The 144,179-nt window shown below is 37.2% G+C and overlaps 1 protein-coding gene across 2 annotated transcripts; it reads left to right on the top strand.

Annotated features, from left to right (window-relative positions):
• Positions 1-38,135: 38,135 nt before the first annotated feature.
• Positions 38,136-125,018, top strand: LOC131060253 (homogentisate solanesyltransferase, chloroplastic). 2 transcript variants are annotated; one of them, XM_057993426.2, is made up of 10 exons: positions 38,136-38,571; positions 42,046-42,167; positions 42,287-42,433; positions 45,870-46,095; positions 63,282-63,355; positions 63,483-63,575; positions 68,665-68,782; positions 69,005-69,067; positions 86,615-86,651; positions 124,806-125,018. In XM_057993426.2, exons 1-10 carry the CDS (start codon positions 38,335-38,337, stop codon positions 125,003-125,005), a joined length of 1,317 nt encoding a protein of 438 aa, XP_057849409.1. In that variant the 5' UTR covers positions 38,136-38,334; the 3' UTR covers positions 125,006-125,018. The 2 variants fall into 2 exon arrangements, with proteins under 2 accessions (XP_057849409.1, XP_057849410.1); XM_057993427.2 differs by having other exon boundaries at positions 38,154-38,571; positions 86,619-86,651.
• The last annotated feature ends 19,161 nt before the right edge of the window (positions 125,019-144,179 follow it).

Raw genomic sequence — 144,179 nt, 5'->3', positions numbered from 1 at the left:
ATGAGAGAGGAAAAGTAGTTTATATACTTGCCAATTAGGGTTAAAAGACTGATTTTCCCGACCTTAGGCCGACCAGGAAATGTTATTTTCCAATTTGCAAACAAAAAGGCCCGAAGTCCCATAGGAGACCGGGCCCAAAATAGGGCCAGGGACCAGGGCGCTGGGCGCCATGGTCCTGGGGGACCAGGGCGCTGGGCGCTCTGGTCCCACCTCTCGGGACAGCAGGGTGCAAGGAGGATCAGGCCAGGGTGCTGAGAAATGCAGTTTTTGATGTCATGAGCAAGTTTCGGGGTCTCCATTCAGGTTTAGTGTTGCGTCGCCATCGTGAAGACCCAAATGCGGTCGAAATTGCAAGTGTCGCAATTTTAGGACGCTACATTTAGCCCCCACTTTAGCGGGAGTATAAGCGTACGCTCATACTTCCGGTAAAGTACAAGGAAACAACATTGAAAAACTTTCACCACGTCAAGGAGGCAAGATACACCAAGCCCCCAGTGGACTAAGGATCTTACGACTTCGATTGACAAAGTAAAAGGGAAGATCACGAGGGAGAACCATGACTGTCAGTAGTAAGGTTCCCTCACTATGAGTCATGCAAGAAAGATATCAAAAATTTTCAAGGCAAAGCTAAATTTGTCAAGAAATTTTCAAGTATCTTGAAAAGATATGAATGAGATGTATGCCCCCCTACGTTAAAGCGATCGCACACGCCTCACTGGGGGTGATTGCTTTAAGGTAGTGATACATATAAGAAATGAGAAAGGAGCATGTTATCACAAGGATTTAGCCCCCAAGTGTGAGATAAGCCCAAGGATAATAGACACAAAACACAAAGCACAAGGTGACTTCGCTTTCCTCGGGGTCAGTATGCTGTATGATAATTCATGTATATCATATGTATGTATGCATAATTGTTCTTCATTCCCCAATCAAGGAAGGTCACCTAGAAGAAGGGAACACATGTGTCTTTTGAGTCAACATGAGAGAGACCAAAAGAGATCTCGATGTTTTGCATCGTCCTCAAGTAGACAACACTAAGGACAACAAATAGAAGAATGAGAATAACACATAGAAGAAGTAACAAAAGAAAGGGGAGGAGAGAATCTGCTATGCTAATGAAACTAGTCTAGCACGTCATCTACCCCCCGATCTTGCTGATCAATGTTTCGGGAAGGTAGGGAACACGCTAGAGGAGGAACATCCAACACAGCAGATGGAGCTATCACAAGATCCAAACAAGGGCTATGTTCATATCCCAAGCCATGGTGTTCTTGTCCAGGAGCTAGGATAAGTGTTTTAGAAAATTCATTAGATAAATGGTTATCAATATCAACAAGTTCATATTCACTATCAGAATGAACAGGAGAAGTAGCATTTGCATCATGAATAACTATATCATCATCAAGATTTATAAAAATAGGATCTTTAACTCGCACAGGATCAAGACCATCATGCATCTTATGTTTAGGAGATTTCGGCTCAATCGTCGGCTGAGGAGAAAATGGAATAATGCTTGTTGAAGGTGTTTTTGGGGATTGCAAAGTTTGAAAAGCAGTTGCCTGAGCTCTAAGATGACGCTTTCGTCGGCGTTCACGTGCCGAACGATTTTGTCTAGTCTTAGTAGGAAGTTGCGAAGAGTGAGGAGGAGGAATGTTCTCATCCTTATCACTTGGGTGTTTAGGTTGTGGTCTTTTAGGTTGAATAATAGGAGAAGAGGAAAGTCTCTTCTCTCCATAAGAGGAAGGAGGAGGAACTGCTCCATACAAAGGAGGAATATTTGGTTTAGGAAGGAGACCAAGTCCATCATGACGAGGAGGTATAGGTCTACTCTTGGGAGGTTTATTGGATATAGGCATAGTCACATCCATAGGAATGGGTTGGGAATCGTCTTGAGGAAAGACATTGGTTTTATCTTTCAAAGGAAGAACTTCCTTCTCAAGAAGGATAGGAATGTCAAGTTTGGGTGTTCTAGGTTCACTTAGAGATAGGATCATGTCTTTTTTCCACTTTTGATAAGATTTGAAAAGATGATCACTTCGCGGAGGAAGAGATTGGAATTGTTTAGGCCAAAAATAATCAATAGGAATGCTAGAAGTTCTTTCAGCTGGTTCAAAGAGACTATGATTGACAGTAACAACTTCACCATTATGGGGAAATTTCAAGCACTTGTGAATAGGAGAAGCAATATCTTTCATGGAAGATAGCCAAGGATAGCCTAGCTTCACACGAAATTGTTCAGATGATGGATTAATAGCAAAGTCCACATCAAGGGATTTGTTATGGACCTCAATAGGTAATGTAATAGAACCAATTGCAGGAGAAGAAAATGCATCAAATAGTTTCACAACCACATTTGTTTCGTCATAGATCACTTGATTCAATTGCAAAGTAAAAAGAAATTCTTCAGTAATGACATTAACCATACAAGAAGGATCAATAAGCACCCCACGACAAGGTGTGTTCTTGACTTTTGCAACTATATATAAAGGACCATCAGGTGCCCTGATAGTTTCACTGGAATCAAAGGTGATGGAAAGTTCTTTAGGGATTTTCTGCTGCTCTACAAAGTTAATCACATTCGGAGTCATAGACACAAGATCATCAGGTGAGACAGAGGAATCAGTAGTATCAATCGCGTTAGAGGTATGAGAAGGCAATGGATCAGTGAAAATCTGAAGATTTTGGTTGGGAGGAGCTACAGATGTATTGCCTTTATCATTCACTCCAGAAACAGAAATAGTATTATTATCAATCAAATCTTGAATTTTCCCCTTTAAAGCAAAACATTTTTCAGTATCATGCCCAGGTTGACGATGAAATTGACAAAAAGATTTGTTATCAAAATAGGGTGAATTAATCTTTGCAGGATCAATTTGCCTTATAGGAGGAAGAGTAAGCACATTTTGTTCCAATAACTTATTCATAATACTATGCAATGATTCATTCAAAGGAGTAAACTTTCTTTCTCTCTTGAAAAACTTAGAAATAGGAGACACACCTGATGCTGCATTCACATTGTTGTTGATGATGTTTTCATTGAATTTAATGGACTCTCTGTTTGGTTTAAACTTCCCAAATGGTTGTTGACTACTATCACCCTTATCACTCGGAGCCATAGGATGTGATTGTTCCATTTGACTCACAGTCAGTTGATAATTGTGAAGAGTTGCGCACAACCGTTGGAAAGAAGTAAACTCAGAAAACAGGAGTTTTTCTCTAATGTCTTTTTGTAAATTAGAAATAAAGATTCTTTGAATATCATTGTCAGGCACTGGAAAGGAAATTTGAGCATACAAATGCTTATATCTACCAATGAAATCAGTCACTTTTTCTTTAACACCTTGTTTACAATGCATTAAACCAATCAAAGTAACTTTAGGAGTTATATTGTTTTGAAATTGTTGAATGAAAGCATTTGCAAGTTGTTCGAAAGAAGAAATAGAATAAGAAGGCAAAGAGCAATACCATTGTAGGGCTTTGTCTCTTAATGTTCTAGTAAACAATTTTGCAAGCAACCTTTGGTCATAAGCAAAATCAGTACATATTGTTTGAAAGGTCTTAACATGTGTTAGAGGATCACCCTTACCATTATAAAGCTCCAAATGCGGAATTTCAACATGTTTAGGGGGAATAGCTCGAACAATATCAAGAGAAAGTGGGCTCGCAACATCAAATGTGGGCACACTAAACTTAGATTGATTCATAGAGGCAATTTGTTGCTGTAAAGAAGAGACAGTTTGTGCAAGATTGTTAATGGTCGCTTCAGTCGAAGAGTTCATATTAGAGGTGTTAGATTGTGATGGAGGTGTTATGTTATTGAAAGAAGGTAGAGAGTAAGGTGGTGGGACACTATGATAATTAGTCATAGGAGATGATTGGACAGGAGGAACACTACAAGGAGGAGTGGAATGGTTAAATGAATTGCCCCCTTGTGTCATGTTCATTTGTGGAGATATAAGAGGAACACTCACTGAAGGAATGAATGAAGAAGTCGGATTGAATGAAGGAAGAGGGTTGATTGAAGAAGAAGGATTGCCCCCATGACTGGTGATCATAGGAGGAATGTCTTGTATTGAAGTAGTCATTATGTTTGATGTAAAAGTAGGTATACTAGCAATAGGAGTCGTCAAAGGAATAGAATGATTGTCTTGAGTAGGAGGTTGTGTATAACCTAAGGTTTCGACACAACTTTTCATAGGCATCACATTTGAATCCACAATGTGTGCAATACCACGCAAAATATCAATTCCATTCTTATCACTTTGAAGCATACGTTTTAGACCCTCAATTAAAGGAAGAGCTTGACTATCAGGGTATTCTTGAGACATCCATTGTCGAAAATCGTCAAATTGGTTATCCAATTTTGAAAGTTGTTCTACAGAAACCTCATGGAGAGCTTCTTCATCATTAAGAGGATTAGAGGAATTACCCATGTCCTCGTTAAAAAGACCATTCAAATTAGGTTCCATCTCCTCAGTAATTAAACCTTGGAAGGACTTAATTCTAAGGCTTCGTCTAACGGGAATAGTGTAAGTAGGGCTTATTGTTGTAAAACTCATGCACTAAAGAGAGAGAGAAGATTTTGAATTTTAGAGGTAGCAAATTTCAGTAAAGCCAGCCAATCTTCCAGATTTAAGCTGTTAAATACAATCAGGACAAACTCCCGAAATTTCGGAAAAAATGTCCGGGACCGTGGCGCTCGGGGTGCACACGGTCCTCTCAACTTTTTTCAAAATTTGCAGGGATGAAAGTTATGATGATTTTACAGCTAACCTGAAAAAATTGAGTGATTTTACGATCTGTAGATAGGCCAAATTAAAGTTGCAATCTCAAAATTGAACCCTACCAAGATTGTCGAAAAATGCAAAATTTGAATTTTGAAAAGGAGAGGGAAACTGAAATTTTGAATTTTATGATTTTAGAGGGAATACCAAAAGCAATGCATGTTTTGAAATTTAAAAATTGACTCAATTTCACGCAAAATTCGATTATGAAAGCGGAAATCAAAGTTGTTGTAGTTAAGCACTTAATTTCAAAAGTCACAAATTGCAAAAATTTGGATGAATCACTGAAATTTCGAATGAATGATAACACACTTTTCAGATTTAGGACTGTAAGAAACACAATTTTGATACAGATTTCGATTTCAACAATTTTTGAATGATTAGAAGCCTCAATCCAAGCAATCGCTAGACCAACTTTGACTGTAATTTTGAAGGTGTTATAATTGATAAAATCAGCCAAAATTCTAGATTTTAGCAGAAAAATACAGTAAGATCTAGCTCCCGAAATTTCAGAAAAAATGTCGGGGATGATGGCGCTCGGGGTGCACACGGTCCTCGCAACTTTTTTCCAAATTTTTAGGGATGAAAGATATTGTGATTTTATTGCGGAATCCAAAGTTACAGCCGATTTGGAGATGTTTTGATTGGTGAAATTGTCGGACAAAGGTTGAATCAAGAGGGTTTCAAAAATTAGGGTTTTGACACTTAACCACTTAATTTTCAAAATTAAAGCACAAATATGAATTGATAATTTGTAATAGAAGGGCAGATCTGAAACAAGCATCAACAATTAAACATTTCACAAGTTTAATTACTTAAAAAGAAAATTTAGGGTTTTTATGCAATTAACCTCTAAAATTTAGCAAAAGATCAAACATGGAAATGTAACCAAGGAATCCAATTTTCAGATCTAACTATGAATAATCAGAAAGGATGTTCACGTCGGGTTCACCAAAATGTAAAGCGGAAAAAAATCGAACCCTAGTCGTTCTCCCCTCCCCAACTCCGAGGAGAGAGAAGGGAGAGTCACTAGGGTTGATGGTTTTCACTTAGGAGGGACTTTACATTCAAAAGAGGGGTTGAAACCCACAAGATCCAATCCCACGCAATGCAAGATTGGATTCTATATGAGTTTCAAGGGTTGTGATAGCAAGGATACCCTCTTTTGTAAAGAAATGTAGATAGAAAGATTGAACTAGGAATGCATGGAAAGTAGGAAAGATTCGCTTATAAACTGAGTTAGGGATATGATATGAAGCTGCGGACCTGGAATTAGCAGTAAAATGTCAAGACGGCACTATCCTGCAAATTTGAGCAAAAGTTGACAGGACGATGGCGCCCGGCGTGCACATGGTCCTCCGAAAAATCCGCGAAATGAAGGGGGATCTGTTCGTCTCTGCACAAGGATTCCAGATCTTCAATTTCAGCCGCGTACCTGCAACCTACACACAGAAAAGCGAAGACGATTGGGGGGTTAGGGATTAGGGGTTTGCCCTTAGATCAAACCCCGGTTTTGGAATTAACCAAGAAATAAGAAATGCTTTGTAAATGTAATGTAAAACAAGTACTAATACCTTGTTGTAAGGATGTTTGTATCCTTATATGCGAAGGTATAAATGTTGTTGTATGTTGTATGTTGTATGTTGTAATATGTGATCTCCTCTTCAATGGTTGAATCCTTGTCTTGAATGCAACACTTAGCCTTGAATGGAGACTTAGAATGATCAATTGCTTGAAGGAATGCTTGAATGCTTGAATGCTTGAATGCTTGAATGTTTGAATATTGTTTCCACCTTTTTTCCTCCTCCTCTCCAAAATGAGAGAGGAAAAGTAGTTTATATACTTGCCAATTAGGGTTAAAAGACTGATTTTCTCGACCTTAGGCCGACCAGGAAATGTTATTTTCCAATTTGCAAACAAAAAGGCCCGAAGTCCCATAGGAGACCGGGCCCAAAATAGGGCCAGGGACCAGGGCGCTGGGCGCCATGGTCTTGGGGGACCAGGGCGCTGGGCGCCCTGGTCCTAAAGGACCAGGGCACTGGGCACTCTGGTCCCACCTCCCGGGACAGCAGGGTGCAAGGAGGATCAGGCCAGGGTGCTGAGAAATGCAGTTTTTGATGTCATGAGCAAGTTTCGGGGTCTTCATTCAGGTTTAGTGTTGCGTCGCCATCGTGAAGACCCAAATGCGGTCGAAATTGCAAGTGTCGCAATTTTAGGACGCTACAAGTATAGAGGAAAAGGGGATCCTAAGGCACATATAAGACAATTTTTCATAGCTTGTATTGAGGTAGTAGCAGAAGAGACATATTTGATGAGATTATTCCCACAAAGCTTAGGTGATCAAGCTATGGAATGGTTCTCCCAACTTCCACCTGGAATTAAGTCATGGGGTGACTTAGCAGAGGCATTTATCCAACATTTCTCATACAACATAGAGACAGACATTTCAGTCACTACCTTGTGCAACGCCAAGCAAAAGGATGGAGAGTCTTTTTCATCATTTTTATAAAGATGGAGGAATTTAGCCAGCAAATGCTCTTATGAAATTCCACAAAAGCAAATGGTGGAGATGTTCACTCAAAATGTTAACAAAGACATTGGTTATGACTTAAGAAAAACTTGTTTGTCCACCTTCAAGGACGTCATTGAGAAAGGCTTAGCAACAAAGAGGGTCCTAATTGAACAAGGAGTCATCAAAATATTCAAAGAAAACAAAGAAGACCACTAGAATCAGTTTTCAAGAAGCTAGTGGCAAACAAAATAATAACAATTCCATATTTGCCTCCATATGAGCCAAAGGTTAAACCAAATTGGTGGAATGATGATGAGTATTGTGAATTTCATAAGAGCAAGGGTCATAAGACAGGAAATTGCCATCGACTGAAGAACATCATACAAGATCTCATTGATAGAGGTGACATTGAGATTGAAGGACACTCATCCAATCAAGAACATGAAATGTTTAAGGAACCATTCCCAAAACATGACAAGGGAAAAGCTAAAGCCACAAATGACCAAACCAACTATACCAGACCATCCTATAACTATGATTCAACTATCAATCACATTTCGATGGACAATTATGTCTCTACCATTATCATCAAGGACAAAACGCCTAAGAATTCTACCCAAAGACCCAAGATTGTCCTAAAAGGCACTGGATCTTCTTCCGAACCTACCTCTGAATGTAATGTTACAACTCGTCGAGGTAAATTCACTTTGCAAGGTTCTCCAGCCAAAAACACAGCTTCCTCATCAACCAAACCTGAGTATGACCTTGTAGAACAGTTGGGGAAGACACCCGCGCTTATCTCAATCCTTGAGCTCTTACGCATATCCCCACACATAAAGCTATTCTTGACAAAATCTTAAGAGACACTGTCATCCCCACTGATCTGAATGTGGACCAGTTTCAAGCCATGGTGGGATACCTTTCCATTCCACACTCCCTTACATTCACGGAAGCCAATGATGCCTCCGTAAGTCAACCACATAATGCACCTTTACACATTGAAGCCTTCATACACAAACATCGAATAAAACGAGTCCTGATAGATGGAGGAGTAGGTCTAAACATTTGTACATTGAGCACTATTAAACAATTGGGATATTCAGATAAAGTTGTGAATTCTACAAACAAAATTACCATCAAAGCATATGATGATGAAGAGCGTTCATCCAAAGGCATAGTCACCTTACCTCTCAGAGTTGGGCCAGTTATAAAGGATGTGGTTTGTTGAGTCTTAGACCTGGATCTCACATACAATATATTACTAGGACATCCTTGGATTCATGAAATGAGGGCAGTCCCATCTACATATCACCAATGCATTAATTTTCCTCACAATGGAGTTGAAATAACAGTTAATGGTGATCCTAATCCATTCATATACTGCAATAACTTGAGACCAAAAACTAAGACGATCATTCCAAGTAATAGGGAAGTTGTCCCTTCTTCTGCATACATTGATCCTGAATCATTAAAACCTTCGACATCAAAACAAGGTGAGCTTAAACGGAAATAGCAGGACAAGGGCATGGGTGAATACACTTTGAATCAAACCATGTGCTTACAACAGGTTATGAGTTCACCAAAAGAATATGGACAACCACATACTTCTAAATGGATATCCATCATTACATTGAAATGGGATCCTACTATCTTCCAAAAGTGGGGTGAAGTGGAAAAGAAGACTTATACAAAATGCTTTACAAAGACCCTGAAAATGATACACAAGATCACATCAGCATACCATGTGAAAAATATGGCAAAGGGTTCAAGATCCTACAAAAATTTGGGTATGATGGCAAAAGTCCTCTTGGCTTGAGAAAGGAAGGCATCATTGAACCTTTACAACCTGAATTGACATTCAAAAAGGAACGCTTGAAAGGACTTGGTTTCATGTCTTCCAAGGTAAATACTCAAAAGACAGGAGAAGCATTACAAATCAAAGCTGCCAAAATTCAACAAGAGAATCGTTATTCCACAGACTCCAATGAATGGGAATGGGATTCAGACAAATCCTCCAGTGACTATGAACTCACCGAGACATTCAGAGAACTAGGTGAACCCACAGAAGAAGAGGAATTTTATAGAAAATTCAAATTTGGTCAAGAAACAACCCCTAAGGATCCCACACAGTCCTTGCCTCTAGGTTCTAGGTCGAAATCACAAAGAATGAGAACACCTATCCTGAAATGCGCTACTAGTGATGACCATTTGGATTCATTCACGGTCAAGACAAATGAGGAGAGTGCCAACGATGACCTCAATAACTACCTCGACATACTTGAGTATAACTGCATCTTCACCCTTAGCCCCGCTAACTTCGAAGACATCAAAGACCTTCCCCTTGTTCACCACCAACTTATTGACTGGGACCATGAAGGACCTGCACAATTCGACACATTCCAAAATGATGAAGCCTTTATTGACTATCTAGGCATACGAGATGATCTTCCCCCTGGGGACCATAAGGCAGGATACACTATAGAACTCAATAGCGTGGCATATTTTGGTGAGGGTGTCGGGCCTTCCAGTTGCAAAAACATAAAAATAAAAACAAATCAAGGGTCTTATGGTGAAAACCACATTGTGGTGTTGTCTGACCCCAAAAAAGTAAAAAGAAAGAACATATCTGAGGGCAAAAACCTCTCTGAGGCACCCAAAGATGGAAGGCTCGACATTCTCCCAGCATCATATGAAGAAAAATCATCTATGTTGGTAGAGGAGACCATCAAAACAAACATTGGTACAGAAGAAAGTCCACATAACATATTCCTGGCTCAATCTTTGACAGAGACAGAAAGATCAAAGTTCATAAGTTTCTTCATGGAACGACAAATCAATTTTGCATGGTCATACGCTAATATGCCTGGATTGGATCCGGATCTGGTAATGCATCATTTGACAGTTAAACTTGGGGCAAAACCAATGAAACAGAAATTAAGAAAGATGCATCCACAAGTGGCATTATTAGTCAAAGAAGAGCTTGAAAAATTATTGGATGTTAGATTCATACGCCCAATTGATTATCCTGAATGGATCTCCAACTTAGTGTCTGTCAGTAAACCAGATCGTAGCATCAGAATATGTATAGACTTCAGAGACATCAACAAAGCTTGTCCGAAGGATGACTTTCCATTACCAAATATTGACTTGATTGTAGATCTCACAACAGGTCATGCGATGTTATCTTTGATGGATGGATTCTCTGGTTATAATCAAATAAAAATTGCATCCGAGGATTAGCACAAAACAACATTCACGTGTCCTTGGGGAACTTTCTGCTGGAATGTCATGCCATTTGGGCTAAAGAATGCAGGCACTACATATCAAAGAGCCATGACTACTATCTTTCATGATCTCATGCATGTTACTGTGGAAGATTATGTTGACGACCTCTTGGGCAAATCAATAGACAGAGATACACATTTGGACATACTTTTAGTCATTTTTGATCAGTTGGAAAAATACAAAGTAAGATTAAACCCCAAGAAATGTGTCTTTGGAGTAACCTCCGGGAAGCTCCTGGGATTCATTGTCTCAAAAAGAGGAATCGAAGTCGATCCAGCAAAAGTCAAGGCCATCCTAGAGATGCAACCACCAAGAAATATCAGTCAACTTTGATCTTTGCAAGGGAGACTCCAGTCCATATGAAGATTCATAGCACAACTTGCAGATAAATGTAATCCTTTTCAGCACTTGCTACACAAAAACATCAAATTCAAATGGGATGATAACTGTCAACAAGCTTTCCAGATACTCAAAGATTATCTTCTGAATCCGCCAGTTTTGATGCCACCAGTTCCAGATCAACCTCTACTACTATTAATATCATCTACTTCAACAGCACTGGGGGCACCCTTAGCACAACAGGTTGCTAAGGGCAAAGAAAAGGCAGTATACTACATTAGTCGCACATTGGTGGGATATGAGCTAAACTACACACCAATTGAGCGTGCATGTCTCACTGTGGTCTTTGCTTCACAGAAATTACGACATTATATGCTAACTCATAAAACTAAGTTGGTTGCAAGGATCGATCCATTGAAATACCTTCTCAATAAAGCAACACTTACTGGGCAACTAGCCAAATGGGTGATGCTCTTGAGTGAGTTCGACATTGAATATGTGGATAGAAAAGCAATAAAAGGACAAGCTATCGCAGATCAGTTAGCAGATGCTCCCATGATAGATGATGTTCCTCTAACTTTAGAATTTCCAGATGAATCCATCTTGATAGTGTCACACACAAAGCCTTGGCAGCTATACTTTGACGGCTCATACACACAGCATGGGGCAAGAGTTAGCATTCTCTTCATAACTCCACAAGGGGATTCCATACCAAATTCATATCGATTATCATTTCCCTGCACTAATAACATAGTAGAATACGAGGCATTAACAACTAGATTACGGATTGCAGTTCAGTGGAAGATCCAGGAACTTCATGTTTTTGGGGACTCTCAGCTTGTAACTCGTCAAGCAACTGATGACTACCAAACAAAGGATGAGAAATTAATGCCTTACAAAAGAATGGTGGATGACCTGAAACAACATTTCACGAAGTTAGACTTTGAGAAGATACCAAGAGAGTAGAATCGAGCCGCATATGCCATGGCTTCAATTGCTTCACTAATCGATCTACCACAAAATGAAACTCGCTATGAGTTCTTGGTGGATAACCTTTTGGTTCCCTCGTATGATATCACTCCTACTGAGATGATATGTGTTGTTGGTCTTGAGTCCCCGTTATATGGTTCCATTTTCACATACCTTCGTGACAATACCCTTCCTCCTGATGTATCCAATAACCAACGTTGCACTTTCATTCGCTAATCGTCTCGATACGTCATTTTAGTTGATATCCTATACCGTCGAGGTCTAGATGGCACTCTTATTAGATGTTTAGAAAGGGACGAAGCTCAGGTTGCATTACATGAAGTTCATGAAGGGATATGTGGTCCACATTCTAGTGGTCCCACCTTAGCCAAGAAACTCATTCGGACTGGATATTACTGGACCAATATGAAAAAGACTCATATCAGTTTGTCAAGAAATGTAAGCAATGTCAACTTCATGGAGACCTCATTCATGCGCCAGCACAAGAACTTCAACCAATTGTGACTCCTTGGCCCTTTTGTCAATGGGGACTCGATCTCATAGGCAAGATTCACCCTCCTTCCTCCAATGGTCATAAATTCATCATCATTGCCACAAAGTATTTTACAAAATGGATCGAAGCGGTGCCTCTTACACAAGTCACTGGAAAACAAATTGCTACATTCATTCTCAACTATATCATTTGTCGATATGGTATTCCTGTTTCCATCATCACCGATAACGAGCATCCCTTCAAAAATCAGGATGTTTGTGAACTCTATGACTGCTTCCATATTACCCATCATTTTTCCACACCTTACTATCCCCAAGGTAATGGTCAAGCTGAGGCATCTAATAAAACAATCCTTAAAATCCTAAAAAAGACAGTCGACGACGCTGGCCGCAATTGGCATATCCAACTTAATCTCGCACTTTGGGCTTACCACACAAGTGTCTGCACACCTACAGGAGCTACACCCTATTCACTTGTCTACGAAACTGAAGCTATCTTGCCTATTGAGGTTGAGTTACCCTCTTTACGAGTCTCTTTGCGAAACATTATCAGTGACGAAGACTACGGGGTCTCTCGCTTACAAGAACTTGAACTATTGGATGAACGAAGACAAACTACTTTTAATCATCTCAAGGCTTATCAACAATGAATGAGTCACAGCTACAATCATAAAGTCAAGCCTCACACATTTGAGGTAGGGGACTTAGCTCTCAGAGAAAATCCTAAAAATCAGCAAGACAGAGAGAAGAAGGGCAAATTCGAACCAAACTGGCTTGGTCCTTACATCATCACAACAACATGCACCTTCACAGGTTTTACACATAGCTCTTCAGAGTATCCTAATTTAAAAATACAAAAAAATTCAAAAATTTCAGAATACAAAAAAATCATAAAAAAAAAATAAAAAATTGTTACTTGGTGAAAACCTGGCAAACAGGCGCCTTGTGACACAAAAAAAAAAAAAAAAATTCGTCCAAAGGTGAAAACCACTCCGGTGGCGCCCTGGGCAAGTACCATGGTGAAAACCGGGTCACCGACGCCATGTGTAGAGACATTGCTCCTCCCTCCTTTAGGATTCTCTTTCATCGTTTCACTTTGCACACACTCACAACCTATCCATCCATAATAAACTTACCTATTCCCATCATGGCTTGTCATTGATCTACCTAAGATTGGTTATCCATTCATAATCATCCTTCCTTTTCACCCCTTTTCATCCATAATAAATCAGCTCCTATCTGTGGCTAAGGAAAATCCTACGTCTAGTAATGGGTGTGGAACTGAGAGCATCACATGTTTCGAGGAGTACAGTTTCTTCCACTTTTCTTCAGTCTATCCGCACACAATCTGCAATAAAGTTCCATCTTGTCCACAATAAAGTATCAGTTTCATGGATTCAGTCAGTTTCAGATGAGACACCACAGCAACAATGGGCTTCAAACAAATCAAATCTTTCAATAGACTTAGACAACATTATGGTTAAGTGCTATCTATCCTTTTTGTGAAAGTAAACATTGTGACCACAATCAAATAAGACTTATACAAGTGACAAGAGACACTAAAATTGAGGACTACAGTAGATGTTGTTGTCGAATCTTGGTTTTCTTTTGATTTTATCTTTTTGGTGGCATGTCTTTTAGCTTTTCCAAGATGTCTCTGACTAGAGATTTTATCTCTGGAATGCCTTTGACTAGAAAGGTGAGGATGGGGTATCGTCACCTATTTTTCTTTGCTGTTTGTGGATTGTCTCTTAGTAATGCTATGACTTGTCCAAGGATATGAGGACACTGTGAGTCTAGTATGAACTGGGGCATTCCTTATTTGTGACTATCTTATCTCCATGCAAACAGGTACAATGACTTTCTGGGTTGAACATATGCCTTGATTGTCATAACCTATTTTTCCATAATAAAGCTCAATGATGATAACGCACAAGAAGCTCTTTTCACTTTCATATCTTCTATCTTTCATTCCCCTTTCTTGATTGACTTCCATCGTCCTTCTTGAGTCAGTGTAGCCTACTATCACATGACTAAGTATAATGACACACCAAAAAAACATTTGCATTTCATGTAGTTGCACCTGCATTGCCACATATTAAGCATTTCATACATACATATAGATATCACAATTGCATCACATCTTGCACACAACACATGTTAGCACATTTTACATTTTTATCATGTAAATAGTCATTTGCATTATCGTATTCATCTGCATTTCATACATTCATATTCACATATGCATAACATATTAAACATAAAAGAACAAAAATATTGCATTGCATCATGTACATATTTGCATCCATATCATAGAAACATACATCATAAGACATATAGAAGCATCACATAAGAATATCTCATCACATAGATACACATGCATATAGCTACCGTAAAGATGAATCATCTCATATATATACATATAATCATAAGTGTCATGATACAATGATGTCAAAATCATATGGCTACAATCTCCCAAAGGTGTCTACATCATCATACAAAAATGGTACAAAACTTATACATAGGGAGCCCTCTGAGGCTATGATGAACTCCCTCCCTCGGAGCCGGCTGGTCTCGATGGAGTCTGAGCCCTAGAAGGACCCGCCCCAGGATCATCTCTCATGTCCCCTCTGTCTAGTGGTGGTGGAGGACCCATGACCCCACCACTCGACACCTGCCTCCCTACCCTCAGTGTTGTCTCAACCTCTGTATAGCGTTGAATAGCCTGATCCCTCTCTCGCTCAGTATCCATCAGCTGTCTCCTGAGCCTAGTTGTCTCATCCTCCTCCTCCTCTCCTCCTCCTCCCCCATCCCACAACCAATCCTCGTGTCGGCCTATCCGGATAGAGGAACCCACTGATCACTCCTGCCAGTACTGCTGATAATGCTAATCCAGTCTGTGTCATCATGTCCCATGCCACGTGTCCAGCCCTCATCTCCAATCCTGGATCCTGGAACACTCGTCTCAGTGCATCCTGGTCTCCCTCTTGATCATAAGGAACTAACTCCCCATCGATCGGTATCCGCGGTATCTTGTATACATCCTCCAAGGTGACTGTCATCTCACCCATCGGCAAATGGAAATTACAAGTCTCTGAGTGCCATCTCTCAGCTAGCGCAGTCAGAAATCCCATGTTCGCCCGAAACTCAGGCACATACAGAATATGTCGCAAGCCCATAACCTCAATAGCTACTCTATCCTCAAATGTCAGCTCCGGTCGTAAACTTTGAGTCAATGGGAATCTCTCCCGTGACTATCTCTCTCGCGACTCCAGCATAGGTAGGTACTCCTGCAGTCAAGCAAATCAATCATGTTAGTCATAGTGGCATTCCCTGTTCATCACAAAATGTTGCTCTTTATCCTAGTGCTTATATTTATCATATGGCGCTCTATCCTAGTGACACTCACTGTTCATCACAAAGTGTTGTTTTTTATCCTAGTGGTACTCCCTGTTCATCACAAAGTGCTGCTCATATTTGCACTCCTTGTTCATCACAAAGTGCTGCTCATATTAGTACTTCTTGTTCATCACAAAGTACTATGTCTTGGTACTCCCTATTCATCACAAAGTGCCTCAATCTATCTTATCCTAGGGCCTCTGCTTGAGTGTATCCTCTCAGCAACTTATCCAATCGACATCATATGTTCATCACAGAATTGCCGATTTGGCCTTGAAGACATACACGTGCTTTCATTACATAAACACGCTTACATATTGCACAGACGCGCCTTAGCATTTTTACCCCGCTTGACATTTTTCTAGACATATCTAAAACGCATTTGTTACTCTACCTAGCATGCATTTATGACAACAATCAATGCAACAAAGTACAAGGAAGTTTTGTGGTACTTACCGGCTCTCCTGCATCTGTTGGCCTCTGAAATCAACGAATGCAATCAAATCTGTGAACCAATACCATCGTTGTTGACTGCTGCTGCTCTATTCTCTCTCTGCACTCTAATCTCTTGGATGTGTGGATGACAATGAGGATGTTTTCCCCTCGTGGTCTATCTTATAGACTGCCCTAGCCCTCGTTTCCCGAGTCAGTCTTCTTTATCCCGTGACTTTGTCACTCTATCTTGTTATTCCATTCTAGCCTTTCTTTCTTATCAAGAGATTGTCTACAATCTTTTCATCCAATCTCTCAAGGGGGCATATCATTCCCATCTTGGGGCAACTTTGTATCAATTCATCTTATCTTCGTTGAAACAACGCGACAAGCTGCATTGTTTCAAAGAGGGGCAAAATGTAGACACCTAAAATTGTCCTATCTAATTAAATAAATATTTTATTTATTTAATTATTTAAGCCTAATTCTTCTATTAATTGAATAAATCTTTATTTATTTAATTAATTCATTTATCCTCTTCTAGCCTTATTTCTCATTTAAATAAATACATTTATTTATTTAAATTGTCCTTTTTCCTAAATTAAATAAATATCTTATTTATTTAATTGATCTCACTTCTTCTATTAATTAAATAAATCTTTATTTGTTTAATTAATTCATTAGCCTTTTCTACCTATGACACATGTCATTCATCTCTTAATTCATACACTACCTACCATTTCATTATTTTCTTATTTCCTCTACCTACCCTCTAATCATAGCCGACCATTTATCTTTTACACCTCTCAATCTTATCCCTTCATTTCTTATAGTGTCTTCTATATAAGGAGATGATTCCTTATTTATCAAACCCCTACTTACTTCTCGACTATATTACACTTTCGAACTATCATATGCGATCAAGCCTACTTGCAACCACATTTCTGATCTTTGTTGAGCTCTTGTGCACACATAAAATTTGAGAGCAAATATATCAAGCAAGATTAATGGAGATAGGAAGAATGGAGATCCAAACCCTATTGGACATGTGATGGTATAATCTTTGTGATTTCATTTGATTTGCATTGTCTTAGGTAATCTTCATATGTTATGGTGGATCTTTGTTGTTGTTAGGCTAGGGTTTTGTGGTTGAATTCATTTAGTCTTTCAATATTATTGTTATCCATTTTCATCATAAACACCTCCCATTTTTAAAATAGTGAATGTGTTTCTAAGTTAGTGGGAATTTGGAATTACATTCCAAAACCTCAAGAGGATGAGTCACGGATTGAATGGTGGTGTTCTTCTCTAACACATTGCATTAAATTTCTCCAATTCTTTGGCAAGAGAATGGCACAAAGACATAAATGTAGAGAAAAAACTCTTCAAGGACAATTGGAACATGTTAGAAAACAATTAAATGTTGACCCTCATAGTGAAAAGATTCAGAATTCTATTGTTGTTATTGAAGTTCAACTATGAAAACTAAACCATTATAAGGCACATGGAGCAAAAATCAAAGCCAAACTTCATTAGATAAGGGAAGAGAATAAAGCCTCCAATTTTTTCTTTGACTACTTCACTTATAAAGATAAGAAGGAGAACATTGGGGCTATTATGAATGAAGGCAAAATACATACTAAACTTGTTGAAATTGCTAATTTATTTCAAAAAAATTATGAAAAATTATTTAGAGAAGATAACAATTGGCAAGACATCCAATAATCCTTGGAAGATAATGTCAACAATTTATATTCCTAATATGATTGACCTAGTTTATAGTTGATTTTTGGATCAAGACCTCTATATGAAAGAGATCAAACATGCCATTTTCTCCATGAAAACTAATAAGAGTCCTAGTTTTGATGGTCTTCCAACTAAATTTTATCAAATCATGTGGCATCATTGTTAGGCCCAATATGGAAAGCTAATGTACTGAGAGGGGAGGGGTGAATTAGTACTCCAAAACTTTTCTTCAATAATAACCTTACTGTTATGCATAAATAGAATAGTGCAATAACATAAAATAAAGTTAAAACAAACAGATAACAATCATACATGATTCACTCCATAACACATATATTTTGTTCACGCAGAAACTCTTGGTTAGAGAGAAAAACTGCGGTGGGGATGGCACCCACAACTTCACTACTACAATAATAAAGATTGCTCGGTTAGAGCTACATTTAGCTATTTTTGATAGCTTACCCTGTTAGGAGTAACAAGATCTATTAGATCTACCTTACTAAAGGATTTTACAACACTATATGAATGTTGCACCTGGTTAGAGGATTTACAATTTATAGACTTGGTTAGAGTCTTTTACCCTGTTAAAGGTTTCTCTTCCAACTTCAAAATATTACAATAAGACTTTACAAATATTTGCAACTTTACATCTGAAATGTTATAGCAGATTCTATGTGCTCAGAATAAGATTACCTAGCTTGTAGCATACCTCGGTAACCCATATTGTAACTCGGTAAACCCTTCTGTTTACTCTGTTCTTCGACTGTTCACTGACAACCTTCTCGGTGACCTCTCTGTGTCTCTGTAACAATCTTCCTTCACACATACACACACATTCATTCATACACTCATACACTTCTTTCTTCCCATGCTGTATAAATTGATCTCTTACAGCGGTGATCTAATTCATTGCTTCGATCTTACAAAAATATTCCTCGAATGAATAACTAAACAAGATATTTCATTGGTTAGATTGACCTTGCAATCATACACAATCTTCTAGTGCAATTTCCAATGTAATAACGATTAGATGTGCCTCGATCTTGTAACACGTTTTCATGTGCATGTCCAGGTTCAATGTATCTGGTAAAATGTTTCACTTGGTGAATATCAACTCGGTGAGTTAACTTTACTGCTCGGTAGCCATGCTCGGTGAATACTGCGTTCTGTGACTGCTTTCTTTTGTAACCGACTAGACTGTTCATACCGACTTCTCTGTGTATACCGACTGCATGATTTGGTAATACTAACTGACTGGAATATATAGTATGACTTTGAATATAAACTAATGGCAATTTGATAAGTAGTAACAATCTCCCCTTTTGACATTAGTTGAGATGCTTGACAAAAACTACTTTCAAAGTCATAACTCAAAAACTATATACTTGCAAAATGACTACACTTGACAATATATACAATAGTCAATGAAATAGTATATGTAGATATACTCCCCTTATCATTATTCTTTACATAACTCTTAATTGTGCATGTTCGGTTCTATTCGGTGCTTGTGTGCTCTAAATGCTCTGTATATTCTGCTCGGTATACTCCCCTTGTATACAATACTCAAAACTGTGTTACCAAAATTGTATCACTCTCCAAATATAGTATTACTCCCCCTTTTTTGGGTATTACTTTCCTCTATGTAGTATTACAATATTACTCCCCCTTTTTGACAAACATCAAAAACTTAATTTCCATTCGGAGGCGGTAACTGATCAAAAATAGACTTATACTTGGTCCGGGCGTCGGTAAGGGCGACTGAGAGTGAATCCTTTACACTTTCCATTAATGAATCTTGTGCTTGAATATTAGCTAAGAGTGATATTAAGCCATCAAGAGTGCTTCCCTCTTGTGTAGTTGATAGGCATGTAGCTCTATTGATCTTTTCCTGTATTGATGAGAGATGAGGAAGGAATAATGTCTGAAGGGTCATTATGTCCATCCCGATTTTATGCTCTTCATTCTTGAGTTCTAACTGTTGAGCCATGAGCTATTGAAGCTTTGTATAAAAATTCTGAACTGAATTAGGCTTGGTGGTCAACTTAGTTGAGAGATTGGTGATCTCTTTCTCAATTGCATCAGTTTTACTCTTGATATCTTTAATGAATAAGGAAAATGTACACAGTTTATAGAATATTAAAGAATATGCTTGAGTTGAGGGGACAACTCAGCAATGAATTTGACAAGTTTTACCTTGCCAACAACAATGGATTTTTGTACTTCCTCTATCATTTTAGCAGTTAGCTCCTTGTCTTTGAGCTTGCTTAAGTACTCAGATGCATCAAGTCCAGATGTTTCAATCTGATTTAGGAGTTCATCCAATTGAATATGGATGGCTGCATCAGTTGACACTGTTGCTGAAGGTAGCATTTCGGTGAGTAGTGTCTTAACCTTCTAAAGTACTTTATTCTTCTTTTGTATGGCCAGTTGCTTCTCCTATTCGGCCTTTGCTTTGCATAGTTCACCGAATTCAGTGAGTGCTTTCCCTTTCAATTTGGAGATGTCTATATTGGGCAACACGATCGGTTTAGACAAGTCAACTTTGAAACGAGGCTTTCTCACCTTCCTTTCTTTTCCTTTGGTCGGTTGCACTAAGACAGTGCTTGTGAGGCTTGCTGACCCTCGGTAGGTTGCTCGGTAGATGCAACACTTTGGTCGGTTCCTGTAGCCGTTGTAGTGTCCTTGGGTGTCTCGGTGCTAGGGGTCTCAGCTGTAACATTTGCAATGCTCGACGGTGCTTGAGACGTCTGATCTTTGGTTGTATCTTCTGCTGCTTCAGATTTGTTACTTTCGGTGCCTTGCTCTTTGTCCTTGGGAGCTTCGGTTGAGACAGGTGGCTTCACCGGTGGATAAGGCTGAACTTGTTCTAAAACAGATTCACTAGATACAAGTTTTGCATAGGTAGTGCCTTCAATCATTTCCTGCTCCGGTGCTGCTTCATCCATTACATCTTCATCAATTTGAATAGTGTTAGTCGGGTCTGGACCTTGCTCGGTGACATCTGGATCTTGCTCGGTGACATCAACAATTTCAATTTGAGATTGTTCACCGACATCCTTTTGTTTGAAGATCTCTTGCCACTTGGCTTTTGTCTCATTCTCCACATCTATGTATAGCCCATTCATCAATTTTAAGGCTCTCTGTTTGACAAGAAATTTAGAATTGTATGTGGTCAAATGCTCCTTGATTTCTGCTACAAACATATCAGGAAATAGATGGACTAGACTTCTTTCTCTTATTTGTTTCTCCGAGTCCATTGCATATTTCCATCTATTATCAATATGTAAGTATAATTCACTTGGAAGTGACTTTGCTAGTTCTAATGGAGCTAGCTGAAACTTTAGAAGTGTACAGATGACAGCTTCTTCAATTTGTCGCTTCTCATCATTATTCCTAGTCTCATACTTTACATATCTAAATCCTGCAAATCCACCGTATTCTTTAAGATTGGCACAAAAAATTTCAACACTATGAACATTTACCTTTTTGCTTTTCACAATCTGAAATTTATTTGCATCATCAGATTCCATATCACTCGACTCTTTTGCCAAAATGAGTCTCTGAGTAGATTTCTTATAGGTCTTGGTTATCTTGGGTGCAGTAACACTCTTTTGTTTCTTACTCGGTGATGCAGCTGATGCTCTAGTGTTGGGTCTCTTTGTTGGTGGAGTCGGTAGGGCCTTTGAAATGTCCTGTTTCTTTCTTTTCAATACTTTACCCTTAGGCAACTCTGTACTTAATGTTATTGCTGCCTCTTGAGCTTCTGATTCCTCTTCGGTAATGGCAAGGTTGCCTTTGACAGGTGTAGAGGAGGATTCTTCTTCGAATTTCTCATATAAAACCTTTATCATTTTTGTAGCTTTTCTTGTAGCCTTAGGTACTACAATGCTCATTTTTACTTTCTCCTTCACCTCTTCATAGGTTCCATACCTTAGTTTAGTTGCATGCCTTGGCAATGATAAATAGGCATCAATTTGCTACTATGTTATATCATAATCAATCTCATAACCCATTGGTTGCAACGATTGAGTCCTCGGTTCAACAACATTTACATAACAATAATTAGTGTCTACCTCAAAACATATATTGTCCTTTTATTTTTCTACCAGCTGTGGTGGAATCCTGTACCTGTTGTGCATTTTCTCTTGGAACTTGCTGAAGTAATCATCCATGATATCATTAAAGTTATCTCCTAACTTCTTGATGAAGTCATTGATCTGATGGGTGATAGGTTGGTGTAGCTCCCATACTACTTTACCGACTAAGGGAAAGAACTTCTCAAAGTAGAAAAACATGCATACAAGAAGTGAACCAAACTTTAGTGTATTTGCCGAGTTGTTCTTCTTCGGCTTCCTTATTGTGTTCAGGTTCTCAAACAAGTTCTTCAGTAGTACTTCACATAAATCTACTTTCATTCCCTTCTTCACTATTTTGTAGGCCAAGTCAATTGCAGCACATGGTACACTGTTTTCCCTTGCAGATTGGAAGAAACACTAACCAATTACTCTAATTGCAAACTTGAGTTCTGCATCAGTGACATTATTCAATTTTAGTCCTCGGTAATCAGATTCTACTCCAGTTAGACTGATTAGCTCCATTTGTGATATCATTTTCTGTGCTCGTGCATGATCATAGATAGGATACCCGGTGATCAAGTGAATGATTTCCTTAGTGATCTTAAACGGTTTCTCCTATAGCCACATGAAATCATCATGTACTCTGCTCAATACAAACTTAACCCACTGGGGTTTGAACACATGGGGATAGACTAGGGCTTCAGTTAATCCCTTGATTTTGATATGGTCAAATTTGCTATCCAGTTTGCCATCAGTGCAAAGTTCATCATATGTGTCATTAATCTCGACATGACCGAGTTCCTCAACACGGAATTTGGTGAAGAATCTAACATCTTCTACTAACAAGACTCGATCTGGGATGAGTGAAAATGTAGTTTTGTCATCCGGTTCAGAGGCAACTTTGGGAGTTAAAGAATATTTCAGCGAGGGCTTCTCCACATTTTTGACAATTACGGGATCTTGGATCTTGGGTACCATTGTAGGTTTCGGGTAAGATTTGACAAATTATCCTTAGGGTTTACAAACGACTGACGCTTCACACTCGGTAGACAATAGCAATTTGATTAGATCGGAAACCAGCTTAACAGTGAATAGATTTGATGTAAATACCTCAAAATTCACTCTGAATGAAGTTTGATCACCTTGATTCGCTATGCTCTGCTTCTCGAAAACTTGGTGAATGAAAATGACCGCGAAAACACTTTTAAGTACTCAAAAATACCTTATCGAGCTCCGTGCAAGTTAGGTCAAGACATTAAATGCACTCGGTTCACCTTTTACCGATTGACTCCCTTTTTTTGTTTTAACCGAGTAGCCAAATTTCCTTTATTAACCAACTTGACAGGTTTCCTGTATACACCGACTTGACTGGTTTCCTGTATAGTATTATATACTGACTAATTGAATCTTAACTATGCAGATTTTGAATTTTGTACATAATAGAATAGGAATTGTTATGATTTAACCTTTAGAGAATGCAATCCCTTCATACCTTTTCCTGACTAATTTGAAATAGGTGCACCTAACTCGGTAGGTAAGGTGCTTTCTTCATCTGACATAATTTCCTTCTTTTTCCAAATCATCTTGAATTTTTCTTTTATCTCTTCAGTGTCTCTTCTAGGTTGATTTCTGCAATCTCCAGCTAAATGTCCAACTTTGTGACAATGAAAACATGCCATACCAGGATTTCTCCATGATCTTCGGTTGTTCATTCCAAACCTTATAAAACAGTTGGCACTAATATGTCCATATCTTCCACAACATTTGCACCATATTCTTGTATTGTAATCCCATGGTACTGATGCATATTGTCGGTAAGGATCTGCGTGAGTTCGGTAACCTCTAGTGTTTGCTCGGTGTGGATACCACATGTAGTTCTTTTGCTTAGACCAGCACTTCTTGGTACTATGTCCATATCTATTGCAGTTTCTACAAAACCCTTTGAATTTTGCCTTTTGATAGTTGTTAACAGACTTTGTCCTACATTGATTAGATGCGTGACCATATTTATTGCAATTGTAACAATATCCATTGGGCTTAGTGATATTCGGTTGCTTACCTTTTTTGATCTGGCATATGTTGGCAGTATGACCTTGATTTCCACAGTAGTAGCAAATAGGCTTCTTTCTTTTGATGTTATTCCTGTTTCCAGCTTGTTTTGATGATTCTCCTCTCTCGGTAGTGTGAATTTCTTTCCCGGTAGATTCTTTTCCTTTGTAACCGAGTCCTCCTTCTTTGTAGGGTCGTCTTGTATTCAGTTGCTCATCCAACATCTTTGATGCTTCATAACTTTTCTCCAATGTTTCTTTGGATTTCTTCTCTGTTTCAAGTTCACCAGTCAACCTTGATACTTCAAGTTTCAATGATTGATTTTCATCATTCTTTAGAATTGCTTCATGATGTGCATAACCTAGTTGATCTGTCATATTTTGATGAATCCCAGTCAACCTTATGATTTCATCATCCTTATCAGATACTAGAGCTTCAAGTTGTTGACTCTCTCTTTGTAGATCTCTTGCTTTATCCTCAGCTATCCTTAATGCATCTAGATTTTCAGTCATCTGTGTACTGAAATGTTCATGTTCCCTTTTCATTACTTTTAGTTGATTAGCCAATGCTTTGTTCTTTTCTTTCAACATTCCAATCATTTCTTTAGTCTCTTCAGATATATTGTTCTCAGATGATGTCTCGATTTGTTCCACTAACTCTTGAGAATCCTGCAAGTCATCAGATAATCTTCTCCTTACTTTCAGAGATTTTTGCATTTGTCTTTGCATGTCTGCAATCACTTGATTTGCATTATCCGGCTCTTCTTGTAGATACACAATCCTCCGAGATTGTTTGTAGCCTTCCATTGATAAGATCTTTCTCTTTAGGTAGTTAAACCCTTTTCCAAGATTCAAGCTCTGATACCAATTGTTAGGCCCAATATGGAAAGCTAATGTACTGAGAGGGGAGGGGTGAATCAGTACTCCAAAACTTTTCTTCAATAATAACCTTACTTTTATGCATAAACAGAATAGTGCAATAACATAAAATAAAGTTAAAACAAACAGATAACAATCATACATGATTCACTCCATAACACATATATTTTGTTCATGCAAAAACTCTTGGTTAGAGAGAAAAACTGCGGTGGGGATGGCACCCACAACTTCACTACTACAATAATAAAGATTGCTCGGTTAGAGCTACATTTAGCTATTTTTGATAGCTTACCCTGTTAGGAGTAACAAGATCTATTAGATCTACCTTACTAAAGGACTTTACAACACTATATGAATGTTGCACCTGGTTAGAGGATTTACAATTTATAGACTTGGTTAGAGTCTTTTACCCTGTTAAAGGTTTCTCTTCCAACTTCAAAATATTACAATAAGACTTTACAAATATTTGCAACTTTACATCTGAAATGTTATAGCAGATTCTATGTGCTAAGAATAAGATTACCTAGCTTGTAGCATACCTCGGTAACCCATATTGTAACTCGGTAAACCCTTCTGTTTACTCTATTATTCGACTGTTCACTGATAACCTTCTCGATGACCTCTCTGTGTCTCTGTAACAGTCTTCCTTCATACATACACACACATTCATTCATACACTCATACACTTCTTTCTTCCCATGCTGTATAAATAGATCTCTTACAGCGGTGATCTAATTCATTGCTTCAATCTTACAAAAAGATTCCTCAAATGAATAACTAAACAAGATATTTCATTGGTTAGATTGACCTTGCAATCATGCACAATCTTCTAGTGCAATTTCCAATGTAATAACGGTTAGATGTGCCTCGATCTTGTAACACGTTTTCATGTGCATGTCCAGGTTCAATGTATCTGGTAAAACGTTTCACTCAGTGAATATCAACTCAGTGAGTTAACTTTACTGCTCGGTAGCCATGAAACAATACTCGGTAAACAGCTCGGTGAATACTACGTTCTGTGACTGCTTTCTTCTGTAACCAACTAGACTGTTCATACTGACTTCTTTGTGTGTACCGACTGCATGATTCGGTAATACTAACCGACTAGAATATATAGTATGACTTTGAACATAAACTAATGGCAATTTGATAAGTAGTAACAATCATATCAAGGATGATTTTTATATGCTTTACTTGGAACACCTCTTGAAGGGCTCCTTAGGTCCAAGTATCAATGAAGGCTCAATCAACCTTATTTCTAAAGGGAAAAATGAACTCTATGCTTGATTTTGATAGTTTATGACAAAATTCATTGGCAATTCATTCTTACAATGTTGCAGTGGTTGGGATTTGGTCCAAAGATCCAATCTCACATTTAAATGCTATTTAAAGATGCAAATACACACCTTGTTATCAACAAATCTATATTACCCTCTTTTGAATTACAATGATCTATAAGACATGGGTGTCCTTTATCTCCTTTCTTATATGTTCTTGATGTTGATGCCTTGGGCTACTTTCTTCAAAAGGCTAGTTAGATAAAGTTTATTAAAGGCATATCCATTCCTAAAGGCAAGGTGGTTATCAATTCACATGTTACTAATGACAGCATGTTGTTTGTTCAAAATATTGAAGAGGAACTTAATAATGTACCTTGGACATCCTAAATGTGTAATGTGTTGTTTTTGGTTCCTAGTTAGCACATAGCAAGACTATATTTTCAATGTCCCGAAATTGTTCTATTACTCATTGGATTCCTAAGGTGTGGATACTTATTAAACATGGGGAGATACAAAGATATTTGGGCACTCTTTTTGGTTTAGGGGTCTCTCTTTCTGAAATGTGGGGATGGTTTTTAAATAGACTAAAAATAAAATTGTTCAACTGGGGTAACAAATTTTTATCTTTATCAGGCAAGATTCAAATGGCTAATATGATCCTCATTGCTTCTCATATTTACTATTTAGCTTGTTGGATTTCTTACAAGCAAGGATACAAAGAATTGAATAAAATAATTTAAAAATTTCTTTGGTCTAGATGAGATGGTAGTGTTTTTTTCATTGCATCTCCTTGGTCCCATTGCATTTAACCAATAAAGTTGGACTTGGGCTCATAGACCCCAAAACTTAAGGACTTTTCCTTGTGGCAAAATAGATTATCTGGGCTACTAGCAAAGATGAACCATATAAATTTTTAGTACATCATCGAATCATGGAAGGTTCAATAAAAAAAGAAGTGAAAAGTAGTTAATTGGTGAGATAAAATGTTAATGTCTCCATTCTTTAAAATCAAAGCATCTTTTCCTCTTCAATCTATTTAGAAAGCTTGGGAACAAGCTTGTTATATTTTAGAATGGAATAACTCTTCCTTGTAGCATGGCTTCAGTTTTTTCTCAACTTCAATTTGGTGGAATAGATTGATTAGTTATCATAATCATCCACTTGCTATTAGTTTTCCAAGGCATGTTTACCATCTTTTTAAAAAAGGAGTTCACAAATTCAAAGACATTTGAGATTTTAGCATATTTAATTGGGCTTCTTGGCAATATACCAAAGAGAAGTATGGGCTATGTGAGAAATTTAAATATTTTTAATCTTTGTGTAGTCCTTAGTCCCTTTTAATCTTTCTATAAGCTGTGTACTTCGAGAGTGTAATTTTTTCAAAGATTGGAAATGGTTGTCATTTAGTCCATTTGACCATTTTCCTTTGAAGAAGGTATATTCTTAGATCCTCCCTTCTTGGCCTCTTACTCCCTATCTTAATCATAAATGGAAATGTAGATTTGGATTAAAATTTTGAATTAAAATAAGCACTCAAATAAGGAGGTCATAAACTAATTTTGATATGAAAGTGCTGGAAATTTTTACATTGCAAGCTACCTATTAGAGATAGATTGAAATGTATAATGGTTCAGCTAGTCAATTGCCCTTTTTCCTATGTTGAGAATACGAGACACATATTTTTGGGACTGCATATTTGTTAAGAAGCAATGGATAGTGTTTACAAATTTTCCTTCCATTTTCCGTCATGAGCTAAATTGGAAAGAAGCTATCTTTGGTTTTGGCATGCATAACAATGTTATTGTTGACTCTATTAAACAATTTTTTTTTAAAGCATATTTGGAAAGCTAGATGTTCTGCAATGTTTTCTAAAAAACTTTCATGAGACAACTAGCACTTTAAGACTTTACTCTAACATTTTTCTCCACATGACTTTTTTGTTTTCGTAGCTCCAAGTTTTATGTAAGAAGAATACAAAAGTCATGGATCAACAAATTAAAGAACATGTGTTTTTGATAAGATAAGCAGGGAACATCGAACCTTCCTTTTATAATGGCCCCATCGTAGATGATATTCCCAGGAAAACCTCACCTGTGATGTCATACCCTTGGATAAAAAAATAATAAAGAGAGTGTCAAAATTAAATTCATGGAAGGAACTGGGGGTTTCACTCTGGAAGGTGATGAGTCTTTAAAGATATCAACTAAGCATCAAGCCTCTGCAACGGATACGGCATTGGATCGATGCTATGAGTCCTTATCTAAGGACTCCTTGAATGGAAGACAAACTCCCCCTTCCTCCCATCGCTGGAAGTAGTTATGACAAAAATAGTTGAACCTTGGAACAAGGAACAAGATTTAGAAGATGGGGAGATTAGTGAGCCACCAGTGCAGAAGGAACTGTCGTGTATATGCACTCAAGGGGAAAACCTAAATATTAACTTTGGAATAAGCATAGACTCAGGGAAGGAAATAGTGAGTCCCCTGGGGCATTCAACAGAAGTAAAATTATCCCTTTCAGAGCAACCAGTGGTGAAGGAAATGTGTCCCCCTGTTAAGGATAAAGGATCTAAGAAAGAATAATCGACAACACAAGATAAGGATATGGAGGAAAGTGGGGGGGCAGAGGAAAATAGACCACCATAGAATATTGATTCAGTGGTGACAGAAGTGGAAGAGAGAGAACAAGTAGAAAGGGAAGTCAACATTATTTCCAACTTTATTGGGGAAGAGTAGTTAATGACCTAATGGAATAGTTTGTTGATGAGATTTGTGACTCCACAGAATTGGAAAGGTAGAGGGAGCTGTATGTGAAAAATTTAGTGGATAGTGCCAAAGTTAATATGGAAACAGAAGAATTGTTCATTGACCTAGATAATTTGGAAAATGAGAACCCAAACATTCTGGGCATTCATAATACAGAGGAGAGAAAACACTCCCTTGACTATGCCAAGTCCATCAAAAGGAGGGGTAGGAGATCCCTTGCTAAATTAAGAGCCAATGATGGGGAAGCTATGGGCCAATCCAAAATTTCATCACTATTTAATGTAGGGGAGGGGAAGTTCCTCCCCATAGATCCATGAAACTCTTATCATGGAATGTTAGGGGCATGAATGCCCCTAACAAGTAGCGTATCATAAAACGTTGTATATCTAAATCAAAACCAAACATAATTCTAATCCAATAAACTAAAATGAACCCAACTGAGATAGACCTCTTTGAGAAGAAATTAGGTTTTAGAAAAGTGAAGTATTCCCCAACATTTGGGGCTTCAGGAGGCTTAGCAATCATCTGGGGTCCTAGATATTCCTCTTTTATACCATCAGAAATAAAACAGAATTGGATAGGTCGAAAGGTAAATTGCTATAATAATAAGTTAAGATTTAACCCGATCAATGTATATGGCCCTATTCAGAACAGGGATAAAGTTCAAGTCTGGATGGAACTTGAGACTTTCTTAAGAAACAATCTGAATGAGATGTGTATTATTGGAGGAGATTTCAATGCCATCACTAAGGCATCAGACAAAAGAGGAGGTAGTAATAAGTTACCTACAACGAAACTCGACTTCATTGATTGGATCAATAGGAATTCTTTGTTGGAAATACAGACAGCAGATAACACCTTTACATGGAACAACAAAAGGAAGGGCTTTAGCAATATTGCTGAAAAGCTAGACAAATTTTTTATTCATGGGGGGCTTATGAATTTCAATTACACTATGGAAGTAGAGATCCTTCCTTTATCCGGTTCTGACCATTATCCACTCCAACTTAACATTCTGGCAGAACAAGGTCCAAGAAAATGCCCATTCAAATTTGAGAACATGTGGTATACGTATGATAACATCATCAACCTAATTGAACAATGGTGGAGGGAATCAGTATTCTCAGGCTCAAAGATGTATATTGTTGCAAACAATCTGAAGTTAATCAAAAGGAGGCTCTTGGAGTGGAATTGAGAGCATTTTGGTGACATCTTTGATAAGAAACTTTTAGTATAAATGGACCTCAAGGATGTTAACAGGGAAGTTTTGGATTGAGGGATCTTCTTGAAGGAAAAAATATTACTAACAACGTATGAAGATATTCTGGAAAAAGAAGAAATCTTCTGGAGACAAAAATCCAAAGAAACATGGTTGAAAGATGGAGATCGCAACACAAAGCTCTTTCATAACAGTACCAAGAAGAAAAGATGGGTAAACCAAATCTCTAACATTAAGAACTACCAAGGAGTAAATCTGGAAGACCCGTTAGAGGTGGCAGAGGAAGCGGTAAGGTTTTTTGAAGGAATCCTTAACAATACAGCTGGTTCCAACCTTAGAGGCCAACATAATATAATTAAAAATATTCCAAAACTCATTGATGCAGAACACAACAAATGTCTGCTTAAGAAATTTACAGAGGAGGAGGTTAAATCTGCCCTCATGAAAATGAACCCAGATAAGGCTCCGGGCCCAGATGGCTTCCCAACTAGTTTCTTCCAAAAATGCTGGGGTTTTATGGGTCGAAAGATCATTGAGGCCTTAGAGGGTGTTAGAAACTCAGGTAAGATCCTGAAGGAGATCAACAATACCTTCTTAGTTTTGATTCCGAAAAAAAAGAAACCTGATAGCTTTAATGAATATAGACCCATAGCCTTGTGTAACACCCTTTATAAACTACTTACCAAAACTCTAGCAACTAGAATTCAGAAACTTCTCCCTATCATCATTAGCGAAGAACAAACAGGCTTTGTGCCCGATATATCAATCTATGACGAGGTAATCATAGCTCAAGAAGCTATACATTCAATCCAACGTAATGGAGCACCAAGCATGTTGGTCAAATTAGATATTAGAAAAGCATATGACAAAGTGGATTGGAGATTTTTATGCAAATGTTTGGAAGCATTTGGCTTTGCCAAAACTTGGATCAACCTTATCTTTGAATGCATATCCACCCCCAAATTTTCTCTCCTGGTCAATGGCACACCTGAAGGTTTTTTTAGTAGCCCTAGGGGACTTAGGCAGGGAGACCCCATGTCTCCTTCCCTCTTCATCATTATGGCAGAGGCTCTTGGTAGGTCTATCTCAAAGGCTAGGGAAGAGAGTGGAATCATAGGTATACCCATTACCAGTGCTCTAACTCCCATTACCCACCAACAATTCATAGATGATACAATGCTTTTTGGATGGGGCGACATTAGGGAAGCAAGGGCCTTCAAAGGTATCCTCAAATCCTACATGGAAGCCTCGGGTCAAGAGGTCAATTTGGAGAAGTCAGAAGTGTTCATGTTCAACATAGAAACCGCATCCGAGAAAGAGATATGCAACGTCTTGGAGATCAGGTCTGGTCTCCTCCCTTGCAAATATTTAGGCATCCCTTTGGATAAGGGGAGCGGGACATCTAAGTCTTGGGATCACGTGGTCAAAAAAATCAAGAAGAGAATTAACACTTGGAAAGGGAAATGGTTTTCCTCTGCAGGCAGGGCAACCTTGGTCAAATCAGTTATGGCAGCAATGCCCATTTACCAACTATCTTGTCACAATTTATCAGTTAAAAAATGGAATGAGCTAAATAAACACCTTAGAACTTTCTTTTGGAAAGGTTCCAATGATGATAAGAAAATATCACTCGTATCTTGGGATAAGATTTGTAGACCAAAAGAAGGAGGAGCTGGCATTAAAAATATCAGTGACCAAAGTAGGGCCCTTGGGGCAAAATTAGTATGGAGAATGTTCAAACATCCCCATTTAAAATGGGCGAGAATCTTGTACCATAAATACCTTAAAGAAGACAACCCTATCCAAATATTTAGAGAAAACAATCCGCCCAGAGGCTCTCGCATATGGAACTTTATGCTAGAATGCAAAAATATTATCATAGATAAACTCACATGGAACCTAGGGTCAAGGGAAGATGCCTTGTTTTGGTTAGACTCTTGGGGAGGGTATAAGTCGATCGAGAAAATCCATGATTTTGAGCCTACAAGAACACTCCTAGAATCAAACAGAGGGAAATTGATTGGGATTACATTTCTCCCTCAGATGATGGAGTGGGGTGGAAATGGATAGTCAGAGAAAATGAGGATATCCCTGTAAGGGATAAAGATAAACTCATGGCAATCCTAAAAGATAGAAATATTTCCTTTAGTCTAGGCAAGGATAGGCTTATGTGGGATGACTCCAATAATGGAGAATACAACTCCAAGGATGGGTATAATCACATCACTAAAACTCAACTTAGACCCAAGACGAAGCTGCCTCTGAAACTTTGCTAGGACAGATACTGCCTACCCAAGGCTGGAGTCTTCACATGGCTTGCTCTCCAGAATAAGCTCTTGACTGCTGAAAAATTTAGAAGGATGGGGTATGAGGGACCCAGTAGATGCCCTCTATGTGAAAAGGATGAAGAGGACACAAATCACCTCCTCCTTAATTGCAACTATGTAAACAAATGTTGGGTGTGGTTTACCCATAAATTAGGTTGGTCCTTTGCCTTTCCTCAAACTATTTTAGGAATGCTCAAAGCCTGGCCCATCCTAAGAAGAGGTTATCTATTTGAAGACTTATGGATATCTCTTCCATCTACCACAATTTGGGAATTGTGGAAGGAAAGGAATAGACGTCTTTTCAAAGATGAAAAATTAGAAGTGAAACGGGTAATCAATAAAATTGAGGCTGCTATGATTGAAAAAATCAACAACATGATCAACTTCGGTCTGAAGAAGAATGCCACAGTAACTTATTGGGATGAGAAGATGCAGGGGAAATGGAAAGTACTATCTATCCCACCCTATATTGGGGATGATCGTGAAGTAAATCTAAGGAAAAGAGCTAAATGTAAGTGGCAACCTCCATGTGAGGGATGGCTCAAGCTAAACTTTTTTGGGGCCTCTAGAGGCAACCCGGGGGTGGCAGGGATAGGATGCTCTATCCATAACTGGGAAGGGAAGGAATTTGCCCTCAAGGCTTACCCAATAGGTAATAAGACTAATAATTGGGCTGAATTGGTTTCCCTGCTGGAAGACCTTAATATTTGCGGAAAGATGGGAGTGAAGAAATTGGAAATTGAAGGGGACTCAGTAATTATTATCAACGCTTTAAGAAAAGGTAGTATGCCCAATTGGAGACTCAAATCACTATTGACATGGGCCATTGATTTTTGCAAAGGTTTCGAGAGATTTACGATCAACCACATCTATAGGGAAGGCAACAAAAGGGCTGATGAGTTAGCTAACTTGGGAGCTGATGGCATTCATCTTCCCTGAAGCTCTATCTCAAGCCCTCATCTAATGTTTTATATAAAATGTCATATTATGGTTTTATAACTTCTTCTCATTAAAAGTTAGATATCATAACATCGACATCAGAATCCTAAAAATTATCGCTCAAATCAAGGCCATAAGATATACATACTAATCCCTCACCGAAACGCCCAGTCTAGTCGAAATGACTCTATCGAAGAAGCTTACCATTATCCTATCGATAAAGTGACTTATCAAATCTTTGTCGCGATGAACTTCCAAAAGGATTCACCAAAAACATTAGTTGCATCGGCATAAAATACATAGAGGAAATCAGGAGTGGTCCCACCAATGAAATAAAGAGTTTCGATGAAACCACAGTATCGATGAGACATGTGAACAACTCGCTGAGGGAAGGAGTCTGGCCGAAAGAGTGATATTGAAGGAACCAATGGATATTTTATCAACGAATCTATTTTGAGGAAGAGAGCGTATCGAAGAGGCACAAAAGATGTTGACCAAAGATAGCTTTCTCATCGATAAGACTTTTTGAGAAAAGAAAGTTGTCATAGAGGTGCAAACGTTATTGGTCGACGAGCATAGTTCCATCAAAAATTGAAAAGTTGAAGGAGGATAATTTTCTTTTATCGACATAAAAAATTTCATCAATGACCTGACCAATAAAATAGTTGCAAAACACGGGGATGAAAGGATTCTCGCCGAAAATGGGGTTTCAATGGGCTGATGGAGGATTACATTGACATAAACATGTGAGGTAGAGCCTTTTGATGAAACCTCAAAGCTCCTTAACGATGATGGTAGTTTCATCGAAACTAAGGAGACATCGACGAAACATGACATTTCGAGGGAAGATAAAGTTAAGCCACCGAAGTTCATGATTCCATCAAAAAAGGGTGCGGCCATAAAATTGATGAGCATCGATGGACGATATGTAGTGCTGCTAGACGAATGATTACTTTATGCTGCAAGGATCAATATAAATCTTCTGTGTCTGAATGAAACTTGGATCAATAACCTATGTTTCTTTTTATAATGCCAAAATAATTACAGAGTGGTCCCATCGATGAAATAAAGAGTTTCGATGAAACCATAGTATCGATGAGACATGTGTACAGCTCGCCGAGGGAAGGAGTCTGGCCGAAAGAGGGATATCGAAGGAACCAATGTATATTTTGTTGACGAAGCTATTTCGAGGAAGAGAGCGTATTGAAGAGGCACAAAGATGTTGACCAAAGATAGCTTTCTCATCGATAAGACTTTTCAAGAAAAGGAAGGTGTCGTAGAGGTGCAAAAGTTATTGGTCGACGAGCACGGTTCCATCGAAAATCAAAAAGTTGAAGGAGGATATTTTTCTTTTGTTGACATAAAAAATTTCATCAATGACCTGATTGATAAAATGGTTGCAAAACACGGCGATGAAAGGATTCCCGTCGAAAACGGGGTTTTGATGAACCGATGGAGGATTACATCGACATAAACACGTGAGGTAGAGCCTTTCGATGAAAGTGTAGAGAACGATGAAGCCTCAAAGCCCCTTAACGATGATGGTAGTTTCATCGAAAATAAGGAGACATCAATGAAACATGACATTTTGAGGGAAGATAAAGTTAAGCCACCGAAGCTCATGATTCCATCGAAAAAGGGTGCGGCCATAAAATTGATGAGCTTCGATGGATGATATGTAGTGCTGCTAGACGAATGATTACTTTCAGCCACGAGGATCAATACAAATCTTTCTGTGACCGAATGAAACTTGGTCTATGAATCATAGCTAAAATTATATAATTCTCCTAGTCCTGGGATAAATCTTTGGAATTATGTGACTTGACTGGAGCATTTTTTGATTATCATCATGACATCTGCTATAATATGGTGGTCCATTTCAATGTGTTGCTTGATTTCAGATTAACATATGCTGACATGGTAATTCAAGATGTTTGCAGACTTTGGGTTCGCTGGTCTGTTTTGCAGGGCAAGGATACCAGGAGGGAATGATAGTATCTTTCAAGCCTCAACCCAGGATCTATATCCGAGAGAAAATATAAAGCTTCCAGAACTTTCATAAAATCCACAACATTTGTATAAATTTCACGTTTATATTTCAATGGCAATATGGCCAAGCAATGTAAGGTAGAAATACCATCATAAGAATTTATACTTTTTTTAGGAAGTTAATCTTCCTTGGGCCAGACTAGAGGTTTTCTTGCCTCAGTTCTTTCCTACCAGTGCCCACACTGAATCGAGATGTAAAATACTTCAAATCAATAAAATTTTCTAGCCCTTGGCCTATTACCTATCAAAAAAATAAAAACGGTCATTTTCACTCTAATAAATATAAATAAAACAATATAAATGTTACATAAATATAATTAAAATAATATAATTTTAAATTAATAATTACTAATTAAATTTAAGATTAATTTATATTATAAATATAATTATATTAATTTTTTACTTAAATTAAAATTACAATTTTAGAAATATATATATATTTTTACTATAGTATTTATATTATAAATTATAATTATTATTTTCTTGATTGGTAAAAGTTATATTTATATTACTAGATAGATCAAAAGATTACATATGGGATACAAAATGCGTTGCAACACATCCCTTGCCAAAAGCAACACCATAACCAACATTCTTCATATCATCACATTCAAATACTTCTCCTATACTTGGCATCTACATGGATCTAGACTGGCTATAAACACTATCCCTTGAACAAGATAACAAGAAAACCAAGCCATACAATAACAAAAAGCCCCTTTCGAGATTCAAGCTCCTCCTACTAATTGGAGGATTCCCCCTTATGAATTTCATGACTTACCCAATAGTCCTCTTTCCTAAAATATGGTTTCTTTTTCTTCTTTTGCATTGTATCCCCTTCGTGCTCTTGTATTTCTCCTCCCCTTTCTCTTAGGTATTCTTTTATCCTTCTCCACCCATCCTACGCTTTTGCTCTTCTGGCCTCATGGTCATCATCAACCCCCCACACCAAGAAAGGTCGTAGAGGGAGTGTAACTTTTGTAGCATGGATCCATTCATCTCTAATGTTGATGAATCCCTCTCCAGGTCTTGCCATGGCTTAAAAAGAATTTAGTGCCTCCTTCCATTCTTCTTTCACGCATTCTCTCATCACTCATTTAACATCCTCCTTTGTGCCAAGATCAAGGCACCAAGCCAAAAAGATGGAAGCAATATCAACATTAGTACGAAACCTGAAGGATGAATTCATATATGCCTCCCCCAAAAAGACATCCACCATCCTTAGGAACCTGGGGTCATCTATTTTGAATATATGTCTCATTCTTTCATCTAAATCACTCCTTTGAACACACCTTGTTTCTTGGCAGCCCCCAAAGAGAAGTTGGCCTCCATTTTCTTGCACCCAAACAAGCAACCTTTTACTCAATATGCCTTCCAAAGTTGCTAATGCCTGCACCCCTACAAATTTCGCTTGAGAAAGATAACATAGACAACCTTCTACTCAATAGACCTACCATGGGTTGCATATGTCTGAACCCTCGCAACTTCTGCCTAGGAAAGACAACAAAAAACTTATAATGCCCTTATCCTTTGCGCATAGTTTTCAACATTTTTGAATTCAAAGAATATGATGTGGGAAATCGACAGTATGTAGGTATGGTGGTGTCCTCACCCTGCATTCCTTCTACAAACTCCCTTCAGCTCATCACATCCCTTACCTTGCCACATACCCTGCCACATACCCATCTCTGATTTCAAAGGGGACTTGTATCACATTGTACCACCAAGTTGGTTGATCATCGATGAGAGAGCAACCCTAGTTCGACGCCCTGTCCGCCAAAACATTGCCATCTCTTCTAATATGTGATAATTTGAAGTTTGGAAATCTATGCAACTGCCTTGTGATTAGTTTAATCCATTTGTTTAACTTCCAATTTTGAGCCTCCCCCCTATAATTGTTTGGATAATTAATTGAAAGTCTCCCTCTAAATGCAATTTCGAGACAGATAATTGAGTTGCAAGTTTGATTGCTAACATGGTTATTTGTGCTTCTACCTCATTATTCGTTCCGTCCTTCAACTTTTTAACTCAATTGCCATAATCACATCATACTCATTTTGTGCCATGCATCCTGCTCTTGAAACTCCTGAATTCCCTTTCGACGCTCCATCAAAATTGATTTTGATCCATCCTTTATCTGGTTTCTCCCATTTCACTTTCTTAAACACATCTCACAAAAGATCAACCCTTCCAATCCCATTAGCAAACATTACAAATTATAATTATATATATTATAATTAAAATAATAATAATTTAAAATTATAACAAATATTTTTATTACAAAGACAAATAGTGGCCACTATGTTAATAATATCATCAATAATTGAACATGACCATTGCACCTTCTTTCAATGCAAATAATAATAAATGTAGAGATGTTGAATTCAATCATGTCTCATAAGTAATACCTAGATATCTGCCGAGCTAATTTTTTTCTGTTCTTTTTAGACTGCTGTCTTTGAGCTATTGTTTTGCCAGTCATTTTAGACTGCTATCTTTTTCATTATTGTCTGTCATCTGCTTTGTGCAATTAAAAAAAAGGGGAGGCACACAAACCGCGGGCCGTCAGCTCTGCCATAATAATGTGTTTTGGAACTATCCACGCAATGGCCCACTGGGCAATAACCATATCTGATTTCATGTTTGGGAAAAATATTGACCGAACCTGTGTAAAAAAATGATGATTTAACATAAATGCTTATCGGAAAGCCCATATGGAGGCTTTGAGAAGTAGTGTTTCTCCTTAGCCGAAATCCACGAAGTCAAGGCAATGGCGCTCTGCAATAAACCACCTCCTCTCTTATACGCCAAAAGTACCGTGGGGCAATCTTCAATCTGCGGCCGTTATAGTAGTATAGCGTTTAATTCAAATTCTTTGTATGGAAAAGCGAATTTCGGAGTCAGCAGAAGGCAAACTGCATTGACTTGTTTGGACTTGCCCATCTCTAACTCCTCTTTCAACCAAATTTCAAAGGTTTCTGCCAGAGGTGCTCGTCTCACAGTACGGGTATGTCCACTAATTTTCCTCTCTATTCTTTTCTTGAATTTATTGGAGTGTTTGCTTGCTACTTTTCTATCCCACTGTTGAGAGATGTAGTGCACTTCAATGGAATCGAACTCGTGTCCTTCAGTTTAGCAAAACGACTTTACCTCAGAAATACTGGAATGGAAAATTGTGATCAACACACATAAGATCGACTTACTCTTGCAAATCCTGCTGTAAGAACAAGAGGCATTATCGGAGTAGCTGTTTGCTCACAAGGATAATTGAAAAACTAATTATATAATATATGGTTTTCCCTCTATTTATACGGAATGTGGGAGATAAACCCAAATTATTTGATGATTCAGTCATTAAGCCACTCGCGACTCTTCCCTTTTGTACTTTATAAACAAATACTAAGACCAAAATAGCCGGTAATGATAAAATTAAACAGCAATGGAAATTAAAAAGAGATGTCGTATTGTGAATCTTGGCATACCTTACAGGGATCGAACGAATGACCTCTGTCTGTCTTCAGTTTAACTCTGGGACCTGTAAATGGTGCCCTGATGTTAAATAATCTGCTTTTCCTAGCACTTGCTTTGCTTTCAGTTTTTAATGTTGTATACCTTGTAACCCGTATCTGCATTAGGTGTTCTAGGTCATCCTATAAGATGGATTAGATTTGGCAACTGGCCAAGATGGAATAAGGTTTGAAAATTGAAATGCACTTGCTTTTGTTAAATTATTCTCTCTCTGGCGTAAGGAGTTGCTTTGGGGATGGATGTGTAACATTATGTGGTAGATGACATCATGACACAATCAGTTTGGAATAACGACACATTGTGTTGGCAATTTTTTAGTGTTCATAATCTTCTTTTCTTTTGCTTTGGAATAAAAATGGAATGTGCATCATAATTGCATTCGACTTCATGCACTTCAATTGTGTGTGGAACGTGAATGTGCAACATAAGGCATATGGTATTATGTGTTTTTGAAGAAAAGGATTGTTGCCTTGTTCATTTTTTGTTCTTGAGATTAATCTTTTTTGTGAAAAAACTTGTGTTCTTGGAGTGGTGATATAAGGCGTGGTTTCTTTATTTGTTAAATCTCCATAAAGTAATGCTAGGGCTAAAAGCCTAAAACCTTTGTTATTTTCCTAACCTGCATTCAAGGGAAAACAAAAATTAGAAAATATAAAAGAAGAGATAAGATAATGAAAGACAAATAGAGCTCACTAGTTAAAGACAAGCATGTTTGACTCATCCTGCAGTTAGATCAGAGTTTAAGCCCACAGGAGATCACATGGTGTCAAATTGTCAAGAGGTAATGTTAAGAGGTCTAAGCTGAGTTGGGGGATGCCAATTGCTTCTGCCCCTTATTGATTATGGTGTAACTTTGACAAGTTGTGATAATGCTACATGAAATATTCTGCAACAAGTATTACAGCTTCGGCACGCAAATCTCAAACAAAGTATAGAAATGGTATGCAAGCCTTCCATGGGTGAAGAATCATATCTGCATGGTAAGTTTTCTCAAGGAATCTAAAAATCTGCAAGTTAAGCAAAATCAAACTCAAAAAATTGTAACACAAATATATCCAAAGGGTCAAAAATTAAAATTACAGACATGATGCCATCCTTATGCCAGGCTATTTAGGCTCATGAGAAACTGGTATGCCACATTTTGCAGGTTCAAATTCTTAAGTTGATGCTTTGAAAGAAGTGCAATGGTTGGGATAAATTCAATCAAAGACCAAGTGGAATTGTTGCAACCATCAAGTAATAGTGATTGTAAGAGAACAAAGGTCTCTCAACATGAAGATAAGGAAATTAACTTGGGATGTGTAAATGAGGCCAAGAGTCAAGATGTGCAAGAATTTAATGTGATCTTTGGAATAAATCTGATGGACCAACAGATTCTTCTATCATCCATTTGTTTGAAAATAGAAAAGAATTGATTTCGACAGTGGAAATTGACAAGCTAACAAATGCTATCATTTTTTGCCATGTAATTTGATGATTAGATGAAGGATATATCATTTCAGGAACAAGCCAATCAGGTTTTTGTCTTGAAGATAGATGACCTCAAGATAGAGATAAAAGGCTAAGGAGCTGGTAGATTATAGAATATTTTTGGTGCATCAAAAGATCTACCTTAACTATTAACAATGGTCTCCATTTAGGTAGCGCAGAATTGTAATGAGCCCTGCATATCTCACATTTAGTGCAAAAATAAGATCTAAATATGAAATTGATATTAATGCGGAAAAGAACAAAGGATATTGCAGCTAGTGTGCATGCAAATAAAGGATATTTGAGATACATATCCAGTGATACAAATTAAGATGGAAATTATTTGAGTTTAGTAAAGTGCTTTGTTAAGAGACAAGGTTTAGTTTATATAGGGAATTAGAACAAATAAAACCATGTAGAGGCTACACATGGATTTTTCACAGCAATTCATAGATAGCTTAATGGCAAAGCAAATATTTGTTATTTTTAGAAATGGTTTCCTTGTTTATGAGCAGTTGAGACTAAGTTTTTTAGGAGATGATTGATTCATGAGAATTGAAATTGTGTGATTTGGTTGAACTATCACATCTACACAGGAGATTGATTGTCTTTGAAATTGGGAACTGCTGACTTTCCAGCTTGAATAGTTTTGGTTATTGTTTATAATCAGATTATAATGTTGTTGTCTTTTAAGTTTTATTTGCCATAAGGAACAAGTTTTAGAATCTAGACTTTAAAAGTAATTTTTTTGGGGAAAGTTTCATTTCCAAAATTGCAAGTTTCAGAATTAATTTCCAAAATTGCGAGTTTCAGAATTTAATTTGCGTCATGATATCCCCGTATCAAATCTAGATTGATGGAAAAAGGGAACTCCTGTAAGGGAGCAGGAAGTGATACTCTGATTGGTCTGTAGAAATCTATTTTGAGTTGTTCATGTGAAGAAGTAAATTCAGATGGGCAGATGAATCATTAAGATTGGCTCTTAGCAATTATATTTTAGATATGAGCTGAATGCAGGAAATTAGTCTGCAAAAGAAAGTAGGAAGATAGAATACATTATCTCATTTGTTCTATCTTTTGACTTACAATGACTGCATTCTGTGGGGTAGTCGGTAGGCCCTATTTCAGAACATTGTTTTCATAGCCACTGTTATGGGAAAGAGTTTTCAGCATTCTATTTTGCTCTAGATCTGTGTTTCGTAACCACCAAACTTCTGAACAGATGGTGTTTTTATCTAAAAGTTACCATGAACCATCTATATGCCTTTTTTGTATAATTGTCATTTCAATTTTACATTTGTCCTATTCTCTTATTTGGCCCATTTATGTATGGTACTAGCTGTTGCAGGATAACACTCTCTCTATGCTTGTTGAAAAATTCTCTGGCAGTTCTAAGTTCCTTTGAATTAAAGGGTGTTATGTGTAGCCGTTAAGGAGATCAACTGTTCTTGAATTTGACAAACTGAATATTTGCATTTGGCAGGCTGATGCAACTCTTGGTGCTGCTGAGCCAGATCCACTTTCAAGTCGTTTATCCCATTTTGCGGATGCATTCTGGAGATTTTTGAGGCCTCACACAATTCGTGGAACTACACTTGGCTCAATGTGTGTTGTTGGATTCTTCCTCATTTAAAGCTTGTTGATATTATTGTGATGTGTACGCTGATTTCCCTTGGAGTCTTTCTGCTTCTTCATATGTTTTTCTGTGTATTTTTTTGGTGCAGAGCTCTGGTATCAAAAGCTCTCATAGAAAATTCCCATCTTATTAATTGGTGGTTACTGCCGAAGGCACTATGTGGACTTATTGCATTAATTTGTGGGAATGGTTATATTGTTGGAATCAACCAGATATATGATATTGGAATTGACAAGTATGTGGGCCATTTACCTTCCATTTTTAAATTCGTGTATGAACTTTCAGCATCTATTATTTTTGATTTACATTTTGTTAATGTGCTTTAATGTTGTTTTTGTATGATGGTAATTTACATTCGTCCCTTCTGGTGACACCGAGAGGCATAGCTACAATGGAAGCAAGGGTGTTTTAATGGAGTGATTGAATAAAAAAAATTCTTTAACATAAATTTGATGGTCATTTATATGTTAAATTATATTAATACGTACATACATATATGTTATTTAAATATTTGAATTATATCTGTTACATTAAATAGAACAAAACATTAAAGATACAATTCAGATATTTAACTGCTATTTCTATATATTAATTATTATTAATAACAGTTATTAATTTAAGTATAGATATCTTCAATATGTCTATCTAAAAGATGCTGAGATATCAATTTTAAGGTGCCTATATTAAATTTATGACATATGTTAGACAGGCATTTCTAGGCTATTTCTCTTGATATTTTTTAGATTGATGTATTTAAGATGTCCATACTAGTTTATCTATAATCGTAATAAATTATTTACTGCATAGCTTAAGTACATAACTATATCAATAGTGTTAAATGTTTATGAAAACAAATTATTTCAATAGTTTTAAATGTTACTTTTTTTCCTAAAATGAAGAGCTAGTTAATGAAAATAAATTATTACTTTAATGAGTTATTTTATTTTCTATATGAATATTAAATGTTAATAGCTATCTAAATTATTATAAACATGCAAATAGATAAAAAAAGATGTAATTTCTAATTTAATTTTTTGAACAGCCACCATTCATTATTTCAGTAATTCTTTTGTTTTGTTATTACTTTGAGAAGTGTAGTTAATATTATATACTTATATGTTACTTCTTAAATAGTTTAATTTTTAGGCATTAATATATATTTTAAAATTTTGATGTCTCTATATTTAAAAGTATTTTTCTGCTCAAAATAGTTTTCCTTTCACGATCATGGCATCAGATGCTTCCCTCCCTTCCTACCGTTGTAGTTTATGCCTCTTGACGTAACAATAACAATTTAGTATAATAATAATTAATAATTATATAAATAAAAATAATTAATATATTTATATTATATTAATTTTATAAATAAAAATAATTAAACATAAAGGGGTAAAAATATTATTAAACCAAGGAGACATTACAAAGCAAGGCCATTAAATGGCCCTATCAAGATCAACCAAGTGATCCAATTGATGAGACAAATCCGGGGGCAGATGGCCCCGATCCACCAAATTCCAATCATGCATATGATCGGAAGCCCATTTAGCCAAGCAATCAGCCACACCATTCCATTCACGGGGAATATGGTTGAAAGTAACATGCTCCAGAGATGCACAGAGAGTGAGAATTTGTTCAACAATCAAGGCCAGCTGCCAGCTCACATTATCCATATACTGCCTTTTCAGTAAGTTCACCACAACCTGGGAGTCAGACTCACATATGATCCTTCGCCAACCCAACTGATTGGCCCGCTCCATAGCCACTAAAATAGCCTGAGCCTCCATAAGATTATTCGTATGAAGACCCTTATACTCAGAGAAAATAAACTGAACATCCCCTGAGCTATCACGGCCCACACCTCCAATGCCAGCATGACCAGGATTACCACGAGAAGAGCCATCTGAGTTGATTTTTAGGACTCCCAAGGGAGGAGGGGACCATCTTCCCTCCCTATTCACCTTTGGGGTAGGATGCCTACACCTGTTACGCATGAGTTGTCGTTGCGTAGGAGGAAGATGAAGGCGATTACAACAATCAACATCCCGAGGGTCCACCCGCATAGTCATATCACACTTAGCCACAATAGTTTCCCCTAAGGAGTGTAAAATTTTCCTCCAAAGGTGAGGAGCCATCAGCTGCAAATCTTGAAAGATCCGCCTATTCCTCTCCAACCAAAGATTCCAGATAATAAAGGAAGGCCCAATGGCCCAAGCAGCCTGGAGAAAGGAAGTAGAAACAGGGGCCCTTCCCCATCGTTCCCAAAATTCCACCAAAGAGGAAACATGCCAGCAGGTCGTATTCCACACTCCCCACCAGAAGTGCCAAATCTCCCTAGCATAGGAGCATTGGAAGAAGATATGGGATACACTCTCTTCACAACCTTGACACAAAACACACATAGAAGGGCCTTGAAAACCACGCTTACATAAATTATCCCAAGTGAGACACCGATTTTGGGCCACTAACCACATAAAGAAGTTGCACTTGGGCCATGACAACTTGTGCCAAACATGCTTCCACCAAGGGACCTCAATGTCCCCAAACAACTGCCTACCAATCTGTTTATAACCAGCAACCACAGAGTACTTTCCAGACAAGTCTGAACCATCCCAAGCCAAAACATCAGTTCCTCTCAAAGAATTACAAGCACGGGAAGCCAAAAGTTGGGAAAGCTCACGCCTATCCCCCTCAGACCCTCCTGGAGGCCACTCAGAAGGGTGCTTCCAACGAAACCGAAGAACCAAACCATCATGTTGTGCCACCTTATAATGCTCCACAGTATCCCAGCCAGCTGCGCTAAAAACCTCAGACAGAGGCTGGAGATGAGGAAAAGAAGAAAGAATAGGAGGGTGACCATCCCAGGAATCTAACCAAAAAAGAGCCTGTGAACCCGAATGACAGATCCAAAAAAGAGCATCCTTAATCAACTGCGCCCCCACTTTCAAAGTATGCCAGATCATAGAACCACCCCCCTCCAGAGGATAGCGAGGGACCTCAAAAGAAGCAACACCCCGAAGATATTTAAGGTTGAGAATACGAGCCCATAAATAAAAATAATTAATATATTTATTTATATTATATTAATTTTATAAATAAAAACATATTAACTAGTATAGACATCTTAGATACGTATATCTAAAAAAATGTCCAAAAATATAAGTTTTAAGTTATTTTACAGTTTTAGTTTTTTGAATTTTCTGCATATATGTCAGTTTTATTTTAGTTTTTACGTACATGTTAATGACATGAGATTCCTTGATGCCATTGCAGAATCCCCTCTCAGTGTTAATTATATCATATTGGTATCTCTTAGTGTCATTTAAATACATATATTTAAGATATCAATGCTAGTATTGCAATTTGCAACAGTGATACACAAATTGCAGACAACCAATTCCTTTTTACATAAAAATTTAGTTTCAAAAAATTAGCTCCAAATGAGTTCAATTATGAAAATAAATATTTTTAAAGTTTTCTGACAGAGACACTGTATAACAGTGCTGTAATGAATGATCTGACGACTTCTATTCAATAATGAAAGCCTATTAGATCTTCTGTCCAACATAAATTGCCACTCTCATTGTTGTAAAAGATTTTATCTCATGAACTTGCAAGTTATACTCGCTTTGTTTTTCTTTTTTGCATCTTAATTTTCTACGGTAACATTTCAGGGTGAACAAGCCATTTTTACCTATAGCTGCCGGAGATCTTTCTGTTCCAGAGGCTTGGTTTCTAGTTTTGCTATTTGCAGCTATGGGTGTTGCAATTGTTGGAATAAATTTTGGGCCATTCATTACAGCCCTTTACTCTCTTGGATTATTTCTTGGGACAATTTATTCTGTGCCTCCTTTCAGGATGAAGAGGTTTCCAGTTGCTGCTTTTTTGATCATTGCTACGGTATGTATTTTTCCATCCATTTTGGGTCACCTTACTAACAGCCATTTTAGATTGCATTAATCTCTAGTATAAGCCATTAAGACAAGCTCAAGTCACATAATATATCTTTGAATTAAAAACCATATAGTATCAGAAATTTGGTGGACAATCTGAGTAGAAAAGCAATACTTAAGATATGCTAGCTCGGCAGTGCAATTATACGCTACTAACCAAAAAATCAGAGCTAGAATTGAGCTCATGGAAAATTATTGCCTGAATATGACCAAAAAGTAATGGTCTAGGGAATTGTATATTCCAGCACAAGTTGTTTTTCATATCGGAAGTTTGTTGAGTACTCGATATATGCTATGTATTTGAAATTATAATGTTTTGATCTCATGAAAGCTGCTATGTTTGTGATGGGATGGCGAAGTAGAACTCATAGTTCTTCCTACTTGAGTGAGTGGTCCAATATCTTCTTTAATGTTTTCGTGGAACTTTGTGGTTCATTTCTGCATGTAAATTTCTTCTGAGGTCCTAAGCTCAAGCGCTTCTCTTATCACTGGCTATTAAACTAGCAAATTCAACTTGTTCCTAATTTTCACTGTTGACTATTCTGGGTACGCGAGGAAGGATGTATGTTCTCTGTTAGGAGGTAGCAGCCAAGGATCTGTCAGTCCCAAATGACCCTAACTTGTGACTCTTGCAACATGCTCCTCCTATCAAAGCATGTCCTTGATCATATAAAACAATTATTGCTGCTTATATAATCACTCTGTTGATGAGGCCTTTATTTATCCGGCCTTCAAAAATGTGTGGATATGTGCCTTGAATGTGTTTTTTTTGCTTCTATCTATTATAGGTTCACTGTTTCATTGTGATATTCTATTTGTATAGTACCCTTCTACAGGTCCATAAATATTTCATCGAGCTGCCCTATTTGGGTTTTGAAAACTAATGAAAACAAGACTCTGGTATGATGCACTTTATGGGACCAGCGAACATAATTGTGCTTTCCATAGTAATATGTTCTTTTCTGTTTTTCCTTTTTCCTGGTTAATATATGAGAAAGGTTTTCATAACCTGATTCAAATTGATACATATACTTTGGTTTTATCTAATTTGAATTGCTTCTTATTACCAATTGCTAAGACCAAAACTGGTACCTTATAAGGATTATGAATCACTGTGACAGAATCCTAATCAGATTCTCCTATAAAAACCTCTATTGCTGGAGAGCACTTATTACCTTTGTTCAACTGAGTTTTGGGGACAGGGACAGCAGGGGAAGCAGGACGTATTTCTGGCACGGGGTACTTTAAGTTTAGGCCATTTTCTAGGGGACAGCTGTTTGAAAAATAGGGAAATTTCAAATATGCATATCATAGCATTGACAAAGCATTCATCATAGACATTGTTGAAGTTTAATACATATCATTATACTTGAATTGAGATTTCACATAAGAATCAACAAACAAATTAACAAAATTCAAATGATTTCATTGTCAATCTGCATACATATTATATTAGAATTATAACAAAAAAGCCAAAAGGCTCCAAGTTTCAATTATGAAATGACATAAACTGTAAACAATAAACATAGAACTAAGAAAATATATGGCTGTCCATAATCAGCAGATTGTCTAAATCAAAATCAGAGCTCGAGTCTGAGTCATTACTAGTATAAGGGGCTGCCTCAACCAATCCCCCAGGTGTCTCCTCCTCATCAACCTGCATAGCATCTTCGAGATTGACATCCCAACGTAAGGCTGGAGTTTGACAATATGCAGGAGTCTGGTGATCTTGTAGCTGCAAAGCACTGTGTACAACCATCAACTTCTCCGATTGTCTAGAGGTAAGGTGGTTTTGTTAATTTTAGCAACTAGATTAATAGTAAAGAGCAGAAAATCAGTATGCAAAGCAAAATAGACACATAACACACATAGACCCTGGGAAAACCTCCCTCTTGGAGGAAAAACCCAGCAACAAGATTCAGATCAGATTATATTATTGTCAAAAGATAGCCAAGTACAATTTCACCCACCTAGGGCATGAACAAACTGACTTATCTGAATCTCGAATTCTGATCAGAATTTGACTTATCACAAATAGGGCAGACCTTGTGCAGATGAGAAGCACAACAATCTGATGATAATCGCCACCCTTGACTGGATTCGCTCAGCTAGAGAGATGCCCTATGGCTCAGAATAAATTCACTGATCTCCAAGGTAAGTTCACTGACCTCAGAGCATGATTGCAGGCCTTCAATGTATATTCGCTGAGTCTTAGGAGAAATTCGCCGAGTCTTGATTGTATTCGCTTGCAGATCAGATCACTGGATTGAATGAATACATAAATGGTGTATTGGATTGCTTAGATCGCCTTGCTTATATAGGAGATACATGTGACCTATTTGCCTTGGTCGGCTACAATGAATTTGGCGCCAAAATACAAAAATTGTTTTACAAGTTACAAGTTACATTTGCTTTGGGTCTTGCCCTATAACACGTTACACATAGCTCATACGCCCAAATAGGGCCAGTCTCATATGATTACAAATAGGTCCAACATATATGCTGAATTTCTAAGGTCATTGGCCAATTAGAAATTCAAAGGCTAGGCCGGCCCAATCAAGGGATGCCACCCAACTATATTTCAACACTCCCTCTTAGCTAGGGAGGATCCCTTGAATAATCAAGTCACATTGTGACCATCACCATGGCACAACTAGAGGGTGATCTAAATACTTCATGGACTCTTTCCATGATATCCATCATGCATACCCATAGAGGATGGATCCACCTTGCATTGCCCGCAGAGGGTGGAAGAGGTCTTTCACCTCAAATCTTCTCCCAGAGAAGAGGGTGGAAGATACAACTTAATGTATCATGGAAGTTGAGACTCCCTCTCAGCCAGAGCCATATTTTCCACAACTCCAAGCTTATCTCTGAAGTACTCAAACTTCACTCGAGTAAGAGGCTTGGTGAGAACATCTGCTATCTGCTCATCAGTGCTGATGTATTTCAGCTAAATGGCACCTCTTTGTACCATGTGTCGAACATAGTGATAATGAGTCTCCACATGTTTTGATCTATCATGAAATACAGGATTGACAGACATCTTTATACAACTCTGGTTATCACAATGAATGACTGTAAGTTCCCAAGGTTGTCCAAACAACCCAGCAAGAAGCTTGTGAAGCCACACTACTTCCCTTGAAGCTACACTTGACGCAATGTATTCTTCTTCAGCAGTACTCAATTCAACTGAGGACTGTTTCCTGCTACCCCAAGAAATCATGGCAGATCCCAAACTGAAACATACTCCTGAAGTGCTCTTTCTGTCAGTGACATTCCCTGCCCAATTGGAGTCAAAATAACCTTCCAAGGTGATGACAGTATTAAGGGAGTACTTCAAGCCATAGCCAATTGTGCCACGCAAATATCTCAAGATATGCTTGGCTGCAACAAGATGAACATGCTTAGGTTTGTTCATGAACTGGCTGAGAGCACTAATTGCATAACAGATGTTTGGTCTAGTGTTAACTAGATACATCAAGGATCCAATCAACTGCCTGTACTCGGTTGGATCTACAAAATCATAATTAGCAGCAGATATACTTAACTTTTTCAAGTTAGTTTCCATAGGAGTAAACATAGGTTTGCAATCCAACATTCCAAATCTTTTCAAGATATCAATAGTATATTTTCCTTGACTTAGAATGATTTCGTTAGGTCTTTGCCATACTTCTAGTCCTAGAAAGTAATGCATTAGGCCTAAATCTTTCATTTCAAATTCTGAAGCTAATTCTTCCATGCATCTAATGATGAGACTATCTTCACCAGTTAGAAATAAATCATCCACATATAAAACCAGAATTAGCATTTCACCATCAAACACTTTGAAGTAAAGGTTAGGATCAACATCATTCTTACAAAATCCTAAGCGTACCAAATATTTGTCAATTCTTTCATACCAAGCACGAGGGGCCTGTTTAAGGCCATATAGTGCTTTCTTCAATCCGCAAACGTGAAATTCTCTTTCATGAATCTCATAACCTTCCGGTTGTTCAATATAAACCTCTTCCTCAATGACACCATTTAGGAATGTAGTCTTTACATCCATTTGATGTAACTTCCAGCCTTGAGCTGCAGCAATAGCTATTATAGTTCTAATGAAAGTATATCTAGCAACAAGAGCAAATGTTTCCTCATAATCTATGCCTTCCTTTTGAGAGAATCCACAAGCTACAAATCTAGCCTTATACTTTTCAATACTTCCATCAGCAGTATGTTTAATTTTGAACAACCATTTAGAGGATACAACAAACTTACCTTTGGGTCTAGGCACAATATCCCACACATCATTCTTGATGATAGACTCATATTCTTCATCCATAGCGTTTTTCCATGCTTGCTGGTTCATAGCCTCTTCAATGCTAAAAGGTTCAGTCTCAATGATGTTGCACATCAATGCAACATAGTTGGAGAACTTCTGAGGTCTCCTACTTTCTCTGAAGGTGCCTTTGGGGGCTGCAAACTTTTCAGCTTCTTGAATGGTGTTCCTTACCCAAGGAGGTCTTTTCCTGCTCACTGTAATATCTCTCAGCCCATCAGTGGGATCCATGGGCTCAATTGAATCATTATGATTTGAAGGTTCTGAAGAATCCCTCTGAATCTCAACATCATGATCAATATCCATATCTTGATTTCCATTAGCTTCATTATCAGTTTCTATTAATGAACTTTTAGACTTCTTGAATGCAACATTTTCTTCAAAAGTAACATCTCTACTAACCTCAATGTATTTCTAACCTGGAATGTAAATTCTGAAGGCTTTGGAGGTCTCACTGTAGCCCACAAGAATACCCTTCTTGCCTGAAGGTTCCAGTTTGGTTCTCTTCTCTTTAGGAACATGAACATAAATTGGACTTCCGAAGGTCCTCAAGTGGTTGATATCTGGTTTAGTTCCTGAGAAAGCTTCTTTCAGAGTCATATCCTTCAAGACACGGTGAGGACATCTATTCTGAATATAGACAACAGTCCTAGCTACTTCAGCCCATAGAAACATCTGCAAGTCTTGGTCATGAATCATTGCCTTTGCTGCCTCAATTATGGATCTATTCTTTCTTTTTGCAACTCCATTTTGCTGAGGGTTGTAGGGAACACAAAACTCCCTCTTAATCTCCGCCTCTACACAAAAATCATGAAATCCACCCGAGGTGTACTCACCTCCATTGTCAGATCTTAGTACTTTAATTCTTTTCCCAGATAAGTTTTCAGCTAAGGCTTTAAATTCTTTAAATCTACTTAAGACTTCATCAGACGCTTTTGTTCTTAGAAAGTAAATCCATGTTTTCTTAGAGTAGTCATCTATGAAGGTTACATAATACAAGAATCCACTTGGAGATGCAACAGACATAACTCCACATAAATCATAATGAACAAGAGCTAGTTTCTCTTTAGACCTAGATTCACTTCTATGAAATGGACTCTTAGTGTTTTTACCCATAGCACAACCTTTACATGTATCATCATGGATATGACTAAGTTTAGGCATACCTTTAACCATCTTCTCAAGTATGGGAAGAGCACGAAAGTGAAGATGTTCGAGTCTTCTATGCCATAGTTCGCTTGACTCAGGTGCTTCGTGGATGAGAGCTTAAATAGGACGGGTTGAAAGCTTGTAGAGAGTCTCAAATCTATTTCCAATGACACGAGCTGATTTGATGCTAGATTTCTTAGGCCATGCAAGAACTCTTCCTTCAGAAAATGCAATTTGATAACCTTTATCTTCTAGGGCAGATATTGAGATTAGATTCCTTTTAATTGCCGGTACAAACAAAACATCACTCAATTGAAGAGAAATTCCAGAATCTAAGTTAAGAGAAGTAGCACCAAAACCTCTTATAGAATATCGAGCATCATCACCAATAACAACATGAAGGTTGGACTTCTCCTCTACCAAATCTGAAAGTTGCTCCCGGTAGCCCGTGATGTGCCTAGATGCTCCACTGTCGATCAACCAAGTGTCACTATTTGTAGGAATGTTGCTTGACAAGGCAAAAATGTAGAGGAAGTCTTCATTATTTTTCTGATCTGAAACTTCATTCAGGTTTGCCTCTTGTTGCTTGGGTTGAGATGGACACTCCTTCGCATAGTGACCAAACTTGTCACATCTGAAACATTGAATGCGAGATAGATCCTTCGGCTTCTTTCTTGAATCAGGAGCAGCAGAGGGTTTAAAATTTCTATTTCTCTTGAAATTGTTCTTCTTCCAATAGCCACCTTTCTTCTTGACTGATTGGGCAGCAAGGACATGATTGTCTTCTCCATGGGAGTTCTTAATCATTCCTCTTGCAGCTAGGCGTGATTCCTCTTGAATGCAGTCAACTCGGAGACGATCAAATTTGGGGAATTCAGCTCTCCCGCTTATGCTTTGAATGAATGGCTCCCAAGAGTGAGGAAGACCATATAATGCAAGCATAACAATGTCTTTGTCCACAACTTCGCTTCCAATGGCACTGAGCTGATCTTTTAATTCTGAAATCTTCATGAAGAAAGCCATGACTGATTCTCCCTTTGCCATCTTGACTTGATGCAATTGTTGCCTTAATGCAAGTGCCCTACTTATGTTGTTGATCTCATACATTCCTTCCAGCTGCTTGAACATCTCTTTGGCTGAAGACATCTTGGAGATGATAGGAACAAGACGATCTTTCACATAATCAATTAGAATCTTCTTGGCTTTGATGGCATTCTTCTTGAATTGACGTAACTCCTCTTGATTTGTAGGCTCAGTTTGATCTTGTCCTACTACAAACTGAAGTAGATCATTTTCCTCAAGTGCAAGAGGGACACGAACCTTCCAAGAAGTGAAATTCAATGCCCCCTCAAGTCTGTCTTCTACCTTCAGCCCTGTCACCATCTTGATTGAAATAAGAACAGCAGGCTGAAAGTGAGAGTTTACTGTTAATCTGATTACTTATAGCTAACCAAGCTCTGATACCATGTTAATTTTAGCAACCAGATTAATAGTAAAGAGCAGAAAATCAGTATGCAAAGCAAAATAGACACATAACACACATATACCCTGGGAAAACCTCCCTCTTGGAGGAAAAGCAACAAGATTCAGATTAGATTATATTAATGTCAAAAGATAGCCAAGTACAAATTCGCCCACCTAGGGCATGAACAAACCGACTTATCCGAATCTCGAATTCTGATCAGAATTTGACTTGTCACAAATAGGGCAGACCTGGTGCAGATCAGAAGCACAACAATAATTGCCACCCTTGACTGGATTCGCTCAGCTAGAGAGATGCGCTATGGCTCAAAATAAATTCGCTGATGTTCAAGGTAAGTTCGCTGACCTCAGAGCATGATTGCAGGCCTTCAATGTATATTCACTTGCAGATTAGATCATTGGATTGAATGAATACATAAATGGTGTATTGGATTGCTTAGATTGCCTTGCTTATATAGGAGATACATGTGACCTATTTGCCTTGGTCGGCTACAATGAATTTGGTGCCAAAATACAAAAATTGTTTTACAAGTTACAAGTTACATTTGCTTTGGGTCTTGCCCTATAACACGTTACACATAGCTCATACGCCCAAATAGGGCCAGTCTCATATGATTACAAATAGGTCCAACTTATATGCCGAATTTCTAAGGCCAATGGCCAATTAGAAATTCGAAGGCTAGGTCGGCCCAATCAAGGGATGCGACCCAACTATATTTCAACAGGTTCCTCTTGACTGATTGGATGAAGCTATATATGGACCGATTCCTCTTTGCAGTAGAGGAACTAGTAACTTGTGAAAGAAGACGAATGGCAAGTACCCTCAGCTCTAGTGCATCTCTGCCATGCCATGTCCACCTTCCAATAGGGTTGATTTGAGCTAATGTTGCTCTATTTGACCTCTAGTCTGCTAAGAGTTGGCCCACAATGACTGGTAAATGCAAGCCACTAGGTGCGAAGTAGAGTAGATCCCTCTTTAGTATACATTTTTGCAAGGGCTCTAAAGAAGCCTTCTTTCACCTCTTCATCACTAGATGGAGGTACTCTCCCAGGTCTCGGTGCATATTATTTGGGATTGAGATCATAGGCTGCCATATAAAGCGGGGTGTTCATAATGTTCCACCATCACATCACAATGGGCCTAAGATGTTCCTCATAAAATCCTAAAGAAGGGTCCTTGCTATGAATTGCTTGCTTGACTTGTCTAAGCATGCTATCAAAGGTCTCATTAATCTCTCCAAGCTTAGGAGAGTCGGTCTCAACATATCTAATCACTCGCACAATAGGCTCAATGAAGGAGCAAACATATCTGCAAGTGCAAACAAGTTAAAAAAATTAAAATCATAAAAAAGAATATACATGTTTCACAAGTTAGAAACATATACGGAATTACTAAATTAAATTAACATTTTAAATATTAAATAATCAAATAAGCAATGCCAATTTTCTTGCCTCATTGTGGACCACCTGTTATCATCAAGGATTTTTTGTTTCACACTTCTTCCCTTAGGTGTGCTTGGCTCATGCTATCTACACCACTCTGCATTGACCACCATTGATTGTAGAACCTCTTGGATCTCAAGCATATTCTCTAATAATTGAAGTAGCTGGCATATCTAGTCTCCATGGGCTTGAGGACTTCATTTTTGAGATCTAGTCTCCACGGGCTTGAGGACTTCCTTCCTCGAAAATGTCCTAAACAAAGCAAGTGAAGTGTGATTGTTGCAAATGAACATCTGCACATCTCTAGTCTCTAACAACATTGCCTTCACCCAAACTATCTTCCTAATGTCCTTCCAAGTATTGTTCAATGCATGTGCACAGCATGGGGTCCAATAAATGTGCTTATAAGCACCCTCCACCATTAATTCAGCTAACTTACACTCATGGGCTGAATCGGTCACTACCTGCACAACATTAGAGGCTCCAACCTCCTCTATGGCATCTCTCAAAATCTGAAAGTGGAAGGCTGCATCCTTCCTTTTCCCCTTACAATCTACAACTCCAAGAAAATAAGAGTTTGTTGTACTAGTGACATAAAATTGATGAGTGGCTGATGTTTGATATCGTTCCACCCATCCATGATTATGGAGCATCCATCCCTTATCCATGTTTGTCGCATATCTTCCATCAAAACACTTACCTTGGAGTACTCTCTATCAAGAATGGTGGTGCACAACTTAGTTTCTCTAGGTGGAACAAATTAGGGACCAACAACTTGAACATCTTTGAACATTTGTTCAAAATATGGTGAACGTGAGACATGAAAGGGTATGGCATGAGCATAAAAAAACTTGGCAATAGAGGTTCAGCCACATCTTTTGCTTGTACATCAAACGAATCTGCGACATTAGCACTTCTCTTCTTTCCCCTAGTAGAAGTAGTAGAACACTCTCCCCCATGAGAAGCAACATCCATAGATCCTGTATGCATTGACACACTAGACTGCACACTCTCCAATGGAATCCCTTTACCTAAACCCCCCCCTCCATATGCAATCTAGTTGCCTCAATTTTCTCAGCTTGAGTTATTTGTTCGGAACCTTTCACCCCTTGATCACCTGTCCACAAAAGATGACAATAAACTTTAGTATAGCTGCCCCTATTTTTTTACGTTGTACAAATGGCACTCCCACACTCTACTACCCCCTGAATTTTTTTCTTATCTTTATCAATTCTTGATGCAAATTGTATTAGAGGTTTTTTTTTGGGTTGAATGACCCTTTTGCATAGGTTTTGAGGAGTTGGGGAGGACAATCAAATGGGTTTGAACTTGAAGACCCCCAATGGCTGCTATACTTCTAGGTCTACTTCTTTCGTGCGTTTGGACTACAAAATCCACATTATCACTACTCCCGTTGCTGCTCATTGTTTATTTTGATAATAATTTCAAAGAGAGCTGCAAGTTCAAATTAAAAAAAAAAAACTCACAATACCCTCCCTATGTGTTGAAAAACTTGAAAAATATAAAAAAATGCCAAAAACAAATGAAAGATGAATAACTTACCTCTTGTTTAGAAGATTTGATGCCCCAGACTCCTCTTTCAACTGTTCTTTACTTCACCACTCATTGCACCTCTCTTGCTACGCTTTACTTTGTTTGCAAATGTTAGAATGATTGAGTTTTTGTCTTTTTGGTTGATGTGAATGAAAGATTAGGTTTAGGTTTACTTTAGAGGGGTTGGGCCCACACATCCATGTTTTCTTTTTTAAAAAATGGCATACAAATTTGGCGTAGGCCTTCCCCTACATCCCCTGCAAGTTTGCCAGCTGTACCAGGGACGTTTCTGAAAGTTGAAGGCAAAAGGGGATGGGGAGGGGATGTTTCCTACCCTCTCCCAAGTCCCTGAAATGTTTCGGGTATGGGGACAAGGGTACAAGGATAGGGGACACGTCCCCGTGGAACGCAGCTTATTAATTAACTAAGTCAACTTTTGTTGGGGCCTCAGGAGAATATGTCATGTGGCATTGCATACTTTGCAGCCTGTAATAACCACCCTGGATTTTTATACCAATTTTTTTTGCAATTTTTCCACAGTTTGCTAGCAGGAATTCTGCCAAACGTGCACTGTCAATAATCTTGAATGAAGCATTTTCTGAGTGATGTTGCTGCTACTAAAATGCAGAGTAATAAATCCATCATAAAATCTCGATATTGTTTTTAAACTTCAAATGGTCATTTCGTCAAGCAGTTCATGTGCAGTGTGATTTTAACACAATTTCATAACAACCATTATGGAACCGATTTCTCCAATTCCAGAACACATAACATTTCTTTACAAATTTGCTGAATATGTCTTTTTTGTAAATAGCATTTTATTCATACAAAATCATTGCTATACATAGTCAACAGATAATTATTTTTAACCTTTACCTTGCTGTTACAGTGTTGTATATTTAGAAATTTGCACACAGAAATTGAAATATTAATGAGATACCTATATTTATAACATATTGGCTGACAGAAGATTGGACAACACTATCCAAAAGGAATTTACCTTATATCTTCCAATAGCTGTACTTACAAAAGAAGGTACAACAGCCTTTGTTAATGGTACAGTAGCAATAGAACTGCTGTGCTAGACTTTGCAAACCCAATGAAAGCTGCGTTGGCCTCTTTGAATTTTTTACATCCATTCCCAGGGCTGTACGGCAGGCATGGACTAGATATTGGAAGCATTTAAAATATTATGAATCTTGTTTTAGTGGTACTGTGGTACGGTATGCTCTTAGGAAGGCTGCGATTGTTTTTTGACCAGCTTTGACTCAGACAAGAGCCACGTCAGCCTCAACCATGGTACGTAGTTCCTAGGAATGCTGTGACTAGAATTAGTAAAGCCTAGGAAGGCTACACTAGACCTTGGGGACTCTTCAAAACACTAGACTCCTCTTTATTACTCACAAAGGTTACTAATAATTGTTGAAAATAAATAGCCAGTTTGGATTATACTTGATTAAATTTTAATGTTGCCTAGTGGCAATTAAAATTTAAATACATATTGTAATAACTTAAAGCGATTACAATAATGTAACTTGTAATCATATGAGACTGGTCCTATTTGGGTGTAATGTGCTAAGGCAACATGTAACTTGTGATGACATGATAGGTCAAGACCTATTCATGTAACTTGTAAATAGAATTCGAATTTATTGTATTTTGGCGCCAAGTTCATTGTAGTCGACTAAGGCAAATAAGTTACTTGTATCTCCTATATAAACAAAGCGATGTAATCCATCCTATACCCAATTCATGCATTCATCCAATTCAGCGATCTGATCTGCAAGCAATTCAAGACACAGCGAATATACATTGAAGGCCTGCCATTATACTTTGGGGCTAGCGAACTCACTTTGGAGAATAGCGAATTCATTCTAGCTGAGTGAATCCAGTCAAGGTGGCGATTATCATCAGATTGAAGGACAAGTCAAATTCTGATCAGAATTCAAGATTCAGATAAGTCAGTTTGTTCATGCCCTAAGTGGGCGAATTTGTACTTGGCTATCCCTAGACATTAATATAATCTGATCTGAATCTTGTTGCTGGGTTTTTCTTCCAAGAGGGAGGTTTTCCCAGGGTACTGCTGTGCTGTTCTTGTGTTGTTCTTACTGTTGTGTGTTGCATTTTCAGTTTCAGTTATTTACATTCAGTCTGATCACTAAAATTAACAATAATAACAACATTCTTAATTATCTAAGCCCAAGATGAGTTCACATAAGTTTGCATCTTGAGATTCTTGTGCTTGTTATTCATTACCAACTCTAGCTATATTCATCAGACAGATGGATGAGACCTCGCATTGGTTACTAATCACGAAAACGTTCCTAATTATGTAAGCTCAAGATGAGTTCACATAAATTTGCATCTATTTTGTACCCTTACGATTTCTCTTGTACACTTTAATGTCTCTGTGTTGTAAAGGGTTGCATTGACAATACATGACACCTTTGTATTGCCTTTGTTAGAGTTGAGGGCTTTGTTTGATCCTTAATGCCATCATGTAGGTGATGAATATATCCTTGTTGTGCTCGATATGATGATCAATATATCGTTGTGCTCAATTTGCCGATGAATGCTTCTCTATGGCCCATGGTTTCTTTAATCTGCCTCCTATGATAAACCATCATGATGTGCCCCAACTAGAATTCACTCCTAGATCTTAGTTCATAAAAGTAGTGAATATTAATGGACTTGATTTTTGTCTTGAAAGAGTGTAAAGCCATCGATGGAAGATTTTGTTTTATCCTTGCTCTCAACCTTCTCCCATTTTTACTACCCATAGAATCAATTCTATCCTCCTTTGGCATAAGAAACATTAGTTTCTTGTGTCGAGGTGGAATGACCTTCTTGTTGCCCTTCATCATTTGCTTGATATCTTTTGGCTTACCCTCCTCCCAAGGAACTCCCCTATTGTTCATATCACCTTGCTTTATTGGGTCTCCTATGCTAATTCTCTTTATGGTATCCATAATCAGCTTACCACTAGATCTCATCTCTAGTCCCCTCCCTCCCTTGTCAATTTTTTTTGTAGGTTCGGTCTAGAGGGCTATTTGAAGTTTTACTCTAAGAAGGCAATTAGTTTTGTGGGGCTCCAAGCTAAGAGAGTCAAACTTGCCCTATTTCACAACTATGTAATGTGATTGTCTATTTTGGGTCCCCTTATGCTTCGTGACAACATATTATCCACCCCATTCACCAATTTGGGAATTGCTCTTATTCAAGTAATTACAAGACAATTATGATTGGGCATACTTTTGCAAGCTCAATGCCACAATATTGAACAAGTTGCTTTTTGAGGTGTGGAAGGACAATAACTTTAGGGCCAAGTGATAGAGTGGCCATAGAAGGAATTTCTATTCTATTGACCACATTTTCACACTTTGTGCCATCATTGAACAAGCTCGTCATCAGTCTTCTAAAGTCTTTGTTGTTTTGTGGACTTTAAGAAGGTCTTTGCCTCCATCTCATGGCATTTGCTTTTCTAGAAATTGTGGGACATTGGTATTTTTGATATTCTATGAGATAGTTGTTGTACTTCTCTAAAATCCTCATGGCCCTTTGGACTTCCAAAGTACTATTTGGAGTTAAGTAGGGTCTCATTCTCTCAACCAACACTTTTTGATAACTACATTGATGAGTTTTGGGATTCTCTTAGACAATACACTCATGTTTATGATGGTTGCTTGCTTCAGCTGTTGTGATTGTTATTGTACTCTTTGTTGGTGATGTGGTCCCCCTCTCTCACTCTCCCCACAACTTGTTGAGACAAGTTGATGCATTTTTTGAGTTTTATGATATTTGCTAGCTTGTGGTATCTTAGTAAAACTAAGGCCATGGTCTTCAACAACACCAAGAATGCTCTTTCCAGGTTTCATTTCTTCTACAAAGGGGGCCCTATGGAGATAAACTCTTATTATACATATCTAGGAGTCTTGTCTTTGCAAGGGATACACTTCATCCTTTGTCCTTGAGTGCAAATGCTTTTAGGTACATTTCTAGGATATCACTTGCAAGATGTGTCTCTTTGACAGAATGATTAAGCCTATAACATTGTATTTTCTTAAGGCTTGATGCCCTAGCTTGGGTTTTTGTGATTGTGCTTTGGTTGAGAGGGTTTAAACAACTATGTTTCACCATATGATTCAATGCAAATGGAAAAAAAGTTAGTGTATTGTCTAGAATGAATTTGTTGTCCAACCATTTTGTCACTAGATTATTTTTAGACTCACTTTGTTATCCATGGGTATTTTTTGCTTGATCTTGTGGGATATATCTTTTTTGGTGTTTTGTACCCTGGAGGAGATGGCGTCTTTGGGTTCTATTGGATGTCGTCATTGTTAGTTCTTTGAGATTTGTTTGCTCTTCCAAGTTATTTGCATGTCTTTTGACAAACTTCCTACTCTTTGCTCTCCCCTTGTGCTCCTCACCACCTTCCAAGGAAAGAGGTGTTCGATTCATCAGAGAGGACAATTACCATTAGTTCATCCAAGTCACTTGGACCTCCCATTTGAACTTTCTTAGCCCCAAACTAGTTTTTGACGTTGTGTGTTTCTTATAGTTTATTGATCCTTGATAGGGCCATTCTTTGGTCCACCTATCGTCAACTTCATTGTCTTGTGTCTTGAGATATCCCCTTGACCAACTGTTGATGTGCTCCTATTAGCTTTGTGTTGAGATAGACTGCCATATTTTGCAAGAGTTTTGGGAGAATGTTTAATTTTGATGTTTGATCTACTATTAAATTTGTGCGAGGTTTTGTTGTTTATGTATGGGGAAAGTTGGATGAATGGGATCCTCCCCCTCCCCCTCTGCTATTGCTTTTGCCACCTAGTGGCTTATTTTTTTCTATGTTTTATGCTCCAGGTTTTGCCCCTTTTGGACTCTACGGGTGTGATTTTATATCCAACCACTTTTTTCTTTTGTGAATATGTGTAAATACTGTTTTTATATAAATAATAATTTAGACACTTATTCATCAAATTTGTGGGAGGTTCTATTGTGTATACAAACATTTTGGTGTTTCTCTATCCACTTTTTTCTACTACCTTAATTAGAGATGCTTGGCCCTTTTTTTTCATGAGGTCACCACATTCAGGTATAGATCTCTCTAGAGTGGTTCCATACCTACTAAATTGATTACTTCCTTCTTTCAAGTTATTGCAAATGTTGGAGGTGTTTAGTGCCCTTTATATTCTATTGATTAACTCAAAGATGGAAACAAATGGTGAAGCATCGCTCATCCTTGCAGTCTACTATGGTGAAGGATCCTTGGCAACCTAGTTCTTATTCTAATGGTTGTGGCTCTATCTCTTGTCAACATTGGGGACCCTCTTACACCCCTCTTCTATCATAGATGTCAAGTGCAACCTCACATTATCACTTCTTCCCTAGCATCAACATTTCTCTCGCTTTGAGTGTTAGGAGAGGTTCCACGTTGAATTGATTGCCTCTAGGATTGTCCAATCTACTCCATTTAGCCTTGGAACTTCCCTGACAAATGTTGGTACTTCTACCTGCTGAGGTGGTTTTCATCTGCTTCCATTACTCTGCAAAGTCTTCCCCTGCACATCTATATATACTTGTACTAGTTTATGGGTTACTATTTAAGGTTAACTCTTGTGTGTTGATTTTTTTTGCTTCATTGTATTTGCTTTGAGTCTAGAGGCCCTTTTGCCCTAGTTCTTGGCTACGATACTCCTGTACATTTCAGTGTCTTTGACCTATTCTTGGTCATTGGGGACATTAACGTAATTTCCTTCTTTTTTCTTTCTTTCTCCACTGGCTGTAATTCTCATCCCCAAAAGCAACCTGACCCTTTGACCAACAACACCACTATAGTTATTCCTGGTCATTGGGGACATCAACATGCTTTCTTTCCTTCCCCACTAGGGACAATTCTTGTCCCCAAAACTAACCTGCGCTTATGACCAACACCACCACTACAGTTATTTCCATTAAAATCTGGTGGCTACCATTCAGGGTATGGCTAAGAAAATCAGGGATATTTGAATCTATACACCTGTTCCCCACAATGAACTTCTTGTCACCTGCAACCAATAACAGCAGCATCAAATTAAATTGACTGTTGAACAAAGGTATGCTTAGTTGATACAAGAGGGGCGACATAATGTACCCTACAAAATGGCAAGAAACTGGCCTTCACCAACTTAACCAGATGGAGCCTCAAGGCGCTCGTACTAACCATCCAATACATTGTCTGCAACCCAACCAATCTGTTACTGAATAGTTTCACCAGCTCCAGCAGCTGTTCAGGGGAAACATTGTCTCACTGTGCATGTAACACTTTTTTAAGATTATTGTTCTCATTTTGTTGAGTCCTAATGTTAACATTACATTCCATGCATGCATTACAGTTTATTTTGATAAAAGGATATAGTAGTAAATTGGTGAGTATAGAATACGAAAACTGCAGACCACATCCAGAGCAACCATAGTAAGGCTATAGAGAGAGCACTGAGAACTGATTACCAGAAAACTATCAGCCCAAAATGACTGTATCCTATGTAGCACAGAGATTCAAGACTTGAAGATATATTAAAAAAGATTAACAACTGGAAGTTGACCCAAAGTTCAGGCATAGCAGCATAGGGGTAGAAGATTTAACAACATTTGACAGCCGAATTGAACCAAAATTCTTGTTGACTGTGCACTGTCTTTTCCCAGGTGAGACTTGAGGGCTAGGGTGATCACTAGAGGTATGTCCCTGACACTAGAAATAACTGTAATATTGAGATGGTGGAAAGAAAAGAAAATGAATAATGCACTTTTATCTATCCTGTGATCAATATGTTCTTAGAAATTTAGAATGGTCATTCAGTGGGCCTGCATAACAAAATTGATTGTTTTTAAGTCTGTGTTTCTCTTTTGTGTCCGCCTTGTTTTTCAATTCATTTTTCTAACCTTAAGAGTGCTTAGAAACTCACATACACCAACATAATGAAAAGTCCCACAAAAAAATAAAATCTAAATTATATACTTTTATCTTGATTCTATAATCTAGTGTTGAACCATATGAATTCTCCTTCATTTCTTTTTCTTTTGCTTGTCTATGAATCTTCATCTGAAATTTTTGACAAGTCTTAATGTTGGATACGAGACAAAAGTTTTCTTTTTTCTGATTATATATTTCTGATGGTTCAAGTATTAAAACTTGCTTTGTATAGGTTAGAGGTTTCCTGCTCAATTTTGGGGTTTATTATGCAACTAGAGCTGCACTTGGCCTTGATTTTCGATGGAGGTGATTCATTCAACTCTATGAGATCCATAACACTTAAACATATTCACGTCTTCTAGTTTACTGCTGTCTTTTTATATTACAATGTTGCTATTTACTGAGCTTTACATAATTTACGTTTTGTTTGCAGCCCTCCTGTGGTTTTTATCACAGTCTTTGTAACATTGTTTGCTATGGTAATTGCCATAACCAAAGATCTGCCTGATGTTGAAGGTGATCGCAAGTAAGTTGATACCCTTTCTCATTTTGAACATTTATCCTATATAGTTGTACAAAGACCATCAAATAGATGAATAGATATTAGATTAGTGGAATACCATCTATACATATTAGTTTTCATCTTTGGCTCATCCTTAGCTTGTTTGATCTGTGTTGCATGTCTGGAAACTAGATATTGTTTACCCAAATTATATAAATTCATAAGTAGCATTGAATCAAATATTTTGACATAATGGCGAATTCTAATTTGTTAATTTAAAGACAATATAGTTAAACTTACTATAAAATGACATGCCATTTCAGAAGGAGATTTGACATCAAATCCTATCTATTTCCCTTGAAGTACACTGCATATTATTAGTCATTTAATACGATATGACCACGTAATTGTTTATAAACTTGCTATGAGGAATTGAGTTCTATTGCAGTGCTATAAGAGTCTAAATGTTAGAGTAGGCACCATTGAAAAATTATTCCTTAGTTCTATAATCACATTTGTCCTTTTTTTTATCATCCCAATAATTGCTTTTTCTAATAGTTCTTGTGTAATGATAATTATTAATAAATAATAGAGTAAACAACCATTGGATAGTTTTTATATACATTTTTGTTTTGGCTCTAAGTCAAGCCATTCATTTATGTTTAGGGGCTCTACATCAATAATGCAAATTAGAATGTTAATACAAAGAAAAAACAAATTATATTGATGTCTCCAAATGACCAAGAATTGGTGAATGGGTTTGGAATATACAACTGTTACAATAGTGAGGTAATAGGGCAAAAAGGGCCCTACACTCAAACTGAACAAAATAAAGCAAAGAAAAGCAAAAAAAACAAAACAAAGAGATAAACAGCCAGGGTAAATCGAACATGGTAATCCCAAAACAAGTATAAGTACAATATTAATACAAAAGGCTGACCCCTCAAAGAGGTGGGAACTAATTAAAACCAAAGCTGACAATCAAGGCTGGAAGTAAAAATGATCACTTGTCTGTGCTAAACTGCACTTGGAAGAACCAATGACATTACCATCTATTATTGTGGGTGTACCACTGTAGGATCTGAGAATATTTGTTGTGGATTGTCTAGGGCTAAGGGGGTTAGGTTTGACAATCTCAAGAGGCAGTTGATTCCCTTTAAAATCTCTCCTAACACCCAAGCAAAGAATTGTTGGTGCTAGAGAAGAAACTGGTAATGTGAGTTTTCCCTAGAAACGTGTGCTGTGAGAAGTGTAAGGGGACCCCTAATGTTGTGAGGAGTTAGAAACACAACCCTTAGAATGAGAGTTGAAGTTTTGGGGAGCCTTGGAAGTAGCAGATCACAAGGATAAGCAATTTCTTACCGATCTGCCCTCCTATGCGTGACTCGACAATATCCAAAGGGTGCTCAATGTATCCAAAATCGATGACAGGTTGAAATAAGAAATGAATCAGTCTGCTAGATCTTAGGCCTCTACATAGTATCCTATGGCTGAAAGTGGTGACCTCACAAAGAAAAAGTGCCCAACATCTTTGGTTAAGGTAGTGGAAGCCAAAAAGCTGTGATATCTATCTGTTATAGGAAGGACAAAAGGTTTTTTAGTTAAAAAAATTCTCATTCAAAGGGTTAATGTGATGAATGAACGAAGTATTGAAGTTTAAAGTATCAAGAAACAAATTTTTGGATGTTAGCTTCATTACTAGTAATTTTTTTTTTTCCAGTCATTCTTGTGCATGTAGTGAGTAGTCTATTCTTTTATTTAGATTTGTGAGCTACTTGGAAGAGGGGTATATGGTTTGTAATTATTTGAGTGCAGGACTATTGGATGCCACTGAGGTTTACAGATATACACACACGCACACCAAGTAGCTCACAAGTCTAAACAAAAGAATAGACTACTCACTACATGCACAAGAATGACTGAAATTCAAAACACACACACATGTAGGTAGAGGTTTGTATGGTTTGAATTAATTGAGTGTAAGGCTATTGGATGCCACTGAGGTTTACACACACACACACACACACACACACACACTTCAGTGGCATCCAATACTACTGAACTCAATCAATTCAAATTATATACACCTCTACCAAGTACCTCACAAATTCAAACAACAGAATAGGACTACCACATATTTTGACTTCCAGTCATTCTTGTGTATGCAGTGAGTAGTCTATTCTTTTGTTTAGATTTGTGAGCTACTTGGTAGAGGTGTATGAGGTTTGAAATAATTGGGTGCAGGACTATTGGATGCTACAGATGTTTATATTTATTTGTGTGTTTGTTTGTTTGTTTGACTTTCAATCATTTTTGTTCATGTAGTGAGTAGTCTATTATTTTGTTTAGATTTGTGAGCGATTTGATGGTCTTTTGGGGGCTTAAACTTTTATAAATACTATTTTGCATACTTGCACCATGTTCTATCAATTTGAGCTTTTCCGATGATTAAAGAGCTTTTAATTCTGATCAATGACGAAGGGCTTCCTCTCCCACCCACTTAATTTAGTAGTATTTTTGGTATTTAGTCCTAAATTTTCACTTGGATCAAGAAATTTGATTGAAAAACAATAGAGAATAGAGTGAGAAACAAAATTAGAAAAAGTGTTTTGAAATATATCATTAATGGAGAGGATTCCCAATTAGGAGTTTAACTGAACAGTCAAGGAAACTTTGAGACTAGAACAAGTGAAAACATGGGCTGTTGACTTGTTAATGCAACTCCTTCACTGCATAAATTTTTTCATTTTTCTTTTGTTCCTGTTCTTTTGTAAACACTAGTGACATTGTATTAAATGATATTTAATTTTTTCATGCTTTCTTCTATCTAGCTCAAAATGATGTTTCTTGTTTAGATCTTCTGAAATTATCAGGATGATTTCATTTTCAATTATTACACCAGAAATTTATTAGAGTTTTTGATTAAGGGTAAAACAGGTTTTGAGGGGACCTGAAACCCCTTACAGCTCGTTTTGAAGGGACCCAAAACCGTGAACACAAGCAAATCGCTGCCAACAGATAACAATCAGACAACCAACAGCCCAAACACAACAGAACAGAAGAATCAGAATATTAGTGAACCATTTGCACAAGAGAGAAGCCGAAGCCACCTAACAACTTATCTCAAGAAGCACAATAATAATGGGTTTTGAATTGGCTCCTAAAACCTTCAATAAGCTCCATTTTCTTTCCAAAGTTTCAACCTCAATAGGAAAGGAAGGAAAGGAGGCTGAAAAATAGGCATCATCAGCAATCTTACAGCCAAGACCCTGAGGTAGGGCAGCAATAGCCCCCTTGCAGCGGCACTGAACCTCTCCCACTCAAACGCTTTCCGCCTCATTAGAAGTAGCCACCTCAATGGGAAAGGTAAGAGAGGAAGCCTGATGGATAACCAAATGCTCAATCCTTCCCACGAGGAAGGTCTCCACCTCCATAGGAGAACACTCCACCTTTGTAGGAGACTCATGAAAAGAGGCCAAGGTAATAACAATGTAGGCCCTCAACTGAAAATTAGCAAGATCAGAATAAAGAGCCCTCTCAGCAAGAACAAAAACAAATTTCTCTTCCACAACAACAGAAGAGATCCTTAACCAAAAACACCAAAAGGCCACCTAATCTGCCCTTAAACGCTTAGAGGCAGCAAGCTCAAGCTTGAGGAAAAACCCAAAAAATCCCCCCTCAATAGATCTGTAACAACTATACACCATAGGGGAAGAGATAACCCCAAGCCTGCAACACCAAAAGAAACAAAAGCAGGAAACAGGTATATAGATAAAAGGAACATTAATCATCATACCCATCAAAGCCCAGCTACCATTTTGGAAAAATTGGTCCACAGACGACCAAGCAATGGCATCCAAAAGAGCAACAACTTCCATAACAGAAGCAAAGCCACGAACAAGAGCCCCAACAAGGTACCAAGCATAGACCACAACCAAGAAATAGGGCAGGAAGGCAAAAACCACCTCAGCCCAGCACCAAACCCCGGCAACAACAACGCACAAAATCGTCTCAGAGAGTCAAGAACCGCCATTGCCCGCGACAAAACTGTCGCCATTTGAAATAGATCTGCCAACACCCACTGCCTTGGCCGCAGCAAAACCTCTGCACGAACCCCTATCCGCATTCTTCGCATCATCCTTTGCTCTTGTAGAGTCCACAGCCAAAATAACACAAAAAAATGGCTACAAAACAGCTATCCACTTCAACTAGAACAACCTCGGCCAGGAACAGGCAAGAAGCAACACCGTCCCCCAAAAGGCCAAAATAGAACAAATGGAACCAGATTCGACCTAAAGCAGGGCCAGCGGAAGTGAGTCTGGGTCTTCACCATCATCTTCATTCTCACCACCACCCTCATCAAGAACCTCTACAACTCCCACCCTACCCAAAACCCTCGCAACGCACCCGCTCCTGCCCATTGGATGATAAATGATAATAAGTGCTCTATGTGGAAATTTATTGTAGTATTGTTCTCCAGCTGTGTTTTTTAATGATATTTTTGTAGCATTCTTTTACCTTGTATTATATTGATTGCTTGATAATCAAAATGTTTTTTCCTAACAATTTGGCCGGAAAAAGGTGTGGGATTAGTTCTTTATTTGACATGTATAAGTAACTGTAAAACTAAATGTAAGTGGAATGATATGACCAAATCTGAATCATGTTTAAGAGGGTAGACTGAACTTCAAAAGAACAAAATATTAGAGAGAAATTTAGAAAGAAGCTATATAGATGTTTGGGTATTCTTTTGTGAGATCAAAAAAATTTAGAAATAGAAAATGTCAGTTGAACTTTAAACATAAAATGCTACAAAGAAAAATGCAACTGATAATATTCATTTGTCCAGTAAAAATGTCAAAAAGATACAAAAAATGCAGAAATTGTGTAGAACTAGATTCTAATGTTCCAAAACCTTATTGGACCTCATTTTGTGATATGCAAAGCCAACCTGTCTCAATGTGTGGAACTGAAAGCCCTGTTTCTAGTATTTGCATCCTATAATTACATGTATGCTTCCTATAGATGCTATTTGTAATGCATGTAACTACTTTTATGCCTACGTGTGTGCCAGTGTTGTTATGTAGGATTTTTATACCTTCGTGTTTTTTAGATTTCAGATATCTACCTTGGCAACGAATCTTGGTGTTCGGAATATCACATTTCTAGGCTCAGGTCTTTTGCTGGCAAACTATATTGGTGCAATATTGGCTGCAATCTACATGCCACAGGTAACCTAATTGTTTGTAATAAACTGTATGTTTTGTTGTGGTTAGATTGGTTTTCCTTTGGTTGGCAATGTTTCCCATGGTGTTAATTCTTTAGAAGTTTATACCATATTTATTTGAGAGTACAAATATTATAATCGTTAATTTTTTGTTTAAAGACAAGGCACAGTTATTATATGACATTTCACCCTGATAACTTATTCTTAGATGTAAAATTATGTGCAGACTTTCCAGCGCATGTTGATGGTATCTGGTCATGCCCTTTTAGCGGTGTTGTTGGGTTTCCAGGTTTTCTCCTCACATTATAGCTTTGCAGTTTGATAAGTTGATGGATAATATTAACTACATCCAATTTTATCTTTCATTGCTGTTCAAATGCAAATGTACCATTTTCTAAACTCACATATGCACATATTTGGGTGGTGGGATTAGTGAGAGGGGGAGGGCAAAGGAGTGCAGGCAGGGTGAAGGTAGGGGGGATTTTTAAACTTGTGCAGTGCGATGTAGCATATTGCAGTATTGTATTTGTTATTTTCAATTTAGATGATCTACCAATAGCTGTATACTCTTGTAAGTTGGCAAGAAATTGCAAAAGATCTATGGTGGAATGTGCATGGTCAGAAAGGTCAACATGCAAGATTAAATGTTTCTTATTCTTATTAGGCTCTTGGAAGCATTTTCTTATCTCATTAGTCCCAAAAATGAGGTTTTTATTTTGGTTTATCTGACTCACTTTATCATGACTTGAAAATTGCTTGTATTGTGTTTCAAAACAAATGACCTTTTTTAGTCCTTGTAAGGACCCCAATATAGTTTCTTGTTAATAAGCCCAAGCTCCTATCTAAACCATGAAAGTTCATCTCTCAATAGTGTGTCGTTTGAAGTTGAGGGGCCTATTTGGAGGAAGTAGGTTAGTCTTCCTTTAATCTTTCATAACACCCAAGATGATAGATCTCCAACAAATGAGAGAAGATTGTCAATGTACTTTATTCTCCATGAATTGTCATGCAAGAAAAGAGAGTTATTTGAATCTTGATTGTGAGAATTGATGATACTTGGTGAGAGAGTAGTAGGATATTATACTATTATCACAGAGAGATAGCTGTTCTCACTAAATTACTAAGGGAATTGGAATAGGGTAGAAGGAGGAGATAAACAACTTGATAGCTCTTGAGGCAACTTACAAGGCCCTACTTATGAAACTAACAACCTCTTAAACGAAATGGACAAACTACCTTTAATAGGGTAACTACAAAAGCTGGATAGGAACTTCTGTCTGTAAGCAAGAGCAATTTCACCCTAATATCTCATATACATGACACACAACAATAAACTTTTTTTTCTCCACCTCAAGAGAACAGAGATGATTGTGGTGCCAGATACATAACCTATAGTCTAATAATATGAGGGTAGTGGTAAAAGCCTAACCCACATATCAGGCAATTGACTCATATCTAGTTTAGAGATATTTGAATTGGTTTTGCTATTCCATAACCCTAAGATATATCACAATATCATTTGCATAGAAAAAGTATTTTGAAATATATATGTTGAAAGTGGAACCAATTGTTTATCAAATGTAACAAATTTCGAGGGTAACTATCAAACTTATTTTATCCACATAAAGCATAATATTGATCTTTGTGTCTATGCTTAATAAATATGGCTCATATAATGTCAGGTGAACAACATTGCTATTATTATAAATGGAGTTTCCTTTACGTAATATACATAGCATAATTATTCAGCATTATCAACTGTATATGCTCATTTCTAGTCAATAAAATGAAAATTATCCCAGAACAAGATTTATATAAGAATTGACACTAAACCAACATTGGATCTTCATATTTTTCAGTTTTATATTTTTTCATCACATCTTGCATCATAGTCAAAAGAATTTAACCCTAATTTCTTAAAGACTTTTCCCAAGGAAATTGTGCTAGAATCCTAAAAAAATAGGTTTCTATCGATTTCTTGTATCCATCTTAAGGAGTGATCACAACTAGGTTTTTCATAGCCAATTGGAATTTAAATCTAGCAAAACCCTAGTCATAATTGTCAATGAAATTTGCCGACTCAAATTTGGTTATTTTTCATAGTATCCATTGAAATGGATTTATGTAGAGTTTTTATTTCACTTTTGCTTCTCCAACCATTTTTTGGGCCTTGACACATGGCATGTTTATTGAACCTTTCTTGTTTTTATCATGATAGGTCTAGAGTTTAAGTTATTTCACCCTGTCATGCTAGTGTTTCTCTTTCTTTCTAGTGCAAAAGGCTCGTCTTCAAGTAGGGTTTTTACTTTTTCCTGTCTACTTCCTTTAAAGGCATCTCAAGTTGTCATAATGGAACTTATTGGGTTGCCCCCTCAATAAAAGGAGGGTATCTCTATCTAGGGTTGGTCCTTTTGAAAGAAAGGCATCTAGGGTTCTATCCTTCCTATTTTTGTCTTTTTCTTTATGTTGCTTTAGGTTTTCTCCTTATTAGGCATATTGGTTTTATGCACCCTTTTTGGTTGGTACTAGGGTGGCTCCTTCCACCCCATGGACAAAAAAGATAGGATTCACTTGCCCCACCTTGCTATTAGCTTGATGCAGGATAGCAATCCCCTCAAATCTCAAGTTGGAGGGTTCCAATCCAAAAGAATAATTTACTCTAGAAGGTGAGGTTTGAATTATGTTCTCTCATCCCTTAGTTACTAGTGGGGCTCTTTAGTTAATAACTTCTTGTTATGTTGTGGGGTCCAAACTAAGTTGCCTTTTGTTGGATTCCTTTAGTTGACATCATACTCTTCAAACTTTGGATGGTGGGTTTATAGTTTGCACCCCTTTTTTTGACCTTATGAACTAATTGGCCCTTTGGGATTTTGGTTCTTTTAGCTTACCTATAATGGATGGTGGATGGGATAGATCTGATATATAGACTAGATTCGATAGTCAAGTCATTCATTTGAGACTTGCATTACGTATTAAATATCAAATCTACATTATATGTGCAATATGATGCAAATCTTAGTTGCATTGACATTGTCTTGATCATTCAAGGGCAACTTTCATCTAGTGGGTAATTCATAAAACATCTCAGTTCATCCAAGTGCTATGCTGTGATGTTTTCACACATTGTACCATTGCAAATGGGGACTCCCACTTTCTTTTTTCTCATTAGCATAGCTATTTTGCTTAGGCTAGTTAGTCTTGCATAGCTTGGTAGTAGTTTCATCTCCTACCTCTTAAGAGGGTGATGTCTTGTCAGTCAAGAATGGGTAAATTGAGTCAAGAATTCAAATTTAAAGTCTGGCATTCATAAACAAACGTCAGGATTGGAATTGAAGGTGAAATTCATAATGTTGTTGAAGTGCACGAATGGTTGCAAAAGTTGTCAATGTTGTCAAGGAAAATTGTCGAGTTGAAATGCTATATGTGAAAAATGGTGGAAAATCTTAACAATGTGACAGTCTTTATGGTATTAATAGAGATTTCATATTCTTTCAAAAATATTGTGATCATAAGAGGTGTGGGGAAATGGTTGCAGATAAAAGGTATACAACTATTTTCACTCAAGATTGTCTATGCCAAAGAATATGGGATCTAGGTGAAGCACACCCATGGGAGGTTATGTTACATGAAGATTTCACCATCTTGAAGATACTACCTTTGGTTGACTTATGGCATGAAATCAAGATATGCAATGTTTTGAATTCAGCTAAGGCACATTTTCATAATGGAGTTTGTTCTACATTGCATCATCCTTGCATGGTGTTTAAGCTTTCAAGTTTGAGCTCATTAAGTAGAAGAAGACACCATCATTATGGGGAGATGATGAATTGTGTTGAAATTTTAAGCACCTCTAGAAGATCTCTTGATGAGGATCCCATGAAAACCAGAGTAGTGCAGCATAAGCATGATTGGATCACTTCATTGCTTGTTATTCATGTAGGTGATCTCCAATAAAGCATGTTGGAGGATTATGATAACTAGTGGTATGTTACTTTGCAGTTTATAGATCAAATTTTGAGATTTGTTACTACTGTTTTAATGCAGATCCACCATCACATATTTATGATTGCATGCATTCAAGTAAGTTGGCAAGTGTTTTCTGGTATGGAATGGGGAAATTTTCAGTTAATGAAAGAAAATTTTAGTTTTCTCTTATGTCATTTCAGCTTACTCCCTTCGTATTCTTGTTAGTAGATTTCAGTATTGCAGCTGCTATCTTACTTTCAGGTCACTGATTTTGAAAAATCCGATTGTTAGTTATGGTTTTCATTCTTGGACGGTTGTAATTATGCTTAGATTGACATCAAAGAATGAAGAGAAAGTGTTGGTAAGTTGTTATTGAAAGGGATGATTATTGTTGGAATAAATAATTCATATATTAATTATTCACTTAATTGCATTAATTCACTAAATAATCAATGCCATAGTAATTAATTATTGGCATTTATTAGTTAGTTAATTAATTAATTACGAATAATTAATTAATATTTATCTCCATGCATAATGCAAACTAGGAAAAGCAAGCTATGTTTAGAATTTTGAGAGTATCATGCATTAATTATTCTATTATGCTTTTTGTGCATACATGACTGATTCATGCATTCTATTTTAACTCTCAATCTATCTTGTAGACTCCACCATTTAGGATTTCTATCATTAGAGTTAGATTTCCTTATAAGGATGTCATATTCTTCATTGTAATTAAGCAATTTCAAAGCAATACATTCAATTATTGTTAACTGTCTTCAATTCTCTTTGCTATTCAATTTTCTCTTATTGTGTGATAGGTATTCTTGTAGAAGATAACTGGGCTTGTGGGATTCGCATTTCTTGAATTCTAACATGGTATCAAAGCTCCAAATCTGAAGATTCTTGTTCGTTTTTTTGGAAATTATTTGCATTTACACAACAAATTGTTCACCTTGGGTTAATTTGGAGCTCACCATCAGTTTTAGAAGGCTCGAGAAAGTCAGGATCACCTTTTGTTTCACTGAAATCCGATATACAGAGTCCATTTTGCAAGGGTTCGAAGTTCAAGGGTTTTTCTCTGTTCTAGAGGGTACCTGAAAATTCGGAGCTTTTTGGGCCCAAAAGGACCTCACGGTTGGATTCAAAAGGTTGTTTCCATGAATTTTGATATATAATTTACCTATTTTTGGTGACGGGAGCATTGGGGGCAAAATTTTTCATTGGCATGCTTTTTGAGGCACAAAAATCTGTACAGCCGTACGTGTCCCTGTATCAGAAATTTTTCGTCCAATTTTTCTTTTTAAGAGATTTTGATTTTCGGTTGCTGACATCAGCTTGACATCATGCTGACATCAGCAGTATAGTCAACATGCATGGGCCTTCTTTGACCCTCTTTGTGCCCTAAAAGAGGTGTTTTTTTGTTTTGGCCATAACTTGGTCATACGGAGTCGAAATTGGGCAAACCAGATACCGTTGGAAAGCTCTTTTTGAGCCCGATCCAGAGGTGGAGGTATATTTTTCTGATTTTTTCATTTTGCAAGCTTTTTTGCCAGTTGAAGTCAGAAGTTGTAGTTTGCACTCTCGGGGGCATATCTTGTGCATCCGGACTCCGTTTTTCGCAAACGAGATATCGCCAGAAGGGTGATTCAATGTTCTATCCAGATCTCAGGTCCATTTTTGTAGATAGCTTTCCAACCCACTATCTTTTCTTGCCGAAGTATTAGTGACTTCCTGGCCCTATTGTCCTCCTGTGATCGGAGCTCCATCTTTTTGGCACACATCTCTATTTTTTTTTAGCATCATGGAGAATAGCATTCAGATTCAATGTACCTGTCTTACTCTCCCTTGTTAGCATTATGAGGGGGTTTCTACTGTTGTTGTTAATGCTTCCTTGGTTTCGCGTTGGAGTGTTCTTTGTATTCAGTACTTGTTCCTATGTACTAGGAGATGTAGGGCCATTTACCCATGCATTGTCTGTGAGATGGATCACTTACGTATTTATTCCTATGTACTATGAGATGCATCGCGGCCATTTACCCATGCATTGTCAGTGAGATGGAATACATACCATATCGACACTCTAGCATTCCTATTTCTAGAGGTTTTTTTTTTCAGCATCATAGCAGACTAGCAGTCTTTCTATGACAGTGTTTGCAGCTTCTTCATGCTTCAATGTTTCTTCATGCTTGTCTTTTTGTTTCTCTTTTGGAGAGGAGTTTTGTTCCCATTCAGGGTTTTTTCCTTTGCTCTATTTCTGAAAAACTTGCATGTTTGTTCATGGGTACCTCATCAGGCTTTAGGTCGAGACCCATCATGCATTCATCTTTGCATGCTTTTTCCTATATCTTTGCCTCTCTCCTAGTTGTGCATTCAGGGGGAGTGTTGGAATAAATAATTCATATATTAATTATTCACTTAATTGCATTATTTCACTAAATAATCGATGCCTTAGTAATTACTTATTGGCATTCATTAGTTAGTTAATTATTAATTACGAATAATTAATTAATATTTATCTCCATGCATAATGCAAACTAGGAAAAGCAAGCTATGTTCAGAATTTCGAGAGTTTCATGCATTAATTAGTCTATTATGCTTTTTGTGCATACATGATTGATTCATGTATTCTATTTTAACTCTCAATCTATCTTGTAGACTCCACCATTTAGGATTTCTATCTTTAGAGTTAGATTTCTTTATAAGGAAGTCATATCCTTCATTGTAATTAAGCAATTTCAAAGCAATACATTCAATTATTGTTAATTGTCTTCAATTCTCTTTGCTGTTCAATTTTCTCTTATTGTGTGATAGGTATTCTTGCAAAAGATAACTGGGCTTGTGGGATTCGCATTTCACGGATTCTAACAATTATGACTGCCAACATTGATCACATTTGGGACATAGTGCAAGAGAAACAATTCAGATGTTCACCAACAATATTGCTTTGAGATGGAAAATTTGTGATGGTGACTTGATGGGTGATGCTTATCCTTTCACCTTCAGGTTAGATGAAAATTCGAAGGTTTGGGATCCATAAACTTGTATGATTGTTGGATTGCTTCATAGGATAATACAAAATGATAGATTTGCAAGTTTCAGTTGTATCAGAGTGGAGCAGCTGGTTTGTGGTGAGGAATTAAGATTCATTTGGGATCTTAGTATTGGCATATAATTTCAAATTGCTTGGGGACAAGCAATCATTGGGAAGGGAGTACTGTAATGCCCCTTCCACTGAGTAGTTGGAAGTGTCCCTTTTAGCCTATTTAATTCCTATAGGCTAATTTTGGGCTATGATAGGGAATAAATCAATTAATCAATGAAGTTGTCCAATAAAGATTTTTGAATGACTTTATTATAATTAATTTAATAAAGTAACTTAAGTGATTTAAAAAAACAAATATTATAAAGTCACTTTATAAAGGTGCTTTAATGATATATTTTGAGTGAGAAATTAAAAGAACCTTCAGGAAAGTTATATTGGGAGATTATAAAAGATGATTTGAAAGGTCATTTGCACATGCTAGATTTTATTGTCTATCGTGAAGATTTGAAGCTTTTTATGAAAGCAAACCCTAGGATGAAAACCCTTAGGTTCTTTCTTGGTTGATTGGGTGAAAACCCATTTCAGCCAACCTTGGTGGATTTGCACAGGATTCACAAGTTCATTTAATGGATTGGATTTCAAAGTTTTGGGTATGAAAGATATATCTACTCGGTAGGTTGAAGTTTTTATAATTTTTTGGAGATTTGTATGGAAACGAAAAGATTATTGTTTTCTCTGATTTGGATATGGATTTATCATTTCAATTGTGTTTTAAAAGTCATTCAAGATTAATACTAGGAGAGTAAATTGGGATGCCTTTGTATGGAGGTTTGCTGGGCCGATAAGCCAAATGCTAGATGTGAATGATGAAGCTTGCTGGGTGTGAAATGTCACATTGCTAGCTACAGTAGTTTGGGCAGATATAAGACGATTGTATAGTGTTATTATTGGACATTGATATTGATTATTGTTGGCGTGGGATTTGAGGATATGATCAATAGTTTTGGTTGAGGACGTGGTAACTTGGAGCTATACGTATAGCTGGTGCGATCTTTGAAGGAGTCCAAACGATTGGGTGAGCATGACACTGATTTTGGAGGCTTTGCACATTGTATACATGGACATCTAAGTAACATCAGTTCCGAGGCATAATCATTTGTTTTGGGTGAGAGGTTGGAGAAAAATTAATTGATTTTTGTGTTTTGTTATTCAAACAACACTTAGCTAAATCAGCAACTAATGATAAGTCATATGAAGCTATGGATGTTTTTTATGACAACTATTTGATGAAATACTTTTATAATTAATGAATGTGAATGAGTTCGAATGATGAAATCATATTCCAAATCTTCCATAAAACTCTCCCAACAACAACAAATAGAAACTTAATATACATGAGTATTTACAAACTATTTGATCTAATGCTTGAGCACCAAATTCTATGAAAAGCGCAAAAATTTGGTTTAGGAAATTGGCTCAGGTCATTATATATTGAAAGTGGAATGAAACTATATTTATTTCGTTTTTGCACTAATTTTTATTTTTAAGAAAATACAATTAAAATCAAAGATGCAAATTTTTTATTAAATTTTTTCAAATACAAGTTATTTCTTTGCTACATTTTGTAACAATCAAAACAAAAATTGCATTGTTTGGAGTAAATATTGCCTTTAGTTTATGTTTATGGATAATGCCATTGTGTCACATTATGCATCTACCATTTAAAATAGTTGCAACAACGATGTTTGTGGCATTGATTATTCAAATTGTTGGGGAGAAACAAGGCTGAAATTTCTTGTTGAAGAGATAAGGCCCTCCCAAAAAATCTTTAATAATGGCTTCCATTGCTTAAAAAATATTGCGTCTTGACTCAACTTTTGACAGGTGATAATTTTGCTACCTAGAAAACCAAGGTACAACCTCCAATTGAGTTTGAAGATTTGTGGGATATAGTTTCTAGACAAATTATTAGACTTGTATAAGATGGTGTTAATGAAAACTAGTTTGATAAGGCCAATGAAAAGGACATAATCTTGTTCGATTTTCTTGATGAGGTTTGATCTCATATCCAAACAAATACAACTACCAAAGAGGTTTGGTGAATCACATCAAAGTAGTGTTAGAGGAAAATTATTAGAATCAAATTCTTCATTTGCAATGTTAGTTACATTGTTTAAAAATGTAGAGGTGAATTTTTTAGAAGAGTTGCAAAGAATAGATTATCATTGTAAGCACTAGGAGAAGATGTGTTGGATGACTCTCTTGTATCCATTGTCTTGACAACACTATGCCCTTTGTTTCATTTGTTTGTCGCATGTTTCAATGTGTAATGTCTCGACTAATATCAATGCTCATATTTTTGGGACAATTTAAAATATGTTTACTATGAAAACCTTAGAAACCCTAGATATTAAGGCAAGCATTTAGCTATTTAATGTTTGGTTTAACGATTTAAAAAACCCAAACCTCATAAACTCTAATTATATTTTTGTTTACACAATAGCTTTAATAGCTTGTATATTACTTCAAGTTGCTTTATTCGATGCTAACTTGACAAACCCTAATTTATTCAATTTGAATCGAGCCAAACTAGAAAATTTCCTTTATGTCTATACATAATAGCAAACCTTAGCATTGTGGATTGACTTACAAAATGAAGGTAAGCCACAACTTCAAATACATCTTATCAGTACTAGAAAAATCAGATTTTAACACTATTTTTGCATTAACTGTAGATTCCACATTTACAAAGTTGTCAATGATAGAATGAGAGCTTCCTAAACTTCCCTTACATTAATGGGTGGAGAGGTGACACCCACGTTGCAATTGTAGGACAATACAATGAAAAAGGCAAGGATTCACCCTCGATAGCTGCAAGTGTTGAGTAACTCAATATTGTTGGTAACCGTTGTCATTAAAGCTTGAATGCGACCTCTAGGTGAAACCTCTCCTACAACTGAAGGGTTTTCATCTTGTAATGGCTCCTTCTTGTACTAGTTAGTTGTGCTTCTTGATAGCCTATTCTCGGGTTCTTGTAGGCCATTCGGAGTTGGTTAGGGGACTCAGAGTTTTGAGGAGAGCTCGAGCTTGCAGTTTTAGTGTGTTTCGACAACATTACTATTTTTCACATATGCTATTATTAGTAAGTGCTATTTTGGGCATTTGGCCTCAGTTTTAGTTCTGTCTCTGCTTCTGTGTGATGTGCTCTCATTTCAATGTTGTGGGCGAAGTTCCTAAGGTGATGGAAATAATATTCTATATTTTTCACTTAAGCGTTCAAAAGAGGAACGTTAGTATTAGAACTTAAGTGATTAATATTTCTTTATTTGTGCCTCCAAAAGGGGACGCCTAGGCAAGGGTGGGAGACATAAGGGGTTTTTAAAAAATATTATGGGGGTCTTTTGAGGGAAATAAAATATTTTAAATTTGAATTGCCCCAAATTTCCCTCCAATCTCTGTAAGTTGGAGTTTGGGCTCTCATTCTTTCATTCTGCTTGTGCACACATAACGAGATTCTAAAATGAATGTGGAGAGTTCTTTCAGAGATTGTTGAGGATGAAAACTCTCTACAGTTGATCAGGTTTCGGTGGTGCAAGACCCACCCTAGCTGGTTCTTGATTCCAGATAGAGTTTTCAGTGTTTTCTCGAAGTTTGGTGATAATGGTTTAATGAAGATGAATATATATGAAGTATTTTGATGTGGGATTGAAGATTTTGGTGTGGTTAGTATCTTTTGGAGTTGCTGTTCGTGTTTGGTAAGATTGGTCTTTTCCTAATGCTGGCCGTGTTGGTGTTGGAAATAAGCCACACCCGGACCGACGATGGACTGGTCCAAGAGGGGCTAGTAGCTCAGTGGTAGAGCACTCCAGCAGCGTATGGAAGGTCCTAGGTTCGAGTCCTGGCTGGTCTATGTCTCAACATGGTATCAGAGCTAGGTCCAGGCTAGGAGCCCCAAGCACACGAGAGGTGTGGCTTAAGGGGGAGTGTTGGTGTTGGAAATAAGCCACACCCGGACCAACGATGGACTGGTCCAAGAGGGGCCAGTAACTCAGTGGTAGAGCAGTCCAGCAGCATATGGAAGGTCCTAGGTTCGAGTCCTAGCTGGTGCATGTCTCAACAGGCCGTACACTTCCCAGCCATCTTGAAATTCAAGTTTTGGTTCATATCTCTGGAATAAATTACATTTGCTTCTAGGCATTGGCTCATTCCATTTTCTCTAGCTAGGCGACACATTTTGATGTGCTATTTGTGGGGTTTGAGTGATTTCTGATTTTTCTACTCACATTGCCCTTGGTAGCAAGCCATACACTTCCCTGAAGGGCTTGTTTGGGTTTAAGGTGGCATTCAGCACTGCTTGATGGTTGTAATAACTCCTATTCGAGGCACCAAAGGGTTTAGGAGGAGGTCAAGGCTAGTAATAGCAGTTTGAGAATTAAAGATTTATTTTGGCAAATTGCCCCTGCTGCTCCAGTGCTTCATTTGGAAAGGGACAGAATTTCGTGAGTGTTATTTCTTAGTCTTGGTTAAGTTTTGGCGTCCAAGAAGTTAGTAGAATCTTGTGAAGGGAATAAAGAACTAACTAGCAGTTCGGGCCATGAGAAAAAAGGCATAGAAGAATGTTATTGCTGTTCATGTGGGTCTGAAATCTTCCTTCATTGGTGTTGTTTCCAGGTCTGCAATTTGTATTGCATTGTGATTTCAGAGATTGTATGCTTTGTGCTTACTCATGATGTTATGGTGAACTTGTTTAATGCAAATTTGGTTTATGCTATCTTTCCAATGCAATTTTTTTATCTGATCTTTAATTTTTGATTCATGAGCATAACACATTCTCGTGAGAATCAACTATTGTATCTTCTACATTTGTTCTCTTTTCATCCACTAGAAGAACTGAAATCATATTTTCTAGAGTTGGAGAAGTTATTTGATTAAGAGTAAATAAAAATAACATTTTAATATTTAGAAGGCAAACTATTTAACAAAATAGCCTTAACATCATCATCATCTACTGGACCCTTGACTTTTGCTTATTGTCTAATGAGAGATCTCAAATTGCTTATGTGGTTTGACATAGTGATTTTATCTTTCATTTTGGATTTAAATAGTTGAAGTTTTAGGGGAAACTTCGCATTAATTGCTTATGCTCCAAATATTTTATTTAAATTATACCAAATTTTAATTGATGATTTGTGTAGATCTACATGATATAATTCAGAGTAGGAAAGAGAAAGACAAATAATAGATTTGGCTTTATCATCTCTATTATGCCAATCCAATAATGTATTTGCATATGTAGGTGGTTTTTCATTCACACTCATTGTACTCCATAAGTTTTCTTTTAAAAGGGTATTGCTTTTGACCTAGAGCTATGAACTGGTGTGAGGTCACAACTGGGGGACCTCATCCTCGATATAACATTTAACAATAGCACCCCATCAGGGTTTGAACCTTGATGGGAGAACAACACAACCACAACTTAACTATCACACCATGCCAATACTGGTGTTCTCCACAAGTTTTTAAAATTTTATTCATTAGTTGCGTTTGGATTTTCATTTTCTAGGTATGAAAATTGAAGCCAGGATACTTGTCTAATTGAATGTCCATTCTTAAAAAATCACTCAAATTTTATAAACTGAAAAGTTTTACAAAAATTCAATTCCAACTTTATCACTCCGATTTTTTTTAGTATTTACCAAAATTTATATTTTATATAATAAATTTTTTGCAAAACTAAATAATACGTCCAAGGGGTTGTGTTCTATTGGTTAAAGCATTGAGTTCTCATTGTGGAGATCAAAGTTCAAATACCAAAGGGACATCTAATATGGAATTCAAAGTTGTGACTCTCAGTCTTCCATGTTGGTGTTGGAAATAAGCCACACTCGGACCGACGATGGACTCGTCCAAGAGGTGCCAGTAGTTTAGTGGTAGAGCACTCCATCAGCGTATGGAAGGTCCTAGGTTCGAGTCCTAGCTGGTCCATGTCTCAACATGGTATCAGAGCCAGGTCCAGGCTAGGAGCCCTAAGCACACGAGAGGTGTGGCTTAAGGGGGGGGTGTTGGTGTTGGAAATAAGCCACACCCAGACCGACGATGGACTGGTCCAAGAGGGGCCAGTAGCTCAGTGGTAGAGCACTCCAGCAGCGTATGGAAGGTCCTAGGTTCGAGTCCTAGTTGGTCCATGTCTCAACATTCCACAGTTGGCTTCTAGGTGGTTTCTAATAAGTGGATTCTAATTTGTGACTCTTGGTCTTCCATTGGTTGATTCTAGTGTGGTTGCTCGAAATGAGCTAATGGTGGTTTCTAATAAGTGGATTCTAATTTGTGACTTTTGGTCTTCCACAAGTTGATTCTAGTGTGGTTGCTCGAAATGAGCTAATGGTGGTTTCTAATAAGTGGATTCTAATTTGTGACTTTTGGTCTTCCACAGGTTGATTCTAGTGTGGTTGCTCGAAATGAGCTAGTATTAGTATCATGGTTGTGGTTGCTCGATATGAGCAAATATTAGTGTCATGTAATGGTTTGAAGTTGATGCTCGTATGAGCAAAATATTTGTAAACGATCTGGAATATAAAACTAAATAATACTGCAAAGCTTCTCACTGTGCTGTTAGTTTCTTTAAAAAATGGAAAGACTAACAGTGTGTTTGTGCCAACTTCTGAAGTTGTTATATTTCCATCTCTTTTGTTGTTGTTGTTTCCCAATCACTGCTAAAAAAGGTTATTTCATTCAATATTCAAGATATAGGTTCACTTGTCTGCAGAGAAAGATGGAGGCACAAAAAGGTTGAAAGAGCAGGGGCAACACTATCCATAATACAATTGGCAAACCATAAAGACTAGTAGGTTATAGGGAGGTTGCTTTTCATTCACCGAATATGTTTTGGGCTCTGAGATCATAATGGAAATGACAGAGCATAGAGATTTCTAGAAAATCTAAACCATGATAGGAAATAATGCACACAAAAAATAATAATATTTAAAATATTAATTTTTTTTTTTTTTAAGCAAGTGCTATCTAGTTTGGGGATAGCACCCTTTAATTGAAAGAAAACTGGGGATTACATAGAGTCGGGCCCAAAAGAATAGCCCAGAACCAAAAAACAAAACCAGACAGCCAACAAGACAAGAGGGACTAAGCATTTACAAAAGCCTGAGAATTGTAGCCCCTCTGGCACCTAACGTCGCCACCCTTTCAATGTTGTTATCCGACAGCCAACCCAGTTCCCCATTCATCATCCATCAAAATGATCCCAACTCTCCATTCACAACCCCAACACGGAAGGCATCCCAAGCATTACACATAAAATTCTCTTTCCTCTCCCTTAGAGCTGCCGCAACCTCCTGATCTTCCCCTTTTGTGTCCGAATCCTCAGCTTCAGAAAGGAACAACGCTGGATTAAAGTAAGGACCCAGAATGCTTGCCCATTCCTCCTCCAGCTCCATGACAACACTACCAACTGCATCTGCATCCACTTCCTGAACCAAACCGGGCAATCTTTCTGCACACGCTTCCTTTGAAGGGAGGATGTCCACGAGCAAACAGAGAATGGTTTCATATATGAAACCATCGCACCAATGTCTTCATCGCTGAGAGCATCCTCTACAATTGCCTCGATCACAACCTTCCCTTCCGCATCTGTGAAATGATAAGGTTTCTCCGCCTCTGCAGACAATTGTGCCGAAAAAATAGGGAGAACACACAGTCCACTGTCAAGGAATTGTACTCTTGGTCAACATCTATCTCCAACGAGTCATAAAAAGAGATCAAACAACTACAATATACACCTCGCAAGCTATCGACCGATCAACTCTTGCCATCGAACACTTACCAATTGTAAAGAATAGACAACTCAACTCCCCAGTCCATCATTACTATATCTCTTGTTTATCCGACCCCTTGTTTGGGGATCCGCTCCTTGTCTAAATCCAAAATCTGAGCTAGATGCCCTGTAATAACAGTATCCCGAGAGAATTTACATGTCTGAGTTTGTACAATCCCTAGATTTGCCAATATATCTGCAGCCTTATTGCCTCCTCGATATGTATGAAGGAATTGATAGTCCGACAATTGGTTTAGGAGATATTTAATCCTTGGAATCCGCGAATTCAATCTCCAATCTGTGAAAGCACTCTTATTAACTCCGTTCAAAATTATAAGGGAATCTCCTTCAATTATCACCTTCGAGATTCCATGTTTAGTCACCCATCTCAAACCTTCCTCAAGCGTTGAGATTTCTGCAATATTGTTGGAAGCTATACCTGTTGGTCCCGATAATGCTCCAATCAAATCACCTCGATCGTCCCTAACTATGGCCCCAATGCCAGCAGGACCAGGATTCCCTTTACTTGCTCCATCAAAATTCAACTTCATCCATCCTGTTGGCGGAGGCATCCATCTTGCATCAGTTCTATTTGCTTTTTTATCTAAAATTCTATGATTACTACTCTGTTTCAAACACCACCTTTGCTCCATTTCCATATCCCATCTGGAAAAAAATCTAAAACTCCTGCCCTGAACCTTGCCATTAACTGTTTCTTCAATAGCCCCTTTCATTTTTCAATGAGAGCATTTGCTTCCATAACTTCATCTCTAAAAATCCATTTGTTACGTTCTTTCCACAAATGCCAAGCCACCAAGGATGGTGCAATTATCCACAAAATTCCCCATTTGGAAAATCTCCCTTGAATCGGCCATGAAATTAAAAAATCTTTAAATGAGGGGCTACTAACTGTTTGAAACTGCAACATCTCCAGAAGCCAATTCCAGGAGACAGTGGCTAATGGACAACCATAAAGGAGATGCTCAGAGGTCTCTTCGTTCATCTTACACATCACACATCTGCTAGGCCCTGAAATTCCAATTGATTTTAACCCGTTACTCGTTAAAATCCTTCCATGAATAGCAATCCAGAGGAATGCGCCAGCCTTAGGTAAAACTCTCTTATCCCAACACAGAGTCGAAGGCCATCTGATATCTTTCTCCCTCTTTTGCTGAAGCTCGTAACCCAGACGTACCTTATATTCCCCTGACTTGGCAGCTGACCATATAAGCATGTTTGCTTCCTCTGACAAGAAAGTCCTTCGGTTATGCAAAATATCTGCTATTTTCCTACTGTTTCCCGCATGCCAATCACCAACAGTTTTCCGTTAGACAAGATTCGAATGGGCATTGACACTAGCAACGTAGTCTACCACATATATACCTGAAACAGCCTCCACCTGATTAACCCAATCTTGGTCCCCCAATTGCTCAGCCAATGACACTTCACCGTTCCAAGAATCTCGCCAGAATTTGGCTTTCTTTCCATCTCCAATTTTCCAGGAAAGATGATTAGTGATAATCTTCCTACTCTCCCAGATAAATTTCCAAATCTGGGATCCTCCTTGAGAGTTAGCAACTGTAAAAATTCTTTCCGGTTCCGACGAGTCCAGATATTTGCAAGACATAATCTTACACCAACCCTTATGGGGAAATTTATACATCTTCCAAGCTAATTTGGCACCCAACGCCAAATTTTGGAGATTCATCTTTCTCAAACCAGCCCCTCCTTCCTCTTTCAACAGACAAGCTGTATTCCAGTTGATTAAAGGTATTTTCCTATCTTCTTTAGCGCCTTCTCATAAAAACTTCTTGAGCCCATCAATAGCCACTGCAGCTCTGCTTGTCAATCTGTAACAAGACATATAGTAGGTGGGAATTGCCGAAAGAACTGACTTTATCATCTGAATCCTGCCAGCCTGCGAAAGCCACTTATTCTTCCATAATGAAGATTTGGAATGACATTTATTAGTGACATCTTCCCAAAGTTTTTTATCTATCTTCCCCGCGAATAAAGGCACTCCCAAATATATCATTGGGAAATCACCTTGAGCGAAATCCAAAATCTTCAAAATATTAAGTTGTCTTCTCTGCATCCCAATTTTCTTTATAAAGCCATTCCAGCATTATTTCTTATGGGAAGACAACCAACTATTTTATCAACAATAATAAACAACGAGTCATTAAGGTGAGTTTATTATAATATATACTTTAATATCCCAACATCTATGAATACAGAGGCTTATTTATGCTTGGAGACCATGTTTAACCATGCAAAAACATTATTATTTCTATGTTAATTGTGTTCAATGTCTGGTTAGGTAGATGGTTATTCTTGTACTGTTTAGTTTGCATAATTTTGTGAAGTTTGTGCATATAGTATGCATGCCAAGTAGATGTATCCATCTTCAGCCATATGGATTGAAGTATTTAGTATAATATATTGGACATGTCCTAAGCTTTATAATAATCAGATTCAGTTTGTTGGTGTCCGTGCATTATCTTGAGTCTCACATGATATCTACAAGCTTTGTAGGTGTCACCCACTTAAATTTAAACACAAAAACTAATTTAGCTTTAATAACTATGAGAGATTACATTAACTGTAAATAACATATAGATAATTATTATTGTATAGGAAAATGTCTAGACTATTAGTTGGACAATCCTTCAAATCAGTTTTTTAAAGATGGATTTTCTCAAAAATGCCCTTGATCTCAAAGATTTCTCAACCAAACCTCTTCTAAGTAAGCCATTAAACTAAGGTTTGTTTATTCTATACTACTCGTGGAGGGAGGGACAGTGGATACCTGATATTAACACCCCTAAAGGTTAGAGCTCAAATTGCTTTTGTTACCTGCTTTTTTATACATACAAATCTTGATTTTGAATGATCATGTCTTTTAATTTTATGATCTTTCCTTGTTGCATTTGGCACACATTTTTATCGGAGTAACACAGATTTCTAACAATATGCATATTTGTTTGTCTTATTGGTAGCTAGACGTGGATTTTGGACCAGTCAAATTACACAAAGGTATGTAAATTTTTTTGCATGTTTTGGTTTGTTAAAATAGTTAAGATTGTATGTCAAGTTTGTAGTAGGGTATGGTTGATAAATGTTGATTTTTTTTCAATTGTAATCATATCTACTAATTTGGTCATAGCTTATTTACAATTTCACTTAGTATCATCATCTCTGAACTTTTAACCACATGTATGATTGCCTGCATTTTTCTGATATCCTTTTAAAAGGGAAATACAATAGGTTCGTTGAGTTTATGTATATGGTGGACAGTCTACTCTATACAATTAAAAAGCTTTGCGTAATCAGTTTTGATGCAAAATCTGTCTTAAAATGCTCTAAAATGCCTTTAGCTATTTGCAATCCTCTGTATTTACAGTCAAATCATGTGCAACATGCATTGTTTGGAACAAAATGTATATCTTGGCTAAGAAATATTTTGTCATCACAACTTGGAACTGAGAATGAACACTATGTATATGGATCATATCAGCATCTCATAAAATAGTTAATAAATTATTACACAACAAAATAATATTGATCAAGTTAAAAGTATTGATCATATAATTCATGTCATGAGAAATATTTTTCCTTAGCAAACACCACATGGTTCTTAAAAAATAAGCAATATTGCGGGCATGCTTGTTGTTGTATTGATTTGTAAATAGGGTGGATATAACAAATTACTTGATCCGTAAAAAAGTATCAATATCGTAAACATGCTTGTTGATGTATTCATTTTAACAGGGCAGATATAACACTCCTTGCTTGATCAACATAAATCTTACTCTAATCAATGAATAATCGATATACTTGTTGGTTTATTTTAGCATTTGAAGTTGCACTTTTTAATGAGACATAAAATGGAACACGTTTATAGAACTGCTTTTCAATTTATGACGGTTGTAGCACAAAAAATAACCTATACTAACGTACTTTGCACATGTATTTGTTATTCACAATCTTTATAGTGTATTTTGGGTTGATTTGGAATATGCAATACAAACTAAATAAAAACCTTTCTGTTAGGGTTCAGGCAGACTAGAGCATTAAACAATATTAATTATTCTGCAAAATAAGAAAGACAAAATAACAATTCACAACACAGATTTAACTTGGTTCACCCAATGTGGGCTACATCCACAGAGAAACAACTGTCCACTTTTTTTCTATTATCCAACGAAAAATAAATTAGAATCTCATGACTTTTCACACTTCACAGCCACTTATTTATCAAGACTTTCTGGTGGTTTAAAAAAACCAGTTTACATACCAAAATGACAACAAACAGCAGCTCCATTGGGAACATTGCTCCCAGAACCCCATTATGAGCTCTGCCCTCGAGCCCCTGCCGGGGGGATAAGCCCCCCAATCCCTGCAATGGATGCTTTGTGTTGGATTATTTGTCATTGATGTCAAAGATTGTTGACAAGGTTTGTTATCATTGATGTCAAAGCGATTGTCAGAGATTATTAGATCTTGTCATTGATATCAAAGGATAGTTTCATATTGCTGCTGTCATAGAAGAGTTTACCTTAACATATATGCAAGACAAGTTGAAGATAGCTGACTATGAAAGATGAATATGTATGCTTACTAGTTGACTTCCTTAAATAGTTGAAGACTCATATATATAAGAGGTTGCGCAAGATCATTGTAAAGAAGCAAGTGGATTCGTTATGAAAAGCAGTGATAAGTATGTCATACCCCTGCTACGACACTCCTCACAACCTAATTTAAAGAAAAACAAATAAATAATAGATAAAGGATATACCTCTATACATTCAGAAAATTGTCTGATTAAATAAGACTTCACAATTTTCTAATCAGCAGCCTGTAAGTGTTCACTCCCTTAATCAGCAATCTAACAGTGAAGCCGACTTCCAAAAAGAAGAAAGGAACGATTAAAGGACAGCAAAGGTACTTCGCTTGATCACATCCAATTCTCTTTCATGAATCGGCAATTTGTTAAGGATTGACCTAAGAAAATTAACAAAGTCTAAACAAGAGGCACAGGACAGTTGTGAAGAGACGCAGCCTTGGAGAAGGTTGTGTACATGGGAAAAAGACATGATCCTTCATTGCAATAGAAGGGGTATATAAGGCAGATCCATGTTGGCATCAAGAGCATTGAAGGAGATCAATAAATCATTTGGAGAAGAATATCCATAGAATTGAGCATCTACAACAATCATCCAAATTAGGTAAAGATTACTGTGAACTCAAGCAAAGGGTCAGACCTGTAATAGATCAGATCCAGATTTATCATACCAATAGTTAATAACACTAATATTAATAACTATCATTGTGGTATATGTTTAGCCCTTAGTTAGCAGTTAAGTATAATCTCATATATATGTTGAATATAAATACATGTGCATGAATGTAAATCTGTTGTAAGAACCAATCATGTAGGGAAGGGAAGGAGGTGTAAGGAAGAGGGGTAATTATAAGATCACCATCTAAGTAGGCCACCTTGAGTGGACATCCATGTGTGCTTGCTACTGGGGCCAAGAGGCTAAAGATTCACCCTTGGGCTTAGATAGGTGGATCACAAGGCCCCCTATTACGATTTCCTCTCCCAATCCCCACGATGATTGATTATTAACCTTAAGGGGAGAGGCATGGATAGGAAAAGTAGATACAAGCACCCCATTAGGTAGACCACCTTGAGTGGATGTCCAATGTGCCTGCCATTGGGGTCAAGAGGGTGAGTGTCCGCTCTTGGGCTTAGTGCAGGGATGGTTTCAGGCAGATCTATCATGCTTCCTCCTCCAAATCCTAATGTGTTTGAAATTTTGAATAATAGGGAGCAATAGGGATATTGTCTATTTATTGATTTAAGATTACGACATATTATCATCCAACCCTAATAATTGAAAAGTATATATGTTTATATCCTTGGTCATGGTTGTAGGATTTAAATCAAGGCTCATCTTGTTAAAAGGGATATTTTACTTGGTAAAGATATAACCTAACCCTAACTCATCTCTTGCGCTATTGCATTTGTGATTCTAGGGAAAATTCTAGGGTAAATTCGAAAGGGGACATTGCAATTGGTATCAGAGCACCACTCCTACTAGCCTGAGTGACAGAGAATAGTTGATGCAAACTAGCCAAAGGGCTCAAAGGGCTTTGGAAAGAGAAAGGAAGAAGCTTACAACCACCAATAACACCTTGAGTGAACAATTGGGCAATGAATTGAGGGCCTTAATCGAGCAAACCACTCTAGGTCTCATAGAGCAAAATGAAAGAAATGAAAGAATGACCCAACTTCTCCTTCAAGCCACCCAAAACATGAATAACGGTAATTCTAGATCCAACTAGATCAATGGGAAAGATACCAACTCGCAACACTTTGAAAATAACAACCTGTTGTGACGTATTCACACATCGCCCCATTGCAAATGGGGACCCCTGCTTTTTGCTTTCTAGGGTTTGTTTTCTAGGTCTTTTAGGGTTTTGTTTGTTAGCCTTTGCAGGATGAGTGTTGTCGAGGGGATCGTTGGATTACAGGCTTTGCTTGAGCCAGGGTGAGTCCACAGGGCCCCAGAATTAGGGTTTCTTTGAGAGTCTTCCTTAGGGCCTGGTTTTGCTCTCGTTGCTAATTGTGTCTTGCTTTGTGAGTGGATATCATTCTTGAAGGTCCGAGCTAGGTCGAGTTGGTGAGTGATGAAGTCTGAAATGTCATCTTGATCTTCAAATGCCCTGAAATTTGGCTAAGTCTGGAATGTCTTGATCTTGAAATTTGACTAAGTCTGGAAAACTGAAGAATCCTCCAAAAACTAGATTTTGCAATATAACTCCTGGAGGTCCGAAACCACTCTCAAACATCCTGAAAGTATATATGGAATAGAACTTAAAGTATCTTATACTTAAATGTTATATTCCATAAAATGATCCTGACGGAGAGTTCAAAATGTCAAATTTCGCTCCTGACCCTTCCAAAGGGTCCAAAGCGAAATTCTCCATAAGACATTCTACTTTGACCAAAACCTAGAACTAAAGCATTCCTAGGCTTGAATGAAGGCAAAAGCACTTGTTTGAATGAAGAAATGCGAAAAAATGAAGTCAGGATCATGGCCTAAGGTGATTTTCGCTCCTGACCCTTCCAAAGGGTCCAGAGCGAAATTCATATTTCCTCTATTTTTCTCCTTAGCTTGACCAAGTTTGTAGACTTTTGAGGCATAATTGAGAAGGTTTGATGCAACTTTGCCTTGGAGAAGAGATTTTAGACCTTGGGATGATGGATTCTAGCCTGGGAGAGGAATTTCGCTCCTGACCCTTCCAAAGGGTCCAGAGCGAAAATCCTTATAACCCTCATTTTCCTTCCTTGTTTTGGATGGGCATTGGTTTATTAAGCATTGTGTGTGAGTCTTGATGTGTTCTTGCCTTGAGAAGTGTTTTGAAAAGTGAGGATCTTGTCCAAAAATAGGAATTTCGCTCTTGACCCTTCCAAAGGGTCCAGAGCGAAATTCTTCATAAGCCTCATTTGCTCCCTTGTTTTGGATAACAACCTTGTTCCATGGGCGAATTTGGGAAGGAAATAACATGTCTTTGCCTTTTGAGGTGATGGAACGTAGAAATGTGAAGGATTTTGGCCAAGATTAGGAATTTCGCTCTTGACCCTTCCAAAGGGTCCAGAGCGAAATTCATCATAAACTTCATTTGCTACCTTGTTTGACCTTGAAACCTTCTTCCTCAGGTGGAAAATGATCTAAGTTTGCTTCTTGAAGTGGTTTGAAGTTTGAAAAATGAGCAATTAAAGCCTAAATCAAGATTTTCGCTCCTGACCCTTCTAAAGGGTCTAGAGCGAAAATCAACCTAAAACTCATTTCTGGCCTTATTTGACCAAATTTTGATTTGCAAGGCATTTTGAAGGGAAGAGTAGACATGTTTGGACGTTGGAAATGTTTGGAAGCTTTGAAAAAATGAAGGATTCTAGCCAAGAAGGTGAATTTCGCTCCTGACCCTTCCAAAGGGTCTAGAGCGAAATTCCTTGCAAGCCTAATCTTCTGACCTTGTTTTGGCTTAAGACCTTATTCCTTGGGTAAATAATGATGTCTAGTTGTCTTCTAGAGTGGATTGGAGTTGAAAAGATGAAGGATCAAGTCAAGAATGAGATTTTCGCTCCTGACCCTTCCAAAGGGTCTAGAGCGAAAATCCTCCTAGACCTCATTTTTTTCCTTATTTGGCCAAGTTTTGATGTCCAAGGCATGTTGAAAGAGAGAATGGACATATTGAAACCCTTAAAGACGTTTGAAAGAGTTAAGGAATAAGCGTTTTAGCCAAGGAAGGAAATTTCGCTCCTGACCCTTCCAAAGGGTCCAGAGCGAAATTCCTTACAAGCATATATTTTTAACCTTGTTTGAGCTTAAAACCTTGCTCCTAGGTTGAAGAGAGATGAAATTTCACCTTGCAGAGAAGAGTGGGATTGAAAGAATGATGATTTTGGGCTAGAAAAGGAAAATCTCTCCTGACACTTCGTCCATAGCGAAATTGTGCAAAACCTATCTTTTCCCTCAAATTTATGCCAAGTCTAGTGTGGGTCAAGATTAGAGGTGTCTTTAGGCATGTCTTTGAATAGCAATAATTATCAAGTTTGAAGGAATTGAGCCAAATGATGAAAATCGCTCCTGACCCTTCCAAAGGGTCCAGGGCGAAAATTCTTCAACCACCTATTTCCCTTGCAAAATCAAGTCAAACTTGGGTTGGACGTGAGAGGAGAAGTGTTTTCTAGCCTTTTGAGGTGAATGCAACTTGAAATGATGGAGGAATGAGCCTAAAACAAGATTTTCGCACCTGACCCTTCCAAAGGGTCCAGAGCGAAAATCCTAAAACCCATCATTTTCTCTAAAATTTGTGCCAGGCCAAGCTTAGACCTAGGTAAGATAAGCCCTTAAGATTGCCTTTGAATGGATTTTGGCCACCAAAAATGTAGATTTTGAGCTAAGACAAGGATTTCGCTCCTGACCCTTCCAAAGGGTCCAGAGCGAAATCCTAGATAGGTCCTGTTCCTAGCTAAGTTTTTGAGCGAATTCTCCTTTTTGGGCCTTGTGAAGATCAAACCAATGTTGCCAAGTTGGGAAGTGGATTTAATGTGGGGGAGTCCAGATGAATTGAAGTGAAGGAAGTGTAAAATGAAGCCTGAAGAAGGAATTTCGCTCCTGACCCTTCCAGAGGGTCCAGAGCGAAATTTCCAAAATCACCTAGTTTGCCCATGAGGAAGGTCAGGTTGTAGATTCCTAGCCTTTGGTGAGGAGAAGGATAGCGTATGCTTGCCTTGGAAGACATTTTGGAGTAGAGGCATGATGGAATTTGTCCAAAAATGCAAAATTTGCGCCTGACCCTTCCAGAGGGTCTAGGGTGAAATCTTTTGAAACTACTATTTTTTCACCTTGTTTGGGCCAGGTGAGGAGCTGGTTGTGAGGTAGCGTTGAAAAGAGGTTCAAGTTGGCCAGGAATGCTAATTTCGCTCCTGACCCTTCCAGAGGGTCCAGGGCGAAATTCTTATAGGGCTTGTCCCTGGAAAGAGTCTTGAACTAACTTCATTTTGATATCTTTTGTTGATGATTTAAGGTGTGAAATACTATGTTGAAATGAATTTATTATGTCCTTAATCATCTTTTGATTTGTTTTTGCAGATGAAAGAAGATCAAGCCAAGACAAGGACGACCTTCTCCAGTCTAGCATCAACAAGGACAGCCTTCTCCATTCCAGCATCAACAAGGACGGCCTTCTCCGGTCCAGCATCATTAGGGACGACCTCTTCCAGTCCAGCATTTGAAGGAAAGATGAAAGAAGACCAGGCCAGATCAAGGATGACCTCCACAAGACCAGACCAAGACAAGGACGACCTTCTCCAGCCTAGCATCAACAAGGATGACCTTCTCCAGTCCAGCATTCCAAGGAAAAGTACACCACCCATCCTGCGCATCAAAGACAAAGGAGGTTAAAGCAAGGGTCCGTTGGAGAAGCAGACAGTTTCAGAAGAGTTAACTAAAGTTAGCTTCTCAGCATCATCAAATTGAATATCTACCAAGTTGCAAGTGTCAGACAAGGTGGCATCCTAGTCATCACTCCTCCAGTCAGATTGGTCCATCTCAGCGTGTCCAGATTCAATGTACCTGACTCCTCAAAGATGGCACAAACTTCGATGTACCTACCCCGATTATCCATTGGTCGAATATTCTAGAGAAGACGTGTCCAAATAATGCAATTATTTCATTGGTCAGAATTAAGTTTGTTGTAACAAACCCTAATTAGGGTTTCATTGTAAAATCTTGGCCATTGATCTCAAATGGATCTAAGCCATTGAATTGTATTATGGGCACTATATAAGCCTTGGCTCCTCATTTGTAAAGGCGGATAGTTAGTCAATAATAGCTAATAGTTAATAATTAGTAATAGAGGCTAGAATAGTAGAATAGCAATTAGAGTAGATTAAGAAGAGAAGGCAAGATATTGTTGCCTTAATTGTAAAGACTTCTTTTCATTGAAGATATGGTGGAATATGTTGTTTCTTTGCAATGTGCATGGTCTCTTGTTGAGCCTTCATTTTTGATGATAGATGATTAGATTGAGTGAAGAAAATTGTTGAATGCACCTGTGTGGAATCTGTCTAGTCCATACCACTAGCCTCTTAATGATGGTAAGTGCACCCTGCGTGGTCAACTGGCATAAAATGAGCTTAATCTTAAATCGTTACACGTCTATTGTTCATGCATTATCTTGAATGGTGATCATTGTCAGATGGTGTACGATTTGAACATATTGGAAGCATCCCTTAGAAGATCGCACTGAGTTGGTGTTGAATTGTTCAACTCGATGGGGAGACCCAGCTCAGTAGGACTCCACCTAGTCATTCATCCATTTTCTCGCATTCTAGATAGTAGAGTAGACATCCTGAACCCTGCATCTTTTGTCATTTGTTTGTCTTCCAGTTAGTTAATAGGACTTGTGATTCCAGCAAATCAGACGTTTAGGTCATTGAGTGTAAGTCCCCTTGTGATTCTAGCAAAATCACATCATACCGCGAAGAGCTTATCCACGAGTAGAGATCCTACAAAGTAGAACCTTGGAGTTGCCTCGACTGATCCTTCGGCGAGATCTTCAGCAGTTGGGAACTTTGTTCAAGAGAGGATAAGGTACCTTTTAGGTATTTTATTTTGTGTTTGGTCGTGTACAAAATACACATCAACACAACCCAACAGGGGTATCAACCCCTAGAACAACATGATCTCCCTTCTACCTAGGGAAGAACCCATGGTAGAGGAAGAAGTAAATAATCCAACCTTTGATAATGTGGAAGAACTTGCAGAAATATACTCAAGATTAGATCCCGAAGTTAGGAGGGATGTTTCCTTTAAAGATTATTGTGATGTTAAAACATGGGTTTTCCATAATAGGAGAAGAGGGCGACCCGACAAAGACCTAAACAAAAGAGTAAGATGAACCTTGCCAACTTTGATGGATCCGGGAAATTTATGGCACATTCATGGGTCCAAAAATTGGACACCTATCTTTCACTTAGCCCCATGACAGAAGAAAATGCCATAAAATTTGCCGTACCCCACTTAATGAGAATAGCCCATGATTGGTAGCATCATGGCCTTATTACGCAAGGCCACCAATATATAACCACTTACGATGAATTCACCCAAAAAATCATCACAAGATTTGATCAAAAAAACCCCGAGCGGTATTTTAAAGAACTAGCACAATTGAAACATGGAACGGTAGAAGATTACGTCCTCAAATTCCAAAAGCGATTTGTCATGGTACCAGAGATTTCTCAAAGGAGACTCAAGTACCCATTTGTATAAGGATTAAAAGAATCAATATAGGGCATGGCAAGTGCCCTCGATCTGACAAACCTTGAAGACGCAATCCAAAAGGCAATGAAGTTGGAAACTATATCATCAAAAGACAAGCCCACCACTAAAAAATTCAGATCAAACACACACTCCAAATATCACTATAAGGAAATTGGGCATAAAAAGGAACTTCAAAAAGGGAGAGCATGTTTTCATAGTAAAGAGCAATGGGAGCATAGGCATTTGCGCAAAGGAGAGAACCTCAAAAGACAACTTGATGACCTAAGAAAGAGAAATTTGTGCTTCAATTGTAAAGAACAATGGGAACTCGGATACATATGTGGAAAAGGAATCCGAGTGAATAACATAGAAGTAATGCCCTGTTGTGACCTAATCACATATCACCCTATTCAAAATGGGTACCCCCTACTTTTTAGGCCCTCTCGGTCTTTTGGCTTTTGTTTGTTGGGTCTTTTCGCGGTAGTCTCGCCAGTCTCCTCGCTTTGCAAGTGTTTGGGGGTCAATTTGATCAAGTTTGTAGCTCATTTGAGCAAATTTGGCTAAGTTTGGAGCCTTAATTGTTTGTTTTAGGGTTTCATCCTTTAGACCTGGATTTGAGGCCTCTCCTTTAGGGTTTTGGAAAAACCTAAGTTACCGGTTCGTGTTCGGATTCGCGGGTTCGGCAAATTTTTTTTTTTCTTGGGTACGGGTACGGGTACGCGTTCGTCCATACATATATACATATATTAATTATAAATTTATATATATACACATATATTATATATATCTTCAATATATACAATCCATACAAAAATAAAATATACAATGTGACTTTCCATACATAAATCATAAATCCATAATTGCCAATGCCAATAAATATCCATATATCGCAAATGTTATCAGTAAACTAATAACTAAAGTCTAATATCATATTCATAATTTGCAAAAAAGATAATATTCAAGTTTCAAGTTTCAACTGATTCAAGTTTCAAAATGTGAATATGTCATGACACAATAAAAATGCAAATTACAAGCCATCTATGGGATTTAAATTACATATTCATCTTCATCTGAACCATCCAACCCAAGCCCAAGGTCATCAAGTGGTTCAAATCCAGCATCAATTGAACCACTATCGAATGGAATGTCACACCCACTAGCCAAGTCTCTCTCAAGTTCCATAGCTGCCTTGTCTATAGAGACTTGGGCAAGTTGTGCAACTGTAGCATCTAAATCAGCACACTCAGGGGCTAGATCCCAATTCCTTGTTGCACCCACATTATATTCAAGGTCCTTATGTGACAACAAACCAAGGTTGGAGTGTACATAGACCAAATCCTCAGCTCTCTTTGCACCCAAACGATTACGTTTGACTGAGTGGATGAAGGAGTATGTACTCCAATTCCGCTCAGCTGAAGAAGAACTTGCAACCTGTTAAAAGTTAAAACATTATTAGAAATTTATAAATTATAAAATAAAAATATGATAGCATCAAATGGAATTGGAAAACTATAAAAAATAAAAAGATACATACTTGGGAGAGAAGTTTAATTGCAAGAGGCTGCAAGTAAATGGAGCCTTGACCATGTACATACCACCACTCATCAGCATCCATCCCATATCTAGCATTGAGAGCTACAACATCATGATTTTTTGTGGATACAAATTGGCCAAACTCCTTCATGACAACATTTCTTGTCTCCTCATCTTGATATATCTTTTTAAAGGCAGCTCTATAGCCAGAAGCAACCTCTGCATCTCTATATGGTGGTACCCTCCTTGGTGTTGCAAGCATCTCTGCACTATAATATTTTGGTGTCAAAGCAAATGCCAAGAGATGTAAGGGATTGGTCATCTTGTTCCAACGGTCAACAATAATATTCTGCACAACTTTGAAAAATGTTTCCGTTGGGTCATTTACTTTTCTTTTTATTAGTTCTCTTATTTTCTCCACCATGCAATCCATGCCGTCATAAATCTCACCCAAACATGGGCGATCACTATCAGCATACCTAATCATGCTCATGATGGGCTCAATGAAATTCAAAACATATTCCACATCATCCCACCATTTCTCACTAAGGATCAATGCTCTTACTTTTAGAGCTCTTTTTGTCTGGGCCTACTTCCATACACTCCACAATCCGTTGATGACCATAGAACTCAAGGCCTCTCGCACCTTCACAAGTCGTCTTAAGACGAGTGTGTGAGATGCAAATCGTGTTTCAGCTACCTAACATGACATAAAAAAATACACAACATATATCAATTATAAAAAATTAAAAAATTAAAAATTAAAAAATAAAATTAAAAATTAAATTAGTAATTACCTTCAACAACTCCAACTTGGAGAAGGTCCTAAAAATGGCTTGTGACATATGATGATTAGTCACAAACATTTGAATCTCCTCGCCCTCCTCGTACAGTTTTTTCACCCAATCAATTTGTGTGCCAATCTTTTGCATGATTAAATTGAGTGAGTGGACTGCACATGGTGTCCAAAAGATGTGACCGTATGTAGCCTCCACTATAGTCCCCGCTGCCCTACAATTAGCATTGTCCGTTATGACTTGGACAACATTTTGAGGCCCCACCATGTCAATGCATTCTATGAGGATATTGGCAATGAAACTTGCATCTTTCACTTGCCCCTCACAATCCACCACTTTCAAAAACATTGCCCCTTTAGGGCACACTGCTATAAAATTGATCAATGGCCTATTTTTACAATCTTTCCATCCATCAGAAACGATGGTCAAACCTGTTTCCGGCCATGTATCTTTGATGACTTTCAACTGTGACTCTACGGATGCTTTCTCCTTTGCCAATAAGGTGGTTCTCACCTTTTCATACCTTGGACAAACATAATCAGAAGGTGTGTTGCAAAGGGTATGTACCATGTCCCGAAAGTAAGGTGATCTAACAAGGTTGAAAGGAAGCCCATTGCCATAAATGCAACGCCCAATGCTCTGATCTGCAATCTCTCTCATTTCATTTTTGAAGGCAGTATCCAATGGGCCTCTTTTCTGTGAAGCCACAACATTTTGATTCTCTAGTGGAGCAGCTGGTGGTTTTGGCATGAAAGGATGCGATCCGGCTGGTCTTGTGGAGCCAATACTACTAGAAGGCCTCGTAGTCTTCGAGCTTGACTGGACAAGACGATGATCAGTCTTTGCTTTGCCACTTCTCCTATCAGCTTCCTCTTGTTCTCTAATATATTCCAAAACTAGAGCTTTTGGCGGCCCCTTGCCATCTGATCCCTTACAAAATTTTATTCCACGCCCGGGGATGAAACAAAGGTGGCCTTTCACTCGATAGTATGAGCTGGTATACTCAGTGCCACAATGGTTACACTTCCAAACAAAACCCCCACCACCAGACACTTGCTTGATCATTGTTGTATAATGCCAAAGTGGTGAATCTTGATCAATTTTAAAGGGGTTATTTTCAGTTCGGGCATGGGCAATTGAACTAGAGCTTGCACTTGCACTTCCAATTTCAGCCATTATGTATGATTATATGAATAATGCACCTAAAATAAAAAGAGAAAACACAACATTATTGAAAAAAATTGATAAAATTTTGGCATTATAACCCCCATACTATGCATACAAAGTGTAAAAAAATATACAAAACTTATTTAAAAATTTTTAGAAAAACTTCAAAAAAAAATTAAAAAATTTGAAAAAAACTTAAAAAAATTCTTAAAAACTTGTAAAAAAATCAGATTCATTCATCTTTGATGACTAAATCTTCCTTCTCCAGTGATTCCTATGCCTTTTATGCGTGTCTCACATCTTCATAGTCTCTACCTTCGAAGAAAAATGCAAAAACTAAGAAACCCGGCTTTAGAGAAAAAATCTTCAAAAATGCAAATAGAATGAGTTGAATGAATGTTTTGATGCATGAAATGCATCATAAAGGGGCGAATTAGGGTTTAATTATTAATTAACTATTTTTTTAACTACTTTTTTATTGGTTTTTATTGTTTTTTGACCCGTGGGCCCCGTTTTTGGGAACCCATGGGCTTGGGTTCACTCGGGTCCTCCTGGGTTCGACCTGGGTTCCACCCGGGTCCTTCCCAGGTCGCTGGGTCCGGGTGGAACCCAGGTCGAACCCAGGCCGGACCAGGACCGGGCACGAACCAGGACCCGGACCCAGGCCTAAACCACAAGAATTAGTAACTTAGGGAAAAACTAAATGTTGCATTGAAATCAAGACGCTTTAAGGAACCTACTCGTGAAATTTGAGCGAATTTTGAGCAACTTTATATTTTTAGAAAGTTCCTATTTTTTAGGGATTTTACTGCCTCTTGGATTGGTCTAATTTTGCCAAAAAATCAAACTTACTATTTTTAGTAAGTTTTTATTTCTAGTGTCTCTACGTCCTGTGCCCTAATCCTAACATTTTAAAACACTTGCTATTTTGGGCAAGTCTATTTTGGGCAAGTCTATTTTGGGCAGGTTCTTCACAGGCAGACACTGAAGAGTGAGCATTCCTGAACACTTCTAAATCCGGAAAGTCGAAAAAGCAAGATAATTGAGCAAAAAAAATGGCTAAGTGGGGTAATTATTCCAAAAGAAGAAAGCATCAAAAAATATTCCTAAAGCAAGAAAATCTCTTCAATTCCAGATATGGCATCATGATCCAGAAACGATGGAAAAATGGTTGTTAGGTTAAAAAATCTCCTAAGGCATCAATGTGCATACCAAAAAGAGGTGGGCGCCAGATCATGGTCATGGAGGAATTTCCTCCATGACAAGTTTTCCTTGACCTAGTGCAAATAGTGCTCATGAAGAATGAAGGCCGCCAAATTGGTGTTGGGGAGGAATTTATTTTCCTCCACCATGTGTTTCTAGTGCCCAGGTTTGAGGTTGGGCGCCCAACAAGAGGGGTCATGGAAAACTAAAAAAATTGAAAATTCCCCCCACAGTGACAGAATAGCGCCCAAGTCAAGTGTCGGGCACTAGAATGAGGATGCCAAGGAAAGTTGGCAAAATTGAAAATTCCTCCACCATGTGTTTGTAGTGCCCAGGTTTGAGGTTGGGCGCCCAACAAGAGGGGTCATGGAAAACTAAAAAAAATGAAAATTCCCCCCACAGTTACAGAATAGTGCCCAAGTCAAGTGTGGGGCACTAGAATGAGGATGCCAAGGAAAGTTGGCAAAATTGAAAATTCCTCCACCATGTCTAAAATCCGCCCAAGTGCATGGAGGGGTGCCAATTCCAAGGTGCCATGGAAAAGTTTGAAAATGAAAAAATTCCTCCATGATGGTCAAATAGTGCCCAAGCTAGGTGTGGGGCACTAGGGAAGGAGGGCCAAGGAAAAACAAGAAGAATGCCTCTTGAAGGTGAATTCCATGCCCAAGTTTGAAAAGTAAACTCCAAGGCAAGGATAATGGAAGTCACAGATAGAAGGAAAAAGGAAAAAAAATTCCCACCAGGATTTTTTTTGAAAAATCCACTTTCAGGTATCAAAAATTATCCGAATTTCAAAATGATCACAGATTTGGATTTGTGAGAATTTTCTCTCTCCTGGACCTTGGAACCCTAATTTGAAAAAATCCCTAAAAATAGGAGATGTTGAAAATTGATAAAAAAGCTTCCTTGGAACAAGTCAAGTTCAAAATTTCAAGAAAATTCTTCCTGGATTAAATTTTGTCTCTCCAAAGGTTTCTCGCCAAGTGGACAGATAATCAAAATTTTAAGAAAATCCTTCAATATCTCTTCAAGATTTCAAAATAGAAAGTTGGCGAGTTGGTGACTCAAAAAGAAAGAATATTCCAAATTATGATGCACGACTCGAGGAATTAATGGAAAATTCCATTTTGAAACTCAAGGATATGGCGGGACCCCTTTGCATGGCATGTTGAAGAGGAAAGTATGACACATCATTAAAACAATTGTCAGTTTTGGTCTTTCGCCTACTTAGCAACTCAATGAAGGAATTCTATTTAAACAAGTGAACTCAATTCATTTCTTATGTGCGAAAGTTGGAGTTAGAGAGAAGTGGCAAGATTCAAGGTCTTGAAGAATTTTTCATTCATTTCAGAAGCTTTGTTCACGGAGGAATGGCAGAGGCAAGTAAGGCAGCAAGTATTTCTAGGCAGGCACAAATTAAAAACGAGATGAAGGGATTTCTTGTAGAGTCCAAAATTGTGTCCAAGTGGAAGGAGATTAGCGACACGAATCTTGGAACTTTCAACTTGGCTGCAAAATTGTGTCCAAGTGGAAGGAGATTAGCGACACGAATCTTGGAACTTTCAACTTGGTTGCTTTCCGAATTAGAATGTTTGGAACAGCTAGACATGCTCCGTCACCCGTTGCTACCATAATTGTCAAGAGTGGAATTGTCGCGACAACTGGTTTCCCTCCATTTGTCCAGTGTCCAGAATTAATCTTGGAATGCGCAAAGCACTGCAATCCGGAAAGAAGGGCAATTTTGATGTCAAGCGGAAAGATTCTTGCCAACCTGACTCCGAAAGCTATTGGGGAAACCTTCAGAATTCCATCATATCATTCCATGACTTTTAGGACTAAAGAAAAAGCAAAAGCAATAAATGATGCAGGTCCTGACAGATGTGCCGAAACAATCAACAAGAATTGGATGTAGAGGCCAAGACCTCACATTTCCAAGATGCCCAAACAGTTCACTATTTTTGAATTCAAGCAAGAGTATCTGGACTTATTGATGATGTTGAGCAGAATTATGGGGTGTACGCAGGCCATCAATTTTGAAATGCGGATGTTCTTCTTCACTGGTGAAGTCATGAATGCCAATGGGATGGTGGATTGGGCTAGATTGATTAGCCATTATGTGCACGAACAGTTGAAAAATCTTAAGGAAAAGAAAACCCAATCCTTCTACATGAGCTCATATGTGATTTATTCACTCGCGAGGATGGGTGGCTTCGATGGTTTGCTAGGAAATGGGCCCATGGGATGTGGACCAGTACAACTAAAGGTCCATGAATGTTATCGCTAGCTGCACCTAAACAACACTAGCTCATTCAAATTGGTGAATGACACTTTTACTATGTATTTAACCAGGTTGATGCAAAATGAGCTTCATACAAGAGTGTCACCTGAAGCTAGGGCATTGATGTAGAAGTTTGGAGCCGCGTTCCTGCAATTTCCAAAGTTTTCTTATATCAGGACACAAGGATTCTACTCCCAACTACATAAATTGCCAAGATATTTGTTAGACAGACTGGTATTGCTGGAACTTATCAGACAATTGATAGCATATGATCATATTCATAAAAAGAAAAGAAAACTATACGTTGAATTCCCAATTGTCCTCGGTGATTATGTGGAATTGTGCCGGAAATAGCAGTAGCTGAAAAGGCAGTGAAGGAATTGGCATTTTACCATTTAGCATTCTACACACCTAGATCTTACTTTGATCCCTATCATAAAATTTCGAAGGTAGTTGGAATGAAGTTTGTGCATAAATTTCACCTTGAAGATTTTTGGGCTAGTGCCAGGGATGACCTTGAGGTCAAGAAGAAAATATTTTCTCGACTACCCCTTAACATGATCAAAATCGGTGAAATAATTCAAGTGCTAGATTAAGAGAAAGAGGATCCAAACATAGTGCAACCAAAATTTTAAAAAGGTAAAAGGACCAACCTATCCAGCTTCCAAATTGGTCAGACCCTGAAGTTGGCAATCTAGATATTTTGGCAAGACCAGTTTTGAAGTTCACTTGGCATTGGATCGATCGGCATGTCAAGGTGCTGAAGGAAATAAATGTTTGCCTAAGTTACCAGCTAATGGGAAATCTGGATTCTCACAGTGAGGCCACAAAAGGGTCATCGCAGGTCCAAGCTGAAGAAGGAGAAATCCAGCAGAAAGGAGTTGGACCTGGTGAAGGAAAGAATACTCCAAAAAAGCCTAGGACAAGGAAGAGGAAGAAAGTTCAGCCACAAGTCCAACAAGAAGCCCAACCAAATGTTTAGCATGAAGTCCACTAGTAAGAACCACAACAGAAAAGAGCAAGGATGGAAGAAGTTCAAACCCTTGCTAGTTCTTCCAGCGTGTGAGAGGTGGAAATGTTCACACAAGAAAATCCATAGAATCTGCCACAAGGCAATTTTCCTGATAACACACTTACACAGGATGTTCTTAGCATCAGTGCTGCACACAGGCCAACTTAGCTAGGAAGTTAGAGGCAATAACTTACCTCCCATCCAGAAGAGCCACACCAGGATAGTTCATAGAAACGATCCTTGGAGAAATGGAGGAAGCTTCACATGAGCAAGCACAAATGGAAATTTAGGATTGGTCAACAATTGCTCCAGATTGGCTAAGAGACAGATTGAGAAAAGAACTAGAAAAGGAAGTGGATCTAGCACAGGAGTTGGAAGAACTTTTGAGGAGAATGGATAAACCAGCAGAAAAGAAGGCTGCCCGAAAGTTTTCCAAGGTCATAAGGAATGAGTCTAGATCTAGAACTTTACATATAGCAGAGCCTGCGGTGGACAAGAATAGAAATGAAATCATGCTAGATAATTATGTGATTAGAGAGGTTGATTCGGGGTGTGCTTCCACGACGTAGGTGATAGATAAATTTGAAGGATTTTTCTTGGCTTTGAAGGAATAGATGTAGAAGTTGAAGGAATAGATGTAGAAGTTGAAGGAAAAATGTAGAAGGATGAAGAGTGAAAATAGGGCTCTGTGCGAGTATGCCAAGAGTTTCAAGGAGCCAATCAGAGAGGAGGATCTGTCCTTTGTTCCTGCTTCCTCCCTTCCTAAAGAATCCATTGATGCCGCTGAAAAGGTGAGGAAAATTGCACAATATTCTAAGGAATGGGTGGAGGATGTTTTCACCGTAGCTGAAAAATTCATTGAAGACCTAGCTAGCTTTCATTCTAGATTTGTTGCCCTTTTGAATTGGCTGGAGGTATCGGATGGTGTGTGGGAAGATGTTCACATTTATCAAGACCTGACCATTCCACGACTCAGAGCCTTGATGAAAGTTCCAAATCAGACATTGATTGACAGGAAGATGATTCAAGAGAAAGAGATTTATGATTTCCCACGATGGTTTTGTGCTGTCTGCACTAGAAGGGAGGCCTTTGAAAGATTCAACATGGAGTCTTTGACTTTGAAATATTCAATCAGAAGAGTATAGGAGGAAATCCTCAATGCAGTTGAGGCATTATTTGCAAGGAAGCTGAATGAGGGCAGAGTGACAGTAAATTTTCTAAGGGCCTATTTGCATGAATTTTTCTTTGTGGGGCCATTTTCCAAGGCGCACTTGGAAAATGTTTATTTATTTTCCAACACTATGCGAAGGACATAGGAAATAGTAGCAAAATGGGAGAGTTTTCTCTCCAAGAGTGAAGAAGAAATTACTTTGATGGAGTTCAGGATAGAAAGTGTGCCAAGTGTCTCCGTAGGAGAATTGGAGGTCGTCGTCACCAAATTCATTACTTATGCCATTAATGAGCAAGATAACGACCGTCCATTTTTGAACGAGGATCTTCTAACCGAATGACAGTGGCATAATTATTGCTGGAATACTTTGACCAAGTGGCAGTCGGGTCCACGCATGTTGAATTAATGAAGCATCTTTTGCATGCAGCCGTCACATTTAAGGCATTATGGCAGATTCCTTTTGCATGCAGCCGTCACACGTGGAGATGATAGAGCATTTATGGCATGATGGGGTGATTTTTGAATGGAGGAATATTCAATGCATGTTGGACAAATTTAGCGAAGAGTGGCGCATTTAATGCATTTTGGATACCAATTTTAATAGGCTGAAATTAATTGTATATAGGCATAATGGGCATTTATTGCTGATTCCCACCTTTTTGCATCATGTGTGGGGAATCTTTGAGGGAAAAACCCTAATTAGGGTTTTGCATGTAGCCAAGGCATGAAGCCTATATAAAGGGCTGACCTCCTCATTTGTAAAGGATGAGAGATTGCTTTTTGAGATTGTTGCTATAAGTTGTTGAAGCTGTAACTTAATACATTTCTCAATTTGATGGTGTATAATTGTTCTGTTTTGCAACTTGCATGGTCTCACTCTCTTCACTTAGAGTAGATTTGCTTTCAGTTGTTAGATGAATGGGGATTTGATGAGATTGTTTGTAGTGAAGCCCTTGCTCATACCTTTTGTTAGTAGCTGATTGTTACTAACTTTGCAAGGTTAGTCTGAGCCTTTTTATGTGTAAACTTAACTTCGATCATCGAGTGGATATTGTTCTATGATGGTGTCCATTGGTGGTATGAAAAACTCCTGCACAACCTTTGAAGATTACATCGTCTTTGTGTAGTTGTATGAAGATTGGCGAAGCAAAGTGTGGTTTGGTTTCACCCAAGCAATCACTGTCTCCTTGTTCTTAGAGTTAGCATAGATTTCCTAAACCCTTCCCTTTTATTTTTTTGCATTTTAAAACCCCAAAATCCTAAAAAAGAGCCCCATTGATAAATCATTCGCAAGTGAATTCCTTGAAAATTGCAGAATTGCTTAATCTTCTTCGAGTGTGCGTAAGTCCCCTTGGATTACTGGCAAATCACATCAGCCAACTGAGTCATGTCCATTGCAAAAAGGAACCTTGGAGTCGATTGTTTGAACTCATGGCAATCTTAGCATACAATCGTACTTTGATCAAGAGAGAGTGAAGTGACCGTTAGGCAACTTTATTCTGTGTTAGGCAATGTCATAAAAAAACTCATCAACATGTTCGACGACGAAACAAAATAAAATTCAATCAAGAAGATAAAGTACGACTATGAAGAGCATGGAACCCTAGCTACCATCTTACAAACCTCCAAACATCGCCCTTCTCAAATCAAAAGTATTCTAAAAGGACAAAAGATGATCGTTCTCGTGGATAGTGGGGCATCCCACAACTTTATCGACAAGAATCTAGTTGCAAAAATGAAATTTGAAACCAAGGACTTTAAGGTTTTTATAGTAGCCCTAGGTACCAAGATAATTCCCCAACTAGAAATAACCTGGGAAAAACACCCCATCAAAGAGGATTTCTATGTGGTAACTCTAGATGCTGATGTGATATTGGTTACTACTTGGATACACTCCTTGAGATGCTTCATCATGGACCTCCCGAAATTGGAAATTTGCTTCTAACATAATGGACAAGAAGTCACTTTGAGAGGGTTACCCAACGAATCCCCAAGAGTAGTCTCATTCAAAAGGATGGAGAGGATCTTTAGACATGGACAAGGGGAGTGGACCACACAATGTATGATTCTTGACAAAACTTCCCCCCAAGGCAAGGCAATCCACATCGATATCAAACCCATTTTAAGTAAACACAAGAAGGTATTTGGTGATATTCCTTTGGTACTACCCCTAAGGAGAGGGCTTGAACATACAATAGAATTGGAATAAGGGGCTAAACTTGTGATCACTACCCCTTACAGACACCCCTAGAAATTCAAAGAGGAGATTGAGAAAACCATCAAAGAACTACTTGAGATGGGTCACATCTAACCTAGCTCTAGCCCTTTCGCATCCGACGTGGGGCTTGTTGGATATTGTTGAGATGATTGCTGGAGCAGTGTTTTGTCATTGATGTCAACATATTCTTCTATGTTCCAGTGTTGCAATCAAATTAAATGAGTTGTTTTGGTCAGTGTGTTGGAGTTGAGTTGTTGCGGTTTAATGGGTTTAGAGATGCTTATCTCTAGTTGATTCAATATAAGTTTCAATGGTCCGCAGGATGATTTGATCGAGCTACGAGGTCCGGTATTGAAGCTTGTTATTCAATGTTTGTGTTATTCGGTGTTCTGGTTTGTGCTACGCATTGCTTTGGAATTGCAATTATCTTGGTTTGTGGATTTGGCAGAGTATTTGGGACGTTTAGTTGTGTCCTCAATTCTGGTGGTTCATGATTTGGAATTCCACAAGCGAATCTTTCAGGTTGACAGTCAATTGTGTTGGTGTTCTTGAGCTTTGGTAAAGAGATGTTGATGATTCTAGTAATCCGAGTTGTTGCGGTTGTTGTGGTGCATTTCACGTTGCTTGTGAATGTTTCTAGATCGTGTCCTATCCATGTTGTTGGTTTGCATTGATGGTTGTGCATGTTATTGATCATTTTCTTGATCCGGTGGTGTTCTTTGTGTTATGCGACATTTATGGAGTTGTAGCATGTTGCGGATGATCGAGGCATAATTCTCGGAGGTGTTTCATAATTGCGGTGATGATTTGGGCCCAGACTATATCTTAGTTGACATTGTTTTGGTCTGCATATGTTGTTGTAGCGTGTGAGGTTACTATTTTGTAATTTGTGTTGAGGGTTTAGCCGACCTTGAAATACAGGTTGATGATTTGTATATATTCATGTATTATTCATTTGTGAGAGACATCTGCATGTGCGAATATTGTATTGATCACTTACTAGCAGAAGAGAAGAGTGAAGAGGTGTGAAAGAGTGTGCAGAAGTGTAAGAGCAAAGTTTGAGTATATGTGCTTAATCGGAACTGTAATCAGGCATTAGGAGATGCTATTTTCTCAGTTCATGTAATCTGGATTGTTGTCCGAATCTTTGTAAGACAGTGAGTCTTCCTCAGGGTTGTAGCCCTTATTGTATTTGAGCAGTGATCTCTAGGCAGTGAGTCTGAATGCATGTGCATTCCCCATTGTAATATTTCACTTACTCCTAGCAGGGTATTATCTCATTGTGGGTAGGTTCCCACCGTGGTTTTTCCCTTAATTGGGTTTTCCACGTCAAAAATCTTGGTGTTATGTGTGATGTTGATGTGGTGTTAATCTATGCTTTAACTGTTAATTATCAGATCTGAATTTAAATTTGAATTGTGTAAAGTTTTGTGAAAACTGATTCACCCCCCTCTCTCAGTTTGCTGCACTGTTGCCAACAATTGGTAACAGAGATAGATCCTTCGGAAGAAGCTTGGCCGCTCGAGGAGATCCGGGATGGCAATCTTTGCTTTTAAGAAAGATAGTTCGAGGTTTGATGGAGCGAATTATACTCTCTGGAAGAACCAGATGGAATGTCATTTGAGGTGCATTGGTGAAGACTATTGGAAGATCACTAAGAATGTGTATAATGCTCCTCCGAATGGTCCTACTACTCCGGATGAAGTTAAGGAAGCCGAATTCAATATTAGAGTGAAGGAAGCATTGCTGAGTGCCCTAATAGATTCTGAGATGACTAATGTAATGGATTTCTAGACCGCGCATGAAATCTGGAAGAAGCTAGAGACTTTATATGAAGGCGATAGTCATGTGAAAGTTGCTAAGTTGTAGAGCCTGAAAGGTAAGTATGAGATGCCGAAGATGGGAGAAGATGAAAACATTGCCTCCTTTATCCAGAGGGTGAATGAGCTTGTGTTGAACATCAGATGTGTCGACGGAGTTTTAGAAGAATCTGAGATAGTAGCTAAAGTGCTGAGATCCTTGCCTCCTGCCTATAAGCACAAGGTTGCTGCTATTGAAGAGATCCAAACTATGACAGATGTGACCAGAGACATGTTGAGTGGAAAGCTTGCTGCTTTTGAGTTGAGCGAATTTGATGAAGTCCCTCCTAAATTTGAATCTGCATTGAAAGCTACTATATCCGGGAAGTAGTGAGCCTAAATGCATGTGCATTCCCCATTGTAATATTTTACTTACTCCTAGCAGGGTATTATCTCATTGTGGGTAGGTTCACTCAGTGGTTTTTCCCTTTATCAGGTTTTCCACGTCAAAAATCTTGGTGTTATGTGTGATGTTGATGTGGTGCTAATCTGTGCTTTAACTGTTAATTATCAGATTTGAATTTAAGTTTGAATTGTGTAAAGTTTTGTGCAAATTGATTCACACCCCCCCTTCTCAATTTGAATTGCGTAAAGTTTTGTAATGTCCCCTTCCTTGTGATGATGCATTTAGTGGTCCATTGGCCTATTTCGGAGACCCGTAGGCTATGTGGGAACGAGAATTAGGGTTTCCATGTTCTTTGGAGTTTTGACCAAGCTTGTCAGGGGTGGAATGTAAACTTACTATTTTTAGTAAGTTAGGGTTTGGCTATCGGGATGGTGCAGTGTTACTAAGCTCGCCAAGTTCTTTCTCTGGTTGTGAAGATCACGATTTTCGGAGCATTATTTCATGACTTGCTATTTTTAGTAAGTGACAGTTTGGGCATTCTATTTTTGGCAGTCCTGGATTTGGTCCTGATCCAACACAGTTCAGTGATCCTCGTTGCTCAGCCTCATCCGGATTTTGTTGATAATTAGTATTGGAGTTATAAGCGATTTAATTAAATATAATTCCTTATCCTAAGGTTATTATTTAATTATTTTATTACTGATTGATGTTATGGGGGAATTGTGCAAAATATGATATTTTTCCTAAGTCATGCCTGGGCGAATTATTTGATGATTGAAAGGAGACTTTATTTTTATACTTCAAAGCTATATTATGCCAAAATCGTGGTCCTCTCTCCTAGGCGTGATTTTTGACTTGGGAAGTGGGCGCCATACTTGGGTCCACCACATGAAATGAAATGCAATTTCATTTGAATTCTAAACTTGAAAAACTATATATACAGGGGTTTGGCTCCTCATTTCATTATCCAGAGAAAATATATCGTTATGTTGTCGGAATGACTCCAGACTTCTTCGAGGTTGAACACCTCCTAGATCTTTCTTTCCAGTTTCGAGTGTGAGACATCACTCCTAGCTGTGGTTTGAATTTGTGAACTATTTGGTGATATTTGGGTGTGTTTGTGAAGAGCTGTGTGCTGCTGCGTTTTTTGGTGTTGCTGGTGTGTGTTGTCTGGAAGTGTAATTTGTTCGTAGCTATCTGCGTGTTGGGTGCATCGTTCTAGGTGAAGGCTCATTGGAAGCGTATCAGAGAGACAATAGTTCTCCTACATTAGTGTGGCATTTGGGGGACTCTCCAATTTATAGTTGCAAATCAAAATATTCAGCCAAAACGCCATTTCCAGATTTGCATTGGGTTGCGTGCATCACTTTTGCTGCTCTTAGGTTGCTGTTTCAAGGTATTGAACTGATCGCCTATGCTATACTATTCATTTGCATTTGGTTTAGCATGATTTCATTCAGTTTAGAGAAAGTTACGAGCATTTTAGTGGATTTGGGTGTGGCTGGTTCTGCATTTTATTATCTCTGATTTCAGAACAATTAGTGATTTTGTTGTGAGAATTTGATAATGAATACTTGAGATATGTACTTAACTCTATCTTCTCTCGCATCTCTATCTTTGTAAGATTGTTTCAGTAGTACTGATCAATCATTCAAGTTGCATAATATGGTATTTCCCACTGAACAAGTGGAAGAGGATGGTTTAGCCACCTTCATGTTTTATAATTCAGCTTTGTCCTCCCACTGAGTAAGTGGTTGAGTGATATTGTCCTCTCGCTGAAATGTGTGGTAGAGTGATTTGGTTTTGGTTATGCTCTTGTTATCTTGTCTAGTTTACCGCCAAGTTCTTGGTCTTCATCTCGTTGGAAAGGTGATAGTTTTTTATGTAAAAGTCCTCCCGTTGCATAAGCGGTAGAGTGATTTGGTTCTGGTTATGCTCTTGTTACCTTGGCTGGTTTACTACCAAGTTCTTGGTCTTCATCCCGCTGGAAAGTGGAAGGGGCTGGCTTGTCGCCCAGTATTGTACTTGCATTGTAATATCCAGCAGATCAGTGAGCTAACGAACCCCTTATCACCGTATGCTCTCACCTACCCACATTGGGCTCTTGGTGATCAAAAAGTGGAAGGGTTACTTTCAGCAGTATTGAGATTATATTTCCCAACTTTAACGGGTGCAATGTAGTATTTTTTGTGTTCAAAAACCGAAAAAATAAGTGGGAATATTAGATTTTGAGTTGAGCGAATTTGATGAAGTCCCTCTTAAATCTGAATCTACATTGAAAGCTATTGTATCCGGGAAGCAATGAGCCTAAATGCATGTGCATTCCCCATTGTAATATTTTACTTACTCCTAACAGGGTATTATCTCATTGTGGGTAGGTTCCCATCGTGGTTTTTCTCTTAACCAGGTTTTCCACGTCAAAAATCTTGGTGTTATGTGTGATGTTGATGTGGTGTTAATCTGTGCTTTAACTGTTAATTATTAGATCTGAATTTAAGTTTGAATTGTGTAAAGTTTTGTACAAACTGATTCACCTCCACCCCCCGCCCCTCTCAGTTTGCTGCACTGTTGCCAATAGTGCTAGTTAAAAAAGGATGGCACCATGAGGATATGCATAGATTATATGACCTTAAACAAAAGACAATAAAAACTGCTACCCTATCCCAAGAATTGATGAATTAATCCATGAACTCCATGGAGCGAAATACCTCTCCAAGATCAATCTACGGTTTGATTACCATCAAATGAGAATGAGGAAAGAAGATATTCCCAAGACAACTTTTAGGTGTCACCATGGACACTTTTAATTTGTGGTCCTACCTTTTGGCTTGATCAATGCCCCCACAACATTTCAATCATGCATGAACCATATATTCAGAATACAACTAAGGAGGTTTCTAATAATATTGTTCGACAACATCTTTATTTATAGCAAGACATGGGAAGACCATCTTAAACATTTTGGAACAAGAATCACTATATGCCAAAGCCTCCAAATGTGAATTTGGGCTAGAAGAGATCCTATACCTTGGCCATAAAGTCAGTGCACAAGGAGTGGGTGTGGACGAGGAAAAAATTAAAGCCATTAAGGAAGGGCCACAACCAAGAACTCTAACACATCTAAGGGGCATTGTGGGGCTATGCAGTTACTACAAACAATTTGGCAAGGGACCCTCCAAACTTGCCACCCCACTCACCAACTTAATCAAGATTGGGGCCTTTTCATGGAGTGAAGTGGCCCAACAAGCTTTTGAGAAATGAAGGAGATAATGAGCTCATGCCCAGTCCTAGCCATTCCCAATTTTACATTACCTTTCAAACTAGAGTGTGATGCTTCCAAGAAAGGCATTGGAGCCGTCCTTATGCAAAACAAACATCCAGTTGCTGCTGAAAGCTGCAAACTCATTGATGCCGAGAAACACTTCTCCATTAATGATAAAGAAATGTTAGCCATAACACACTCATTAACCAAGTTTAGACCGTATTTGGTTTGTGGAAGGTTCAATGTTTAAATCGATATAATAGCTTGAGATTCTTTATGAATCAAATGGATATGAATGACATGCAACATAAATGGGTAAGCAAGATACAAGCCTATGACTTTGATATTGAATATGTGAAAGGGACAAACAATGTCATAGCAGATGCCTTGTCATGACCACCCCACTTGAACTCCATGACAAGCATTGCAATAGACTGGAAGAATAACATTATTACCAAATACGTCAAGGATCCACAAGCTAATGGTATCCTAGAAAGAAATATACCCAATGAGGAATACAAGGCAGTAGAAGAGCTTATCCTATACAAGAATATGGTATTCCTAGTGCCAAACTCAAAAATGAAGGACAAGATCATCAAGGAATACCATAACAATCCTTTAGCTAGTCACCAGGGGTACTACAAAACCTATAAGCAAATAAGGGAAAAGTACTCTTGGAAGGGCCTCAAGAAGGATGTCCTTAGACATGTACAAGAATGTATAACCTGTCAAAAAAACAAAACTAAACAAAACCACCCAGCAAGTCTCCTACATTCTTTACCCATTCCAAATAAAAAATGGGAAAGTATTTCTATGGACTTTATAATAGGGTTACCTAAAGTTCAAAGAAAGGATTGTATATATGTAATAGTGGTTTGTTTCACCAAGTACACACATTTTGTGGCAATATCTATTGACTATCGAGCTCCACAAATAGCCAAGGTCTTCTTCAAAGAAATCTTTCGAATACATGGCCTCCCGAGAAACATTGTCACTGATAGATATAGTCGGTTCTTTAGCCTATTTTGGCAAGAATTCTTTTGTCTGGTAGGGACCAAACTCACACCCAGTACAAGCTATCATCACCAAACAGATGGACAAACAAAGATTGTAAACAAGTGGGTGGAAGGATACTTGAGAAACCATGTCACAGGACAAAAAAATGTGTGGATCAAGTGGTTGCACCTTGGTGAGTATTGTTATAGTACCGCCCACCACATCTCGATCAAAATGAGCCCATTCAAGGCCTTGTATGAATACGAGGCAACCTCTTTAGAAGTATGATTCTCCAAGAAAGCCAAGTACCAGGGGCCAAGGACCTCGTACGACAAAATATGGATATGATGCACACACTTGAGGGCAATCTACACCATGCGCAGAATCAGCAAAGGATCTATGCCAATCGAAACCGCACCAAAAGAACATTTGAAGGGAAGACTTGGTTTTCTTATGGCTGCAACCATGCAAGCAGTCTTCAGTTAAGGTCATGGACCGGAGAAGCTAAAACCCCAATTTTATGGGTCGTATAAGATCTTAAGAAAGATAGGTGAAGTAGCCTACGAATTGGAATTGCTGGAAAACAACAGAATCCTCAATGTCTATCATGTGTCCCAATTCAAAAGAGTGCTAAGGCAACATGCTACCTCGTGTGTGGAACTACTCCCACTTGATGATGAAGGCAAATTAATCTTGAAACTTGAAACCATCCTCAATATGCGCGAGAAGAGATTAAGGAATAAGATTATTCTCGAATTCTTGGTCAAGTTGTAAGGATATAAGATGCTACATGGGAAGGAGAAGAGATCTTCAATCATCCAAATTTGAAATTGCTCGAAGACAAGCAATCTCGGGAAGGGTAGACTGTCATGCCCCCACCATGACACTCCTCACAACCTAACTTAAAGAAAAACAAATAAATAATAGATAAAGGAGATATCTCTATACATTGAGAAAATTGTCTTATTAAATAAGTATTCACAATTTTCTAATCAGCAGCCTGTAAGTGTCCACTCCTTCAATCAGGAAACTAACAGTTAAGATGACTTTCAAAAAGAAGAAATGAATGATTAAAGGACAACAAAGGTACTTCGCTTGGTCAAATCCAATTCTATTTCATGAATCAACGATTTGTTGAGGATTGACTTAAGAAAAGTAACAAAGTCTAAACAAGAGGCATGAGATAGTAATGAAAAGATGCAACCTTGGAGAAGGTTGAATACATGGGAAAAAGACATGACCCTTCATTGCAATAGAAGAGATATATAAGGCAGATCCATGTTGGCATCAAGGGCATCGAAGGAGATCAAAAAATCAGTTGGAGAAGAACATCCATAGAATAGAGCATCTACAACAATCATCCAAATTAGGCAAAGATTATTGTGAATAGCAGATTCAAGCAAATGATTACACTTGTAATAGATCAGATCTAGATTTCTCATACCAATAGTTAATAACACTAATAACTTGTTGGAGTAATAAGGACACTTTATCTAATTATTTATTAATTAGGTCCTTCAATTACTTTTTCACTTAAGCTAAACTTAGGTGCTTTCTCCTTTTATTAAATTAGGCTAATAATAGCTCTAGTTGTCTCATTCATTATGATTGTGACACTTGGTGCATGCTAATTTAATCTATCTTTTTATAATCATTTATTGTAATTGTATCTCCAATATTCTTGCGTGCTATTAATATAGAATTCTTAGGTTGTTATAGAGCATACAATTTTTGCTTGATCTCTTATATGTGATAGGTGTTTTGCTTGCAAATGATTCTTGGATCTTGTGGTTGTATCATCAATTTCTTAAGTGTTGTTCACCTTAAGTGCTGTCCATGTACTTCTTGATGTTGTACATACATGCACCCATCTATTTAAAAAATAAATAAATAAAACACCATGCATGCTCCTATGTCCATACATGCACCTTTTATGGTTTTTGAAAAAATTCTTTGATTCTGCAAATATTGCAACATGCCTTTCAAGGGGAAGAATATTCAGTTAGAAGTAGAATATTTGATAGTCACTTGTGCTTTTAGGTGACCATAATATTCTGGGGATATTCTTGATGACATCAGCCTATACTTCTGGTCCTTAGGTGGTTTTTGACTAGTTTTGGTAAATCGGGTATAACCTGGGCATATGAACTCTATCTTTCAAAAACTATATATTGCTGGAAAGCTTGTTTCGAGAACTTTCTATTGGTGGTGGTCTCACAATCAAATTCTGCTCCAATTCTCTGTACCAGACCTCTAAAGTCAGCCTTCAGATTTTTGCTTCTGGGGCCATATCTTGCACATCTAGACTCCATTTTTTGAACACCAGACATTGTCGAAAAGCTCTCAAGAGTCCTCTATCTAGAGCCCAGGTCCTTTTTTGCAGGATATTCATTAGGTTCTCAGAGATCTCAATCTCGTCTTTTTGGGTTCCATTCTTGGAATACATGCAAATCGGGTTTCTATTTGTATTGAGGGTTTTTGTTTTTGTACCATTTTGGAGATTATCTTGAAGAGTGAATCATGTATAAGGGCTGCAAATGTAAATATTGTGGGAGCAATCAACATGGGCACAAATTGTATACTAATTTCTCACATAATGCTTTTCAACTCTTGCTTGAGAGTGCATTAAAATCTCAAGTTGCTCCTTGTCCACCTATAGAGACAATTGTTGTACCTTCATTGTTTGAGACTCTTATTCCTGTTAAGTAGGATAATTCATCTATTTGTCTTCTTGATTGGGTTTCCTATTTGACAGACATTGCTTAATTGTTGTGGAGTGTCACATTTCAGATTTGGAGGACACAATTGAGGGGTTATCTCTCCTATTTGATAATAGTCATAGCACAATTGGTGTTACATCATGTTTGTCTTTGGAGCTTGTTCGGAATCAATTTTCATTGGTTCCTTGTTTGTCACCTTCTATTGTGATTGGTCATGTGCCTGATTGGTTTGTGGCATCTTCATCATCCAAGGATTAGGAAGCAATTTTCAAAGACATCATCATATATTTGTATTTTACTTCCTACCAATTCCTATCCAGAATGAGAAACATTCCTACATTTGTATTTGGTTTATCTTCTTCCCAAGCGGAGAAATGTTGTTTGTAGGCATTGGACTATGTTTTGTCTTCAAGCACTCGGCTTTTATGTAGGACGTTATACATTATGGGGGGGCTATGTAGTCTTTCTCTTTCCTTCCTATGGAGGGATACTTGATTGTATATACATGATGCATGTGGTCCTTGGGGGGTATCATTGAGTGCTCCATGTATCATCTTGTTTGTTTCTTTTCTCTTTTGGAGAGGAGTTTTCTCCCATTGGGTTTTTCTCATTTTATCGGTTTGTGAAAGTTGCATTGCTTTACATTGGTTTGTACATGAATACTTGATCAAGCCTTTGTTGCCGAGATTTATTCATGCGTGCATTTTGCTTATCCTAAATCTTAAGGGGGGCTGTTGAAGTAATTAGAAGACTTTATCTAATCATTTATTAAGTAGATCCTTTGATTAACTTTTCATTTAAGCTAAACTTAGGTGCTTTATTCTTTTATTAAAGTAGGCTAATAATAGCTTAAGTTGTCTTATTCATTATGATTGTGACACTTGGTCGCATGCTAATTTAATCTTGCATTAGGGTTTTGCATCTGGGGTTTCATTCATTCTTTTATAAGGATTCTTTCATTCATTGTAATTGTATCTCCAATATTCTTGTGTGCAATCAATACAAAATTTTCAAGTTATTATAGAGCATACAGTCTTTGCTTGATTTCTTTTGTGTGATAGGTGTTTTGCTTGCAATTGATTCTTGGCTTCTGTGGTTGTATCATCAACTTCTACATAACTATCATTGTGGTATATGTATAATCTCATATATATGTTGAATATAAATACTTGTGCATGAATATAAATACTTGTGCATGAATATAAATATGTTGTAACAATCTTATAGGGAAGGGAAGGTGGTGTAAGAAAGAGGGGTAATTATAAGATCACCATCTAAGTAGGCCACCCCAAGTGGATGTCCATGTGTGCTTGCCAATGGGGCCAAGAGGGCAACGATTCGCTCTTGGGTTTAGATAGGTGGATCACAAGGCCTCCTATTATGATCTCCTCTCCCTACTCCACGATGATTCATTGTTAACCATAAGGGGAGAGGTATGGATAGGGAAAGCAGATACAAGCACCCCATTAGGTAGACCACCTCGAGTGGATGTCCAATGTGCCTGCCACGAGGTCAAGAGGGTGAGTATCCGTTCTTGGTCTTAGTGTGGAGATGGCTCCAGGCGGACCTATCATGCTTCCTCCTCCAAACCCTAATGTTTGAATAATAGGGTATAATATGGATATTGTCTATTTATTGATTTAAGATTAACCCTAATAATTGAAAAGTATATATGTATATATCCTTGGTCATGGTTGTAGGATTTAAATCAAGTCTCATCATGTTAAAGGGATATTTTACTTGGTAAAGATATAACCCTAACCCTAACTGATCTCTTGCACTATTGCATTTGTGATTCTAGTGCAAATTCTATGGTAAATCCGGGAGGGGACATTGCAAAGTATCATATAAAGAGCAGTGATTTATGAGGAGAGCAAGAAATTTGAATAGAAGAGATTTATGATGTTTAAGGAAGCGATGAAATAAGATAGATTCATTTATATTAATGATCGTGGACCTTTCCTTTACAGTCTCCTGCATTATGAAAAATGAAATAAAATATCATTGGCTGATGCTCCTTTGCATATGACTTTTATATTAATAATGGTTAAGTTGACAAAGTTAATGAGTAGCTGAAATGAGAAAATGTGAAGGGATTGATGTAAATTAACGAGCAGCAATTAAACATATGTTAAGAGCAGCAAAGCAACGATGAAGATTAATAAGGACAGCAATTAGGATGGCCGGCCTCGTGCTAATGGTAGCGTTGATTTTTATGAATACTTTTTTTTATATGATGGCCAACCCGCTATTGGAAAATAAATATTATAATCAAAAGGCCGACTTTTAGTGAAGGATCACCTCCCTTGAAAGAGGTCTATATTAAAGATGAGGAGTTGTAAAAGCAAGCAATGAGAATCAATTTGATTTAAAGCAGATCTACAGCAGACCTAGAGTAGAAAAATTATGAAAACAGTATTTCAGATATAAGACAAAATTATGAGTAGAACTATTAAGCATTTTTTAGCAGATTTATGAAGTCAACTTAGAGCATATGGTAGACTTGAGCAGACATATGAGTAAGAGAATGAGAGACTTATGAGCAGATTCATGGAAGATTTCAAGGCAGAATTATGAAGAGTTTCTGAGTGCATTAGAGAAGAGTTTCTGAGTGCATTAGAGAAGAGTTTTGATTAGATTTGTGAAGAGATCTTAATCAGATTTGGGAAGAGTTTTTAGCATACTTGTGAAGAGGTTCAAAACAGAAGAGGTTGGTGCCTACCATAAGTAGGGATTGGTGTCTCTTGCTGTGTTGGTGCCCAGTTGTGGGCATTGGTGTCTCCAGTGGGTTGGTGCCTACAAATCATATAATTAATAATAGTGGTTTGGTATCTCCTATAGGTTGGTGCCTATGAAAATTGTAAGAGAGATTTATGTATAAGCAATATTTTGCCATTGTTTTCTCCCAAGGGTTTCCAAGTAAATCGTGTGTTCCTCCTGTGTTGCATATTTGCTAGATCTTGTGTGGTTGCCATTGTTGTGGTTGTTTAAGTTTTTTAAAAGTAAAATATTGTATTATAGTGTGCTCATCACTTTGCCTGCCCTCCACTCTCTCGTTGATTGATTTGGGGGGTAAACATGGCTGTCAAAGTCACTAAAATTTAAGTCCAACAACATGGTCAGCCACCACATACCAACACCATCCTTTTGTTTTCTCAATTTAGAGTACAAGGCGATTAAACACATCAACGTTGGATAAGAGTTATGGTTCTCTAGATTGATTAAAATCCCTACAACTACATCTTTGCATCGTGAAGCTATATATAGAGACTAAACGATGTAAGTAAACATATATTAAATAGACCAAAACACAAACAAAAACACTATAGTAAATTTATTGAAGAGTCGTACAAAACCATGAGCTCCAACTTTGATTAGGCTTGTAATACAAAGCTTGCAAATTTGATAGAAGCTATTCAATCTACCTCAATGCACATAGCAAGACATCCCAATAGACATTCAAAAGCACAATACATGTAGTAAATTTCATTGAGTTAATAATCAATTCTAAATAACAATAACATTAAGTGAATAGTAATTTCAACAATATGCAAGCATGAGAATACCTTCAGAAATCTAAGTGAATTTTTTTTATTTAAATTGCTTTATAGAGCTATTGCATGAGAAAAACAAAAAAGTTAACTATTACTTATATATTAAGTATAACTGCTTGCATGAAATGCATTTTTTATTACAAAGTTCTATACTAATAAAACTAAAACCATGCAACCTCGAATTATGTTGTAAATTAAATTTATTACAAACCAGGACTTAACAATCACATCTTTTGCATGGCGAAATCTAAAAATAGATGATCCAAAAATCAGACTACAAGCTATAAATAGCCGATGCTAAAAATAAAAAATCCCTGAATGTGCTCTTTTCTTTGAAGAGTGACAGCTTGGTTCACTCTACAAATAGACTTTTGAATAAGTGGCTTTGGATGACTTGGTGATTTTTCAACTTATTTTCTTTTGGTAGGCATGCACTTATGCTTTCTATGTGTACCAATCATATTAACGAGGCTCGCCCTGACTCACTGACTCAGTGAGTCCAAGGCGAGCCAGGCTGGCCGAGTCTGGGTGACTTGGCCTCAGACTTGATCAAGTCTTTCTCAAATTCGTTGAGTTTGGATACTTAGTCTGGGCCTAAGACTTGGCCATTTTAATTTAAGAAAAAAATAAAACTCACAAAATTTCAATGCTTTTGTTGGTTTATGACATGTCCATCTAGGAGTTAAAAAAAAATTATGAAAATGGTGTGCACCATGAAGGTTTGTGTGGTTTTGAAGTCTTCATTTGGGCTTGGTGGCAGGGTCTCTACTCCTCAACCCCACCCTATATTGCGACAGGGAACATGCCAAGGGCATTGCTTCTTGACCCCTGCAAGGGGTGATACCCTCAACCTTGTTTTGTTGTTGCCCCCAAACCCCCATCAAACTATAAGTATAAGCAAGTAATAGGCCAATGATGAATCATGATCATAAAAATCAGCCACAATCAGGGATATTCTTGTTTCATATATTGGACAACTTGTTTAGTATACAAATTACAAGGACCGCCATAGGCAAAGTTGGCATGCTACAGTCCTTGTACTGCTGATTACAAGTTAAGTAATAGCTGGCAAGAAATGCCATTTTCTGATTTTCATAATGCAAAATGTATCAATCATGTCTTGCATAGACAACTCATAGAAGAATTCCATCTATTAGTATCCTAGCTAAAGTCAAAATAGAACATAATAACAATTTATCTTCTTAACCACTCCTCTTTGTTAATGAGCTTGTCAACAAAACATACAAATGTTGAAGGCTTAAAACAAAATTACTAATTAATTCCTCACTTGAATAGACAGACCGATCATTGAGACACAAGCAAATATCATGGCTACATCATCATCCAGGTCCCATCTTAGACACCAGCGCATGACTTGTCGTGATGAGTAATGCAACGTTCTTGAGTCATAGTCTTATAATTTTAGTTTTGATGCCATGAATTTCATATTCCATGAGTTTTGTACAGATTTGACAATATTTATACATCTAAGTCTGTTATTTCCTTAAGCTACAATTTGCATTTATACTTACGTGATCAATGTATACTTGTGTATGCGATCAAATTAGCTTCTATTTGATGATTTAATTGTGCCTTAAAGGTTTATTTATTAAAGAGTACATGAAACAAATTTTAGATCCTTAAAAATGTTTGAATTTCTTGGATTTTTCAATTTGCTGAGTCTTTGTTGAGTTTTTGCCAAGTTTGGATGCCGAGTCCGAGTCTGAGTCAAAAATCAGTTTGTTGAGTCTGCGCAGAGTACAAGTCTCGCAACAATGGTACCAATACACCAAAACAAGTTTTGAACTTGTACTTCTAATTTCTTTTGTAAAGGGGTGCATTTCACCACCATATGACAATTTAATTTTTAAAATTTAAAAATTCCCTTTATTTAGGTGCACACTTGTGCTCTTGATGTGCACTGTATGTTGTTAATTTGTAATCTCTAATTTCTTCTTTAATTAAGTGTGCACTTTTGCTTTCATACGCCTGTGACAATAGAGTTTTAAACTTTCATGTGAACTAAAATAGTTTCTTTGTTGAGGTGTGCACTTGCACCCCAATACATTCTTGATAATTGGATTTGAAAGATCCTTTTGGTTAGGTGCATACCATGACTCCTCATGCTCACCTTTACAATATTTTTGAATCTTTGCATTTAAAATTTGAATTTTCTTTTAAGAGGTTTGCCCTGCCCTAAGCACACCTATGCATTGTGCATTTGAACTTGGCCTCTTTTATGAGGTGCACCCTTGAGCTCTAGTTTTTGACAGACTTCTCTTTTGAGAACTTTTCTTCAACATCATGAGTAATTCAAAACTCTCAATTCCACAATCCTGTAAATATTAAAAGAAGATAAAAGACGACAAGATGCAAAAAATTAAACAAGACCTGAAACACTTCGCAGTCAAGACCACTTAGGATATTAATGACTTTGGCTTGAAACTCGTGTGATACAAAGGTTCTTCTGTAGGTTTTGTATGGGCACAAAAATCGAGAAGTAGAACTTGCATATGATGTTCTTTAAAAGTCTTGAACAAAATGACATTGAGGATGATAATTAATAGTGAAAAGGGATAAATATGGTGTGAAAATGAAGCATGACACAAGGATTGACGTGAAGAAACCTAAATTAGGTGAAATCCCCTCAGGCTGCTATCTCCCATTGTTAAATACAGGGCTGACTTCCTCTTTGATTCGTTAAAGGCTAAGTTACCGATTCGGGTATGGATTCGCGGATTGGGCAATTTTTTTTTCCTTGGGTACTAGTAAGTCACCGCATTCGCTGAACTTGATGTATCAAGTTCGAAATTTGACAAATTTCAATAAAATGTTAAAAATTCGTTCTAATTCGGTGGAAAATTCGTATGGAACAAAACTAGGGCCGTCAATAGTCAAATGTATGAGGGGGGCAGGTTTTATCCACAGACGATCTTGGGTCCTTCTCGCCGCCTCCACAGTGGGCGGAGGATTCTCCATCAGCGCATGCAGACTGCAACAATTTTCTGAAGCCGTGAGCACCGAGCAATTAGACTCCCGTTTTTTGAATGCCCGCTTGCGAGAGAATCGGCGTCGTGAACAATGCCTACAGGGTCTGACGAACGAAAAACGCCTTCCAATTTATTATTGATGAACGAAAAATTAACCATAATACCACTTGATCATTTTTCGTATGAAATAGAAATTGATGAACGAAAAACTGCAAGCTTAAAATATATTTATTATTTAATACATAATATTAACATATTTATTATTTATATATTAATAAATTAAAAAGTTAAAATTTTACGTATATTTATATTATAATGTTTTTTAAATTTATTATAATGTATTAAAAATTCATAATATTGTTTTATTTGTAATAATTTTAATTTAATATGTGAAAGTAATTTATGTTAATTTTTAATTTAATATAATATTATTTTTTCTGAATAAATAATAAATTTGATCATTTTATTTCAAATATATTTAAAATGTTAAATTATATTGATAATTTAATGAATTTATTATTTATATATTTAAAAAATTCAAATTTATTAAGTTGATATCAAAACACATAACAGCAAAACTTACTAGTCTTAGACCTTCCAACTGTACTAACACTCATTCAAAACCCATAGACTACTATGAAATGCCTTGTTACAGTTTAATAAACCTGGAGGGTATCCCCTTCTACAAGTTACTAAGGGATTGTTATAGCCTGTCCAATTACAAATGAATCATGAAGAACTCCAACATCTCGAGAAGCTCCAAAGTTCAAAAGTAACTGACACCTTATTCTTGGTCGCTACCTATGCTTTTCCAACAGTTTGCGGTTTTAAACTATTGGGAAGTTCCCCACGAGTATTTAGATCATCCAAGTTGCTCCCCTTCAACTGGTTTGCCTCCATATTCTCTTCTAAGCTGAGAATTGCCCTATCCCTTTTGAGACAACTCTTGGACTTGTGTTCAATGCGTTAGGAAGGGTTTAGAAAATGACTAATGATATTGTTACACTTTAAAGCAACATGTTGACACATCAACTTGAGGAGCAAAGTGGTGTTCACTTGAAAGGAACAGACTCACCACTTGAATGGGATAGATGTATTCCTGCGAGGGATTGTTTGTGTTGGGCTCCAATGAGGGACACTATTTTTGGTACAGCCTATGCTCTAAAGACATACTTGAAATATAAATTGTTACACACGAGATATTAGAAGCCCCAAAGAATAATTTGCCTCGAGCAATTTTAATAAAATCATGAGAGTAGAGCCATCATCCAAACTAAATATCAGAGATATCACTTCATTTAGATGCTTATACCGTGATTATCAAAACTAGTTTTGAGGACAAGAAACCAGAACTTAAACACGAGCTTATTTAATGAATTATTTTCTACAATATTCATTTTTACAAAGCATGAAAAGATGGATGTATATGTGCTGAAAAATGAATGTCAGTTCCAACTATCAATATTTGTTGTTCAGTGTTTCTGTTCCCGTCTGAAAAAAAGCTTACCTGGAAGGAAGTAGGTCATTTTGGGTTTTTTTGAAGTAACGACTTTGAAAAGAAAGAAAGAAAATAAGTCATCATCATAAGAACAGAATCCGACAAACAGGGAGATGTTAACAGGCTCTAATAAATAGAAACTACCATCTCCAGTTTTCATGCCCTGGAGAATTGCATGAAACATAATTACTCCACAATAATTAGGGTGTAGATATTTTTTTGTTAGGGAAACTTGCAGCAAATTGCTAGAGGAAAATGGAAATGGTTCACGATATCGGGTAATGTGTTTTTGGGTCTACAGATGGTTTATAGTAATATGAGACTATCCCCCACTCTATGTAGGAGGCACTTAACTGTGCTACAAATGAAGTGTACAAATTCTACAGTTCGTCTCTTTCAAGAATACAAATTTTTCACAACTAGATCAACTCAACATACAGACCAACTAATAAGAAAGTATGAAACCTAGTGGTTCTGTCTGAAACAAAACAAACTTATAGAGAAATGCAATAGATAGAAGTTAATGGCAAACAAAAACACAAAGGCTTCATGTAAAAGGCTTCACAGGATTATTATTTGCACCCTTGCAATTTCTGAGGCAACTGTAACAACAAATTTCTACCCCATATTTGAGCACTAAATTTATATTCTTTTTTCTGTAAGAGATTCATTTATATAATTGTTTTACAATTAAAAAAAATATTTTATCATGTTAACTTATCATTTAAATATATTTTTGTTTGCAGGAAGCTATTGCAAAATATTATCGATTCATTTGGAATCTTTTCTATACAGAGTACATTTTGTTTCCATTTATTTAGTTGATATTTTATTTAATTTATATATATTGAGGGGTAAGTTTCAACAACATGTAACACACTTTTTATGTGATATATATTATTGTGTTTTTAAAATGTTAGTAAATTTTTTCAATGGTAAAATTTAATTTTTTATTTTTATTTTTTAAAGTTGGTGGATTTCTGGTGTAGTCATGTATTTTACTTATCATTATCATTTAAATATATAATTTTAAAATAAATTTTTATTTAATAAATATTTTATAATCTTAATTTTATTTATATAATAATAATTTTAATAACATAATAAAATATCATATTCAACATATAAAAAATTAAAGATTTTTATAAATCATAAAATTGTGAGATGGAGTTGAAAATATTTCTATCAATTTATTTATATATAGAAAATTAAGTGGTCATCAATTTTTAATATTAATATTTTATTAAAATTTATAAAATCATTTAGTAATATCGTTTTAATGTATTGAACTTTTTAATGAAATTTTTACAATGGTCACCTTTAAAACTCTATGCAATTGAAAAACATTTAATCAAAATTTCAGAGTTGTGAATGCCAATTTTCATTCTCTGACAAATATTGACATAAAAATTCAATCCAAAGAAGAAAATAACCCTAATTTGATATATGGTGATTTTTCTAGAAGGAACAATCATCCAATGCAAGTAATTTGAAAACTAGTTTATTTTTAATACAAGTCATGGTGATTCATAAGTTCTTTGATGGATAATATTTTCATTGTAGAATGATAAGTTACATTGAAACAATTGACGTTATAGTTTAATTAGGAATTTAAAAAGGCATTGCATAGTGATAAGTATTTATTTTTGATATTTTGTATTTTCAATTGTAGATGGAGATATTCTAAGTGTATAGTGTTTGTCAAAACTATATAATTATATAGATTTATATTCTAAAATTTTGTACAGTTAATTTTTAATGCGTTTATAACTTATACATATTACAAAGTACTTGACATGTGGCTAAAAGTGTCGCCTCAAAGTGGGATGCCCTTTTCTTATGTGGGGATAAAATAATAAATAAATACAACAAACGATTAAATACAAAGCATTGTGATGGAAGGTTGAGATACCTTTCCCAACATTTTCCAATTGTAGAACAACTTATGAGCAAATGAGAACTTCCAACAATTTGTAGATTATTAGAGGTTGAGAGACTCATAGACTCATCGCACCATTTTAACTTCTTTAGAACATAGGCTTTGCCTACTTATCTACAACATTAACCAAAGTGTCAACCTTTCCTAGTATCAGTCTTTCATCCTCAATCATGTGAAACAAAATGATACTAAACATCTATATGTTTGTTTGTGCGTGAAAAGTTGGTGTTCTTTTCCACATTGGTGGCACTTAAAACTATTGCATCTAATCTAAATTACTCACCAACTTTGCCTAATATCTAAGCACAATCTTTGAAGCCAAATTGCCTTTTTGCATGCATGAGGAGCTATTCTATACTCTACATTTGTAGTGGATAAAATGATCTTAATATTTTACTTATTCATCCAACTAATTACACCACCAAATAGGTTAAATGTGTAACTACTAGTAGATCTTCTATTGTCCATATCTCATGCCCAATTTGAGTCAACAAACCCCTAGATCTTCAAGTGTCGCAAGTACTCAATATCTCTACAAGTACCACCAATCTTTCTTTACTACAAGTGATCACCGTGATGCTACAAGTCACTTTGGTAGTAAATATAATACTATCTAGTACCCACAAGTACTTGAAGTCTCTCTTCATTGCTCATAAGTGCTATTTGCTCCCAAGTCCTGGAGAAATCATTAATGGGAGAAACATAAAACAATGATGTTTTTTTCAATTAAGGAACATCTATAGGATTAAAGACATCATTATGAATAGGAGCTGAAATCCTATGAGATTTGTATGAGCTTTAGTAAAATTTAATATAACTTTGTTTACCAAAGTCACTAGGACAACCAATTGACCACTCTACAAGATTTTTGTCAAGGTCCTAAGTTTCCTTTCACTTATGTGGCCCATGTGGTCATGCTGCAACATAGTCTTCATAGTGGTAGCTTCCTCTCTAAGGTGAGAACATGTTTAGAAATCCACATCACATTTCCCCTTCTTATAAGTCCATTTGTTACAAGTGCCTTTGTTAAAAGTGTAGGTGCTATTGGTGCCTTCATTGTAAGTACCAATCATGTGTGTAGATATTGCATGTACCAAAATGCAAGCTCAAATATTCCATGTCCTATTGAATTATTACACTAAATGTAAATATTAGCATCACGGTGAAAAGGATTTCCAGTTTGAACTCCCTTTGCTAGCTCCATAACCTTACCAATTGTGTTATATTCAACATTGTTAAGACTACCTACACGTCTTCACCATTCATCTTGATAATAGATAACAAGTTTTGTGCCAAACCTAGAATGTGTAGGATTCTTGAAATACCTTTGATCCTCCCATCAAAGAATTAATCTCGACTTGGCTACGCCCAACAATATTTAAAAAAGAGTTGACACCAAGGTAGACCATTCCACCATTAAACTTCTCATAATTAGAAAACCATTCCATATGGGGAGTCAATTTGAAAGAGGCATTGGAGTTCATCCATGTATACTCACATGCATGTGTTGCAAGGGCTATGCCATGCATTTCTTCAATTTTGAGAATCTCTAGAATCTAAACAATCATTTAACTCATTTTGTTCTTTCTTTATCTGATTTCGTTCCTTTTTGACGTGGCTTTTATTATCACAGTTCAAAAATTTTACCTTGGATTTACCTAGAGATTTAGGTCTTTCCGAAGACTTAGATCTATTATTATTTTTTTCTTGTCTTTTTGCTTTGATTGTCCATGAATAACCAATGCTTCCTTGGCAAATTTAGAAGCTTTTTTCCTCATCTCCTTTAAGAGAAGAGAATCCAATGCTCCATAAATAACAAACTTTGAAGTACTACTTCCAAAGATCATCACCAAATTGTCCAATAAGTTTGACAGAATATATAACAAGACCATGCATTGCTCTATTTCCATCTTCACACTAATAGATTGAAATTGGCTTACAATGGTGTTAAATGCATTTAGGTACTCAACAATTGAGTCCCCATCACCTATCTTCAAAAATTGATTACTAAAGATTTAATTTGGTACTAAGTCCCCATCGCCCATCTTCAAAGTATACAATTTCCATAAAAAAAAATTCATTTACCAAGGATATAGTTTGGTACAAATTTTCTAATTTTTTCCATAGGATTTTAGCAATGGGTTCTTCCACAACATTCAAGAACACTAAGTTTGCCAAAAAGAGCTAATTAAGACTTTTGGATTTCCAATCTAACACATCCTAATCTTCATCCTTCATACATGTAGGTTTACTTATGAAGATTAGTAACTATAGAGTTTTGTCTATCAATAGAACCTCCATCTTGTGCTTCCATATCTTGATTTGTACCATTAAATTGATCCACATCCAACTATGATGTACTTATCATTTTTGCTAGAAACAAATAATGTACACAACTCTTGGGAAAACCAATATTAATTAAGAAAACCCTTTTCCTACCATTAGAAAACATAGTTGAATAGGCTTTGATACTCAATGAAAACATAGTTGATTAGGCTCTAATATTGATTGCGGAAACACTTCCAACATTAATCGATGAGGAGAGAAATGTGTTCAAAATGCAATCTAGTAGTTTTAAAGAAAAATATACACAATATTACATGAAACATCATTTATCTTGGGAAAGTCCATTTAGAAAAAAATAAAAAAATAAAAAAAAACCTCTAAATCTGAAATTTTACTTCTAATATGTTTACAATATAGCCTTGCACAACATCATATTACATATCCACCTTGGGTATCAATACATAGAAGATATAAATAGGAAAATCACAAATGACAAACAATGAACCATGAAGAATACCCCTCCATAAATATGGCATGCAAATCTCGATGAAGAATTCTATTGCCCAACTTTTGTGATGATTCAACATTCTATTTTTTGAAGGTTCTCTTAAATTGTCATAATTCATCATAGCCAACTAACCAAGTGGAACACTTCATTTTTGTTCTATTATCCCCTTTCAAATATGCTTTATGATATGTGATAACATGCATCATATAGTTGGTCAACATTTGACTTTACTAAACTCTATAATCATGCTCTTATGTGTGTTATAAGTAACCCCACCTTATAATATCATAATAAATGTATATGCTCTTACAACTTCTTCTGAAACGATTAAAAATATCCAACATGTGGCCAAAAGTGCACCTCAAAGTGGGACATCATTTTTCCCATGTAGATATTATAATTATAAATACAATAAATAATTAATTACAACACATTGAGATGCAAGGTCAAGGTGCCATTATCAACATGATAAAGTTGACAATTGCTTAAAATGTCCATTGCTAAAAATGGTGTATTGTGCATGGGTAAAAGTACAAACATGTGTCACATTTTAGGCTAACTAGATATTGTTCGACTGAACATCTTTTGATCATACACTGTCCAATTGATGAGGTTATGATTGAAACTACGTGGGCTACACGTGGCTCCCTTGTGGTAGCATTGTTTCAGTTGAAACCACTTTGGTCAAACAATCTCCATCCAAAAGGTATTTGATCAAACCTTTGGAAAAATAAATATTGGCTAAAAAGGGACCCTCTCTAATGAATATTTTTGACTAAAGGACTCGCTCAACATTTACCTCCTGTCACCCTCTTTTCTTCAATGTAATCCCGTGGCCTTGTATTTATCCTGCAACTAGGTATGGGTTCTTGCCACTTTGTTTTTATTTGATTTATTTGCCATGATGAGTTTTTAATGTAGGGTTTTAAAAATATGTTGACTTCCCTCATTCCAAAATCCTTTCTCGTCGTTGTAAAGTGGAAAATTGGATCCCAGTGACTCCCCACCTAAGAGAGAGAAATGAAGCCACTAGGATGATTTTCACTTGGAAGGAACTTTACATTCAAAAGAGGGGCTTGAATCCACTAGATCTAAATCCTAGGGAAACAAGGATGTGAATTCCAAGTGGATTGCAAGGGTTGAAGTGTGATTTGCCCTCTTTTGTAAATAAGAAAGTTGACTTGTTGAATATGCGGTAAAGAGAGAGAAAATGAGTGAAATGAGGAGCTACCAGTTTGGAATCGTGTTGTAACTTCGGATCTGAGCTAATTAGGTTGATATGGATCTACCCTACAAATTTGGATAAAAGTCGTTGGGACCATGGTGAGAATGTACATGGTTTGTCTCTGCAAATAAAGCCCGAACCTGCAATTATAGTTGCGCACCTGCAACTTACACACACAAAAGAGAGGGAGAATGGTTGTGGATAGGGGTTTGCCTTAGTCAAACCCCGGTTGAGGAATCAACCTTGAAAGAAAGTAATTGCAAATGCTTGAATGTAAACAATGGAAATGTATACCTTGTAGATCTGCAACTTGATGATGATTTCTTTTGTTCTTGAATGTAACCACAAATGTTGTGTGAAATGGAATGTAACATGACAAAACCCTAACATACACACATGCTTGTTGTAATGTTTCTCCAATGGATGAATGAAGAAGACTTGAATGCTTGAATGCTTGATGATGACCTTGAAATCTTGTATCTTCTCCTTATGCCTCTTTTACCCCTATCATCTGTCCTTGAATGAGGGAATTGAATTCCTTTTTATACATGCCTCAAGGATTAATTTTCAACCATCGAAGGCTGACAAAGAGGAACTGCAAACCCCGAAGACAATTTATGCATGGGAGATCGGGCATACCTGACATAGAGCCACCCTAAGGGGTGGGGACAAGGGCACCACACCCCCGTCCTACCCTATTTTGGGGTCTGGACAGGGTCTAGAGCAGCTACATGTCTTGAAGGAGAAAGGGTGAAGGGATGAAAATGCAGAAATAGGTCTCAGTTAGGAAGGAAGATATCGTCGTCAAGGTGAGGACCTCAAATGTGGTTAATTGCAGGGTCGCAAGTTTATCACACTACACTCGTCTTTGTTATGCATTTCTTCCAAATCATCCATCCATCCTCACCTCTCCCCTTAATCATGCTTTAACTTTTACTTCTTACATGCTACCTTGTCTTGCTAATAGACATCTCTTCCCACTCATTGCCTTGTCTCCATAACTCCTCATTCTTCTATCTCAAAGGGGATTTCACTATCCTAGGTCTCATATAGAAGATATCTTCTTTCTACTTTCCAAACAGGGCTCTTCATTCAATAATTTTCTTAAAATTTTCCATGCTTTTGCTTTGAAACCCTAATTTGATTTTGTCTTTTTGATTCAAGTTGTGATTGAGGTTAGGTTATGGTGATGATCTCAATTGAGATTAGATTTGTTTCATTTTTCGAATTTCCATAGATACTTTTCATTTTTTATTGATGTATTATTTTACATTCCATGATCTATATGATCTTAGTTACTAATCATTGTCTGTTCCTAGATTTGATATTTGTTGTCTTGTAAATTCACTTAACACCTTTAGTAAGATAGCAGAAAATGTATTCCTAGGAGCTACTATTATATGCCTCATTTAACATGTTTGGGATATGTTCTACATTGAAGAGAATAAATAATGGTCTCATGCTACATGCCAACTCCAACATGTTGTAACACTTCAATTGAAGGAAATTTTATATGCAATGCATTGATCCTATCGGTACACAATTCTTATAATGGGCCTACCTACATCTATATGCCTTGGAAATATGCAAGTATGATGATGAACTGAGCTTACACTGGTGGAGAAGCTCTAATATCTTGTTGGAGGATACCTTTAGGAATATTAATAAAGACAAAGCATGTGGTTTTTATTGTTTCAAACCATGCATGCTTAATTCTTATGATCTAAAGTTTCATAAACAACCCCTTTCCATAATATAATACCTCTTTGATATACAAAATAACAAAAATATTATATTCATCTTTCTAACAATAATTTTAGCATATCAATTGTTGATTTTGTATGCAAATAGAAAACTAATGTTTTTATCTTGTAACAAAAAAGGAAATTCTTCTATCATTTGTAACACAATTATTAGTAATTTTCTTTTGATTTCAAATGCACAATACATATACCTCTTTCTCAACATTTTTGCAAGGATTTTTAATGCTAGGAATTACCTTTATTCTCTTATTTCAAACACCATAAGAAAATATCTCTAAGGCAGTTTGTTGTTGTTCAAATTTGGGTTTTGGATTCCTTTCATAGGCACCATTATTTTCATTGTGTTTTCACACATCATATGTGCCTTAGTTTTTAATTGTAATCATTGAACCTTTTACAATTTTTATTTATAATATTGTCATTTTTATCTCAAATGAACTTACTATTTATGATAGAACAATACAATACTTCGAGTCACTTGATGATGTTGGGATGACTTATCTTCAAAATCTTCTTATTTGTGATGTCCTTCTTAGAGGGATTCTAAATTTGTTTTCCTTTATATTCTATATTTTTCCTTCATTGATCCTTGATGACAATACTACATTGTAATAATTTTGCTTCATTTCAATGCATTTTGAATTTGCAGAGTCGAGCACCTCTAGAAAGAGTAGAGCTTTATGAAAGTTGTAAGGGCTCTTTGGACAAGATTCTCACAACAACTTCTAGGCTCTATTAGTTGCAACTATCTTGTTGGGAATTAATCTCAACTACTAACATTTATTCCTCCTATATTTACTTTCTTCTCCTACCCTTTTCTATCTTCCAAATCTCCTTCATACATGTGACACATCTCTTCTGTAGCTCAAATTTCTTCCTTAGACATGTGCGCATCTCATTCTCTAGATTCTACTCCCTTTTCTCCCACTAATTATTTCTCTTTCCCTACTATTTTTACCACACAAGTTGGAATATATTATGAGTCATCTCAAGTTATTCTTCTACTCACATTATTTTAAATTTTTCTCCTCGATGCCTTATCCCTTTATTCATCTTGTTGTCTCTTGATTATGAAAAATTATCTCATTTCTTTATTCACAATGAGATAACACCCTTACCTACTTCACATCCCAAACCAAGTGAGCCATGGTTTCCTTCTTCCTTTAACTTCTCACCTCCCATGTCCTTTTATAACCATCATCCTACACCTCGTCGACCTTCTTTACCGTGAATAAAACTTAAAGGATTCACCTTGTCTGTGGGTGTCATTACATATCCCATGGTGAGATTTGACAACAACTATAAAAGTATTCAAATTTATGTTCAAAATTGGAATGTTAATGATTTTATCTTTCTTTAATTTCTTAGACAATATTCAATGCTATTAATGTGTGCTCTCTTAGTTATTTCTACTCATGAATGAAAACTTCTTTGGTTGCAGGTGGTTGTAGATAATATTTATTGATTTTGATATAATCTTCAACATGCTTCATGACACATATATAGGCATTGCTTTGTGAGATCGAGGCATGCCTTGACCGGACATGTCTCATGACATGTCCGATCAAGACATGTCTTGATCAAGGGTGGTGCCTCTTCGTGAAGCAAACCGATAACTATCAGTTAATGTCAAAGCCGATTCATAACAAATGCCAATCGGTTTGTGATTAAATGCGGTTTGCTTATCATGGTATCCGATAATAAATCGGTTAGATTCTAATGTAATTTAATCATTAATCGATCACCAATCTGTTTATACTTAATGCTATTTTGTGGTAATCGGTGGTAAATGTAACCCAATTATGAATCAGCATAAGAGAAAAAATATGTTAAGGTGATAACTATTGTAGTTAATCATATGACAACTATAATAGATATGCAGAACCGATTACAATCACAACATATCAATGAAATCACTGCATAGCAAATACAATCATATCTTGATGCTTATAAATATGATTATGATGTCTACCATTAGTATGTAGATTTATCGATAGGATAGATGATTGAATGAGAGACTTCATTTATCTCTCATTCAATCATTTATCTTACCGAAGCTACATTGTTTTAACACTCCCTCTTAGCTAGGGAAGATAAATAATCATCTAATTATATAACATCACATTTCTCATAATAAAATGTATTACATGACTTCGTAATACAAAAGATCAAGTCACATATGCTCGTGACATGATGTATCACATAACACGTGATACATAAATATATCACATCATCTCGTGATATAGAGATATCACATAGAACGTGATATCAGCATCGCATAACACGCGATACCTTGGAAAAAATAATTTGAGAATATTAAATTCTCTTATATCCAGGTTATGGTATGTGCACTGACATTATGTCATATAATGTCTACCATAACATATCATGGCACATCCATGAGTCAAGATGATATCAAGTTAGCATGATATCAACATTACAAGATCGCCGCCTTGTAATGTTCAGTACAAGTGTTCATTATCTAAAAAGTCATCACTTCTTAGAAATGGACACAAGGGGAGGAGCCCATAAAGTCATAACATGACAAAAATAAGTTTACACATTAAACATCTTATATATTAGTATAGATTATAAAGAAAATTACAATTCAATCATACCAAGTCCTTTCCTGAAGTGTTCAACTTTTACTCTGGATAGAGGCTTGGTCAGTATGTCTGTCGTCTAGTCTCCTATACTGATATATTGCAACTGAATCGCATTCCTATCCACCATGTCTCTCACATAGTGGTAACTCTATGTGTTTGGATCTATCTGTAACGTCCTAAAATTGCGACACTTGCAATTTCGACTGCATTTGGGTCTTCATGATGGCGATGCAACACCGAACCTGAATGGAGACCCCGAAACTTGCTCATGACATCAAAAACTGCATTTTTCAGCACCCTGGCCTGATCCTCCTTGCACCTTGCTATCCCTGGAGGTGGGACCATGGCGCCCAACGCCCTGGTCCCTGGCCCTATTTTGGGCCTGGTCTCTTTTGGGGCCTCGAATCTTTATGTTTGCAATTTGGAAAATAATCTTTCCTGGTCGGCCTAAGGTCGGAAAAATCAGTCTATCAACCCTAATTGGCAAGTATATAAACTACATTTCCTCTCCCATTTTGGTAAGATGGAAAAAAGGCGGAAGCGATACTCAAACATTCAAGCATTCAAGCATTCAAGCATTCCTTCAAGCAATTGATCATTCTAAGTCTCCATTCAAGGCTAAGTGTTGCATTCAAGACAAGGATTCAACCATTGAAGAGGAGATCACATATCACATACAACATACAACATACAACAACATCTACACCTTCACATGTAAGAATACAAACATTCTTACAACAAGGTACTAGTACTTGTTTTACATTACAATCATTTACATTTACAACATTTCTCATTTCTTGGTTAATTCCAAAACCGGGGTTTGACCTAAGGGCAAACCCCTAATCCCTAACCCCCCAATCGTCTTCGCTTTTCTGTGTGTAGGTTGCAGGTACGCGACTGTAATTGAAGATCTAGAATCCTTGTGCAGAGACGAACAGATCCTCCTTCGTTTCGCGGATTTTTCGGAGGACCGTGTGCACGCCGGGCGCCATCGTCCCGTCAATTTTCGCTCAAATTTGCAGGACAGTGCCGTCTCGACATTTTACTGCTAATTCCAGGTCCGCAGCTTCATCCTATATCCCTATCTCAGTTTATAAGTGAATCTTTCTCACTTTTCATGCATTCCTAGCTTAATCATTCTATCTACATTCTTTACAAAAGAGGGTAGCCTTGCTGTCATAACCCTTGAAACTCATTTAGAATCCAATCTTGCATTGTGTGGGATTGGATCTTGTGGGTTTCAACCCCTCTTTTGAATGTAAAGTCTCCCCTAAGTGAAAACCGTCAATCCTAAGTGACCTCCTTCCCCTCTCCTCGGAGTGGTGGGGGGAACACTTAGGGTTCGCTCGCGATTTTCCGCTTTACACTATCGTGAAATACAAGGTTCACGAAGAGTTTTATACAACTCTGGTTATCACAATGAATTATTGTAGGCTTCAGTAGCTCATCGAATAATCCCACAAGTAGTTTTCTAAGCCATACAGCTTCTCGTGCTACCAGGGAAGCTACAATATATTCGACCTCTGTAGAACTCTGAGCTACTAAAGACTGTTTCCTGCTAATCCAAGATATCATGGCTGAACCCAAATTGAAGCAGCATCCTGAGGTGCTTTTCTTATCAGTCACACTTCCAGCCCAATCTGAATCAGTGAACCCATGAAGATCCAAATCAACTTTCTCATACTTGAGTCCATAGTTAAGAGTACTTTGAAGATATCTCATAATATGTTTCACAACCATAAGATGTATCTCCCTAGGTTCACACATGAACTGGCTCAAGGCATTTACTGGATAACAGATATCAGGTCTAGTATTGACCAAGTACATTAACGATCCAATCATCTGTATGTAGAGAGTGGGATCTACCAATGGGGAATCTGCTGCTGCCTCCTTCAATTTGTGAAGATTAGTTTCCATAGGAGAAAACATGGTTCTGCAGTTCATCATACCAAATCTCTTCAATATGTCTAAGGTGTATTTTCCTTGATTAAGCACAATATTGTCAGAGTTTTGCCAAACTTCCAATCCAAGAAAGTAATGTAGAAGGCCTAAATCCTTCATATCAAATTCCTTTTCAAGGTCTTTCTTACATTGTCCAATAAGGTGACCTTCCCCTGTAATCAGAAGATCATCAACATATAAGATCAATATCAGCATATCACCTTTGATCCTTTTGAAGTATAGATTTGGATTTGCATCATTTTTTGAGAATCATAGTCCCTGAAGATAGTTGTCAATTAGTTCATACCTAGCCCTGGGAGCCTATTTTAAACCATATAGGGCTTTCTTTAATCTACACACATGTATTTCTATATTGTGGATCTTGAACCCTTCTGGCTGTTCTAAGTAGACTTCCTCCTCAATTTTACCATTCAAGAAGGTAGTTTTCACATCCATTTGATGAACTTTCCAACCTTTGGCCGCTGCAATGGCCATTACTGCTTCGATTGAGGTGTACCTACCAACTAGATCAAATGTCTCATCATAGTCTAACCCTTCTTTTTGTTAGAATCCCTGGGCAACAAATCTGGCTTTGTGTTTCTCTATGCTACCATTTGCGACATGTTTGATTTTGAACAACCACTTGGATGAAACAACGGATTTCTCTTTTGGCCTAGGAACAATTTCCCACACATCATTGTTGAGTATGGAAGTATACTCTTCAAACATTTCATTTTTCCAAAATTGATGTTTAAGAGCTTCTGATACACTAGAGGGTTCTGATTTGGAGAGATCATTCATAAGGACTACATAGCTAGAAAATCTTCGGGGTCTCTTACTTTCTCTAAAATTCCCTAAAGGAGATGCAAAGTCCCTTGCATCCTCCATTGTTTTGTGAGCCCATGGAGGCCTTTTCTTAGGAATTTCTTAGGGAGGAATTTGTACTTCATTTTCTTCTGAACACTCCCTCTGAATCTCAGGAGTGGGATCTTCTTCTAGGTCTGAAGATGGAGCATAGGTTTCAGACTCAATAGAGTATTTAGCCCTTTTGAAGGCTATGTCTTCTTCAAATATAACATCTCTACTAAGTTCAATATTGCTATGTCCAGGTACAAAAATTGTGCAAGCTTTAGAGGTTTCACTATATCCAAGAAAGATTCATTTTCTTCCAGAGGGTTCTAGTTTTGTCCTTTTCTCTTTAGGTATGTGAAACTAAACAGGGCAACCAAATATTCTAAAGTGGGTGATATTTGGCTTTATCTCGGTGAAGACTTCTTCAGGGGTTTTGTCTTCAATGTGGGAATGAGGACATCTATTTTGTATGTAAACAACAGTGTTGGAGGCTTCTTCCCAAAGGTGAGTTTCTAAGTTCTTATCAAGGAGCATGGCTTTGGCTGCTTCTACAATGGTTCTATTTTTCTTTTATCAACCCCATTTTGTTGGGGGTTGTAAGGAACAGTGAACTCCCTCTTAATCCCAACTTCTTTACAAAATTACCTAAAGATGTCTGAGGTATATTCCCTCCAATTATCAGTTCTTAGGACTTTTATTTTCTTTCCAGAAGATTTTTCAAAGAGGGATTTGAATTCCTTAAATCTCTTGAGAATCTCTTCAGATTCTTTACATTTAAGGAAGTAGATCTAGGTCTTCCTGGAGAAGTCATCAATGAATATTACATAATAAAGGAACCCTCCTAATGATGATACAGACATTGGCCCACATAGGTCAGAATGAACTAGTTCCAAAACATTGCTCATTTTCCTAGAACTATTCTAAAAGGAACTCTTAGTATTTTTGCCTAGGGCACACCCCTTACATGTACCAGAATGGTATTGTTTTAACTTAGGCAAACCAATTACTAATTTTTCCATTGAACATAAAGCACGAAAGTTTAAATGATCTAATCTTCTATGCCAAATTTCATTAGAATCTACAATCTCATGAAGTAGGGCTAGGTTAGATTCAGTACATAACTCGTACAAATAGCCTTTTCTATGTCCTAGGGTTATAGCTTTCTTGATGGAAGAGTTTTGTGGCCATACTAGAACTTTACCATTCATGAAGGTTATTTTGTACCCATCATCTTCAAGTGCAGATATGGAGATTAAGTTCCTCTTGATGCCAGGAACGAATAGGACTCCGGTGAGTTGGAGGGACATGCCTGTCTTTAGCTTAATGGTGCAGGTACCGACGCCTTTCACTGGATATGCAGAGTCATCACCAATGGTTACTTCTTCATGAGTTTCTTCTAACATGGAATCCAATAATTCTCTATACCCAGTGATGTGTCTTGAAGACCCACTGTCAATAATCCAGGTGTTAGATTTATTGGATACTTGGCTAGAGAGGGCAGAGTAGAATACATGCTTCTTAGAGTCATGTTCTTCCTTTTTCACTTTTGCAAATGTAGCTTGTTGTTTGATTCTATCCGGACATCTTGCTGCATAGTGTCCATATTGATCACACCTAAAGCACGGAATGTGAGAGTTGTCTTTCTTAGGTGACATTTTCTCATGTCGATTCTTTCTCTTCTTGAAATGTTTCTTCTTGCTTTTCTTGTTGGAGTTGGTATTTAGGACATGGAGATCTTCATCTATGTTCTTTTACTTGATCCCCTTTTTATTTAACCTTGACTCCTCTTGAAGACAATATGCTCTTAGCCTATCAAATTTCGGATATTTAGCCCTTGCACTAATGCCTTGGACAAATGTTTCTCATGTATTAGGCAACCCATCTAGAGCAATGAGTGTTAGCTCTTTGTTCTAGATCTCATATCCAAGCATTTCCAATTCATCCATTAGGGCTGATATCCACATAAAGTATGCATTGATTGACTCTCCTTTGTTCATACTTATATAATTTATTTCCCTTTTTAGAGCCAGGGTTCTACTTGCATTGTTTATCTCGAATGCACATTCGAGTGCTTTGAACATTTGATAGATAGTCTCATGTTTTGTTATTATTAGCATAATGTGATTTCTCACTCCATCGACAATGATCTTCATGGCTTTTTCATTTCCCTTGGTCCATGCCGATTTGTCAGGTCCATTCTCAGGTTCTTTAGATTCAAATTTTACAAATGATTCAACTTTATTCTCTTTTAGAATCATCTTAATTCTAAATTTCCATGCTGAGAAATTGTCCCTCCTTCAAGTCTATCCTGAAATCTGATAGCATTAGCCATGGAAATGTGATGTCTATATCCTCGATTTGAACTTCTCAAATTTGAATGCCTTAGGTTCGATCACCTTGGCTCTGATACCACGTACAAGTATTCAAATTTAAGTTCAAAATTGGAATGTTAAGGATTTTATCTTTCTTTAATTTCTTAGACAATATTCAATGCTATTAATGTGTGCTCTCTTAGTTATTTCTGATCATGAATTAAAACTTCTTTGGTTGCAGGTGGCTGTAGATAATATTTATTGATTTCGATATAATCTTCAGCATGCTTCATGACACATATATATAGGCATTGATTTGTGAGATCAAGGCATGCCTTGAGCGGACATGTCTCACGACATGTCCGATCAAGACATGTCTTGATCAAGGGTGGTGCCTCTTCGTGAAGCAAACCGATAACTATCGATTAATATTAAAGCCAATTCATAACAAATGCCAATCGGTTTGTGATTAAATGCAGTTTTCTTATCATGGTATTCGATAATAAATCGGTTAGATTCTAATGCAATTTAATCATTAACCGATCACCAATCGGTTTATACTTAATGCTATTTTATGGTAATCGATGGTAAATGTAACCCGATTATGAATCGATATAAGAGAAAAAATATGTTAAGGTGATAACTATTGTAGTTATCATATGACAATACTAATTGATGCTCTGCAAAAAGGATTAGAAAATCTGTTTGATGGCAACACACACAAGAGCACAAGAAACAAACGTTAGTGTTAGCAACAAAAGATTATCCTAAACAGGCATATCAAGAGAGATATTAAGCATGAAATAGAAAGCATATAAACATAAAATGAAATAGCTAATCAAGATGCTCATAGTTGCTCCTCCCTTGTTCCTCTCCTCTCCAAGTCCCAAATGAGTGTAGCTCTCAGCAGCTTTTTGCACTATGGATGCTTATGGAGGATTGAGATTTAATACTAAGCTTCAAATATGAAATGAAAAGCTAAATACTATGCTAGAGTAGATAGTGATGCTATGAAAAAGCTCTATGCTAATGCCAGTATAACAACAATACTCTAAAATGCTTCCCCTTTTGCTTGAGGAGAAGGGTTCTATTTATAGAAGAAATGGGGAAATGAAGGGTTAAGATTGAATGGTTTAATCAAGGGCCAAGTTTGAAAGTTGGGGATCCATGTGCACAATTGGCACCAATAAAATGGTGACAAGTTTCAACATAGGATTGGGTTGAGAGAAGAGGTTGGAGGCATTAAAGGCCTGAGAAGACCTCATGGTTATCTAGAAGGTAAGGGTCAAGTCTAAATTAAGATTACCCATTGGATTAAGAGTTAATCCAAGGATAAACCTTTGTGCAAATGTTTAAGAGATAATCATGGTCAAAGCATTAATGGCCTGATGAGACCTTTGGGTTGGGTAGAGGTTGAGTCAAAACAAATGTTTTAACCATGTGGGAGGGTTGAATTAACCATTAATGGTTATTGGAGACTTTGGGGATTAAGTGGTTGAAGGTTGGAAGCTTTCAAAGGTTATCAAAGACTTTGAGGGTTAATTTGTTGAACACACAAAGCATTAATTGCTTTTCAAAGACTTTGGAGTCCTTGAGAAGTGACTCCAATTTGCTTAGGAATGTGACAATATTTAGGGGATGGATTAGGCTAATTAGGAAGGGTTTAGAAGAATTTAGAAGGGGTTTAGGCATACAAGTGGATTTTGTAGGAAAATGTAAGTGGGAGAAATTTTGGTATTTTCAATTAAAATAAAATCATTTATTTCAATTAAATGGTGTAATTTGCATTTGGATAAATATTCAAATAAATATTAATTTATTTAAATGAGAAAAATGAAGATAAAGCATTAAAATGCTTGAAGACTTTGAGGGAAACCATTAAAGGCTTGAAGACTTTAAGGAAAACCATTAAAGTCTTAAGAAGATTATAGAAGGAAGCCATCAAGTTTGAAGACTTTAAAGCCATCAAGTTTGACTACTTTAAGGGAAACCATTAAAGGTTTCAAGTGGGTGAGGATAAATAGGATTTTAAATAAATAATTTATTTAAAATAGTTGTGCAACTTGCTTTTGTAAGAAAATACAAGTGGGTGGAGGATAAAGGTGATTTAAATAAATGATTTATTTAAAATAATTGTGCAACTTGTATTTGTAGGAAAATGCAAGTGGGTGGAGGATAAAGGTGATTTAAATAAATGATTTATTTATTTAAATGTGAGAGGTGGGATTTTGGGGGATTTAAATAAATATTAATTTATTTAAATGTGAGAGGTGGGATTTTGGGGGATTTAAATAAATATTAATTTATTTAAATGTGAGAGAAGATTTAATTAAACAAATATGATTTATTTATTTAATTAATGGTATGAATTTGGTTAAGTGAATTAAATCAAATAAATTGAATAATTTATTTAATTAATAGGAGAAGAGGGTTAAGATGAATTAATTAAATATTAATTTAATTAATTATTAATTGATGGTTAAATAATCAAATAAATACTAAGTATTCATTTAATTAAGTGGACAGATTTATGTGACTACACTAATTAGTGTTGTCATATGACAACTAGAATAAATATGCAGAACCGATTACAATCACAACATATAAATGAAATCACTGCATAGCAAATACAATCATATCTTGATGCTTATAAATATGATTATGATGTCTACCATTAGTATGTAGATTTATCGATAGGATAGATGATTGAATGAGAGACTTCATTTATCTCTCATTCAATCATTTATCTTACCGAAGCTACATTGTTTTAACAACAATGACAATATAGATGTTACAATCTCTTTCGTTGGTAATTTCAAATTGAAACTTTTGTCAGCCTCGTGTTGCCCATGCAAGGGAGGGTGAATGAACCAACTTTGCAAGTAGGCATTTAGATTCAACCTTAGTATGGTCCTCATTGCATTTACTATTTCAATAACTTTATTCAAAACATGAAAGTTTCCTTGATAACTCCAATGAATGTTGTCTACCTTCAACATATAAGGATGCAAAGAAATTCATGTTGTTGTTTATCCTCCATTGATAGTTCACTATTATTCCTCGACCTTGAAGAGAAACCATCACACTTCAACGCAATTTCTCCCTTGACCTTCTCACATCAATATATTTTCTACAACTGGAAGATAAGCTTTAGTAAATCTGTCTTTTCCTCCACTTTGGTTATGTTGTTGGACTCTATTATCAACTCGTATAGATCTCTATAGAGTATTTCATTTTATCAGCCTCTTCCTAGCTATATTATGCAAGAGCATCCTTGGTTCTTGGCAATCTTGCATCAACCAAAAATATTGCTTTTCTGTTTGTTTTCTGTTTTGCAGTTTCAACATTTCTTTCTGTATTTCCTTGCACTGGCTCACCGATTCTTACACAGCTGGATTTTTCTTGAGGACATGATCATCTTCATTATCCCTAAACCGTGGAGCCCTTGGATTATCTACCGACAAGTTATCGATTTTGGATTCTGACACAATTTTCTGGCACTGAAATCACTTGGACCTATTTGCTATTGGCGAATCTTGTATTTGCTATTGGCGAATCTTGTGGATCCTTTCCATAGCTTGCGGAGCCCTAGTTCATTGATTCCAATGTTCCTTGGCATGTGGCCGACCTTCCCTTTGATCTGCACTTTTTTCTTTGGATTTTTCGGAAGAATCTCTTTGGCCTAGGCCGACTTGGTGTTGATCTTGTTATTTGGCATTTGATACCTCTTGGGCCAATCAGATCCCTCTAGGCGATATATATCAATGTAATCTAGCATCATAATTCAATAAGAAAGGATACAAAAGATATATCTTGAGATTTAGGGGTCTGGATTTGACCAATTCTATAATTGATCGTGTATGTAGCAGGCCAGTGAGCTGAATCTTGTATTCTAGATGTTACTGATTATTTGTAATTAGTATTCATGATCTAATTCATTCAGTTTTGCATTGCCTTCCGCATATCCTTTTATTTTCATTGTGTTTACTCTTGCTGTCCGGTCTGGATTGATCTCTTTGAAATCCCTCCTAATCGTTGACTGCACCAAGTGGTATCAGAGCAAGGTTTCGTTTCAGAGATTGCATTGTCCTTAAAATTTTTGTTGTAGGGTGGCAAAATGTTGGTCCAACCTGCAACTGTAGAGGACTGGTGTGAAGATGGTGTGGAGAGGAAATAAGAATGGTGGAGCGCGTGGGAATGCAGAACCTGTTGTGATGGAAATGTTGAGAGGAATTCTAGCCCAGTTGGAAGTCGTTAAAATGGACCAGAGAAGAGGCCGACCTATTGAAGATGTGAGTGAAGATGAAGAAGGAGAAGCACCGACAAAACAACTATAAAATCCACTAGCGATCGATCCAGATGAAGAGAGGTTCTTGAGGGTTTTGAATAGGGCGAATACTAAACCACATTTTACCCCACCAAACTATGATGGTAAGTTGGATTCAGATCAATTAATGGATTGGATCTCAGAGATGGAGAAGTATTTTGATTTTGAGAATACCGCAGAAGAAAGAAAGGTGAAATATGTCTGTACCCAGTTGAAAGGTCATGCTTCTCTTTGGTGGGAACATTTGCAAGTTTATAGACAGAGAAGAGGTAAAGAGAAGATCAAATCATGGGAGTAGATGATTGCCCAGTTAAAATTGAAGTTTATTGCAACTGATTACCAAGTAAATTAGAAGTTATAA

This window comes from Cryptomeria japonica, chromosome 1 (assembly GCF_030272615.1).
Source record: "Cryptomeria japonica chromosome 1, Sugi_1.0, whole genome shotgun sequence".
Taxonomy (NCBI): domain Eukaryota; kingdom Viridiplantae; phylum Streptophyta; class Pinopsida; order Cupressales; family Cupressaceae; genus Cryptomeria; species Cryptomeria japonica.
This window is presented reverse-complemented; position numbering and strand designations above follow the sequence as displayed.

Coding starts and splice junctions, on each gene's coding strand:
- LOC131060253 (XM_057993426.2), top strand. CDS start 38,335: ATGGCGCTCTGCAATAAACCACCTCCTCTCTTATACGCCAAAAGTACC. Junction 38,572..42,045: donor GTGCTCGTCTCACAGTACGG/GTATGTCCACTA, acceptor TGCATTTGGCAG/GCTGATGCAACTCTTGGTGC. Junction 68,783..69,004: donor CTGCAATCTACATGCCACAG/GTAACCTAATTG, acceptor AATTATGTGCAG/ACTTTCCAGCGCATGTTGAT.